Genomic DNA, 144,179 nt, shown 5'->3' with positions numbered 1-144,179 from the left:
TTCTGTTGTGTCTGTGAATTATTTTCAGTGATTATGGGCTCCTATTCCACATATGACACTGAATTGTTGCATTTATAACTGACTCATGTTCAAATAAAAATATATTTCTGAATGGGTATCATGTATGTGTATTATGTACTATGTGTCTGTTTTATCACTGGGTTGTATGCCCATCTGTGTATTATGTGTGTTTTTTATGTATGTATGGGAGTTTGAGTCAAACAGCTGTTACGAAAAAAGGACACAATCTTTGTGGAAAGATGAGTCCATCTGAACCACGTTTATAAAGCCCGGCTTTAAACTCCTTTTATAAAGCCTGGCTTTAAACTCCTTTTATAAAGCCCGGCTTTAAACTCCTTTTATAAAGCCTGGCTTTAAACTCCTTTTATAAAGCCTGGCTTTAAACTCCTTTTATAAAGCCTGGCTTTAGACTCCTTTTGTAAAGCCCGGCTTTAAACTCCTTTTGTAAAACCTGGCTTTCAACACATTTATTTCCCATTTTCTGTGTTCAAGATTTGATTTAAGAAAGCCAGTTTCAAAAGACCTACGCCCTTAAAAAAAATGAAAAAAGAAAGGCTCTTCCTCTCTGGGGCACCTCCTAAAAGTGCTTTACTTTCTGAAAAGTGTGCGCTCACATGCACTCAGAGAAACCCTGTAGATGTGTGCTGTATATCATCTGGAGATTTTAAGTACTCTCCGAGAAACTTAGTGGGCAGTGTATTTAATGGGCAGTGTGTTTAATAGGCAGTACGTGAGGACACAGGAGTTAAGAGGCTGTTTCAGACACAGCCAAGGTCTCTGCTCCACTTCCTGTTACAGATGACAGGCAGTTCTGAACAGGAAACAAACAGGAAATCATTCTGTAGAATTGGAGCTTTCTTATTTATCTTTGGTAAATGTCCTTATACAATATTTTTGTCTGGGATCACTTGTAAATAAGCATGTTTTTTTTAGTTTGGTCGATCATATCTCTGTTGTCACTGTATTATTAGCATTGTATCTTATATCATTGGAAAGCCTGTTCATTTCCCTTTACAATGATGTTTGTAAGGATCATGCATTTGTGGGATGAGCAGCACAGCTGATTATGTGGGTGGGGTCCCAAGTGAAATGTGTCAAATTTCCCAGCCAATGTCAAACAGTGTATTCTCCTGTTGGTATTGGCTACTGGTTTCAGTTGTTTAAGGGATTGGGTGTGTTTTGGGTGGGTTTCTGTGGTTCTGGTTTCTGTGTTCTGGTGTCTGTGTTCAGTTCCGTGCTGCAGTCACATGACCTGCCTGACCTGTCACTCAGACTGTTTACCCTGGGCTGCTCTGGAAGGCGATTGGTTGGCTGTGATCTGGCCTCTTCTGAATGGCGTGTGTGTGTGGTGTACATGTCAGTGTAGACAGCTCTGTATTTTAGTTTTCTCAAGACTCAGTCACAAACAGGGCAGACAAATGGCCCTTTACTCATTCCCATTCCATTCTGTTTGTATCACGCTTTTCACAGAGGACTGTCACAAAGATTTTCACCATGCGATCAGCATCAGACAATGTGCAGAACACTACTTCTATTGGCTACTTCAGAAATCTCATGGATTAATTTCACATGGATATCTACTCTCTGCACCATCCTACTTTATATGTCGGTGAATTTCTTTAACTTTTATCAGTAGTAGTAGACGAGCATCACATGGCTCAGCTTTTGTGTGCAGTCATGTTTATTCTTGTCCCTGATGCTCTGGTTCAAACTCTAAACGCCTAACTCTAAACAAGCACAGAATTAACACTGAGCAGCAGGGGGTTGACGTCACTTATTTCAAGGTTATAGTTATAGTATAGTTATAGTCGGCTGCGTTTCCCGAAGCCTTCTTAACGCTACGTCGTTCGTAAGATATACCTTGCGCTCTGCCTTCAGCGTGTTTCCCGGAACGTTCTTAGCTAAGTATACCTTCTGTACGTGCTACTTTCATATGGTTAGTCTGGACCACTCTTCTCTATACCTTATCGATGTTGCCACTAGTGGCCACCACTGTTATGACCGCAAGCCTCTGAAATCAGCTGTTGCTCTCAGTTACATTTCAATCTGTTCAGCAATACTTACACTAATAATTCTACAGTTGTATTTGGCTAATAATATTACTAAAATACCACATTAATGGGACTGTAAATTACGAAGGATGCATGTTGCACTTTATTGAACACGTTGCCTAATTGCCTTTTAAATTATATTCATGAACTGACAATTTCCCACTCTCTCTGTGTGCTAGAGCGATGTTTATCCATAGTTCTTTATTTGTTTTGTTGGACACCGTGGTAATAAAACTGGAAAATAATGTTCCTATATAAATGATATTATACTATAATTTGATAATTTAGTTTGTAAGCTTTTAATTCTATTAATAAGTTCCCACCAGTCGTGATGAATGCAATATTTTTAAGTATTTCTGCAGTGTTCTATTCTTAAAGAACACTGCTCTCTCTCTATTCATAAAGAACACTACTCTCTCTCTATTCATAAAGAACACTACTCTCTCTCATCACAATCTTAAAGTTGTTGATGGGCCAAGTGACGTCGTACGTAGAAGCTATCCCTTAAGCAACCGCCTAAGTGATAGTTCAGGGAACACACAGAGAAAAGTAAACAGCTTTAGTAAGGTATACCTTAGAGCAGGGGTCGGCAACCCTGGTCCCGGAGAGCCGCAGGGTGTGCTGGCTTTTGTCGTTACTCAGCACTTAATTGATCGATTAAAGCAGTGGATTACACAGTTAACTCGCCTCACCTGGTTTCTTGGGTCTGAATCAGTTGCTGGTATTAAGGCGAAAACAAAAACCAGCACACCCTGCGGCTCTCCAGGACCAGGGTTGCCGACCCCTGCCTTAGAGAGTCTTTGTAAAACTCTATGAGACACCGTTATCAGGAAGTGCGCCCCAGCTTTCCCCCCTGTACCCGAAGGACGCTGTTTCAGTCGGCGCCTGTCGCTGACGCTGTCTGTTCACACATCACAGAGCAAGACTGTTACTTCACTTATTCTTGTCTTTTAAAACAAAAACCCACCCAAGAAACTGTGAAAAATCTCATCGCCATAACCCATTTTCATTCAATCAATGTCTGTTTATTGACCGAAAATGCTTATCAAATGCACTATTTTCTAAATCCGCTCATATTTACCGATCACATGATTATAAGATGCCAAATGAGCATTACAGTAATGGCAATGGTCACAACTGACATTTACTCATTTCTAAAAGGAAAACGGGTTGAAAGGCATCAACATGTCCAAAGATAAATGGCCTTAAACTCAAACACAAATCTGGTAAATGTCTCATCCACTAAAGAATACAAACACCCGTCACTTACTGTGTGTCTGTATTCTGTCTGCAGCAGCAGATGAGCCCAGATTTAAGTGTAAAAACTGAAGCACAGCAGCAGTCATCTCTAATCACACACAGCTCTTCATCACACTGATTTCGCTAAAAACAGAGTAGTCTGGTGGAAACCGCCGTTTCTGATCAGGCCATGGCCCAATTCCCGATGTTTGGTCACCTTCCGCCACCTTGTGGGCATTGATGGTACTACCAGACACACATTCTCAGCCCACCGTGACTGAATCGAGATTTTGAACACGCACTGCGTGTGACGCATCGCCTGCTTCTGCTCATGCGGAGCCGGAGCAGATTAACGGTCTGATTTTAAGGGCGATTTAAAACACAATGCAGAGGCCACAGGCCATCGTGTTTCATTTTGTAAAAGATGGATTTATCTCTTCTATTTAACCTCCCTGCTAAAAGCTGATTGATTACATTACAATTACATTACATTCCAATTACATTACATGGCATTTAGCAGACGCTCTTATCCAGAGCGACGTACAACGAAGTGCAAATCAAACACAAGTACAAGTGCGAAGAGGACCAATTGGAACCCTTGATACATACATCAACTTCCAAACTTGCATACCACAGTTGCCAGCTACAATACCCCGAGTACAACAATACAATAGCTAATACAAACCTGGTCTTGCTGGTGTATAGGTCTTGATAAGTGATTGAATATATACAGAGGCTGATCCCTTAACTGCCTGGTACGCGACCACCAAAGTTTTTAATTTGATGCGAGCCATATCAGTCTGCCAGTGGAGGTTGCTGAGCAGGGGGGTGACGTGAATGTCTGGGAACATTGAATACCAGACGGGCTGCAGCATTCTGGATCAGTTGTAGGGGTCTGATGGCAGATGCTGGAAGGCCAGCCAGCAGAGAATTGCAATAGTCCAGGCGGGACAGGCGGGAGTGGAGTCGGTGGGTGTTGTACAGGAAGAACCTGTATGCCCGGGTCACCGTAGCAATGTTCTCGGAGAAGGACAGCCTGTTGTCCATCACCACTCCAAGGTTTCTTGCACTAGGGGATGAGGTAATTGTGGTATCCCCTAGTGAGATGGAAAAATCGGAGAAGGGAGAGGTTAGAGCAGGGATGAAGATTACCTCCATTTTACCTGGGTTGAGCTTTAGATGGTGGTTGCGGCATAACAATGATATGAGATGCCATGAGCAGAGATAACGGGGCCAAGGGATCTTGTGTAGATGGAGAAGAGGAGAGGTCCGAGGACTGAGCCCTGGGGGACTCCTGTAACAAGGGGGCGAGGGGTTGACACTCTTCCAGCCCAGGACACCTGGGAGGACTGGCCAGAGAGATGAGATTTTATCCAGTCTATGGCTGTGCCACAGATCCCTGTAGATGCCAGGGAGGCTAAGAGGATGGAGTGGTTGACCGTATGAGCAGAGCGTGTGTGTGAGTGAGCAGAGCGTGTGTATGAGTGAGCAGAGCGTGTGTGTAAGTGAGCAGAGTGTGTGTGTGAGTGAGCAGAGCGTGTGTGTGAGTGAGCAGAGAGTGTGTGTGAGTGAGCAGAGCGTGTGTGTGAGTGAGCGGAGAGTGTGTGTGAGTGAGCAGAGTGTGTGTGTGAGTGAGCAGAGTGTGTGTGAGTGAGCAGAGTGTGTGTGTGAGTGAGCGGAGCGTGTGTGTGAGTGAGCGGAGCGTGTGTGTGTGAGTGAGCAGAGCGTGTGTATGAGTGAGCAGAGTGTGTGTGTGAGTGAGCAGAGAGTGTGTGTGAGTGAGCGGAGCGTGTGTGTGTGAGTGAGCAGAGCGTGTGTGTGTGAGTGAGCAGAGTGTGTGTATGAGTGAGCAGAGCGTGTGTGTGTGTGAGTGAGCAGAGTGTGTGTGTGTGAGTGAGCAAAGCGTGTGTATGAGTGAGCGGAGTGTGTGTGTGAGTGAGCAGAGTGTGTGTGTGTGTGAGTGAGCGGAGCGTGTGTGTGTGAGTGAGCAGAGCGTGTGTATGAGTGAGCAGAGCGTGTGTGTGTGTGAGTGAGCAGAGTGTGTGTATGTGAGTGAGCAGAGTGTGTGTGTGAGTGAGCAGAGCGTGTGTATGAATGAGCGGAGTGTGTGTGTGAGTGAGCAGAGTGTGTGTGTGTGAGTGAGCAGAGCGTGTGTGTGTGAGTGAGCAGAGCGTGTGTGTGTGAGTGAGCAGAGTGTGTGTGTGTGTGAGTGAGCAGAGCGTGTGTGTGTGTGAGTGAGCAGAGTGTGTGTATGAGTGAGCGGAGCGTGTGTGTGTGAGTGAGCAGAGTGTGTGTATGAGTGAGCAGAGCGTGTGTATGAGTGAGCAGAGTGTGTGTATGAGTGAGCAGAGTGTGTGTGTGTGAGTGAGCAGAGCGTGTGTGTGAGTGAGCAGAGTGTGTGTCTGTGAGTGAGCAGAGCGTGTGTGTGTGTGAGTGAGCAGAGTGTGTGTATGAGTGAGCAGAGCGTGTGTGTGTGTGAGTGAGCAGAGCGTGTGTATGAGTGAGCAGAGTGTGTGTGTGAGTGAGCAGAGCGTGTGTATGAGTGAGCGGAGTGTGTGTGTGAGTGAGCAGAGTGTGTGTGTGTGAGTGAGCAGAGCGTGTGTGTGTGAGTGAGTGAGCAGAGTGTGTGTGTGTGTGTGAGTGAGCAGAGCGTGTGTGTGTGTGAGTGAGCAGAGTGTGTGTATGAGTGAGCGGAGCGTGTGTGTGTGAGTGAGCAGAGTGTGTGTATGAGTGAGCAGAGCGTGTGTATGAGTGAGCAGAGTGTGTGTGTGAGTGAGCAGAGTGTGTGTGTGAGTGAGCAGAGTGTGTGTGTGAGTGAGCAGAGCGTGTGTATGAGTGAGCAGAGTGTGTGTGTGAGTGAGCAGAGCATGTGTATGAGTGAGCAGAGCGTGTGTGTGTGAGCAGAGTGTGTGTGTGAGTGAGCAGAGTGTGTGTGTGTATGAGTGAGCAGAGCGTGTGTATGAGTGAGCAGAGTGTGTGTATGAGTGAGCAGAGTGTGTGTGTGAGTGAGCAGAGCATGTGTATGCGTGAGCAGAGTGTGTGTATGAGTGAGCAGAGTGTGTGTGTGTGAGTGAGCAGAGCGTGTGTATGAGTGAGCAGAGCATGTGTATGAGTGAGCAGAGCGTGTGTGTGTGTGTGAGCAGAGCGTGTGTGTGAGTGAGCAGAGTGTGTGTGTGAGTGAGCAGAGCGTGTGTGTGTGAGTGAGCAGAGTGTGTGTGTGAGTGAGCAGAGTGTGTGTGTGTGAGCAGAGCGTGTGTGTGTGAGTGAGCAGAGTGTGTGTGTGAGTGAGCAGAGCGTGTGTGTGTGAGTGAGCAGAGCGTGTGTGTGTGTGTGAGCAGAGCGTGTGTGTATGAGTGAGCAGAGCGTGTGTGTGTGTGTGAGCAGAGCGTGTGTGTATGAGTGAGCAGAGCGTGTGTGTGAGTGAGCAGAGTGTGTGTGTGTGTGAGCAGAGTGTGTGTGAGTGAGCAGAGTGTGTGTGTGAGTGAGCAGAGCGTGTGTGTGAGTGAGCAGAGTGTGTGTGTGAGTGAGCAGAGTGTGTGTGTGAGTGAGCAGAGCGTGTGTGTGAGTGAGCGGAGCGTGTGTGTGTGAGTGAGCAGAGTGTGTGTGTGAGTGAGCAGAGTGTGTGTGTGAGTGAGCAGAGAGTGTGTGTATGAGTGAGCGGAGCGTGTGTGTGTGTGTGAGCAGAGCGTGTGTGTGAGTGAGCAGAGTGTGTGTTGCTGTGCTAATGTTCCTCTCTCACTCGCTCTCTGCCTCTCTTTTCAGGCACCCTCACGTACAGCATGCACATGCACACATTTCAATGTGCTGATGTTGAATTTGCGTCTCTGACACACAAACACAGTGGAAGTGGAATTGATGGGTGATGAGATTAAGAATGCGGGCCAGCTGATTGTACACTGTACTAGCTTCGCACACAATGGGTGTGACAGTGAGTGATGTGTTATTAACATTAAACACATTTCTGGATAAACCCTTTTAAAGGTGCTATCATAGCTATGAGAAGGCAGAGACAGATTTAAGGTCATGGAAAGAAAGAAATCACATTTTTATTAAATATAACTGATGGCAGCTCTTGAGCATTCAGTGGAATGTTATAGGGGAAAGTGCAGCTATGCCGACACAACACAAAGTACCCAGAGGAGACCCACACACACAGGGAGAATAAACAAACTCTGTTGCTTCTTCACTCGGGTTATCTTTTTGAGGGGCAATGAATGGCAGACCTAAGCTGGATTCACCCTAAATGTGACGTATAAGTCTGACAAGGCCAAAGAGTCTCTGCTGGTCTTTGTTTCTCTGCATCTCATCAATTAGTGCAGTTGATTACACTGTTCACTCACTTCAACTGGTTACTGGGGTCTGAATTTAGTGCAGATTTTAAGGTGGAAACAGAAACCAGCAGAGCTACTCGCTCTCCAGGACCAGGGCTGCTGACCCCTGCCCTCGATGCAGATTGGTGCATTTTCATGGTTCTATATATAGTTCTATACATACTCTGCTTTATTTGAGAAAATTCTGAGAACTGTCAAGTTTCGTTTAATGCTGCATTTGCATGAAAGTATTGAAAAAATGAAACTTTTTTTAAATTGATCTCCCCAATTTCCAACACTGATGAATGTTCTAATATTAACCTGCTTTGCACTTCTTTACAACTTCATTAATGTTATTTTCCACAGATTTAAAAAAGAGGTCACGTGTAATACTCACCAAGCACTTTATTAGGTATTTATTAGACTCATTCTTTTAGACCTACTCCTGTAGCCTATCCACTTAGAGTCCTAGGAGATCAGCAGTTTCTGAGAAACTCAAATCACCCTGTCTGCCACCAACAATCATTCCACGGTCAAAGTCACTGAGATCACATTTTTTCCCCATTCTGATGGTTGATGTGAACATTAACTGAAGCTCCTGACCCGTATCTACATGATTGTATGCATTGCACTGCTGCCACACAATTGGCTGATTAGACAATCACATGAATAAGTAGGTGTAACAAAGTAAAAATGTTCCTAATAAAGTGCTCAGTGAGGGTACCAAATGGACCAAATAGAAATACAAACAGAATAATAACATAACTGCAATTTGCAAATATATTTCCCACATCTTTTATACGTTTTTAAACAAAAGGAAAAGTGTTGACTCTGATTTTGCAACAGGCTCTCAAAGGGCTAAGTCTGGTAATTGTGTCTAGTGCCTTTGCTGGGATCTCATATTCCCCAAACTGCTGCTTATTAAGGGGAAGTGCAAGCTTCTGGAGAACATCTGTTTCCCTCCCGACTCTGGTCTGCTTGGAGCTCAGTTCCTCATCAAGCCTTGGCGTTTGCCAGAGCCAGGGGTGCTGTGTGGCTCTGCAGAAACCTTCAGAGGTCCACACAATCATTCAGAGTTGCACTAGGACTTCTGTCCTGTTTATTTATGGCAATGTCCATTTGGTCCATTGTTCCCATTGAGGGACAGGGTATAGCTAGGTGTTGACATTCTCCCTCAGTTGTTGGTTTTTGTTCATCTGCCCTGTTTAGATTCAGCACTAACCAAGCACAGCCCTGTTTAGCTTCAGTACCTGACCAAGCCAAGCCCTGCTTCAGCCATCAGGCCGGGGAAATTAACAGGACAATAATTCTGCTGGTGGGGGTGTTGAGGAAATAACTACAAAATATGTATTTACTGTTGTGTGCAGGCTGTACCTACCTGGTACCTGCAGGTTTAAATATCCTGTAGACGAGCTAGCACACGTCATTGGCTGATGCTAGCATAAATGTGGGTTAATAGTCTGTCCAACAACAACAAGTTATCGGATGATATTCAAATGAAATCTACGTCACTGGTTGCGCGTGCTTATGCTTGGCATCGACCGTTGGCTGGAATGAGTGTAAGATCTATGGTTAGATCAGACCACTCAATGTAAAACTATAGGTGGCTACTTGACCGTGAGAAACTATACACAATAATCATTTGTAACAGAATCCATTTTAATACAGTTCGTATTTTATTTTACGGATCGTAAAAGTAAAGTTAAGATTAGACTCTGAGGTAACGTCGTCGCCCCCGAAATTACCAATTTTAGTAGCTAAATGTTAGCTAGATGAGATTACCACAGTATAACGAATACGTAACATTCATAAATTAAACTAATATACAGCTTTAACTAAAACTACGTTTAAATAAAAACACGACAATAGGCTGGCTGCACTGAGGATCTAATCAAAGTCCAGCCAGCTATCTGCTGATTTCCTTTCCGTCTCAACGGAAGAATAGTAACGTTTGTTAAACGTTCCTGTACAAAATGGTTGCCATGTGTTTAGTCTGCGATGAGCCCCCCCACAACTCTTTAAGTGTGACAGTGCTTAATAAAATCCCACGAAACCTTTTACAGTAACACTAAACCTAAGAGATAATAGCCTTTGAGTGTTGATTCCAGTCAGGTGTCGTTCCTGAATATGATGCAACCTGTGGATGCAACGTTAATGATCGATTAATACATCATCAAGTGCAAATTCATATGCTGTCATATGAATGTATTGGAAAGTCTTACGACTTCTAATTTCAGTTCACGTGTTCATGAGTTATTCGCCACAAGGGGGCACACTTGCCTAATAGAAATTAAACCTCAAAAACAGCAAAGAACGCTCCAGGCACCATGTGAGAATTTGCCTCAGGCTTTGCAAATAATGCTCAGGACAATTAGTCTTCTGAGATACGTGCCTAAAATATAGAAAATGTTTATTCGAAGCTTGTCCAAGCCTGTTGAATATGAACAATCCTGGTTCTGTTCTCACATATTGAGCACAGGAGGCCCTTAATTGCTACCTTCTCAGGCCTGATTGCTGGTTATTTCAGAATGCGGGCTTCAGAGCTGCTGATCAGACCAGAGAAAAAGGAACATTTATTTGACACGTTAACAGGGCGGCCTGCAGCGTAGTGGTTAAGGTAAATGACTGGGACATGCAAGGTCGGTGGTTTTAATCCTGGTGTAGCCACAATAAGATCTGCACAGCCGTTGGGCCCTTGAGCAAGGCCCTTAACCCTGCATTGCTCCAGGGGAGGATTGTCTGCTGCTTAGTCTAGTCAACTGTACGATCCAGACCGTCTGCCAAATGCCAATAATGTAATGTAATGTAACATGGTGATCAACATTGATAGGTGCAATACCAGTCTATTGGCCAGTCCTGCAACAGGTTGGCTATATGTTTTTACTTGTTACTGAGACAATTATTTTTTTAAAAAGCAAAAGAGTCCTTGTTTACTCAAGTAATTGGCATCAATCCTAGTTTGAAGAGCTCCTCACAGCTGCAGGTTATAGCAGGCCCAGATTAAAGACATATCGTGCAGTCCATAAGTATTTGGACAATGACACATTTTTTGTTGTTTTGGCTCTGTACTCCAGCACACTGAATTTGAAATGAAACAATGAATATGAGGTACAAGTGCATACTGTCACCTTTAATTTGAGGGTATTTACATCCATACTGGATGCCCCCCCCCCCATTTTAGGGGACCAAAAGTAATTGGACAGTTAGATTCTCAGCTGAGTCAGATGTATTCAATTGCTTCCTTGGAGTAAGTATAAGAAAGCTTTCGGAATCTAATCTTGATTTGTTTGCCTTTGGAGTCTGTTATTGGCATTTGTCAACATGAGCACCAGAGGATCATTGCCTTGCTGTGGGATGGAGCACCATCCAATGAGTTTGGAGGCATTTGATTGAACTTGAGCAAATAAGATGCTTCTGTAAACTTCAGAGGGCAATTGCCCCTAGAGGGCAATTTCCACCTGTTTTGTACTAGTCCAATACAAGTGTCAATATCTCAAAAACTGTTTACTGCACACACGGTTGAACTGAACTGAAATTAAAGAAGAGGCTAGTAATTTTAGTCAGAACAAATTTATGTCAGTGCATGTACATACAGCGCACGCAACAATTACAAGAAAATGATTTGGTAGTTTAGCACTGAATATCTCAATTTCTAAGTCAAGGACCAACCCAGAACTACTTTATATTTGTGCATAAACTTGATGTCAGCTTGTGTACAAAATATGGTAGAGATATTGACAGGCATTGACAGGTTTTCTGCACCCAGATATTCTCAAGGGTCCCGAAATCTCTCCAAATACAGAACATCTGCATATTTGTCCAGATACATGAATAATCAGAAAAGCTCATTTTTCTATTAAAACAGATTTTTTAAATACAAATGTAAAGGCAATTAACCTTCCCGTGTGTTTTATTCACATGTATGTGAGCATGTTTTTCTAAAGCCTGCCCAAAGTGTACAAAAAGCTCTCCAATGCTTTTTAACCAACCCTAATGATTTCTAACCAAACTAAATCACATTTAAAATGGAACCTTCAAAATGACCAGTAAAATTACAGGTTTATCCATAGCAAGTCCAAATCCTGTAATTACACAAGTTTGTACATTCATTCTGCTTATCAGTGTATGAATCTGATAAGTGTTTATCAGTGTATGAATCTGATAAGTGTTTATCAGTGTATAAATCTGATAAGTATTTATCAGTGTATCGATCTGATCTGAAGTGTTTCATCTAGTTTGCTGTTTTATATTTAAAGTTAGGAGGTGCTATAGATTGGAGAACAATGCAATCAGTGTTACATTATTATTAACATTGTTCATATTACCTGTACAGCTGTACTAATTGCAGTCTTTTTGCCATGTGACCCTGAAGCCCCTGGACCTCGGGTAAGAACCACAGTGCAATGTTCTTACATGTGTGAAATCAACTCTTACAGACTCCATTTGATCCCACTCCAGTGAGACACACTGTACTACACTACACCGTCTCTGAACTACATGCTGCCCTTTTCACAAACTGCATATTGTATAAGGAAATATATGAACATCTGCTGATCTAATAGGATTTGGCACATTCATGTCAGAAATCACACTCACTTTCAGAAATCAGAATACATCAATTTTTTATTTTGAATCTTAAGTATAAGGTATTGGTTATCAATATTACCTCATTTTAAGTTACTGTTTGCTTGACAAGTGAAAATGTCTTACCCCCGTGGCATATCTTGAAGTTAGTAAAACTAACTCACCTGTCTTTTTTTTTTTAAACAAAAAACATTTTTAGCAAAAAAGAGTCTAAATATAAGACAAAAAAATACTTGAGAATTACTTATTTTGGGGGTTTTTCAGTGCAGTTTTTGAATGTCTCTGTTTCTCTCCACAGCATCTCATACAGTGGCAGTTATCTTGCAGTTATCTTGGCAATTCTCTGGTTTATTGTCGGTCATTTAGATTTTGAGTCACAATAAATCACCACAGCATCACAAAAAGAAAAGGACACTGAAAGAAGATATCATCTGGACTTGCAAGCTTGAACATACGATGGACATTTTTGGGTTAAAATAAGTTCACTAATCTGTTCTTTGTTAGTTTTTCTACATTGTCGATTGTGAAAACCAAGAATAAAAACACTAATGCTACGTGTTCATATAACTGGCAAATACGTGATATTCTGTTTTCTGTTCTCCCGTCTCATTCTAAATGATTGGAATGAGCTGCAGGTTTATCTCAGTGCTGGTGGCTAACAGGGTCAGAGTTTATCCTCATTTCTGTGATGCAGGTCTGTTCACCTGCTGGACTACCCAGAATCCCTCAGTGAGCTGCAGGGTGGGCTCCCGCAGTAGAGATTGTATTGTGACGGGTCAGAGCACTGAACCCACAAACTATGTGGTTTAAGGGGACAGGTCCGTAAAAGCTTCACTAATGCATGTTGTCCCATCCTGCCTGAAATCAGCCATAATCATATCTGTACCCAAGAAATCAGCCACAGACAGCTTCAATGACTTCCGCCCAGTAGCACTTACACCTGTCATTATGAAGTGCTTTGAGAGGCTGGTCTTACCCCACATCAAAGCATGCCTCCCTCCCATGCCAGTTTGCTTATCGAGTGAATAGATCCACTGTGGATGCCATAGCCATAGCTCTCCACTCTGCGCTAAGCTATCTGGAACATCGGAGGAGCTATGTAAGAATGCTTTTCATCGATAACAGTTCAGCTTTCATTACGATCATTCCGGACATTCTGGTTACTAAACTGTTAGACTTAGGCCTCCCCACCTTGTATAAAGGACTTTCTGACCAACCGCCCCCAGACTGTGAAACTTGGCCCCCACCTCTCCTCAACCCACACACTCAGCACTGGCTCTCAACATAACATCATCGTCAAATTCGCTGACGACACTACGGTGGTTGGACTTATTTCAGGAGGGGACGAGTCTGCTGACAGAGATGAGATCCTGAGATTAACAGTGTGGTGTTCAGTGAACAACCTGGCACTGAACACCACAAAAACGAGGGAAATCTTCTCTGATTTTAGGAAGAACAGTGCAGACCCCGCCCCCCTCTACATCAACGGTGAACGGGTGGAGAGGGTCCAAACCTTTCAACTCCTTGGTTTCATCATCTCTGCTGACCTCTCCTGCACTGCAAACACCACAGCAGTTGTCAAAAAGGCACAGCAGTGATTATACTTCCTGAGGACGCTAAGGAAGAACAAGCTGGTGACCAAGCTGCTGGTGACCTTTTACTGCTCTTCTGTGAGAGCCTGCTGGTGGACCGCATAACAGTGAGGCAGGCCAGCTGCACTGAAGCAGACAGAAGGGGCTTCAGAGAGTTATAAACGCAGCGCACAAGATCATCGGCTGCTCTCTATAATTCCCGCTGCCCCAGCAGAGTAAAGAACATTGTGAAACTCTTACCTGTTTGACCTGCCCTCAGGGAGGCACTGCAGGTGCATCAGAGCAAGAACAAACAGATTCAAGGACAGTTTCTTCCCCAGAGCCAAAACCACTCTGAACTCAAACATGCACTGACCACCCCTCCCCCCTCCCCCCATACACACTGTTCTGTGTGCATCATCCCCCCTGTCCTTCATCCTCTTCTACTAGTGCAATAATTTATAACAGTGCAATATAGTCATATTTTCATATTTATATTTATAGATACCTAATTATATTCATAGATACCTGCAATACTTGACTGGTATGAATGTTGTTGTCACTGAGTGTTGTTGCTGTCTGTTGTGCACTTTAAGGTGAAGCTCATTGTAATCTCTTTGTACACTGTATAATGACAATAATGGCTTTCTATTCTATTATCAGCCACTTAATTATCAGTAAATACACCATTAGCAGAAGGGAGGTTATGATCCCAGGCACAATAAGGGAAATATTTTAAGTCCAGTATGGAGAGTAAAACCATTCTCCTCCAGATTCAAACTGTCCATCAGTCTGGATCCATTCTAGTTCTTGGTTGGGATCTTTCCTTTAACCTGCTTTCAAAGTATATCTCCTGTGCTATGCTTCAATATTATTTCAATTGCAGCACCTGTGTCCGAGCGGCTGAGGGAACGTATAGGCATAATCCGGGGTTGGACCTGGGATCGGGATCCTCCCGTAGAGCCCTCTGGATCACCGCCTCGATCTTCCATGTGACAGATCCGATGGTGCAGGAGGCAGGAAGGATGTTCTCGGGGACCTCACGCTCAGAACAGGTGTTGAATTGACGGGACAGGGCGTCGGGCTTAACGTTCTTCGAACCTGCACGGTAGGTCAGAGAGAAGTTGAACCTCCCGAAGAACAGCGCCCATCTAGCCTGTCGAGAATTCAGCCTCTTGGCTGTCTGGAGGTATGCCAGGTTCTTGTGGTCGGTCCAAACGATGAAAGGCTTCTCGGCCCCCTCCAGCCACTCCTCCAGCGCCAGTTTGACTGCCAGCAGCTCACGGTTTCCAACGTCGTAGTTCCTCTCCGCCGGGGACAGCTTCTTGGAGAAGAAGGCGCAGGGGTGTAGTCGGTTGTCAGCGGCCACCACCTGAGAGAGCACTGCTCCCACCCCTGTGTCGGAAGCATCCGTCTCGACCACAAACTGGCGGGTGGGGTCGGGGTGTACCAGGATGGGAGCGGAAGAGAACAGTCTCTTGACCTTGGTGAAGGCCGTCTCAGCTTCGGGGCTCCACCGGAATGGCACCGCTGGGGACGTGAGCTTGGTTAGAGGAGAGACTACTTGGCTATAGGAACGGATGAACCTTCGGTAGAAATTGGCGAATCCCAAGAAGCGCTGGAGTTGCTTGCGTGAGGTGGGTGTGGGCCAGTCGGTGACCGCCAGAATCTTCTTGGGATCCGCCCTGATCTGTCCCTTCTCAAGGATAAACCCAAGGAACTCAACTGTGTCGGAGTGGAAGACGCACTTCTCTGCCTTGACAAATAATTTGTTCTCTAGAAGTCTTTGTAGAACTTGCCTGACGTGGTTTTCATGATCCTTGGCATTAGTGGAGTAGATCAAGATGTCATCCAGGTAGACGAACACATGGCGACCCAACAAGTCCCGAAGAACATCATTCACCAGGGCCTGGAACACAGCAGGAGCATTGGTGAGGCCGAATGGCATGACCAGGTATTCGAAGTGTCCGAGAGAGGTGTTGAAGGCGGTCTTCCATTCATCGCCCTCACGGATCCGGACCAGGTGGTATGCGTTGCGAAGATCCAACTTGGTGAAGATGGTGGCCTCGTGAAGTGGGTGGAACGCGGAGTCCATCAGGGGCAGAGGATACTTGTTCCTCACCGTGATGTTGTTCAGCTCCCTGTAGTCGATGCACGGGCGTAGGGAGCTATCCTTCTTCTGGACGAAGAAGAATCCAGCACCGACGGGAGAGGAAGATGGGCGAATCAGTCCGTTAGCCAGGCAGTCACGGATGTATTTCTCCATAGCCTCCCTTTCTGGTCTGGAGACGTTGTGTAGGCGACTAGAGGGGAGTGATGAACCGGGAAGGAGCTCGATGGCGCAGTCGTAGGGTCGATGGGGCGGCAGTGACTGAGCTTGAGTCTTGGAGAACACCGTGCCCAGGTCATGGTAAGGTGTGGGAACCCCTTCCAGGGAGGGCTTGGGAGTCTGTGGTGGAGCTAGTGCTCCCTCTGCTGGTGGCGGAGCGGAACGCAGGCAGGACAGATGACATTTAGAATCCCAGGCTTGAACTTGATTAGAACTCCAGTTGATCGTGGGGTTGTGTTTCTGGAGCCAGGGTAATCCCAAGATGAGTTGGTCATTGGGAGACTGGATGACGCGGAACTGGATCATCTCCCGATGGTTCCCAGAAATGATCAGTTGTAAGGGAATAGTGATGTGCGTCATGCGGCAGAAAGTCCTTCCATCCAGCGACCGCGCATTCTCAGGGTGGGGTAGAGGGAGGGTGGGGATGTTCAGTTCGGACACCAACACTTCGTCGATGAGATTGGCGTCCGCTCCAGAATCCACCAACGCGTTAATCCGGGTTGTTCTGTCGGGAAGAATCAACAGCGTGGTGAGCGTGGGACGATGGTTCTCTCTGTCAGCACCCTCATGCCTGTCGACTGCTCTCACCTCTACTGGTCGCCTGGTCCTGAAGGAGCACCGAGCCTGGGTGTGACCCGGCCTCCCACAGTAGAAGCATGAACCGGTGGTTCTACGGCGTGCTCGCTCCTCGGTAGAGACCCTGGTATGCAAGGGTCAGGTCCATGGGTTCGGATCCCTCCGACTGCTGCTCCTCTCGTCGAGGACTTGGCCCCTGCCTGGGGTACGGGTTGCCGGGAAGGATCGGTCTCTCCGACCGGCGTTGTCTGGCACGGTTGTCCAGGCGGATCGTGGTGCGCACGAGTTGGTCGAGCTGGGTGATGGGGTCCAGTCGCGCCAACTCGTCCTGGAGCGTCTCGCTCAGGCTGGCCAGGAAGAGATTCGCCAAAGCTGCATCGTTCCAACAAGTAGCCGCCGCGAGGGTGCGGAAGTCGATGGAGTGATCTGCCGCGGTCTTCCGACCCTGGCGCAGAGCAAGAATCCCCGGACCACACCGCCGTAGCCCAATCCAACGCCCTCCCCTTGAGTAGTCCCATCACATAGCCAATCCGACTGTCGTCGCTGTTGTAGGTCTGGGGCTGTTGTTTGAATACAAACTCGCATTAGAGTAGGAACGCCTTGCACCTCTCGGGTTCTCCACCAAACCTCTCCGGAGGGGGTTGTTGGGGCTCCTGGAATTGCCAGGCTCCCGAGGGGTTGACCGCCGGGGAAGTGGGTGGGTGAGTGAGTTCCTCCCGTGGTTGTGGCAGGACCGCAACGGCGAGCCTCCTCATCTCTGCACACAGTTCACAAATCTCCAGGTGAAGCTCGGAGATTCCTTGTGAATGCTGCCGGACGATGGCTCCTTGTTCCTGGAGGGCGTGGAACATGGCAGTAGAGTCAGCAGGGTCCATAGTGGCAAAATTGTTCTGAGAGGGGTGCATGGGGGTTGGACCCAAAATGCACGACTCAGAAACAATAGTTAAATAAAGTCCCATTAGGGCTTTATTCGGGACGAGTCCCAGGAGCGTAGTCAACACAAGCAAAGTCCATACACGAAGATCCAGCCAGACAAATATAAAACAAACAAAAAGCACGGTGCCGAGGGAAGAGGCAATCTCGTAGTCGGTAGACGTGCAGGGAGGTCCGGTAGCAGGAGAGCAGTCAGCGGGGCAGATGAACAGGCGGACGGCAGGCAGAGGCGTAGTCGTGGGCGAAGCGGGAGTCGAAACCATGAAACAATCAGCGGGGCAAAACTACAAAAACGGTAGGCGAGGACGTAGTCAAAAAACAAACAGTGGTCAACAAAACAGAAATCAATGGACGATGGTCGATAACAGGCTTGGATCGTAACGTGTAAACAAACAGTAGTAAAGCTCAATATAAATATATATATAATATATGCGGGTGTAGACAGGTGCAGACAATTAGTTAGAGCGTAGCAAGGAAATGGAAAACAGGTGCGATGGATGACAAGTTTAACAAGGAGATTAGTAATCGTTAGTAATAAACCTATCCTGCCCTAGCATTAGTAAATTAGTAAATGACATGCACGAGAAACGTAAGGTAACATGAACACATGATTAGTTTGTTAGTCTCTACCCAATCCTGATCTAGCGTTAGTAGTTTTAGTAAATAGACAAATGGAAACACTTAGGGAGTGAATGACAGAAAGAGAGAGAGAGAGAGCGAAAAGGCGGAACGCAAGGTTTGCGGAAAAACATGTAAAAGTGTATGCATAACAACGACCAGTAAACGTAACAATAAACATGCATCAAAACATAACACAAAGCGAAACTAAGACGATAATCACTCAACATAACCAGGTAATATAATCGTACGAAAACATAACTAGACATGACAAGAAAATAAATCGTAACGAGACATAACTAAACATGACAAGAAAATAAATCGTAACGAAACATAACTAAACAACATGACGAACCTAGACAACATAATACATGATAAGACACTACGTGACTAAGACAACATAAATAAACATAAATAAACATAAAACATGGCGAGACTGACCTGAAACGTGACATTATCGGATGACATTCAAATGAAATCTACGTCACTGGTTGCGCGTGCTTATGCTCGGCATCGACCTTTGGCTGGAATGAGTGTAAGATCTATGGTTAGATCAGACCACTCAATGTAAAACTATAAGTGGCTACTTGAACGTGAGAAACTATACACAATAATCATTTATAACAGAATCCATTTTAATACAGTTCATATTTTATTTTACAGATCGTCCACTAATTCAAGTAAAGATGAGACTCTGAGGTAACGTCATCGCCCCCGAAATGACCAATTTTAGGAGCTAAAAGTTAGCTAGCCGAGATTACCACAGTATAACGAATACGTAACATTCATAAGTTAAACTAATATACAACTTTATCTAAAACTATGTTTAAATAAAAACATGACAAAAGGCTGGCTACACTGAGGATCTAATCAAAGCTCAGTCAGCTATCTAATTTCTAAGTCAAGGACCAACCCAGAACTACTTTATATTTGTGCACAAACTTGATGTCAGCTTGTGTACAAAATATGGTAGAGATATCGACAGGCATTGAAATTCCAGAAGTTATCCCAAAAATACCCAAATATCCTCAAGGGTCCCCAAATCTCTCAAAATACAGAACATCTACTTTTGTCCAGACACATGAATGATCAGAAAAGCTTATTTTTGTATTAAAACAGATTTTAGATTTTAGTGTAAAGGCAATTAAACGTTTTATTCACATGTATGAGAGTATTTTTTTATAAAGACTGCCCAAAGCATCCAAAATGCTCTCCAATGCTTTCTAACCAACCCTCATGACCAAACTACATCACATGGAATGGAACCTTCAAAATTATGCCGGTGTATAATATTCATTATTTTGTTTTTTTTCGGCTCTTGGTTATTTGTATGTTTATTTAAAGGCTCTAATAAAGGTTTGTTATGTAATGTTAAAACGAATGTGTACTAAGGTTAAAGTAAAGATTTCAAATGATTGGTGATTTCAAGTCAATTGGTTAATTTGTAGGATTTAGGACTGAGTATCTGAGATGAGAATTCTAGCGCAAATGTTAAATGTGACAGATCTAAGTTTATGTGTTTGTTTGCAGTATGTGTGTTTATTTAACCAAAGGAATAGGCTGATTAATTTGGACATTTTCAAATTAAATGGATATTAGGCTATGTGAAGTCATGTGAATATGTGAACTGTAAAATAGACAGGATGTATGCCTTCAAGTGGTGTTTTACTAAATGAAGGGTAGCCTATAGGCTATTAGCTTTAAGTTATTCCAGTCAATTGATGCTGCATATATTACGACTGAAATGTATATTTGTAGGGCAAAGAGAGATTGTGAAAAGAGAAAAATGAAAATAGAACAGATTTGTCATAAATAGGAACATTTAAATAAACAACAAACACAACTAATGTCTCCTGTTTCACATTTTTCTCTGTTTGAAACAGACCTATATTTACCTGTTGCGGGGACCCCCTTAATTGGGACCTGTAACACCAACTGTCCAATTACTTTTGGTCCACTAAAATGGGGGTACTATGTATGGAAAAGGGATATAATTCCAATATGGATCACTCAATATGGATGTAAATACCTGTCAGGGACAGAGATTAACAGACAACGAGAAACAGGTGAGATGAATGACAAGAGAGACAGGAAGGAAGTCCATATATGGTGTGGGAGGCGGAGACACTAAATGGGGCACAAGTGAAAAGAATGAATGAAGTGAGAACTGACAGACAGACAAGAGTAAGCACAACAAGGAACGAAATCACTAAAGAACTTAGACAAATAAACGTACAGAAAAATACAGAACCTGACAAATACCCTGATTAACGGTGAAAGTCTGCATGCTAACCTCATATTCATTATTCCATTTCCAATCAAAGGTTCTGTAGTACAGAGCCAAAATACATTGGACCACCGTTCAAATACTCACAGACTGCACTGTAAGTAGGAATTTTCGGATTCTTATTTTTATAGTTTTGTCAGGGTTGTGGACAGAAGAACCAATAGCACACTCAGGGTAAAGTGAAAAAACGGCTGGCTTTAATGCAGGTCGACAGAGAGATGGTCAGGTTATGGTAAACAGGGCAAGCAGGAATATGCAAGGTTCCTAACAGTCCAGGCGAGAGGTCATGAGCCAAGCAAATAGGGTACTGAGGATCACGCAGGCGGACGTCGAGGGACAGGAGTAGGGCAAGGAAGGGAGCTGGAGGATGGTTTGGGGTCAGGGTAAGTGAGGGTCAGATTCGGGGAAGGGCACAGTAGCACGCAAGTGGGTGGGCGGAAAACAAACAGGGAAAAAGAACAGGCAGGGTTCCAGCACAAGGAAATAGCGGCTAGAGCAACAGGCAGGAAACAAATTACATTTACATTTTAGTCATTTGGCAGACGCTTTTAATCAAGCAACAAGTGCATAGGTTCTTCCGCAAGCACAGAGACTGAAACATTACATTACATTACATTATTGGCATTTGGCAGACGCTCTTATCCAGAGCGACGTACAACAAAGTGCATACCCATAACCAGAGATAAGTTCGCTGAAAGACCCTAGAGGGAAGTACAATTTCAACTGCTACCTGTACAACAAAGATAAGGACAAGGGCCTTTTTTTTTTTTTTTTTTTTTTTTTTTTTTTTTTTTTTTGAACAAACAAACAAAAAAAAGTGACCAAAGTTAACTATCCAAACACCTAGCCAACTAAAAATACCGATACACAAAGCAAGTCACAGAGACAACAATTAAGGTTCACAGGGAGGTAGGGAGGGATGGGGAGAGGTGCTGCTTGAAGAGGTGTGTCTTCAGCTTGCGCTTGAAGGTGGGGAGAGATTCTATAGTTCTGACTTCAACGGGGAGTTCGTTCCACCACTGTGGAGCCAGAACAGACAGTAGTCGTGAGCGTGAGGTGGAGGTTCTGAGAGGGGGAGGTGCCAAGCGGCCTGTGGAGGCTGAACGAAGAGGTCTGGCAGGGGTGTAGGGTCTGATGATTTTTTGCAGATAAGCTGGGGAAGACCCTTTAACTGCTTGGAAGGCTAGCACCAATGTTTTGAATTTGATGCGAGCCATGACAGGCAGCCAGTGGAGGGAAGTAAGCAGGGGGGTGACGTGTGAGTATTTGGGAAGGTTGAAGACCAGACGAGCTGCTGCATTCTGGATGAGTTGGAGGGGTCTGATGGCGGACGCTGGGAGGCCAGCCAAGAGGGAATTGCAGTAGTCCAGGCGGGACAGAACCATCGCTTGGACCAGGAGCTGGGTCGAGTAGGGGGTGAGAAAGGGGCGGATTCTCCGTATGTTGTATAGGAAGAACCTGCAAGACCGGTCACCACCGCAATGTTCTCGGAAAGGGACAGTCTGCTGTCCATCACCACGCCGAGGTTCCTTGCACTGGGTGACGGCGTGAGTGTGGTATCCCCGAGGGAAATGGAGAGATCCAGATGGGGAGAGGTATTAGCAGGGATGAATATCATTTCAGTTTTACCTGGGTTGAGCTTTAGATGGTGGTTGTCCATCCAGCTCTGGATGTCCCTCAGGCAAGCAGAGATACGGGCTGAAACCTGCGTATCAGACGGCAGGAACGAGACGAAGAGTTGGGTATCGTCCGCGTAGCAGTGGTAGGATAGCCCATGTGCAGTGATCACAGGGCCAAGGGAGCGAGTGTAAAGAGAAAAAAGAAGCGGGCCAAGGACTGAGCCCTGGGGAACTCCTGTGGCGAGGGGCCGAGGTGTCGATACCGAACCAGCCCAGGCAACCTGGAAGGAGCGACCAGAGAGGTAGGACTCAATCCAGTCCAGGGCTGTGCCACAGATGCCCGTTGCTGACAGGGCAGACAGGAGGATGGAGTGATCCACAGTGTCGAAGGCAGCAGAGAGATCTAGAAGAATGAGGACAGAGGAGAGGGAGGCTGCTCGTGCAGCATGGAGTGACTCACTGACGGAGAGGAGCGCAGTCTCTGTCGAGTGGCCCGATCTGAAGCCAGACTGATGGGGGTCTAGCAGGTTGTTGTTAGAAAAGAAGGAAAGAAGTTGAGTAGAAGCGGCTCGTTCTATAGTTTTAGAAAGGAAAGGAAGAAGAGATACCGGGCGGTAGTTCTGGATGATGGAGGGATCCAGGGTAGGTGATGTGGGCCCTCTTGGAGGATGCCGGAAAACAGCCGGAAGACAGGGAGGAGTTGACAAGGGAGGTGACAAATGGGAGAATGTCAGGTGTGATAGTTTGGAGAAGAGAAGAGGGGATAGGGTCAAGGGCACAAGTTGTAGGGCGGTGGCAGAGCAGGAGTTGAGAAACATCAGAGTCTGTAAGGGGGGAGAAAGTGGAAAAGGAAGGGATGGGCACAGTGAGGGGGGCGGTGGTTGTAAAGGATCTGCGGATGACTGTGACCTTCTCATCGAAGAAATCAGCAAAGTCATCAGCAGCGAAGGAGGACTGAGGAGGAGGAGGCGGTGCATTGAGGAGAGAGGAGAAAATGGAGAAAAGTTTCTGGGGGTTAGAAGCGGAGTTCTGAATTTGTGTTTGATAGTATTTTGCTTTGGCGGCAGTGACATCGGAAGAGAATGCCGCCAGGAGAGACTGGTAAGTCATGAGGTCTGAAGCGTCTCTGGATTTCCCCCACTTCCTCTCCGCTGCGCGGAGGCTGGCCCTGGAGGTACGGAGGGTGTCAGATATCCAAGAACTGGGAGGGGATGTGCGAGGTGGCTTTGAGACAGGGGGACAGAGAGAGTCAAAGGCGGAGGAGAGAGATGAAAGGAGGGTGGCAGATGCAGAGTCAGCGGGGAGTTTGGAGAAGGATTCGAGAGGGGGGAGTGAGGCGGTGACGGTGCTGGCAAAGGAAGAGGGTGAGAGGGAGCGGAGGTTACGGCGGGCTGAGGAAGTGTGGGTGGGAGGAGGGGGAGGAGGATGGGGAGGAAGAGGGAGGGAGAATGAGATGAAGTGGTGATCAGATGTATGCAGAGGGGTAACCGTGAAATCGGAGCATGAGCAGTTCCTCACAAAGACAAGGTCTAGGACATTGCCCGCCTTGTGGGTTGGAGGAGAGTGTTGCAGGGAGAGGCCGAAGGAGTGGATTAGCGGTAGGAAGGCAGCAGACTGGGAGGCTTCTTGGTGGATGTTGATGTCTCCAAGGAGAATCAGTGGGGTGCCATCCTCAGGGAAGGAGCTGAGAAGGGTGTCTAGCTCATCAAGGAAGTTTCCCAGGGGCCCTGGAGGACGGTAGATAACTGCAATGAAAAGGTTAGTAGGGTAGGATACTGCAACAGAATGGAATTCAAAAGTGGATATGGACAGGTCAGAGAGGGGGAGAACAGAGAATTTCCATGAGGGGGAAATTAAAAGACCAGTACCACCGCCACGGCCGGAAGGCCGGGGAGTGTGCGAGAAGGAGAAGGAGGATGAGAGGGCAGCGGGAGTGGCGGTGTTGTCAGGTGTGATCCAGGTCTCCGTGAGGGCAAGGAATTGTAGGGACTGGAGGGAGGCATACGCAGGGATGAAGTCAGCCTTCCGAGTGGCAGACTGGCAGTTCCATAGTCCCCCTGTGACAGCAAAGTCCTCACAGGGGGTCAGCGGGGGATAGCTGAGGTTTGAGGGGTTCCGACGCCGTGGAGGCCCACATCGCAGGGGGGGTCTTCGAGGGAGAGAGCAGACTGGGATGGGGTGAAACATAACATCACAAACGGGGACGGAGAGACGCTAGCGTCGCTCTGACACGCCTATTTAAATGGCTTACAATTGCTCACAAGCAATACCAAATCAAAGCTAATCTACTGATAAATTCCACAGCTATTTAAGTTATTCAAGACAAATGTTCAATCACTCTATAGGTATGCAACCAGTAGAAGTGATTAACAGGTAATAGACAAACAACCTGGCTCAAGCCCTAAGCCTTGCTGTTCAAATGAGCAATTTAAAAATCAACGTTACCGCGTCTAGAGGAAAACCCGCAGCGATACTAAACACCTGGTCAGAATGATGCACTTACTGACTAAGGACAACTTTCGCCAGTCTAATATATGCTAGCGCCGCTCTGACACGCCTATTTAAATGGCCTACAATTGCTCACAAGCAATACCAAATCAAAGCTAATCTACTGATAAATTCCACAAGCAAGCAATACCAAATCAAAGCTAATCTACTGATAAATTCCACAGCTATTTAAGTTATTCAAGACAAATGTTCAATCACTCTATAGGTATGCAACCAGTAGAAGTGATTAACAGGTAATAGACAAACAACCTGGCTCAAGCCCTAACCCTTGCTGTTCAAATGAGCAATTTAAAAATCAACGTTACCGCGTCTAGAGGAAAACCCGCAGCGATACTAAACACCTGGTCAGAATGATGCACAGAATGAGGCGTATCAGCCACACAAACAAAGAGTCAACGAGAAGCAGCTGAGAGTGAAACGATTAACAGAGACACACACGCACACACACACACACACACAGAGCCCACACATGCACACACACAGAGCCCACTACAGGTGATGAGCCTGCTGAAAGTTTATGTACTGGCCTGACCAGTTTTAAAGAATGCATTCTGGTATGATGGGTTTGCAGAAGAACCCTCCTCCACACTTATATAAGACTTTAATGGACTTCTGTGGAGCTGGATGGAACCACTGCAAACTGCCACCACATTCACTCTTCACACAGACCCGTCACAGATCTGGCATGTCTGTGGGGAGGGGGAGGGTCATATAACTTTGGTGTGGTAGAACGACAAACAAAAAAACAGTGACGCACACCAACACAAAGAAGGAAAATGAACATAAATACACCAGGCTAGCAGGAAAGAACTGCTATCGACAGCTCCGGATACAAACTGACATTAGTCTCTAGTGCACATGCTCAGTAGGCAGAGCCTACGTGAGAGCGAGAGTACTGTAATACTTAGCAGTCCCACTAGACGGAGTTTTCCAGAGCCGCCCCGGATTCGGCTTGACGAATACGTAATCACAGGAAAGTCACTGCTGGGCTAGTGGGCCTGCTGGTGTGTCGTCGGGCATCTCCGGAAGCTCGATCAACTTGGCAACCGGCTGAGTGTATATGTTACCTTTAATGTCCACCTCTGCAGAGCGGATCCTGCTGTCGTCGCTGGGTATGACTCTTGTGACGCGCCTGATGGGCCACAGGGAGCTGTGAGTCGACGACCATGACGACTTGTCCAACTGCGAGGTCAGGAGTGGAGTTCCGCCACTTCTGGCGGAGCTGATGACTGGGGAGGTACTTGCGGGTAAACTGCTCCCAGAACTGGTCGGCAAGCACCTGGCTGTGTCTCCACCGCCGACATCCTAGCAGGTCACTGGAACCATAGACGGCCTGTGGGAGGGAGGAGTCTCGCCGCCCCATTAACAGAAGATTTGGAGTGATGGGATCTGGGTCAGCGAGATCTGATGACACATAGCCTAATAGCTTAGAGTTCAGTATGCCCTCGACCTCAATGAGGACAGTCATGAGGACTTCTTCCGGGGCCGTATAGTCTTTGAGCACGACTTGAAGTGAGGCCTTGACTGACCTGATTTCCCTCTCCCATGCTCCACCAAAGTGAGGGGCGAGTGGAGGATTGGACTTGAATGCGATGATCTGCTTTGCAAGCTGCTCCTTGAGGGATGGCTCGAGAGCCTCAAAGGCCTTCTGGAGCTCTCTCTCTCCACCGCGGAAGTTGGTGCCCCTGTCACACAGTAGCTCGTAGGGCTTGCCTCTCCTTGCCACGAAGCGACGGAGGGCCAGCAGGAAGGAGTCTGTGTCCATACTAGGGATTAGGTCGAGGTGGACACACCGTGTGGTAAGACACTTGAATATTATGCCCCACCTTTTCTCATTTCGCTGTCCTATTCGCACTGTGTAGGGACTGAAGCAGTCAACACCTGTAGACCAGAAGGGAGGCTGGTTAACTCTGAGCCATGCAGCAGGAAGGTCAGCCATTTGGGGAACCACCGGCTTGCTGCGCCACTTGCTGCACTCCAGACACTGACATTGGTGTTTCTTGACTGCCTGGCGACTCCGGAGTCTCCAGTAGGTTCTCCTGATCTCAGCGAAAACTCGCTCAGCACCCGTGTGGAGTAGGCGGTCATCGTAATCCTGCACTAAGAGCTTTGTGATGGCGTGCTCAGGGGCGAGGACGATGGGGTGAAGAGTGTCTTCGTGTAGGTTTTCAGCTCTTCGGAGGCATCCCCCGACCCTGATGAGGCCCAGAGTCTGATCGTATACTGGAGAGAGTGGACTCAGACAGCTGCTCAGACGTACAGGGTTAGAATGCTGTAAAGCATGCATTTCCTCTGGGAAACTCTCTGTCTGGGCTCGCTTCCGGAGAGCCACCTCTGTCTCGAGACAGGCGGAGGCAGACATCGGGGGTCCAGCCGCCCCGTGAATGGTCTCGTCTGTGGCTTGTAGTAGGTCAGACCATGTGGTGTACTGAGCAGGGTCAGGTGAGGCCGCATCCGTGGCTGTGAGATGGCCGCAAAATGTGGTTTTCCTGCACTCATCTGATTCTTCTACTCAGAGTGGGGTTGGCTGGCCAGTGAGTCGGAGGCTGAAACAGGAAGTCAGGCCCTTGGCTCCAGCGGTTAGGTTGGGAGAGTTTGAGCAGTGTCTTCCCCCTGGTGATGTCATCGGCTGGGTTAAGCTCAGAGTCGACGTATCTCCAGCTCTCAGCACCAGTGAGCTCTTGAATCTCGGCTACTCTTGTCCCAACAAAGACCTTGTACTGGTATGACTCTGACTGGATCCAGCTGAGCACTGTAGTAGAATCTCACCACATGACAGTCTGCCTGATCGGTAGGGTGAGCTCGGTCTGGAGCACCTTTGCCAGTTGTGCTCCTGTCAGTGCGGCACTGAGCTCTAGACGAGGCATGGAGAGCTGTCTTTGGGGAGCCACTCGTGACCTGGCCATGATGAATGACACATGCACGTGCCCCTCAGCATCTTCAACACGTTGGTAAGCTACAGACCCGTAGGCTTTCTCTGATGAGTCGCAGAAGATGTGTAGGTCTACAACTGAGGTGTCTGTGTTGGCACAGGCTGGTGCATAACACCTGGGCATTATTATGCTCTGTAGGAGGGGAAGCTCACTCTCCCACTCCTGCCACACCGAGAGAAGGTCATCTGTGATTGGCTCATCCCAGCCCCTGTCCTTTCTCCGTAGGGCTTGAACCAGGACCTTTGCTCGTGTTGTGAAGGGAATGATGTACCTGAATGGGTCGTATTGACTGGCCAGAACTCGGTACACGTTCCGCATGGTGGGCTCCGTGGACGACACCGTGCGGCGACGATAGCCCAGCGTGTCTGTGGGACAGTGCCAACGGAGGCCCAGGGTTGACTCTTGGGGGTCCGCCTTGTCCGCTGTCAGCCACAGTTAACATCCCTCTGATCTGGCTTCTGTAGGAAGATTGCCTCAGGCACGTTGCTGGCCCATTGCCTCACTTCGAAGCCTCCAGCAGTGAGCAGGGCTCTGATCATTCGAGGAGCTGTCTGGCTTGCTCTGAAGTGGGGAGCGACTGGAGCCAGTTGTCGACATAGAAGGCTGTGAGGACAGAGTTCACCACGTCTTCATTGCCAGCACTGTTATCCTTCACGTGTCGCTGGAGTGCGTATACTGCACAGCAGGGGCTGCAGACGGTGCCGAAAGGCAGGACACGCCACTCATAGATGTCTGGGCTGCGTTCTCTCTCCATATAACGCCACAGGAAGCGGAGTAGAGTCTGATCTTCAGGGAGGAGTCTGATCTGGTGAAACATACCACGTGTGTCCCCGCAGGTTGTCGTTCAGGGCATGCTCCCGGTAGCGGAACGAGCAGTTGAATACCACCCTCGCCTTGCCGTTGTGATGTACGATGTGATGAGGTACATACCAGGATTCATCTGACTGGCTGGCCTCCTCCCTCGTGATCTTCACCGCATATCCAGCTTTCTCTAGCTTGTGAATCTCTTGCTTGTATGCACTGGCAAGCTCTAGGTTATTGACTAGGCGTCGTTCAGTAGCTCTCAGGAGAGGCATCACAGCAGTGGGGGGAGCCTGCTCAAAGTTCATTTTGTAACGTCATTTAATTCAAAAAGTAAAACTTTCATATATTCTAGACTCATTATACATGAAGTGAAATATTTCATTTATGGCTTACAGCTCATGAAAATGAAAAATCCAGTATCTAAAAATATTAGAATATTACAAAAATAGGATTTATAAAACAGAGATGTCGACCTTCTGAAAAGTATTGATTTATGCACTCAATACTCCTTTGCTCATCTGTATTGTTGGGTCTGGTGTCTCATCTTCCTCTTGACAATACCCTCTTCCTTAATGCCCCATAGGTGAGTTGGCTGGCCAATCAAGCACAGTAATACCATGTTCAGCAAACTAGTTACTAGTAGTTTTGGCTGTGGGCAAGTGCCAAGTCCTGCTGGAAAAGGAAATCAGCATCTCCTTAAAGCTTGTCAGCAGACGGAAGCATGAAGTGCTCTAAAATCTCCTGGTAGACGGCTGCGTTGACTCTGGACTTGAGAAAACACAGTGGACCAACACCAGCAGATGACACGGCACCCCAAATCATCACTGACTGTGGAACCTTCACACTGGACTTCAAGCAACTTGGATTATGTGCCTCTCCACTCTTCCTCCAGACTCTGGGACCTTGATTTCCAAATGAAATGCAAAATTTGCTTTCATCTGAAAAGAGGACTTTGGACCACTGAGCACTGGTCCAGGTCTTTTTCTCCTTAGCCCAGGTAAGACGCTTCTGACGTTGTCTCTGGTTCAGGAGTGGCTTGACACTAGAAATGCGACTCTTGTAGTCCATTTCCTGGACACGTCTTGATGCACTGACTCCAGCCTCAGTCCACTCCTTGTGAAGTTCTTTAATCGGCTTTGCTTGACAATCCTCTCAAGGCTGCGGCCATCCCTGTTGCTTGTGCACCTTTTCCTACCACACTTTTCCCTTCCAGTCAACTTTCCATTAATATGCCTTGATAGAGCACTCTGCAAACAGCCCCAGCCCTTTCAGCAATGACCTTCTGTGGCTTACCCTCCTTGTGGCGGGTGTCAATGAGTGTCTTCTGGACAACTGTCAACAGTCTTCCCCATGATTGCTTGACCAAGTATTGAGTGCATAAATGAACATACTTTTTAAAAGGTTGACATTTCTATATTATAAATCCTTTTTTTGATTGGTCTTATGTAATATTGTAATGTTTTGAGACACTTGCTTTTTGAACTGTAAGCCATAATCATTAATTCATTATCCTTATCCTGAACAGGGTCGCAAGGGGTCTGGAGCCTATCCCAGCATACATTGGGCGAAAGGCAGGAATACACCCTGGACAGGTCGCCAGTCCATCACAGGGCGCACACACACACACACACACACACACACACACACACACACACACACACACCATTCACTCAGACACTCATACCCACAGGCAATTTAGACTCAATTTAGACATACAGCCTAACCTGTATGTCTTTGGACTGTGGGAGGAAACTGGAGTACCCGGAGGAAACCCACGCAGACACGGGGAGAACATGCAAACTCCGCACAGAGAGGCCCCGGCTGACCGGGATTCAAACCCAGGACCTCCTTGCTGTGAGGCGGCAGTGCTACCCACTGCACCATCCGTGCCGCCCCTAAGCCAAAATCATCGATTAAAACAAAAAAAGGCTTGAAATATTTCACTTTATGTGTAATGAATCTAGAATATGTGAAAGTTTCACTTTTATTATTAAATTAAGGAAAAAAATTAACTTTTCCACGATATTGTAATTTTTTGAGATGCACCTGTATAGCACCTTCATCCAAAGTGTTGTGTCTGGTACATTTGATATGAAACTGCACCGCGATGAAAATGCGGAGACCGGCTGGTGAAATGCAGCTTTAACTGGCTTTCCACCATCGGACAGCACTCAGGGACCAGCTCCAGATCCTCTCTGCATGGAGTTTGCACGTGTATAAAGCATGTCTTATCTTATCTAAGTAAGCTGTTTACTGCCGTCATTGCACTTGTGCCCACTTGTTTTATTATTGCTGGCGTTATGCTTGCTAAGACGGCATTGTAAAATATCTTGGGAGGAAAGTAATAATGTTTACTTTTGTCCCTCCATGGGACGCTACTTCCGTCCCTCCTGTCACTTCTCCCGCGCTAGCATCCAAGACTTGCTAGCATAAAACTTGAAACCCATGCTATCATTTCGTCACTAGATTACACTAAATGACATATATTTGCAAACTTAAACAAGTAAATGCAATTCTACAATCGAAAAAGACTTTCGACGGTAGCTCCACCAATGGCGCCGAAATTTAGTATGAAGCTCATGCAGTGTTATATGCACATACACAAATAATCACGTCATTGCAGCTCCCATCGTTTTCGAGAACATGCGCACATTACTTTCGACCCGGCACTCCCTACTGAAGGGTGTGCTCGCCTGGCCAGAGCCGCTTTTGTTTATAGCGATGCCAAGAGATTGTAGTGCCTTTAAATCGTCACTCGTGTGTGTCTCCATTTCACCTCGTGTGACCTTAATTAGAATAGCGCATGCGTTTGGATTCGTGTGAATTATTACTTACGTGCCCACGCTTCTGCACGTTAATTCCATGGAACATTCTGCGATTGGACTTGCGTAACCACAACATTTATATTACTAATTGTAATATACAATTATTGCATAGCACAGCCTACACAAACTAGGCTATGTAGGCTATGGTTTCAGATTCAATGACCTTAATACAGTCTACACCGCCACTGCAAATCGGTGACGGTGCAGCGTACAAAGTTACACAATACTTTGTTCCTAGCGCTTTGAGATAAGAAACAACATAATTTATTGATATTAGGGCGTTAATTCCATGGAATCGTCTGCAACAGGACCTGACGCATCCAGTTTTATCACGAGTTAATTTAGCCGAGCAGAGGTGAAGGACGGGTGAAATGCAGCTTTAACTGGCTTTCCACCATCGGACAGCACTCAGGGACCAGCTCCAGATCCTCTCTGCATGGAGTTTGCACGTGTATAAAGCATGTCTTATCTTATCTAAGTAAGCTGTTTACTGCCGTCATTGCACTTGTGCCCACTTGTTTTATTATTGCTGGCGTTATGCTTGCTAAGACGGCATTGTAAAATATCTTGGGAGGAAAGTAATAATGTTTACTTTTGTCCCTCCATGGGACGCTACTTCCGTCCCTCCTGTCACTTCTCCCGCGCTAGCATCCAAGACTTGCTAGCATAAAACTTGAAACCCATGCTATCATTTCGTCACTAGATTACACTAAATGACATATATTTGCAAACTTAAACAAGTAAATGCAATTCTACAATCGAAAAAGACTTTCGACGGTAGCTCCACCAATGGCGCCGAAATTTAGTATGAAGCTCATGCAGTGTTATATGCACATACACAAATAATCACGTCATTGCAGCTCCCATCGTTTTCGAGAACATGCGCACATTACTTTCGACCCGGCACTCCCTACTGAAGGGTGTGCTCGCCTGGCCAGAGCCGCTTTTGTTTATAGCGATGCCAAGAGATTGTAGTGCCTTTAAATCGTCACTCGTGTGTGTCTCCATTTCACCTCGTGTGACCTTAATTAGAATAGCGCATGCGTTTGGATTCGTGTGAATTATTACTTACGTGCCCACGCTTCTGCACGTTAATTCCATGGAACATTCTGCGATTGGACTTGCGTAACCACAACATTTATATTACTAATTGTAATATACAATTATTGCATAGCACAGCCTACACAAACTAGGCTATGTAGGCTATGGTTTCAGATTCAATGACCTTAATACAGTCTACACCGCCACTGCAAATCGGTGACGGTGCAGCGTACAAAGTTACACAATACTTTGTTCCTAGCGCTTTGAGATAAGAAACAACATAATTTATTGATATTAGGGCGTTAATTCCATGGAATCGTCTGCAACAGGACCTGACGCATCCAGTTTTATCACGAGTTAATTTAGCCGAGCAGAGGTGAAGGACGGGTGAAATGAAGAGAGAGGCGGTGCCTCTGCTCATCAGGTCTGATCCGCACCGCACAAAGAGCGCTGCCGCGGAGAGGAGAGAGCAGGACGAACAGCACGAATGGGCGACGCACGCCGAAGACATTTAAAAAGAAAGATGGAGATTACCCTCTGCATTTTCCTGTCTATTATACGTAGCTACTTATCTTACTCTGTAGGTTCCCGGTTTTTCTGTGTCGGAATGAGTCGGCGACGTATGGTGTATAGCGAAAAACTGCTGGAGCCTAACAACATAACCGAAAGTACGTCTGTAATCAGTAAAACGCGAGTGAGTTTGTTTGAATGTACTGAACGACGTAGTCATTGATTCTCGGAAATTAATGGAGATATATTGCTAAATGCCAAGTTAAAGATGCGACTGAATCGTTGACCGGTTAGATCGCTGCGTAATTTTCAGACGGCGCGTTTGTCATGAGCACGCCTACTGACTAGGTTACACGTTTAGTTTGTGGAGAAAAAAAATGCTGAATCAATCTCTGGTGTATTGGCCAAGTAATGAATTGAACTTGATATTCCAGTTTCCCATTTCTTAATAAATTAGTATGTTGATCTGTATCCAACAGTGGTGCGCATGCATAACAATCATATTTAATTGGCCGCTGACGGAAATGTATGATTACAATTCAGAAGCGCGCACGTTTCTTGGAAATGAGGCAAGATTGCAGGTGGCTGACTTCTTTTGCACAAACAAAAGTGTGATCTCTTCTGGAGAGGAAACTACAGCTCAGATTGAGTTGTGATCCATGTGTTTGAGGGAGAGGGTGATTTTAACAAAAAGCATAGTGGCTCCACAGCAGAAACACACTGACACTGTCTCATTACACAATGTTTTAGAGAAAGCAGCTGCAGACGGTTTTGATGTCACAGGTGGTATTTAAGTGTCATTTACCTATTGATGAAACAGGCTGAAATGTCTTGTATGTCCAGAATTAAAATTCACTGGTTTTACTCAGCTTTTACTTCATGTTTATGCTCTATTTAACCACATGACAGCAAGTTCTGACCCATAGATCTTCATCAGAACGAGCATGACAGGATTCAGGACAGAGGAACCAATCGCAGACTCAGGGATTGTAATAACTGAAGCACAGCAGCAGTCATCTCTAATCACACACAGCTCTTCATCACACTGATTTCGCTAAAATCAGAGTAGAATCTAAAATCAGAGTAGTCTGATGGCAACTGCCGTTTCTGATCAGGCCAATTCACCCCTCATGCACACCCCTCAGTACAGATGTGTAGGTGTGTACAGGTGTGAGTGAGGTGTGTACAGGTGTGAGTGAGGTGTGTAGGTGTGTACAGGTGTGAGTGAGGTGTGTAGGTGTGTACAGGTGTGAGTGAGGTGTGTAGGAGTACAGGTGTGAGTGAGGTGTGTAGGTGTGTACAGGTGTGAGTGAGTGAGGTGTGTACAGGTGTGAGTGAGGTGTGTAGGTGTGTACAGGTGAGAGTGAGGTGTGTACAGGTGTAAGTGAGGTGTGCAGGTGTGTACAGGGGTGAGTGAGGTGTGTAGGTGTGTACAGGTGAGAGTGAGGTGTGTACAGGTGTGAGTGAGGTGTACAGGTGTGTACAGGTGTGAGTGAGGTGTGTAGAAATGTACAGGTGTGAGTGAGGTGTGTACAGGTGTGAGTGAGGTGTGTACAGGTGTGAGTGAGGTGTGTACAGGTGTGTGTGAGGTGTGTAGGTGTGTACAGGTGTGAGTGAGGTGTGTACAGGTGTGAGTGAGGTGTGCAGGTGTGTACAGGTGTGAGTGAGGTGTGTACAGGTGTGTGTGAGGTGTGTAGGTGTGTACAGGTGTGAGTGAGGTGTGTAGGTGTGTACAGGTGTGAGTGAGGTGTGTAGGTGTGTACAGGTGTGAGTGAGGTGTGCAGGTGTGTACAGGTGTGAGTGAGGTGCGTACAGGTGTGAGGTGCGTACAGGTGTGAGTGAGGTGCGTACAGGTGTGAGTCTCATCTCTGAACATACAGCGCATCATAGCTCTCAGTGGATAGGCTACAGCAGAAGTCTAAAAAATAAGTAATAAATACCTAATAAAGTGCTCACTGAGTGTATATTATTGTATGAGTTCACTCCACTCTTTTTTCAGTAATATATCTGACCTGTGAGAGAGGAAGGAACTACTTTATAAAGAAGAAACTACTTTATAAAATCCCCAGAGAACCCAGAACCCCAAACATGTAGGGACCTCTCACCCCTCATAATGTCATGTAGTGGTACATTTATGTCTGTGCATGCTGTACTGTATGCAGGTGTGTGTGTGTGCGTGTGTGTGTGTGTGTGTGTGTGTGTGTGTGTGTGTGTGTGTGCATGCTGTACTGTAGTGCAGGTGTGTGTGTGTGTTTGTGTGTGCATGCTGTACTGTAGTGCAGGTGTGTGTGTGTGTGCGTGTGTGTGTGTATGTGTGTGTGTCTGTGTGTGTGTGCGTGCGCATGTGTGTCCATGTGTGTGTGTTTGTGTGTGCATGTGTGTATGCGTGTGTGTGTGTGCTTGAGTGTGTGTGTGTGTGTTTGTGTGTGTGCATATGATTAGTTCCAGACCTTTCTCAATGTGAAATATTGCTTGATATTTTATGAAATGGCCACATTAAAAGCAGGACTGTGTGTTCAGTCCAGTAAGAGAATGAATTAGGGACCAGGTGCTGAAAAGAAAGAATGTGACAGATGTCACTGAGTACTGGAGCAGAGTGAGGAACAGAGTCACTGAGTACTGGAGCAGAGTGAGGAACAGAGTCACTGAGTACTGGAGCAGAGTGAGGAACAGAGTCACTGAGAACTGGAGCACAGTGAGGAACAGAGTCACTGAGTACTGGAGCACAGTGAGGAACAGAGTCACTGAGTACTGGAGCAGAGTGAGGAACAGAGTCACTGAGTACTGGAGCAGAGTGAGGAACAGTCACTGTGTACTGGAGCAGAGTGAGGAAAAGAGTCACTGAGTACTGGAGCAGAGTGAGGAACAGAGTCACTGAGTACTGGAGCAGAGTGAGGAACAGAGTCACTGAGTACTGGAGCAGAGTGAGGAACAGAGTCACTGAGTACTGGAGCAGAGTGAGGAACAGAGTCACTGAGTACTGGAGCAGAGTGAGGAACAGAGTCACTGAGTACTGGAGCAGAGTGAGGAACAGAGTCACTCAGTACTGGAGCAGAGTGAGGAACAGTCACTTAGTACTGGAGCAGAGTGAGGAACAGAGTCACTGAGTACTGGAGCAGAGTGAGGAAGGTGCATCTGAGGTTTGACAGAGGGATCTGTTCTCCATTTGCACCTTTAATTACACTGGATATCAACATTCCTTATTATTTTTGTGAACCTTTTCTCATGAAAGTGCTGTAAACATGGCTAGTTTTATTTTCATTTTATGAAGCAAACCTCAGTTATTTCCTTTACCATTTTCTTTCATTCATTCAGTGTCATACATTAATGTGGGGGAGTGGGTTAATGTTATTTCATATCAGTACACACTGCCATTAAACCAGGCCCCAGACCTGGATGCACTTGCCATAAGAGACACTTTGAATAACTGACAATCTACCCTGAAATATCTGTGTGCCTTTTCAGTGTGATTTTATGAAATACTGTTGACTCAATGTGATCTATTTGGCTGTATCCATGAGCTTTGCACAAATTGTGGTATAAATACCCAGAATGCCTTATTATCTGACATTGTGTGACTGTTCATTTTATCCTTGTGTGAAAATGAAATGTTTTACCTGATTGATGCTAAAACAATAAATCTTTGTGCACAAATAATACCTGATTTAATTCACTGTGTCATTAACTACACACTGTGGGGGCGACATGGCTCAGGCAGTAAGAGCAGTCGTCTGGCAGTCGGAGGGTCGCTGGTTCGATCCCCCGCCCGGGCTGTATCGAAGTGTCCCTGAGCAAGACACCTAACCCCTAAACACTCCTGACGAGCTGGTCGGTGCCTTGCATGGCCGCCAATCGCCGTTGGTGTGTGAGTGTGTGTATGAATGGGTGAATGAGAAGCATCAATTGTACAGCGCTTTGGATAAAGGCGCTATATAAGTGCCAACCATTTACCATTTACACTGCTGTAAGAACACAGTGTCATTAGCTACACACTGCTGTAAGAACACTGTGTCATTAGCTACACACTGCTGTAAGAACACTGTGTCATTAGCTACACACTGCTGTAGGAACACTGTGTCATTAGCCACACACTGCTGTAAGAACACTGTGTCATTAGCTACACACTGCTGTAAGAACACTGTGTCATTAGCTACACACTGCTGTAGGAACACTGTGTCATTAGCTACACACTGCTGTAGGAACACTGTGTCATTAGCTACACACTGCTGTAAGAACACTGTGTCATTAGCTACACACTGCTGTAGGAACACTGTGTCATTAGCTACACACTGCTGTAGGAACACTGTGTCATTAGCTACACACTGCTGTAAGAACACTGTGTCATTAGCTACACACTGCTGTAGGAACACTGTGTCATTAGCTACACACTGCTGTAAGAACACTGCCATTAGCTACACACTGCTGCAGGAACACTGTCATTAGCTACACACTGCTGTAGGAACACTGTGTCATTAGCTACACACTGCTGTAGGAACACTGTGTCATTAGCTACACACTGCTGTAGGAACACTGTGTCATTAGCTACACACTGCTGTAGGAACACTGTGTCATTAGCCACACACTGCTGTAAGAACACTGTGTCATTAGCTACACACTGCTGTAGGAACACTGTGTCATTAGCTACACACTGCTGTAAGAACACTGTGTCATTAGCTACACACTGCTGTAGGAACACTGTGTCATTAGCTACACACTGCGGTAGGAACACTGTGTCATTAGCTACACACTGCTGTAAGAACACTGCCATTAGCTACACACTGCTGCAGGAACACTGTGTCATTAGCTACACACTGCTGTAGGAACACTGTGTCATTAGCTACACACTGCTGTAGGAACACTGTGTCATTAGCTACACACTGCTGTAGGAACACTGTGTCATTAGCTACACACTGCTGTAGGAACACTGTGTCATTAGCCACACACTGCTGTAAGAACACTGTGTCATTAGCTACACACTGCTGTAAGAACACTGTGTCATTAGCTACACACTGCTGTTGGAACACTGTGTCATTAGCTACACACTGCTGTAGGAACGCTGTGTCATTAGCTACACACTGCTGTAGGAACGCTGTGTCATTAGCTACACACTGCTGTAGGAACACTGTGTCATTAGCTACACACTGCGGTAGGAACACTGTGTCATTAGCTACACACTGCTGTAAGAACACTGTGTCATTAGCTACACACTGCTGTAGGAACACTGTGTCATTAGCTACACACTGCTGTAGGAACACTGTGTCATTCGCTGTGTGATTTCCTCTGCAGCGGAAACTACAGCTTTCTGTAGGCTGCCATTTATTGGTCAGATTGAGTTGTGATCCATGTGTTTGAGAGAGGGTGATTTTAACAAAAAGCATAGTGGCTCCACAGCAGAAACACTCTGACTCTGTCTCATTACACAATGTTTTACAAGAAAGCAGCTGCAGACGGTTTTCATGTAACAGGTGGTACTTAAGTCTCATTTACCACTGGACTATCCAAACCTATTGATGAAACAGGCTGAAATGTCCTGTATGTCCAGAATTAAAATTCACCAGTTTTTACTTCATGTTTATGCTCTATTTAACCACATGACAGCAAGTTCTGACCCGTAGATCTTCAGCAGAACGAGTGTAACAGTGCACACAGGCATGTGTAGTTGGCCACTGCACACACTGAGAATGATTAATGTTAACAAGCCTCTGTGTGTGCCACAGAACATATTCTCCTCATGTTTTATCCACACGCTTTATCATTATCTTTATGCTGTTATAGTAACACACTAATAACACACCAGTGTGCTTTATGCTGTTATAGTAACACACTAATAACAAATCAGTGTGCCTTATGTTGTTATAGTAACACACTAATAACACACCAGTGTGCTTTATGCTGTTATAGTAACACACTAATTACACACCAGTGTGCTTTATGCTGTTATAGTAACACACTAATAACACACCAGTGTGCTTTATGCTGTTATAGTAACACACTAATAACATACCAGTGTGCTTTATGTTGTTATAGTAACATGCTAATAACACACCAGTGTGCTTTATGCTGTTATAGTAACAGACTAATAACATACCAGTGTGCTTTATGCTGTTATAGTAACATGCTAATAACACACCAGTGTACTTTATGCTGTTATAGTAACAGACTAATAACACATCAGTGTGATTTATGCTGTTATAGTAACATACTAATAACACACCAGTGTGCGTTTTGCTGTTATAGTAACATACTAATAACACACCAGTGTGCTTTATGCTGTTATAGTAACATACTAATAACACACCAGTGTGCTTTATGCTGTTATAGTAACACACTAATAACACAACACAGTGTGTGCATGTGTGAGCAAGAGTGTTTATACCCCCACACATATATATACACACTCTCATCCACATACACTCTGGTGTGCTATTAGTACGCGTGCGTGTGAGTGTGTGTGCATATTATTGTGATTGTCCCTGATGGTGTCCTCTGTCTGTGTATCTGCAGCAGGGAGTGTGTTTGTGTGTGGTTGTGTGTGTGTGTGTGTGTGTGTGTATTATTGTGATTGTCGCTGATGGTGTCCTCTGTCTGTGTGTCTGCAGCAGTGAGTGTGTTTGTGTGTGGTTGTGTGTGCGTGTGAGTGTGTGTGTGTATTATTTTGATTGTACCTGATGGTGTCCTCTGTGTGCGTGTCTGCAGCAGGGAGTGTCTATGGCCAGGTTAAACTGCATGAACGTGTGGGAAGGAGCGTGGAGTTCCCAACCGAAGTGAAGAACAGCAGGAATATGATGTACCTCAGTAAGGTAATTGCACACGTGATCAGCGGTGAAAGGGAGCCACTCTCTAACGAGTACGATAGCAGACTGCAGTGGAACAGCAGCACTGGATTATTCTCCCTCTCTGGGCTCAAGATGGAGGACAAAGGACTGTATACAGTTGTGAGAAACGATGGGACTCAGTCTGTAGAGGTGAAATACCAGCTGATGGTGTACGGTAAGTATGACTGGCTATGTGTGTGTATTGTATTATTGCATTTTCTCATTTAAATGTTAGGTACAGAAGTATGTTAAACAGAGTGGATGTATGCGTGCCATGTACAGGTTACATGATTAGGAGGCTGAATTTCAATATATCTGTCATTTTCTCTTTGTAAAATAAAACAAACTTGATATTACTGTATTGTAATGTGATTATGTACTGTATTTGTTTGTATAATGTTTGTGTTCATGACTGTTCTAATATATTATCATCTCTCTTTCGCATATGATCTCGGAAATACCGTGGTGCTTAGACGGAGATGGTGAGTTACAGAGCAACGCGATCACGTTAATATCACTGCAGATATGATGTTATGGTTTAAATAACAATAATGCGTGATTCAGATGGTTTTTAAAAGTGTTTAATTTCCCCGATTACCCGAGAGAGCCGTTGTAGAGCCCCTTTAAGTACTGAATGCATGAGAGAGAAATGTTCTTTCTCTCAACATTCAAGTAACCTTTAGATTCAGGTATTCTCCGCTTGCCTGTGATTGGCCCAGATGAATCACATGGGGTATTTGGACAGGTCACATTTTACTGTCATGTTGGATTTTCTTTTCAAAGTTCAGCTGTGTTGTGACTAATAATGTTTTGAATGCTGTATCTCACTCTGTTCTCTCTGCACAGTTCCTGTATCAAAACCCAATGTCAGTGTCATTAGTGATGAATATCCCTGCAAGTTAATGTGCACTGTGGAGAGAGGGACAGACGCGACCCTGACCTGGTACAGAGGGGATGAGGAGAAACCCTACAGTAGCTCCCCTGTTCACAGTGCCCCAGATCTGTATCTACCTCAGACTGTGGAGAGGAGCGGTATCTACACCTGTGAGGCGAAGAACTCTGTCAGTACTAATAGATCAGCCCCACTGACTGTGGGAGACCACTGCACAGGTGAGCTGACTGCACCTCACTCACACCTGTACACACCTACACACCTCACACCTGTACACACATACACACCTCACTCACACCTGTACACACCTACACACCTCACACCTGTACACACCTACACACCTCACACACACCAGTACACACCTACACACCTCACTCACACCTGTACACACCTCACTCACACCTGTACACACCTACACACCTCACACCTGTACACACCTCATAGATCAGACCTGAGAGATCAGCCCCACTGACTGTGGGAGACCACTGCACAGGTGAGCTTACTGCACACCACTCACACCTGTACACACCTACACACCTCACACCTGTACACACCTACACACCTCACACACACCTGTACACACCTACACACCTCACTCACACCTGTACACACCTCACTCACACCTGTACACACCTACACACCTCACACCTGTACACACCTCATAGATCAGACCTGAGAGATCAGACCACTGCACAGGTGAGCTGACTGCACACCACTCACCATCTCTGCACACCTGTTTACACCTGAAATTACGAATAAATGAGAGAAAAGACAGAAAAGATCTTTGTTGTTGGTGATTTGATTACACAATATATGAAATATGTACATTTACCTCACTGGACTTTCCATTGTTGTCCTTGTTCAGTGGAATTCAGCTTTAACCTCCACGTGTTCTCTGAAAGTGGGGGTTTGAAGGAGGGTGGATCCAAAGCCCCCACCCTCCAAATACCCTATTCAAAAGTGCACAGGACATGTTTGCTTCCCAAAACTGACTAGTGATATGAAGAAAATGTTAGTAAAAATTTGATGAAATGTGACCATTGAAATGATAAACTAATTTGTTAAACATAATAAAACTAACATTGATGTATTTATTGACACGTTGACACATGCATTTTGGAAATAATGTTGGAAGGTAACACCCAGCTCCTACTCCTGTTCGGCTGTTGATCAGCCCAAAAAAAAGAAAAAACCATGATAACACCTGTCCTCACCTGTCCTCACCTGTGCTCAACTGTGCTCACCTGTCCTCAGGTGGAGCTGCAGGCAGCTGGCAGACGGAGGGCTGTAGAGTGTGGAGCCTGGCTCTGGGACTTGTTGTGACGCTGCACAGTCTTCTGGTCTGAGCCTGGTGGGGGACAATGAACTTTGACTCCAGTATTAACACTAACCCACCACATACCACAACACATTAACCACAGTATTAACACTAACCCACCACACACCACACCACATTAACCACAGTATTAACACTAACCCACCACATACCACACCACATTAACCACAGTATTAACACTAACCCACCACATACCACACCACATTAACCACAGTATTAACACTAACCCACCACATACCACACCACATTAACCACAGTATTAACACTAACCCACCACATACCACACCACATTAACCACAGTATTAACACTAACCCACCACATACCACACCACATTAACCACAGTATTAACTCTAACCCACCACATACCACACCACATTAACCACACTATTAACACTAACCCACCACATACCACACCGCATTAACCACAGTATTAACACTAACCCACCACATACCACACCACATTAACCACAGTATTTACACTAACCCACCACATACCACACCGCATTAACCACAGTATTAACACTAACCCACCACATACCACACCACATTAACCACAGTATTAACACTAACCCACCACATACCACACCACATTAACCACAGTATTAACACTAACCCACCCCACAGTATTGTTCTTGGTCACACCCTGAATGAGAAGATGCATTACATTCGATGGGTGTTTTGGGTTCACGTTTGGGGGAATTTCAATATTAAGGGTGCGGAACACAAAGCTGAGTATCTGATTGGTCTATGGAGTATGGGGAGGGGCTCTGTGTGTGACATCATTCTGTAAGGGTGGGATTTGGAAATAAAAAGCTTTTTGTTACCTCGCTCATAGCTTTACAGGTTCTCCCGTTATCTTTGAGTAGTGTGAGATGCTATTTTAGTTTTAATTTTCATGAAACATCTCCTCATGTTTGTGAAGAGCTTATTTTGATAATGCTAATGTTGAGTATATTTCCTTAGGCTATTAAGATTGGGCCTTGAGGTGAAAGTGGGGGCAGTTGGTAGAAGAAGGGAAGATGGAGCGTGGAGCATCTAGCTGAGACCCTGCTCACTAGCGACTATCTTGTTGTTCTATGTTGTTCAAATTAGAGTTATTAGTTTGAATTTATAGTTATAGTTGAATCAAGTCACAGAGCTTTAAGCAAACCCTTGGCCACTAAACCCCACGCCTTACAGTAGCTTTGTTTGCTGAGCTCTTCAGATACTTTGCTCTCGGTCTGGAACAGTCCTGCCACAAGAACAACACACCTGGACAATCACACAAGATCAGTAAATGATAACTGTTTCCAGTGTTGAAAATGTCTCGGCTGTGTATTTATTTACATTCAGTTCAGCTACTCTTACATTGTATAAGTCCGTAAGAGTGTTTTACCATTTATGTCACACTAGGTCACAGAGAGTCCTGATGGGCTGTTTCCTGTTTCTGTTCTGCAGATGAGTCAGAGCTGCAGAGGGCCCAGCAGGTTTCTGTTCTCCTGTCATCCTGTCATCCTGTCATCCTCCACCTCATGGGTCTAACTCTGTCCTGGGGGGCCCCCGTGTCTGCTGCCTGCCCCCTCTGTCTGTTCCCCCCCTGTGTCCGCTGCACCCTCTCTATCTGCCAGTGAGACCCTTCAATCTCAGATAACCGTCACACGATAAAAGACAATTTCACTGTCATGGAATTTCATTTTTCTGAACTTCTTAAACTGTTGCTGATAGAACTCTGTTTATTCCATGTGCTCTTTACCTTCTGAAGCTGTGTACTCCAGCGCAGTGTCTCTGTGTGTCCACACCTTCTGAAGCTGTGTGTAGTCCAGCTCAGTGTCTCTCTCTGTCCACACGTTCTGAAGCTGTGCACTCCAGCTCAGTGTATCTGTGTCCACACCTTCTGAAGCTGTGTACTCCAGCGCAGTGTCTCTCTGTCAACATTGATGTGAAATCCTGCTGTTTCATTGCCATTTTAATTCAACCTTACTGACGTTAACTGCCTTTTTATGGTTTAATTCAGTCATATCACTTGTTCAGTTTAATTTACTTCAGTGTCATATCGGTGCGGTTCAGTTTATAGTTTAATTCAGTTTTGTATCCGTTTGTTCAGTTTATTGTGTAATTCAGTGTCATGTCTCTGTCTCTTATCTGTCTCTCAGGTGTTTAACATTCAGAGTGGGGATTCCTTAATGCTACTGAATTGTATTACGTATTTTAAGGAACAAATTGAAACATTTCTGTTGTGTCTGTGAATTATTTTCAGTGATTATGGGCTCCTATTCCACATATGACACTGAATTGTTGCATTTATAACTGACTCATGTTCAAATAAAAAAATATTTCTGAATGGGTATCATGTATGTGTATTATGTACTATGTGTCTGTTTTATCACTGGGTTTTATGCCCATCTGTGTATTATGTGTGTTTTTTATGTATGTATGGGAGTTTGAGTCAAACAGCTGTTATGAAAAAAGGACACAATCTTTGTGGAAAGATGAGTCCATCTGAACCACGTTTATAAAGCCCGGCTTTAAACTCCTTTTATAAAGCCTGGCTTTAAACTCCTTTTGTAAAGCCCGGCTTTAAATACCTTTTATAAAGTCTGGCTTTCAACACATTTTTTCCCATTTTCTGTGTTCAAGATTTGATTTAAGAAAGCCAGTTTCAAAAGACCTACGCCCTTAAAAAAAATGAAAAAAGAAAGGCTCTTCCTCTCTGGGGCACCTCCTAAAAGTGCTTTACTTTCTGAAAAGTGTGCGCTCACATGCACTCAGAGAAACCTTGTAGATGTGTGCTGTATATCATCTGGAGATTTTAAGTACTCTCCGAGAAACTTAGTGGGCAGTGTGTTTAGCGGGCAGTGTATTTAGTAGGCAGTAAGTTTAGCGGGCAGTGTGTTTAGAGGGCAGTGTGTTTAGCGGGCAGTGTGTTTAGTGGGCAGTGTGTTTAGTGGCCAATGTGTTTAGCAGGCAGTGTGTTTAGTGGGCAGTATGTTTAGTGGGCAGTGTGTTTAGTAGGCAGTGTGTTTAGTAAGCAGTGTGTTTAGTGGACAGTGTGTATAGTGGGCAGTGTGTTTATTTGGCAGTGTGTTTAGTGGGGAGTGTGTATTTTGAGGACACAGGAGTTAAGAGGCTGTTTCAGACACAGCCAAGGTCTCTGCTCCACTTCCTGTTACAGATGACAGGCAGTTCTGAACAGGAAACAAACAGGAAATCATTCTGTAGAATTGGAGCTTTCTTATTTATCTTTGGTAAATGTCCTTATACATTATTTTTGTCTGGGATCACTTGTAAATAAGCATGTTTTTTTTAGTTTGGTCGATCATATCTCTGTTGTCACTATATTATTAGCATTGTATCTTATATCATTGGAAAGCCTGTTCATTTCCCTTTACAATGATGTTTGTAAGGATCATGCATTTGTGGGATGAGCAGCACAGCTGATTATGTGGGTGGGGTCCCAAGTGAAATGTGTCAAATTTCCCAGCCAATGTCAAACAGTGTATTCTCCTGTTGGTATTGGCTACTGGTTTGAGTTGTTTAAGGGATTGGGTGTGTTTTGGGTGGGTTTCTGTGGTTCTGGTTTCTGTGGTTCTGGTTTCTGTGTTCTGGTGTCTGTGTTCAGTTCCGTGCTGCAGTCACATGACCTGCCTGACCTGTCACTCAGACTGTTTACCCTGGGCTGCTCTGGAAGGCGATTGGTTGGCTGTGATCTGGCCTCTTCTGAATGGCGTGTGTGTGTGGTGTACATGTCAGTGTAGACAGCTCTGTATTTTAGTTTTCTCAAGACTCGGTCACAAACAGGGCAGACAAATGGCCCTTTACTCATTCCCATTCCATTCTGTTTGTATCACGCTTTTCACAGAGGACTGTCACAAAGATTTTCACCATGCGATCAGCATCAGACAAGGTGCAGAACACTACTTCTATTGGCTACTTCAGAAATCTCATGGATTAGTTTCACATGGATATCTACTCTCTGCACCATCCTACTTTATATGTCGGTGAATTTCTTTAACTTTTATCAGTAGTAGTAGACGAGCATCACATGGCTCAGCTTTTGTGTGCAGTCATGTTTATTCTTGTCCCTGATGCTCTGGTTCAAACTCTAAGCGCCTAACTCTAAACAAGCACAGAATTAACACTGAGCAGCAGGGGGTTGACGTCACTTATTTCAAGGTTATAGTTATAGTATAGTTATAGTCGGCTGCGTTTCCCGAAGCCTTCTTAACGCTACGTCGTTCGTAAGATATACCTTGCGCTCTGCCTTCAGCGTGTTTCCCGGAACGTTCTTAGCTAAGTATACCTTCTGTACGTGCTACTTTCATATGGTTAGTCTGGACCACTCTTCTCTATACCTTATCGATGTTGCCACTAGTGGCCACCACTGTTATGACCGCAAGCCTCTGAAATCAGCTGTTGCTCTTAGTTACATTTCAATCTGTTCAGCAATACTTACACTAATAATTCTACAGTTATATTTGGCTAATAATATTACTAAAATACCACATTAATGGGACTGTTTTAATGCAAAGAATAAAGTTGTACATTACAAAGGATGCATGGTGCACTTTATTGAACATGTTGCCTAATTGCCTTTTAAATTATATTCATGAACTGACGATTTCCCTGTGTGCTAGAGCGATGTTTATCCATAGTTCTTTCTTTGTTTTGTTGGACACCGTGGTAATAAAACTGGAAAATGATGTTTCTTTATTCAGCACCACGTCTAACAATATCTCCATTTCGTTTGCTGTGGAGCTGTGCGACCGCTTATATTATTTTCTTGTTGATGCATTTGCTTGTTGGTGTGCTTTTATTGAAAATGTCAGCTAATCAGAGAAAACGATGATGTGACAAGGTGTGACGGCACAATCTGATATCACAAACCATATATAAATGATATATATAACCATATATATAAATGATATAATACTATAATTTGATCATTTAGTTTGTAAGTTTTTAATTCTATTAATAAGTTCCCACCAGTCGTGATAAATGAAATATTTTAAAGTATTTCTGCAGTGTTCTATTCATAAAGAACACTACTCTCTCTCTCTCTCTCTATTCAGAAAGAACACTACTCTCTCTCTCTATTCATAAAGAACACTACTCTCTCTCATCACAATCTTAAAGTTGTTGATGGGCCAAGTGACGTCGCACGTAGAAGCTATCCCTTAAGCAACCGCCTAAGTGACAGTTCAGGGAACACACAGAGAAAAGTAAACAGCTTTAGTAAGGTATACCTTAGAGAGTCTTCGTAAAACTCTAAGAGACACCGTTATCGGGAAGTGCGGCCCAGCTTTTTCCCCTGCACCTGAAGGACGCGGTTTCAGCAGAAAGAGGAAGTGAGAGTGTGTACTTCTCTATAAAACACGCCCAGCTGCAAAAGTAAAAGGTGCCATTTTCATTTTCCCCGGTTCTCTTCTTCCTGTCCTCAGATTTCTTCACTGCATCTGTCTGTTCACACATCACAGAGCAAGACTGTTACTTCACTTATTGTTGCCTTTTAAAACAAAAACCCACCCAAGAAACTGTCAACAATCAATCTCCATAACCCATGTTCATTCAATCAATGTCTGTTTATTGACCGAAAATGCACTATTTTCAAAATCCGCTCATATTTACAGATCACATGATTATAAGATGCCAAATTAGCATTTCAGTGACTGTAATGACATTTACTCATTTCTAAAGGAAAACGGGTTGAAAGGTATCAACATGTCCAAAGATAAATGGCCTTAAACTCAAACACAAATCTGGTAAATGTCTGATCCACTAAAGAATACAAACACCCGTCACTTACTGTGTGTCTGTATTCTGTCTGCAGCAGCAGATGAGCACAGATTTAAGTGTAATAACTGAAGCACAGCAGCAGTCATCTCTAATTACACAGAGCTCTTCATCACACTGATTTCGCTAAAATCAGAGTAGAATCTAAAATCAGAGTAGTCTGATGGCAACTGCCGTTTCTGATCAGGCCATGGCCCAATTCCCTATGTTTGGTCACCTTCCGTTGTGCACCCCTCAGTACCGTGCACACCTCTCATGCACACCCCTCAGTACCGTGCACACCCCTCAGTACCGTGCTCACCCCTCAGTACAGGTGTGAGTGAGGTGTGTAGGTGTGTATAGGTGTGAGTAAGGTGTGTAGGTGTGTACAGGTGTGAGTGAGGTGTGTACAGGTGTGAGTGAGGTGTGAGGTGTGTACAGGTGTGAGTGAGGTGTGTAGGTGTGAGTGAGGTGTGTACAGGTGTGTGTGAGGTGTTGAGGTGTGTACAGGTGTGAGTGAGGTGTGTAGGTGTGTACAGGTGTGAGTGAGGTGTGTAGGTGTGTACAGGTGTGAGTGAGGTGTGTAGGTGTGTACAGGTGTGAGTGAGGTGTACAGGTGTGTACAGGTGTGAGTGAGGTGTGAGGTGTGTACAGGTGTGAGTGAGGTGTGTAGGTGTGTACAGGTGTGAGTGAGGTGTGTAGGTGTGTACAGGTGTGTGTGAGGTGTGTACAGGTGTGAGTGAGGTGTGTAGGTGTGTACAGGTGTGAGTGAGGTGTGTAGGTGTGTACAGGTGTGAGTGAGGTGTGTAGGTGTGTACAGGTGTGAGTGAGGTGTGTACAGGTGTGAGTGGGGTGTGTAGGTGTGTACAGGTGTGAGTGAGGTGTGTAGGTGTGTACAGGTGTGAGTGAGGTGTGTAGGTGTGTACAGGTGTGAGTGAGGTGTGTACAGGTGTGAGTGAGGTGTGTAGGTGTGTACAGGTGTGAGTGAGGTGTGTACAGGTGTGAGTGAGGTGTGTTGGTGTGTATAGGTGTGAGTGAGGTGTGTAGATTACATTTTTTACATTTACATTTTTGTCATTTAGCAGACGCTTTTAATCCAAAGCGATTTACAAGTGCATAGGTTCTTTCACAAGTTAAAGCATCGCATCCATAGTAAAATACTCATGAAGTGTTGTTCTAAACATATAGTCATCATAAGTGCAATATATATATTTTTTTTTATTTTTTTTTGGGGGGTTAGACAAGAGAAATAGGGATATCAGAAAGGGTGGTGGGGGAAATCAGGAGGGAGGACTAAGGTAGAGTTTGAAAAGGTGTGTTTTTAGTCTGCGTCGAAATAGGGGGAGGGATTCTGCTGTCCTGACAGTGGTAGGCAAGTCATTCCACCACTGAGGAACCAGAACGGAAAACAGGCGTGAACGTGCAGCTCGACCACCAGGTGCTAGAGAGGGAACCATAAGGCGACCAGAGCTGGCAGACCGGAGTGGTCTAGCTGTGGAGTAGGGAGTGATCAAGGATTGTATATAAAGTGGGGCAGCCTTAGCAGCCTGAAATGCCAACACTAGGGCCTTGAATCGGATGCGGGCGGCAATAGGAAGCCAGTGAAGGCCAATGAGGAGCGGGGTGACATGAGCCGACCCGGGCTGACTGGTGATCAGGCGGGCTGCAGCATTCTGGACCAGCTGGAGGGGCTTGATGGTACAAGCTGGGAGACCGGCTAGGAGGGAGTTGCAATAATCCAGACGGGAAATGACGAGTGCCTGGACTAGTGGCTGGGTGGCTTTCTCCGTCAGGAGATGACGGATACGGCGTATATTGTAGAGAAAGAACCTGCAGGTTCTGGCAGTGGAGGATACTTGTGGAGCCAGGGAGAGGCAGTTATCAAGAGTCACCCCAAGATTCTTTGCCGTACGGGAGGAGGAAACTACAAAGTCCTCAACAGTCAATCATTGTCAGTGAGGACTTAGCAGGGATGTAGAGAAGGTTACATTATTACATTATTATGTAGAGATTATATTATTACATTACATTATTGGCATTTGGCAGACGCTCTTATCCAGAGCGACGTACAGTTGATTAGACTAAGCAGGAGACAATCCTCCCCTGGAGCAATGCAGGGTTAAGGGCCTTGCTCAAGGGCCCAACGGCTGTGCGGATCTTATTTTGGGGATCAAACCACCAACCTTGCAGGTTCCAGTCATGTACCTTAACCACTACGCTACAGACCACCCAGAACACATCCATCAAAGTATTATAAATCATTATAATAACACACATGTCAAGTCAGACATGAATTTTGTATTGAAAACAATGTCAGGGTTGTTCGGGCGTGGTCCGGACTGGCTCACCACCCCAAATGCCTCCTCAACTCAATAAATATACAACCCACAGGTGAACTGCATTGGAGAAGGAGGGAGACTGGGGGAGGGTTAAGCTGAAAAATAGCAGGATGCTAACAGGATGCTAACACAGAAAACCTCCCCCTGGTTGGGATTCCAACCCTGGACATTGTTGTTGTGAGGCGACAGCCTCCACATAGCTCACGCTACAAACCTCTCTGGGTTGATGAACCCACCACTCCTGATTACCCGACAGCGTGGCAATGACCCATAGTGCCATTTTGTAAACACAGCTGTGAATGGTGGTTAAAGATTCTACTGACATCAGCTGAGAGTGAGGCAAGGTAAGGCAGGGAAATGGCAGTGCACCAGTCGCAACATATATTTTCAGTCAGTAAGTATTTCACTCACAAAGCTAACGCCCAACAGTGAGTGAGCTATACATAAACTCAACACAGGAGTGCTTTCAGCCCAATGTACCCCCAATTTATTTATGTTAACTTACATAGCTAGCGAGCTAATTCGTGATCAGAAGATCGTGGACTCAACTATGCCTTAAAAGGTACTTGTGAAAAGGTATCAAATATTCCATTCTTTGAAGTGAAAACTTTGCTAGATTAGCTAGATTGTTCGAATTAGAACTGGATTACCTTTTTTAAATTAGCTAGATTGTTCATTCAAACAAATTAACTATTTCCCCTTGGTAGCTGGAAAAACCCAGGAAAGAAGCGATCACATCCCATACCTCTGTTTTAGTTTGTTTCCTTGTTTCTCCGTTTCTAATGTATTTTCTAAGTCCTTGTTCCATTTTGTGTTTCTATGTTTGCACTGAACCTGTTTCCTAGTCACACCCCCCACACCTGTTGCATGTTTTCTAATGTGTAATCACACTTAGTCTGTTTCTGTCTACTCTTGTTATGTGCCCTGCTTTGTGCTTGCCAGCAGGTTTCACCTGTTGCCTGCTCCCATGCCCTGCTCACCTGTTCGTGGGTTCCTGCTTACCTGCTCCTGTGTTCCTGCTTACCTGTTCCTGTGGTCCTGCTTACCTACCCCTGTGTTCCTGCTAACCTCCTCCGGGGTTCCTGCTAACCTTCTCCTGTGTTCCTGCTAACCTCCTCCTGTGTTCCTGGTGTCAGTGCAGGACCCAGCTCCAGATCCACTCTGCATGGCTATTGGTTTACTCCGTTTTCCTCCCACATTAAAAACCGGCAGGTTGTGTTGTGTATTCACCAGCCATTGCCCTTGATGGCACTGGCCTCAGAACTGGAGTTGGTGTCTGGGTGCTGCACTGCACTATTGCTGCCCACTGCCTTTAAGAAACTAGGATGGGTGAAATGTAGAGGACAAACTACCCCACGGGGCAGTTATGTATTATCTTATCTAAGTAAGCTGTTTACTGCTGTACGGCTTTCTCGCATTTCTAGCTAAAAAACAAAATGGCGCCGGTGCGTGTGGCTGCCGTTGTACCTGCTCCGGTATTCTGTTTGTTTGTCCTGTTTGTGGTATTAAACCTACTAACTCCTGCATTAGGTTGTGTCATCTACGACAAACAGACTCTGATAGATATAGGCTGCTCGCACTGTCTCTCGGCACCTGAGCCCGATACAGCTTGGCCCGAGGAGATTATACGGAGAGCCGACAACAAACAAACAAACAATGGACGCACAAATCCCACACGAAAGGCGCAGAGGAAGACGAGCCGGCATTAGGAACAGGCTGAGGAACAGGGCACACCGACCTCCATTGCCCAGTATCCTGCTAGCCAACGTCCAGTCCCTAGAGAACAAGCTGGATGAGCTCAGGGCCAGGCTGAAATACCAGAGGGACATACGGGACTGTAACATCATCTGCCTCGTCGAGACATGGCTGACACCGTCGGTACCGGACCATGCCGTTCAACCAGCAGAACACCTCTCGGTTCATCGGATGGACAGAACGGGAGAGTCTGGCAAGTCGAGAGGAGGTGGCGTACGTCTGATGGTAAATAACAACTGGTGCGACAACAGGAACGTTGTTCCTCTCACACAAATTCCTGCTCGCCCAACCTGGAGCTTCTGACTATTAAATGCCACCCATTCTACCTCCCTCGAGAGTTCACATCAGTCATCGTAAGCGCCGTTTATATTCCACCACAAGCGGACACGGACGCTGCTCTGAGTGAACTAAATGAGGCTCTCACTAGCCAACAGGCTAACCACCGAGATGCTGCTATCATCGTAGCCGGGGATTTTACAACACGGGGCTTGAAACCGGCAACATGGACGATTATAAAGCCGCCGCATACATCGTCCGCAGAGCGGTGAAGGAGGCAAAACAACGCTACGGCGAGAAGCTGGAATTACAACTTCAGCAGTCTAACACCAGAGGCTTGTGGCAAGGACTACGGGATATAACGGACTATAAAGCGACACCTATGCCCATGGTAAACAATGACATTGCTCTGGCAAATGAACTTAACAACTTCTATGCGCGCTTTGAGGCTGACAGCCGACAAGCCAGTATATCTCCCGACAGGGAGGAGGGGCCGTTCACCGTGACGGAGCACGATGTGAGGAGGACGTTCAAGAGCGTGAACACCAGGAAGGCAGCAGGACCAGACGGTATCACCGGACGTATCCTAAAAGCCTGTGCTGACCAACTAGCCCCTGTGTTCACGGTAATATTCAATCTCTCCCTCTCACTGTCCATCATTCCCACCTGCTTCAAACAGTCGATTATAGTCCCTGTCCCTAAGAAGCCGAAGCCCGGTTGTTTAAATGACTATCGCCCCATTGCCCTCATTATACACCCATGACTGCACGGCCACTTCAGACTCTAACATCATTGTGAAATTTGCTGACGATACAGCTGTGGTGGGCCTGATCTCAAACAATGATGAGAAGGCCTACCTGATGGAGATCAACCACCTCGAGAACTGGTGCCAGGGGAACAATCTCCTGCTGAACGTCAGTAAAACCAAAGAACTGAAAGTGGACTTCAGCAGGAAGCAGCAGAGGAGCTACCACACACTCACCATCAGCGGGGCTCAGGTGGAGAGGGTGGACAGCTTTAAATACCTTGGACTACACATCACGCAGGATCTATCATGGTCCTGCCACATCAACTCCCTGGTGAAGAAAGCCCGACAGCGTCTCTACCACCTCAGACGTCTGAAGGACTCCAAGCTCCCCCTCAGGGTGCTCAAGAACTTCTACACCTGCATAGAGAGCATCCTGTCGGGGAGCATCACCACCTGGATGGGCAGCAGCACCAAGAAGGACTACTTGGCCCTCAGGACGGTGGTCCGCTCAGCCGAGCGAACCATTAGAACCACTCTCCCCAACCTGCAGGACACCTGTACCCAACGGTGCAGGTCCAAGGCCAACACAATCCTCAGGGAGCCCAACCACCCCAGCAACAGACTCTTCTCTCTGTTGCCCTCAGGGAGGCGTTATCGCTGCCTGAGGGTAAAAACAGAGAGGATGAGGAAGAGCTTCTTCCCTCAGGCCATCCGCCTGCTGAATGAGGACTGTGCTTAGCACATACACACACACACCTACATATCAGCAAAAATGGACTGCCACTGCACTTTGCACTTTGCACTTTTTATCCTGCACTCACACATGAGTAATTAATCTTTTAATTGCTTGTTGTCTGTGTCTTTTAATTTTTGTCATTTAAACACCGGACGGGTGCACTAAGCATTTCACTGCACATTGTACCTGTATATTGTGTATGTGACAAATAAAATTTGAATTTTATTGCACTTGTGGCCTCTTGTTTTATTATTGCTGGCGTTATGCTAGCTAAGACGGCATTGTAAAATATCTTGGGACGAAAATAATTTTGTTTACTTTTGTCCCTCCATGGAACGTTACTTCCGTCCCTCCCCTCTCTCCTGTCACTTATCCCGCGCTAGCATCCAAGACAAACTTAAACAAGTAAACGCAATTCTACAGTTGAAAAAGACTTTCGACGGTAGCTCCACCAAACGTGCAGTGTAATATGCACATACACAAGTTATCACGTCATTGCAGCTCCCATCATTTTCGAGAAAATGCGCACATTACTTTCTACCCAGCTCTCCCCTACCGAAGGGTGTGCTCACTTGGCCAGAGCCCCTTTTGTTTAGAGCAGAGGTCACCAACCCTGGTCCTGGAGGGCTACTGGGTCTGCTGGTTTTTGTTTTCACCTTAAAAGCAGCACCCTGTTGAGACCCAGGTAACCAGGTGAGGTGAGTTAGCTGTGTAATCATCTGCTCTAATTGATTAATTAAGTGCAGAGTAACAGCGAAAGCCAGCAGACTCAGTAGCCCTCCAGGACCAGGGTTGGTGACCTCAGCTCTAGAAACACTAACCACGCAAAGCCATATCCTAATCCAACCCATTCATAATCATGCAGATTTTTACTTTTTTTTGTTTAGCTTTTTTATTTGTTAGTTTTATATAAAAATAATAAATAAATAAGTACTTATATAAACTTATATTAGTAATTATAATATATAGCAATTGTATAGAATAGGCGGCACGGATGGTGCAGTGGGTAGCACTGCCGCCTCACAGCAAGGAAGTCCTAGGTTCGAATCCCCGTCGGCCGGGGCCTCTCTGTGCGGAGTTTGCATGTTCTCCCCGTGTCTGCGTGGGTTTCCTCTGGGTATTCCGGTTTCCTCCCACAGTCCAAAGACATGCAGGTTAGGCTGATTAGAGAGTCTAAATTGCCCGTAGGTATGAATGTATGAGTGTATGAGTGTGTGAGTGAATGGTGTGTGTGCACCCTGCGATGGACTGGCGACCTGTCCAGGGTGTATTCCTGCCTTTCGCCCAATGTATGCTGGGATAGGCTCCAGCCCCCCTGCGACCCTGATCAGGATAAGCGGGTTAAGATAATGGATGGATGGATGGATGGATGTAATAATGGATGTATTATAGTTTCAGATTCAATGACCTTTATACAGTCTCGACAGCCTCTGCAAATCGGTTACGGTGCCGCGTACAAAGTTACACAATAGTTTGTTCCTAGCGCTTTGAGATAAGAAACAACATGATTAATTCCATGGAGTCGTCTGCAACAGGACTTGGCGCATCCAGTTTTATCGCGGAGAATCACGAGTTAATTTAGCCGAGCAGAGTCAGGCGAACTGCTGGGAAGGACGGGTGAAATGAAGAGAGAGGCGGTGCTTCTGCTCATCAGGTCTGATCCACAGCGCATAAAGAGCGCTGCCGCGGAGAGGAGAGAGCAGGACGAACGGCACGAATGAGCGACGCACGCTAAAGATATTTTAAAAGAAAGATGAAGATTACCCTCTGCGTTTTCCTGTCCATTACAGGTACTTGTCTTACTCTCTATGTTATCGGCTTGAATACCTCAAGCCTAACAAGATAACTGAAAGTACGTCTGTAATCACTAAAAAACGAGGGTCAGTTATTCGTTCGAACGTATTTAACCACGTAGTAATTGATTCTCTGAAATGAATGGAAGTATTTTATAGCTATATGGCAAGTTAAAGATGCGACTGAATCGTTGACCGGTTAAATCGCTGCGTAATTTTCATACGGTCGCGTTGTAGTCACACACATTGAGATGAATATGCCTCAGCCGTCTTCAAATCCAGTCAGCGCGTCTCTGCAGAATCCAGAATTTCACACGTACGATTTAACAGGATGAGCACGCCGACTGACTAGGTTACATGTTTAGTTTGTGGAGAAAACATGCTGAATCATTCTCTGCTGTATAGGCCAAATAATGAATTTAACTTGATATTGCAGTTTCCGATTTCTTAATAAATTAGTATGTTGATCTGTATCCAACGGTGGTGCGCATGCATAACAATCATATGTAATTGGCCGCTGACGGAAATGTATGATTACAATTCAGAAGCGCAGCCGTTCGCCATTAATATAGTGGAATTTGAGTTGATCACAGGATTACGATGTGGCAATAAAAACGCAGGTTTGCTGTCCGGCCGGTGGAGCGTGCGCGAGCATGCGCCCGATGAGTTTGGGGGCGACACGCCCGGCACCGGATGCTGCGGCCGACTTTGAAAAGAGTGCGCACGTTTCTTGGAAATGAGTCAAGATTGCAGGTGGCTGACAGGCAACGAGTTGCCTATTTTGCACAAACAAAAGTGTGATCTCTTCTGGAGAGGAAACTACAGCTTTCTGTGAGCTGCCATTTATTGGTCAGATTGAGTTGTGATCCATGTGTTTGCGGGAGAGGGTGATTTTAACAAAAAGCATAGTGGCTCCACAGCAGATAAACACACTGACTCTGTCTTATGACACAATGTTTTAGAGAAAGCAGCTGCAGACGGTTTTGATGTAACAGGTGGTATTTAAGTCTCATTTACCTATGGATGGAACAGGCTGAAATGTCTTGTATGTCCAGAATTTAAATTCACTGGATTTCATGTTTCTGCTCTATTTAACCACATGACAGCAAATTCTGACCCATAGATCTTCATCAGAACATGTACACAGGCCTGTGTGGTTGGCTACTGCACCCACATGATCCAATAGGCACCTTAAAAAGTCATCAGTCAAAATAAATAAACTTATCCAGTGTGAACCACGAGGTAGCGCCGAGAATGATTAATGTCTCAGAACACACCAGTGTGCTTTATGCTGTTACAGTAACACACTAATAACACACCAGTGTGCTTTATGCTGTTACAGTAACACACTAATAACACACCAGTGTGCTTTATGCTGTTACAGTAACACACTAATAACACACCAGTGTGCTTTATGCTGTTACAGTAACATGCTAATAACACACAAGTGTGCTTTATGCTGTTACAGTAACACACTAATAACACACCAGTGTGCTTTATGCTGTTATAGTAACATGCTAATAACACACAAGTGTGCTTTATGCTGTTACAGTAACACACTAATAACACACCAGTGTGCTTTATGCTGTTACAGTAACATACTAATAACACACCAGTGTGCTTTATGCTGTGATAGTAACATACTACACACTAATAACACACCAGTGTGCTTTATGGTTACAGTAACATACTAATAACACACCAGTGTGCTTTATGCTGTTAAAGTAACATACTAATAACACACCAGTGTGCTGTATGCTGTTATAGTAACATACTACACACTAATAACACACCAGTGTGCTTTATGGTTACAGTAACATACTAATAACACACCAGTGTGCTTTATGCTGTTAAAGTAACATACTAATAACACACCAGTGTGCTGTATGCTGTTATAGTAACATACTACACACTAATAACACACCAGTGTGCTTTATGCTGTTATAGTAACACACTAATAACACACCAGTGTGCTTTGTGCTGTTAAAGTAACATACTAATAACACACCAGTGTGCTTCATGCTGTTATATTAACATACTAATAACACACCAGTGTGCTTTATGCTGTTATAGTAACATACTAATAACAAACCAGTGTGCTTCATGCTGTTATATTAACATACTAATAACACACCAGTGTACTTTATGCTGTTATAGTAACATACTAATAACACACCAGTGTGCTTTATGCTGTTATAGTAACATACTACACACTAATAACACACCAGTGTGCTTTATGGTTATAGTAACATACTAATAACACACCAGTGTGCTTTATGCTGTTAAAGTAACATACTAATAACACACCAGTGTGCTGTATGCTGTTATAGTAACATACTACACACTAATAACACACCAGTGTGCTTTATGCTGTTATAGTAACACACTAATAACACACCAGTGTGCTTTATGCTGTTAAAGTAACATACTAATAACACACCAGTGTGCTTCATGCTGTTATATTAACATACTAATAACACACCAGTGTGCTTTATGCTGTTATAGAAACATACTAATAACACACTAGTGTGCTTCATGCTGTTATATTAACATACTAATAACACACCAGTGTACTTTATGCTGTTATAGTAACATACTAATAACACACCAGTGTGCTTTATGCTGTTATAGTAACATACTACACACTAATGACACATGAGTGTGCTTTATGCTGTTATAATAACATACTAATAACACACCAGTGTGATTTATGCTGTTATAGTAACATACTAATAACACACCAGTGTGCTTTATGCTGTTATAGTAACACACTAATAACACACCAGTGTGCTTTATGGTTATAGTAACATACTAATAACACACCAGTGTGCTTTATGCTGTTATAGTAACATACTAATAACACACCAGTGTGCTTTATGTTGTTACAGTAACATACTAATGACACACGAGTGTGCTTTATGGTGTTATAGTAACATACTAACACACCAGTGTGCTTTATGCTGTTATAGTAACATACTACACACTAATAACACACCAGTGTGCTTTATGCTGTTATAGTAACATACTACACACTAATAACACACCAGTGTGCTTTATGCTGTTATAGTAGCATACTAATAACACACCAGTGTGCTTTATGTTGTTACAGTAACATACTAATGACACACGAGTGTGCTTTATGCTGTTATAGTAACATACTAATAACACACCAGTGTGCTTTATGCTGTGATAGTAACATACTAACACACCAGTGTGCTTTATGCTGTTATAGTAACATGCTACACACTAATAACACACCAGTGTGTTTTATCCTGTTATAGTAACATACTAACACACCAGTGTGCTTTATGCTGTTATAGTAACATACTAATAACACACCAGTGTGCTTTATGCTGTTAAAGTAACATACTAATAACACACCAGTGTGCTTCATGCTGTTATATTAACATACTAATAACACACCAGTGTGCTTCATGCTGATATATTAACATACTAATAACACACCAGTGTACTTTATGCTGTTATAGTAACATACTAATAATACACCAGTGTGCTTTATGCTGTTATAGTAACATACTAATAACACACCAGTGTGCTTCATGCTGTTATAGTAACATACTAATAACACACCAGTGTGCTTTATGGTTATAGTAACATACTAATAACACACCAGTGTGCTTTATGCTGTTAAAGTAACATACTAATTACACACCAGTGTGCTGTATGCTGTTATAGTAACATACTACACACTAATAACACACCAGTGTGCTTTATGCTGTTATAGTAACACACTAATAACACACCAGTGTGCTTCATGCTGTTATAGTAACATACTAATAACACACCAGTGTACTTTATGCTGTTATAGTAACATACTAATAACACACCAGTGTGCTTTATGCTGTTATAGTAACATACTACACACTAATGACACATGAGTGTGCTTTATGCTGTTATAATAACATACTAATAACACACCAGTGTGCTTCATGCTGATATATTAACATACTAATAACACACCAGTGTACTTTATGCTGTTATAGTAACATACTAATAACACACCAGTGTGCTTTATGGTTGTAGTAACATACTAATAACACACCAGTGTGCTTTATGCTGTTAAAGTAACATACTAATTACACACCAGTGTGCTGTATGCTGTTATAGTAACATACTACACACTAATAACACACCAGTGTGCTTTATGCTGTTATAGTAACACACTAATAACACACCAGTGTGCTTTATGCTGTTAAAGTAACATACTAATAACACACCAGTGTGCTTCATGCTGTTATATTAACATACTAATAACACACCAGTGTGCTTTATGCTGTTATAGTAACATACTAATAACACACCAGTGTGCTTCATGCTGTTATAGTAACATACTAATAACACACCAGTGTACTTTATGCTGTTATAGTAACATACTAATAACACACCAGTGTGCTTTATGCTGTTATAGTAACATACTACACACTAATGACACATGAGTGTGCTTTATGCTGTTATAATAACATACTAATAACACACCAGTGTGATTTATGCTGTTATAGTAACATACTAATAACACACCAGTGTGCTTTATGCTTATAGTAACATACTAATAACACACCAGTGTGCTTTATGCTGTTATAGTAACATACTACACACTAATAACACACCAGTGTGCTTTATGCTGTTATAGTAGCATACTAATAACACAACAGTGTGCTTTATGGTTATAGTAACATACTAATAACACACCAGTGTGCTTAATGCTGTTATAGTAACATACTAATAACACACCAGTGTGCTTTATGTTGTTACAGTAACATACTAATGACACACGAGTGTGCTTTATGCTGTTATAGTAACATACTAATAACACACCAGTGTGCTTTATGCTGTTATAGTAACATACTAACACACCAGTGTGCTTTATGCTGTTATAGTAACATACTAATAACACACCAGTGTGCTTTATGCAGTTATAGTACCATACTACACACGAATAACACACCAGTGTGCTTTATGATGTTATAGTAGCATACTAATAACACACCAGTGTGCTTTATGCTGTTACAGTAACATACTAATAACACACCAGTGTGCTTTATGCTGTTATAGTAACACACTAATAACACACCAGTGTGCTTTATGGTTATAGTAACATACTAATACCACACCAGTGTGCTTTATGCTGTTATAGTAACATACTAACACACCAGTGTGCTTTATGCTTTTATAGTAACATACTACACACTAATAACACACCAGTGTGCTTTATGCTGTTATAGTAACACACTAATTACACACCAGTGTGCTTTATGCTGTTACAGTAACATACTAATAACACACCAGTGTGCTTTATGCTTTTATAGTAACATACTAATAACACACCAGTGTACTTTATGCTGTTATAGTAACATACTAATAACACACCAGTGTGCTTTATGCTGTTATAGTAACATACTACACACTAATGACATATGAGTGTGCTTTATGCTGTTATAATAACATACTAATAACACACCAGTGTACTTTATGCTGTTATAGTAACATACTAATAACACACCAGTGTGCTTTATGCTGTTATAGTAACATACTACACACTAATGACACATGAGTGTGCTTTATGCTGTTATAATAACATACTAATAACACACCAGTGTGATTTATGCTGTTATAGTAACATACTAATAACACACCAGTGTGCTTTATGCTGTTATAGTAACACACTAATAACACACCAGTGTGCTTTATGGTTGTAGTAACATACTAATAACACACCAGTGTGCTTTATGCTGTTATAGTAACATACTAATAACACACCAGTGTGCTTTATGCTGTTATAGTAACATACTCCACACTAATAACACACCAGTGTGCTTTATGCTGTTATAGTAGCATACTAATAACACACCAGTGTGCTTTATGCTGTTACAGTAACATACTAATGACACACGAGTGTGCTTTATGCTGTTATAGTAACATACTAATGACACACGAGTGTGCTTTATGCTGTTATAGTAACATACTAATAACACACCAGTGTGCTTTATGCTGTTATAGTAACATACTAATAACACACCAGTGTGCTTTATGCTGTTCTAGTAACATACTAATACCACACCAGTGTGCTTTATGCTGTTATAGTAACATACTACACACTAATAACACAGCAGTGTGCTTTATCCTGTTATAGTAACATACTAACACACCAGTGTGCTTTATGCTGTTATAGTAACATACTAATAACACACCAGTGTGCTTTATGCTGTGATTGTAGCATACTAATAACACACCAGTGTGCTTTATGCTGTTACAGTAACATACTAATGACACACGAGTGTGCTTTATGCTGTTACAGTAACATACTAATAACACACCAGTGTGCTTTATGCTGTTATAGTAACATACTAATACCACACCAGTGTGCTTTATGCTGTTATAGTAACATACTACACACTAATAACACAGCAGTGTGCTTTATGCTGTTATAGTAACACACTAATTACACACCAGTGTGCTTTATGCTGTTACAGTAACATACTAATAACACACCAGTGTGCTTTATGCTTTTATAGTAACATACTAATAACACACCAGTGTACTTTATGCTGTTATAGTAACATACTAATAACACACCAGTGTGCTTTATGCTGTTATAGTAACATACTACACACTAATGACATATGAGTGTGCTTTATGCTGTTATAATAACATACTAATAACACACCAGTGTACTTTATGCTGTTATAGTAACATACTAATAACACACCAGTGTGCTTTATGCTGTTATAGTAACATACTACACACTAATGACACATGAGTGTGCTTTATGCTGTTATAATAACATACTAATAACACACCAGTGTGATTTATGCTGTTATAGTAACATACTAATAACACACCAGTGTGCTTTATGCTGTTATAGTAACACACTAATAACACACCAGTGTGCTTTATGGTTGTAGTAACATACTAATAACACACCAGTGTGCTTCATGCTGTTATAGTAACATACTAATAACACACCAGTGTGCTTTATGCTGTTATAGTAACATACTCCACACTAATAACACACCAGTGTGCTTTATGCTGTTATAGTAGCATACTAATAACACACCAGTGTGCTTTATGCTGTTACAGTAACATACTAATGACACACGAGTGTGCTTTATGCTGTTATAGTAACATACTAATGACACACGAGTGTGCTTTATGCTGTTATAGTAACATACTAATAACACACCAGTGTGCTTTATGCTGTTATAGTAACATACTAATAACACACCAGTGTGCTTTATGCTGTTCTAGTAACATACTAATACCACACCAGTGTGCTTTATGCTGTTATAGTAACATACTACACACTAATAACACAGCAGTGTGCTTTATCCTGTTATAGTAACATACTAACACACCAGTGTGCTTTATGCTGTTATAGTAACATACTAATAACACACCAGTGTGCTTTATGCTGTGATTGTAGCATACTAATAACACACCAGTGTGCTTTATGCTGTTACAGTAACATACTAATGACACACGAGTGTGCTTTATGCTGTTACAGTAACATACTAATAACACACCAGTGTGCTTTATGCTGTTATAGTAACATACTACACACTAATAACACACCAGTGTGCTTTATGCTGTTATAGTAGCATACTAATAACACACCAGTGTGCTTTATGCTGTTACAGTAACATACTAATGACACACGAGTGTGCTTTATGCTGTTACAGTAACATACTAATAACACACCAGTGTGCTTTATGCTGTTATAGTAACATACTAATAACACACCAGTGTGCTTTATGCTGTTATAGTAACATACTAATACCACACCAGTGTGCTTTATGCTGTTATAGTAACATACTAACACACCAGTGTGCTTTATGCTGTTATAGTAACACACTAATAACACACCAGTGTGCTTTATGCTGTTATAGTATCATGCTAATAACACACCAGTGTGCTTTATGCTGTTATAGTAACACATTAATAACACACCAGTGTGCTTTATGCTGTTATAGTATCATACTAATAACACACCAGTGTGCTTTATGCTGTTATAGTAACATACCAATAACACAACACAGTGTGGGTGCATGTGTGAGCGAGAGTGTGTATACCCCCACACATATATATACACACTCTCATCCACATACACTCTGGTGTGCTATTAGTACGTGTGTGTGTGAGTGTGTGTGTGTGTGTGTGCATATTATTGTGATTGTCCCTGATGGTGTCCTCTGTGTGTGTGTCTGCAGCAGGGAGTGTCTATGGCCAGGTTAAACAGCTGCATGAACGTGTGGGACAGAGCGTGAAGTTCCCAACCGAAGTGAAGAACAGCGGGGAAGTGATGTACCGCGGTAGGGTAATTGCCAACGTGAACGACGGTCAAAGAGTGCCAAACTCTGACAACAGAATGCACTGGGAAAGCCACACTGGATTTTTCTCCCTCTCCAACCTCACGATGGAGGACAAAGGAGAGTATAAAGTGAAAAACAATGGGGAAAAGCCTGTAGAGGTGAAATACCAGCTGACGGTGTATGGTAAGTATATCTGGCTATGTGTGTGTTTTGTATTATTGCATTTTCTCCCATTTAAATGTTAGGTACAAAAGTATGTTAAACAGAGCAGATGTATGTGTGCCAGTGTAGATTATTGGCTGTTTTCAGTGGATTTCTTTATGTTGTAAGTAATTCCATGGAGAGTTGCTTTACAGTGATCCTTGTTTGACTTGTCTGGTACAAATGTACATGTATCAGATCTCCACCAATCAGCAGGCTCCTCTCTGAGTTGCAGCAGCTTGCAGTGTGAGCAGTGTGGGCTAGGGATGTGTATCGTTCGGATTTTATTGATACCGATACTCCTTATCGGTGCCGGTATTCATCGATACTCTTATCGATACCACGGCGTGTAATTTAGTGTATAAAATAAAGACGTTACAAGATGGTAAAAGATTCAATCGTTTTTTATTACCACAAGGGGGGTAACACCAGCAACATCATTAAACAACTTACAGCACCTGCCTTTTAAGCCCTTAGCAAGTCAACATGTGCAGTGCGAGGTATGTCAAAAAAACGAGCAGGCAGCTCCATACAGCCTTAAAGGTGACTGTCAATGTGATAATGCTTCAACATTGTTTCATGATGTTGCTGGTGTTACCCCCCTTTTGACTAACTACTTTCTTGCATATATTGCATTGAGCCGAGGATTTATTGAGTTTGATACAGTGAGCCCATACCTTCTAGCGCTTAGCTCTTACGGCCGACATATTGACTACTAGAGAAAACAACGGGGCGCTGCGTCATAACCTGTCGACGGCGGCAGTGTCATAATTACGCGACGGTTAGGTAGACTCTTAAAAAATACCGAAAACAGTATCATTTGTCCAGAATCTTTAGCGGTACTCTGGTCCCAACCAATTAGGAACCGGTACCAAAAAATACCGGCTCTCGGTACACATCCCTAGTGTGAGCAGTGTGGTGTGTGTTCAGTACAGTGCCAGTCTGAGACAGTTTCAGTGTTGCTGTACAATGGAATTATACCTTACTGACTGCTAAAAAGGCTCAGAATTTTTTAAAATGTCAGATATTTTCCACTCTGTTGCAACTCTGTAGCCAATTCTCTCAGGTATGCAAAACTGCCTTCTGAAGTGTTGTACTGTGCATTTTAAAGCAGTTTCACTTTAATTTAAAGTCATTTAGAACAAACTCTTCATTCTTTCTCAGTTGATTATGTAAAGATGAGTGTTCCTTGTTCCAGATGTAGTAGTTCTTCTGTTAGGTTGCTGCTGTGTTCATTAGACTCCCTGCTGTACCACTGTAGCCATTATTCCCAAACAGGCCCATAATAACCACCTGTAAGAGGGACCAGGGGTATAAGCTCAGGTCACTGTGATACACTGAGTACAGCAGCCACACTACTGCCACCAAGACCCCTGATCAGAGGACAGATCTTCAACTCTGTCATCAGGAAGGTTTCACACAGGTTTACAAACAACCTTCTCAAATCCTGAAGTACATGGATATTACAGCCATATGTACAGGTTACATGATATAATTAGGAGGCTGAATTTCAATATATCTGTCATTTTCTCTTTGTAAAATAAAACAAACTTGATATTACTGTATTGTAATGTGATTATATACTGTATTTGTTTGTATAATGTTTGTGTTCATGACTGTTCTAACCTGTTATTAATTGAAAACCCCTAAAAGTCCACATGCAGCTGGTATACCAGGTCTTAAATAAATCCCCATATCTTCATAAGTACAGACAGCACGGGCACAGCCAGAGTCTCAAACTGTAAGAAACCTCTGAGCCATCAAAGCTGAACGATCGGCATCTATGCCTGTCTGATCTACAACACGTAAAGTACACACAATACGAAACAGCATTTGCGTTAAAAAAGCTAAATCCTTCGTGTTTAATTCCATATGCATTCGTTATCACAGCCATGTAGTGATACGAAAATAAAAATAACTTCTCACTGCGATTCAGCGGAATGTTTCCCCACATCTGAGGGCATTTGTGCGCATGTGCAGGCAGCCGCGTTCAACAGGTGTGTTCGCCTTTAAAACTTTCCCCAAACCTCCCCAAGAGTCTCTCCAGCCTTCCCAAAATGTTGGGATGCGTTGGGCATTTTTTGAATCGTCAATTTAAATTTACTTTTCATTGTTTTTAAAGAGGAATGAGTATTTACAGATATGGGTACACTCGGGACGAAGCGGACACCATTGATGGCAACACGTGACAGCAGATGTAGCCGAATACTTCTGATTTCCCAGCTGTAAAGTTGTAAAAACTCAACTTCAGACTGCGTACGGCCAAGTACCGGTTATATCTTATAGACACCTATAAACACATGTAGCATCACTGCATAATCATGCCCGGTAAGAGCATGTAAGGTTGGTGAGAAATTATAGATGGAAAATGAATTATGGTTGGAGACGGAGGTCTGCTGCGATGCGTAAAAGTGCTGATAATAACGCACAGGCAATCCTGCTAGATAGATTAACTTTAGCAGTGCAACTAGCAGAGCTGCCTACTCTCACACATTAACACGACGATTCTCTAAAGTCCTGCAGCTAGATCATTGACCTCCTTTGTTTACCACCTACCACCCACCCCCCACAAATATATTATATCGAAAATAAGATGTTGAACCTTCCAGATTACCGAATTTATGGAAAACTAACGATGTTGCTGGTCTGCTAATGTTAGTTATATAGGGTTGACTGTAGAGTGTGAGAGTGGATAATACACAAATCATCACGCACACTAACAACAAAGTGCAGCATTAGCTGGTTGTGCATAACCGGCCCAATTAAACCTGGTCTATTTGGTGACCTCGTTAGCTTGTAAATGGTGGAATTTTCTACCAAGTGAATAATACTTTTCAGTGGATAAAAGTCCTGCATTCGTTTAGAGGTGTGTTAGCTTGCAAACTGGAAAGGGGACGTATATTCATAAATAGAAAGACACAGTCACCCCAGAAAGCAGCACGATGAATTTCTAACTACGCCCAGACTGTAAAGTTTGCCGAGTATTTCAAATATTTCGTATTTTGCAGAACAGTTATTTTGCAAGAAGGTAAAGATACGGCACTACTTGCTTGTAGTTCGTTTGCGACGCCATAGACCTTGAAACGCTAGATCACCTGCTATCCGCTCATTTTAGTCTTTACAATGCTTTTACAAGAAAATGCTTTTCTTCAATGACTCAGTGTTTGAAAAGCGAGTTGCCATTCAAATATAAATAAATATAACCATATAAATGAAAGGTATAAAATAAATAAAGACACGTACAATTATATCACGTGACTTGGCAAGCCGTACAACGCGTAAAACGGCTTTTTAGCTAATGGCAGGTATTGTACGACCGGAGAAAACGGTTTGGTACCTTTGGAGAGATAACAAAGACGCACTAAAACAGCGACACAAAAATTAACAAATTAAGACACGGTGTGAAGAAAAAGGTTAACGCAGGCCAGTGTAACTCCTGATTTCCAGTACATTCGTACATTCAGTTTGTTCATCTTAATCATTATTGCCGTCGTCTCTTTATGAAGATGGAGCTTAGAAATTCAGAATTCAGGCTGTCCCATCTTAGAGCAGACGCTCCGGATCGCTGAGGTCTCGCTGTACTGGCTGCTGTCCCAATTCCTGATAAAAAAAATCACTGACTGAGAATAATAATTCTAGTTTTCAAGCCATTATCCATAAAAAAGTAACAACAGGTCACAAATCCAGATATTTCTCATAATACGATAAACTGTATTGGAAATATATACGTTGCGCGCATCAGGTAGCAGAGTTGGAATAGCAACTCGTGTCTGTTTCTCAGCTCTTTATAGGGATAGAACAGAGAAAAAGTCTAGGAAGCTAGCCCCGCGGTGCTGGCAGGAGAGTATCATCCGCGTGGTATCTGCATGTACGATTTCGCAGATCGTGAAAGCACAGTACCGCAAATCGTTTCTGGCACCTCTCTGTAGCATACCAGCGGTGTTAGTGTTGGTGATTTCTCGCTAACTGGATGCCAAATTAATGTAGTATACGTGCTATCCTCTAAATATTTATATTAATAAAATAACAGAAGTAGTGTTACTTCGATATAAGGTTACTTTCAGGGTTTGTTGCTTTACTCATACGAAGTTAAACAAAAATACCTTATCAGTTTACCAACCAGACTATCAATTGGAAAATATACATTTTAAATCGAATATAGCACGGATGTATTACTGGGCGGTAATACATTTGAGAATACTATTTTTCCTTCGTGTAAAGGGAAGATACGTCTTCGTTGTAGTGAAAGTTTTGCGGTCCCTGTTTTGGTAAGCGGTAGTTCTCTTGGCTGAAAGCAGCAGAGATTCGTGTTTGTTCTGAGGGGCGGGGGGCTGAGTACGCTGCCGGCGTCAGACTGCGCCTGCGCCAACAGCAAACTTCTGCTTCAAACGCCACTGCGGCATGACATTCTACCAAAAGGTTTTTTTTTTTTTAATAAAAAAACTCGACAACTTTCCAAATCACTGACGTGGGCGCCTGCCCCACTAGGGGGCGAGTGTAAACAGGTTTAATATATTATCGTCTCTCTTTCACGTATGTTCTCGGAAATACTTTGACTGCGGTGCCTAGACGGAGATGGTGAGTTACAGAACAACACAGTAATGTTCTTAACCGTGCGGACTGGATTAATATCGTGTCTATGGTTTAAAGATGATCAATATCACGTTACATTAATGGCAACACGTTATTTTTAACAACATGTTGAACTTCTGCTGTTACCTCATGATCCGTTATAGATCATTTAGATACACAGAATGTATCAGAGAGAAATGTTCTTTCTCTGAACATATAAGAAACCATTCCCATGTAGGTTTTCTCCACTAGTCTCTGATTGGTCCAGATTAAGCAGATTTGATATCTGGGCTGTACAGGTGAAATGTTATAACTATGTTGGTTTTCTGTTCTACACGCTGTATGTGGTGCAGTACAGACATACTGCTCTTCTTCTGTAGTAATGGCTCACCAGTAGTGATGATGTCATAATTGCATGCCTCATATGGAGGGATGATGTCATAAAGTCATCCAGGCTGCCAGTAACATTGGGTGACAGTTAAATAATGAATGTTAATGACAGTTACATGTTACCTGTTCAGTCAAATATTTGATTTGAAAATATGTTCTGTCCCCACTCTTATTGCAGAGAGACACTCAGATTCATATTTCACTCATAATTATACTGCATAATGATGTTTTTGAAAACTGTATTCACTATCTCACTCTGTTCTCTCTGCACAGTTCCTGTATCAAAACCCCATATTACCATCACTTATAATGAATACCCCTGCAAATTAAACTGCACTGTGGAGAGAGGGACAGACGCGACCCTGACCTGGCACAGAGGGGATGAGGAGAAACCGTACAGTATCTCCTCTGTACGCAGTGTCCCATATCTGGATTTACCTCAGACTGTGGAGAGGAGCGGTACCTACACCTGTGAGGCGAAGAACTCTGTCAGTACTGAGAGATCAGACCCACTGACTGTGGGAGACCACTGCACAGGTGAGCTGACTGCACCTCACTCACACCTGTACACACCTACACACCTCACACCTGTACACACCTACACACCTCACTCACACCTGTACACACCTACACACCTCACTCACACCTGTACACACCTACACACCTCACTCACACCTGTACACACCCACACACCTCACACACACCTGTACACACCTCACTCACACCTGTACACACCTACACACCTCACTCACACCTGTACACACCTACACACCTCACTCACACCTGTACACACCTACACACCTCACTCACACCTGTACACACCTCACTCACACCTGCACACACCTACACACCTCACTCACTCACACCTGCTCACACCTGTACACACCTCACTCACACCTGTACACATCTTTACACACCTGCAATGATTATTAAATGAGAGATAAGACTGAAAAATCTGAATCAGTGATTTTTGATTTTGCTGATTTTATTACACAGTATGTAAAACACGTCTGATGTTGCACTGTTACCTCACATGACTTTCCATCATTGTTTTTGTTCAGTGGAATTGACCTCTGACCTCCACGTGTTCTGTGAATGTCGGGGTTCGGATCGGGTTATTCAGTATGGGTGGATCCAAAGCCAAATGCCCTATTCTCAAAAGTGCACAAATAATACGTTTTAAAGAGACATGGTTGCTTCCCAAAACTGATTAGTGATATTTGGAAAATTTTTGTATAAATGAGATGAAATGCTACCATTGAAATAATTTGTTAAACATTATACGACTGCAATTTTGGAAATAATGTTCAAAGCTAACACCCACCTCCCACTCATGTTTGGCTTTGGATCAGCCCCGCCCCCCATTAAACATTAAAATGCCATGATAACACCTGTCCTCACCTGTACTCACCTGTGCTCACCTGTCCTTACCTGTACTCACCTGTACTCACCTGTGCTCACCTGTCCTTACCTGTACTCACCTGTTCTCACCTGTCCTTACCTGTCCTTACCTGTTCTTACCTGTCCTTACCTGTGCTCACCTGTCCTCAGGTGGAGCTGCAGGCAGCTGGCAGACGGAGGGCTGTAGAGTGTGGAGCCTGGCTCTGGGACTTGTTGTGATGCTGCACAGTCTTCTGGTCTAAACCTGGTGGGGGAGAATGAACTTTGACCTCTGAAAGGGTGGGTATGAGAGCGCCATCTTTTCCACTATAACCTGCTGCCACATATCACATACCCCACCACATTAACCACAGTATTAACACTAACCCACTACATACCCCACCACAATAACCACAGTATTAACACTAACCCACTACATACCCCACCATAATAACCACAGTATTAACACTAACCCACTACATACCCCACCACATTAACCACAGTATTAACACTAACCCACCACATACCACACCACATTAACCACAGTATTAACACTAACCTACCACATACCCCACCACATTAACCACAGTATTAACACTAACCCACCACATTAACCACCGTATTAACACTAACCCACCACATACCCCACCACATTAACCACAGTATTAACACTAACCCACCACATACCACTCCACATTAACCACAGTACTAATACTAACCCACCACATACCACACCACATTAACCACAGTACTAATACTAAGCCACCACATACCCCACCACATTAACCACAGTATTAACACTAACCCACCACATACCTCACCACATTAACCACAGTATTAACACTAACCCACCACATACCCCACCACATTAACCACAGTACTAATATTAACCCACCACATACCACACCACATTAACCACAGTACTAATACTAAGCCACCACATACCCCACCACATTAACCACAGTATTAACACTAACCCACCACATACCTCACCACATTAACCACAGTATTAACACTAACCCACCACATACCCCACCACATTAACCACAGTATTAACACTAACCCACCACATACTCCACCACATTAACCACAGTATTAACACTAAGCCACCACATACCACACCACATTAACCACAGTATTAACACTAACCCACCCCATACCACACCACATTAACCACAGTATTAACACTAACCCACCACATACCACACCACATTAACCACAGTATTAACACTAACCCACCACATACCACACCACATTAACCACAGTATTAACTAACCCACCACATACCACACCACATTAACCACAGTATTAACACTAACCCACCACATACCACACCACATTAACCACAGTATTAACACTAACCAACCACACACCACACCACATTAACCACAGTATTAACACTAACCCACCACATACCACACCACATTAACCACAGTATTAACACTAACCAACCACACACCACACCACATTAACCACAGTATTAGCTAACCCACCACATACCACACCACATTAACCACAGTATTAACTAACCCACCACATACCACACCACATTAACCACAGTATTAACACTAACCCACCACATACCACACCACATTAACCACAGTATTAACACTAACCAACCACACACCACACCACATTAACCACAGTATTAACACTAACCCACCCCACAGTATTGTTCTTGGTCACACCCTGAATGAGAAGATGCATTACATTCGATGGGTGTTTTGGGTTCACGTTTGGGGGAATTTCAATATTAAGGGTGCGGAACACAAAGCTGAGTATCTGATTGGTCTATGGAGTGTGGGGAGGGGCTCTGTGTGTGACATCATTCTGTAAGGGTGGGATTTGGAAATAAAAAGCTTTTTGTTACCTCGCTCATACCTTTACAGGTTCTCCCGTTATCTTTGAGTAGTGTGAGATGCTATTTTAGTTTTTATTTTCATGAAACATCTCCTCATGTTTGTGAAGAGCTTTATTTGATAATGCTAATGTTGAGTATATTTCCTTAGGCTATTAAGATTGGGCCTTGAGGTGAAAGTGGGGGCAGTTGGTAGAAGAAGGGAAGACTGAGCGTGGAGCATCTAGCTGAGACCCTGCTCACTAGCGACTGTCTTGTTGTTCTATGTTGTTCAAATTAGAGTTATTAGTTTGAATTTATAGTTATAGTTGAATCAAGTCACAGAGCTTTAAGCAAACCCTTGGGCACTAAACCCCACGCCTTACAGTAGCTTTGTTTGCTGAGCTGTTCAGATACTTTGCTCTCGGTCTCACAGTCCTGCCACAAAAGTTCAGAACAACACACCTGGACAATCTCACAAGATCAGTAAATGATCATTGTTTCCAGTGTTGAAAATGTCTCGGCTGTGTATTTATTTACATTCAGTTCAGCTACTCTTACATTGTATAAGTCCGTAAGAGTGTTTTACCATTTATGTCACACTAGGTCACAGAGAGTCCTGATGGGCTGTTTCCTGTTTCTGTTCTGCAGATGAGTCAGAGCTGCAGAGGGCCCAGCAGGTTTCTGTTCTCCTGTCATCCTGTCATCCTGTCATCCTCCACCTCATGGGTCTAACTCTGTCCTGGGGGGCCCCGTGTCTGCTGCCTGCCCCCTCTGTCTGTTCCCCCCCTGTGTCCGCTGCACCCTCTCTATCTGCCAGTCAGACCCTTCAATCTCAGATAACCGTCACACGATAAAAGACAATTTCACTGTCATGGAATTTCATTTTTCTGAACTTCTTAAACTGTTGCTGATAGAACTCTGTTTATTCCATGTGCTCCTTACCTTCTGAAGCTGGGTGTACTGCAGCTCAGTGTCTCTGTGTCCACACCTTCTGAAGCTGTGTACTCCAGCTCAGTGTCTCTCTGTGTCCACACCTTCTGAAGCTGTGTACTCCAGCTCAGTGTCTCTGTGTGTCCACACCTTCTGAAGCTGTGCACTCCAGCTCAGAGTCTCTCTGTGTCCACACCTTCTGAAGCTGTGTACTCCAGCTCAGTGTCTCTCTGTGTCCACACCTTCTGAAGCTGTGTAGTCCAGCTCAGTGTCTCTCTGTGTCCACACCTTCTGAAGCTGTGCACTCCAACTCAGAGTCTCTCTGTGTCCACACCTTCTGAAGCTGTGTACTCCAGCTCAGTGAGTGTCTTTCTCTGTCAACATTGATGTGAAATCCTGCTGTTTCATTGCCATTTTAATTCAACGTTACTCATGTTAACTGCCTTTTTATGGTTTAATTCAGTCATATCACTTGTTCAGTTTAATTTACTTCAGTGTCATATCGGTGCGGTTCAGTTTATAGTTTAATTCAATTTTGTATCCGTTTGTTCAGTTTATTGTGTAATTCAGTGTCATGTCTCTGTCTCTTATCTGTCTCTCAGGTGTTTAACATTCAGAGTGGGGATTCCTTAATGCTACTGGATTGTATTACGTATTTTAAGGAACAAATTGAAACATTTCTGTTGTGTCTGTGAATTATTTTCAGTGATTATGGGCTCCTATTCCACATATGACACTGAATTGTTGCATTTATAACTGACTCATGTTCAAATAAAAATATATTTCTGAATGGGTATCATGTATGTGTATTATGTACTATGTGTCTGTTTTATCACTGGGTTTTATGCCCATCTGTGTATTATGTGTGTTTTTTATGTATGTATGGGAGTTTGAGTCAAACAGCTGTTACGGAAAAAGGACACAATCTTTGTGGAAAGATGAGTCCATCTGAACCACGTTTATAAAGCCCGGCTTTAAACTCCTTTTATAAAGCCCGGCTTTAAACTCCTTTTATAAAGCCCGGCTTTAAACTCCTTTTATAAAGCCTGGCTTTAAACTCCTTTTATAAAGCCTGGCTTTAAACTCCTTTTATAAAGCCTGGCTTTAAACTCCTTTTATAAAGCCTGGCTTTAAACTCCTTTTATAAAGCCTGGCTTTAAACTCCTTTTATAAAGCCCGGCTTTAAACGCCTTTTATAAAGCCTGGCTTTAAACTCCTTTTATAAAGCCTGGCTTTAAACGCCTTTTATAAAGCCTAGCTTTAAACTCCTTTTGTAAAGCCCAGCTTTAAACACCTTTTATAAAACCTGGCTTTCAACACATTTATTTCCCATTTTCTGTGTTCAAGATTTGATTTAAGAAAGCCAGTTTCAAAAGACCTACGCCCTTAAAAAAAATGAAAAAAGAAAGGCTCTTCCTCTCTGGGGCACCTCCTAAAAGTGCTTTACTTTCTGAAAAGTGTGCGCTCACATGCACTCAGAGAAACCCTGGAGATGTGTGCTGTATATCATCTGGAGATTTTAAGTACTCTCAGAGAAATTTAGTGGGCAGTGTGTTTAGCGGGCAGTGTGTTTAATGGGAAGTGTATATAGTAGGCAGTACATTTAGCGGGCAGTGTGTTTCGAGGGCAGTGTATTTAGCAGGCAGTGTGTTTAGTGGGCAGTATGTTTAGTGGGCAGTGTGTTTAGTAGGCAGTACGTTTAGCGGGCAGTGTGTTTAGAGGGCAGTGTGTTTAGCGGGCAGTGTGTTTAGTGGGCAGTGTGTTTAGTGGCCAATGTGTTTAGCAGGCAGTGTGTTCAGTGGGCAGTATGTTTAGTGGGCAGTGTGTTTATTTGGCAGTGTGTTTAGTGGGCAGTGTGTTTATTTGGCAGTGTGTTTAGTGGGCAGTGTGTTTATTTGGCAGTGTGTTTAGTGGGGAGTGTGTATTTTGAGGACACAGGAGTTAAGAGGCTGTTTCAGACACAGCCAAGGTCTCTGCTCCACTTCCTGTTACAGATGACAGGCAGTTCTGAACAGGAAACAAACAGGAAATCATTCTGTAGAATTGGAGCTTTCTTATTTATCTTTGGTAAATGTCCTTATACAATATTTTTGTCTGGGATCACTTGTAAATAAGCATGTTTTTTTCAGTTTGGTCGATCATATCTCTGTTGTCACTGTATTATTAGCATTCTATCTTATATCATTGGAAAGCCTGTTCATTTCATTAATGATGTTTGTAAGGATCATGCATTTGTGGGATGAGCAGCACAGCTGATTATGTGGGTGGGGTCCCAAGTGAAATGTGTCAAATTTCCCAGCCAATGTCAAACAGTGTATTCTCCTGTTGGTATTGCCTATTGGTTTGAGTTGTTTAAGGGATTGGGTGTGTTTTGGGTGGGTTTCTGTGGTTCCGGTGTCTGTGGTTCTGGTTTCTGTGGTTCTGGTGTCTGTGTTCAGTTCCGTGCTGCAGTCACATGACCTGCCTGACCTGTCACTCAGGCTGTTTACCCTGGGCTGCTCTGGAAGGCGATTGGTTGGCTGTGATCTGGCCTCTTCTGAATGGCGTGTGTGTGTGGTGTACATGTCAGTGTAGACAGCTCTGTATTTTAGTTTTCTCAAGACTCAGTCACAAACAGGGCAGACAAATGGCCCTTTATTCATTCCCATTCCATTCTGTTTGTATCACGCTTTTCACAGAGGACTGTCACAAAGATTTTCACCATGCGATCAGCATCAGACAATGTGCAGAACATTACTTCTATTGGCTACTTCAGAAATCTCATGGATTAATTTCACATGGATATCTACTCTCTGCACCATCCTACTTTATATGTCGGTGAATTTCTTTAACTTTTATCAGTAGTAGTAGACGAGCATCACATGGCTCAGCTTTTGTGTGCAGTCATGTTTATTCTTGTCCCTGATGCTCTGGTTCAAACTCTAAACGCCTAACTCTAAACAAGCACAGAATTAACACTGAGCAGCAGGGGGTTGACGTCACTTATTTCAAGGTTATAGTTATAGTATAGTTATCGTGGGCTGCGTTTCCCGAAGCCTTCTTAACGCTATGTTGTTCGTAAGATATGCCTTGAGCTCTGCCTTCAGCGTGTTTCCCGGAACATTCTTAGCCAAGTATACCTTCTGTACGTGCTACTTTCATAAGGTTAGTCTGGACCACTCTTCTCTATACCTTATCGATGTTGCTACTAGTGGCCACCACTGTTATGACCGCAAGCCTCTGAAATCAGCTGTTGCTCTTAGTTACATTTCAATCTGTTCAGCAATACTTACACTAATAATTCTACAGTTGTATTTGGCTAATAATATTACTAAAATACCACATTAATGGGACTGTTTTAATGCAAAGAATAAAGTTGTACATTACAAAGGATGCATGGTGCACTTTATTGAACATGTTGCCTAATTGCCTTTTAAATTATATTCATGAACTGACGATTTCCCTGTGTGCTAGAGCGATGTTTATCCATAGTTCTTTCTTTGTTTTGTTGGACACCGTGGTAATAAAACTGGAAAATGATGTTTCTTTATTCAGCACCACGTCTAACAATATCTCCATTTCGTTTGCTGTGGAGCTGTGCGACCGCTTATATTATTTTCTTGTTGATGCATTTGCTTGTTGGTGTGCTTTTATTGAAAAAGTCAGCTAATCAGAGAAAACGATGATGTGACAAGGTGTGACGGCACAATCTGATATCACAAACCATATATAAATGATATATATAACCATATATATAAATGATATAATACTATAATTTGATCATTTAGTTTGTAAGTTTTTAATTCTATTAATAAGTTCCCACCAGTCGTGATGAATGCAATATTTTAAAGTATTTCTGCAGTGTTCTATTCATAAAGAACACTACTCTCTCTCTCTCTCTCTATTCATAAAGAACACTACTCTCTCTCATCACAATCTTAAAGTTGTTGATGGGCCAAGTGACGTCGCACGTAGAAGCTATCCCTTAAGCAACCGCCTAAGTGACAGTTCAGGGAACACACAGAGAAAAGTAAACAGCTTTAGTAAGGTATACCTTAGAGAGTCTTCGTAAAACTCTAAGAGACACCGTTATCGGGAAGTGCGGCCCAGCTTTTTCCCCTGCACCTGAAGGACGCGGTTTCAGCAGAAAGAGGAAGTGAGAGTGTGTACTTCTCTATAAAACACGCCCAGCTGCAAAAGTAAAAGGTGCCATTTTCATTTTCCCCGGTTCTCTTCTTCCTGTCCTCAGATTTCTTCACTGCATCTGTCTGTTCACACATCACAGAGCAAGACTGTTACTTCACTTATTGTTGTCTTTTAAAACAAAAACCCACCCAAGAAACTGTCAACAATCAATCTCCATAACCCATGTTCATTCAATCAATGTCTGTTTATTGACCGAAAATGCTTATCAAATGCACTATTTTCAAAATCCGCTCATATTTACAGATCACATGATTATAAGATGCCAAATTAGCATTTCAGTGACTGTAATGACATTTACTCATTTCTAAAGGAAAACGGGTTGAAAGGTATCAACATGTCCAAAGATAAATGGCCTTAAACTCAAACACAAATCTGGTAAATGTCTGATCCACTAAAGAATACAAACACCCGTCACTTACTGTGTGTCTGTATTCTGTCTGCAGCAGCAGATGAGCACAGATTTAAGTGTAATAACTGAAGCACAGCAGCAGTCATCTCTAATTACACAGAGCTCTTCATCACACTGATTTCGCTAAAATCAGAGTAGAATCTAAAATCAGAGTAGTCTGATGGCAACTGCCGTTTCTGATCAGGCCATGGCCCAATTCCCTATGTTTGGTCACCTTCCGTTGTGCACCCCTCAGTACCGTGCACACCTCTCATGCACACCCCTCAGTACCGTGCACACCCCTCAGTACCGTGCTCACCCCTCAGTACAGGTGTGAGTGAGGTGTGTAGGTGTGTATAGGTGTGAGTAAGGTGTGTAGGTGTGTACAGGTGTGAGTGAGGTGTGTACAGGTGTGAGTGAGGTGTGAGGTGTGTACAGGTGTGAGTGAGGTGTGTAGGTGTGAGTGAGGTGTGTACAGGTGTGTGTGAGGTGTTGAGGTGTGTACAGGTGTGAGTGAGGTGTGTAGGTGTGTACAGGTGTGAGTGAGGTGTGAGGTGTGTACAGGTGTGTGTGAGGTGTGTAGGTGTGTACAGGTGTGAGTGAGGTGTGTAGGTGTGTACAGGTGTGAGTGAGGTGTGAGGTGTGTACAGGTGTGAGTGAGGTGTGTAGGTGTGTACAGGTGTGAGTGAGGTGTGTAGGTGTGTACAGGTGTGTGTGAGGTGTGTACAGGTGTGAGTGAGGTGTGTAGGTGTGTACAGGTGTGAGTGAGGTGTGTAGGTGTGTACAGGTGTGAGTGAGGTGTGTAGGTGTGTACAGGTGTGAGTGAGGTGTGTACAGGTGTGAGTGGGGTGTGTAGGTGTGTACAGGTGTGAGTGAGGTGTGTAGGTGTGTACAGGTGTGAGTGAGGTGTGTAGGTGTGTACAGGTGTGAGTGAGGTGTGTAGGTGTGTACAGGTGTGAGTAAGGTGTGTTGGTGTGTATAGGTGTGAGTGAGGTGTGTAGATTACATTTTTTACATTTACATTTTTGTCATTTAGCAGACGCTTTTAATCCAAAGCGATTTACAAGTGCATAGGTTCTTTCACAAGTTAAAGTTTTTTTGGGGGGGTTAGACAAGAGAAATAGGGATATCGGAAAGGGTGGTGGGGGAAATCAGGAGGGAGGACTAAGGTAGAGTTTGAAAAGGTGTGTTTTTAGTCTGCGTCGAAATAGGGGGAGGGATTCTGCTGTCCTGACAGTGGTAGGCAAGTCATTCCACCACTGAGGAACCAGAACGGAAAACAGGCGTGAACGTGCAGCTCGACCACCAGGTGCTAGAGAGGGAACCATAAGGCGACCAGAGCTGGCAGACCGGAGTGGTCTAGCTGTGGAGTAGGGAGTGATCAAGGATTGTATATAAAGTGGGGCAGCCTTAGCAGCCTGAAATGCCAACACTAGGGCCTTGAATCGGATGCGGGCGGCAATAGGAAGCCAGTGAAGGCCAATGAGGAGCGGGGTGACATGAGCCGACCCGGGCTGACTGGTGATCAGGCGGGCTGCAGCATTCTGGACCAGCTGGAGGGGCTTGATGGCACAAGCTGGGAGACCGGCTAGGAGGGAGTTGCAATAATCCAGACGGGAAATGACGAGTGCCTGGACTAGTGGCTGGGTGGCTTTCTCCGTCAGGAGATGACGGATACGGCGTATATTGTAGAGAAAGAACCTGCAGGTTCTGGCAGTGGAGGATACTTGTGGAGCCAAGGTGAGGCAGTTATCAAGAGTCACCCCAAGATTCTTTGCCGTACGGGAGGAGGAAACTACAAAGTCCTCAACAGTCAATCATTGTCAGTGAGGACTTAGCAGGGATGTAGAGAAGGTTACATTATTACATTATTATGTAGAGATTATATTATTACATTACATTATTGGCATTTGGCAGACGCTCTTATCCAGAGCGACGTACAGTTGATTAGACTAAGCAGGAGACAAGCGTGGCAATGACCCATAGTGCCATTTTGTAAACACAGCTGTGAATGGTGGTTAAAGATTCTACTGACATCAGCTGAGAGTGAGGAAAGGTAAGGCAGGAAAATGGCAGTGCACTAGTCGCAACATATATTTTCAGTCAGTAAGTATTTCACTCACAAAGCTAACACCCAACAGTGAGTGAGCTATACATAAACTCAACACAGGAGTGCTTTCAGCCCGATGTACCCCCAATTTATTTATGTTAACTTACATAGCTAGCGAGCTAATTCATGATCAGAAGAGTCCGTGGACTCAACTATGCCTTAAAAGGTACTTGTGAAAAGGTATCAAATATTCCATTCTTTGAAGTGAAAACTTTGCTAGATTAGCTAGATTGTTTGAATTAGAACTGAATTAGCTTTTTTAAATTAGCTAGATTGTTCATTCAAACAAATGAACTATTTCCCCTTGGTAGCTGGAAAAACCCAGGAAAGAAGCGATCACATCCCATACCTCTGTTTTAGTTTGTTTCCTTGTTTCTCCGTTTCTAATGTATTTTCTAAGTCCTTGTTCCATTTTGTGTTTCTATGTTTGCACTGAACCTGTTTCCTAGTCACACCCCCACACCTATTGCATGTTTTCTAATGTGTAATCACACTTAGTCTGTTTCTGTCTACTCTTGTTATGTGCCCTGCTTTGTGCTTGCCAGCAGGTTTCACCTGTTGCCTGCTCCCATGCCCTGCTCACCTGTTCGTGGGTTCCTGCTTACCTGCTCCTGTGTTCCTGCTTACCTGTTCCTGTGGTCCTGCTTACCTACCCCTGTGTTCCTGCTAACCTCCTCCGGGGTTCCTGCTAACCTTCTCCTGTGTTCCTGCTAACCTCCTCCTGTGTTCCTGGTGTCAGTGCAGGACCCAGCTCCAGATCCACTCTGCATGACTATTGGTTTACTCCGTTTTCCTCCCACATTAAAAACCGGCAGGTTGTGTTGTGTATTCACCAGCCATTGCCCTTGATGGCACTGGCCTCAGAACTGGAGTTGGTGTCTGGGTGCTGCACTGCACTATTGCTGCCCACTGCCTTTAAGAAACTAGGATGGGTGAAATGTAGAGGACAAACTACCCCACGGGGCAGTTATGTATTATCTTATCTCAGTAAGCTGTTTACTGCTGTTATTGCACTTGTGCCCACTTGTTTTATTATTGCTGGCGTTATGCTAGCTAAGACGGCATTGTAAAATATCTTGGGACAAAAATAATAATGTTTACTTTTGTCCCTCCATGGAACGTTACTTCCGTCCCTCCCCTCTCTCCTGTCACTTCTCCCGCGCTAGCATCCAAGACAAACTCAAAAAAGTAAACGCAATTCTACAGTTGAAAAAGACTTTCGACGGTAGCTCCACCAAACGTGTTCCAATGGCGCCAAAATTTACTATGACGCTCTTGCAGTGTTATATGCACATACACAAGTTATCACGTCATTGCAGCTCCCATCATTTTCGAGAAAATGCGCACATTACTTTCTACCCAGCTCTCCCTATTGAAGGGTGTGCTCACCTGGCCAGAGCCCCTTTTGTTTATAGCGATGCCAAGAGATTGTAGTGCCTTTAAATCGTCACTCGTGTGTCACAATATCTCTCATTATGAGCTGTAGCATTCCACTCTGTCCATCCCTCTGTCTACGAGGAGACCTCTCAACAATCACCCCACCAAATCAAAATACCAAACCTATACTCATTGCCCTGGCTATCGCCAAGAAAACCATCCTCTTAAACTGAAAAACAAGACACAAAATAAACATAACACATTGGTCTAATCTACTCAAAGAACACATATCCATATTATATATATCCATATATTATATTTCACACCAGCGCCAAAGCTCACACATGGCAAACATTTGGGGTCCTTTCATAAAATCATTCAATTTGCCTGTGGACTAACCCCCCAACCCCACCGTAACCAACATATACTCACATACTCTAGAAACACTATCCACGCAAAGCCATATCCTAATCCAACCCATTCATAATCATCCAGATTTTTCCTTTTTTTTTGTTTAGCTTTTTTATTTGTTAGTTTTATATTAAAAAATAATAATAAATAAATAAATGAATAAATAAATAGTCACTCGTGTGTGTGTGTCCATTTCACCTCCTGTGACTTTAATTAAAATAGCGATTCGTGTGATTTATTACTTGCGTGCCCACGCTTCTGCACGTTAATTCCATGGAATCTTTTGCGAGTGGATTTGCGTAACCACATTTATATTAGTAATTATAATATATAGCAATTGTCTATATAGCCTACACAAAATAGGTTACTATAGTTTCAGATTAAATTACCTTTATACAGTCTACACAGCCTCAGCAAATCGGTGACGGTGCAGCGTACACAGTTACGCAATAGTTTGTTCCTAGCGCTTTGAGATAAGAAACAACATGATTTAATTCCATGGAATCGTCTGCGACAGGACTGGGCGGATCCAGTTTTATCGCGGAGAATCACGAGTTAATTTAGCCGAGCAGAGTCGGGCGAACTGCTGGGAAGGAGGTGAAATGAAGAGAGAGGCGGTGCCTCTGCGCATCAGGTCTGATCCACAGCGCATAAAGAGCGCTGCCGCGGAGAGTGCAGGTCGAACGGCACGAATGAGCGACGCACGCTGAAGATATTTAAAAAGAAAGATGAAGATTACCCTCTGCGTTTTCCTGTCCATTACAGGTAGCTACTTATCTTTCTCTCTATGTTCCCGGTTTTTCTGTGTCGGAATGAGTCTGCGAATTTATGGTGTATAGCGATTATCGGCTTGAATACCTCTAGCCTAACAAGATAACCGAAAGTACGTCTGTAATCAGTAAAAAACGAGGGTGAGTTATTTGTTTGAACGTATTTAACAACGTAGTAACTGATTCTCTGAAATGAATGAACGTATTTTATAGCTATATGGCAAGTTAAAGATGCGACTGAATCGTTGACCGGTTAAATCGCTGCGTAATTTTCATACGGTCGCGTTTGTCAGAGGTTGTAGTCCCTCACACACATTGAGATGAATATGCCTCAACCGTTTTCTAATCAAGTCAGAGCGTCTCTGCAGAATCCAGAATTTCACACATACGATTTAACAGGATGAGCTCGCCGACTGACTAGGTTACATGTTTAGTTTGTGAAGAAAACATGCTGAATCATTCTCTGCTGTATAGGCCAAATAATATCATTATAATATCAACTTGATATTGCAGTTTCCGATTTCTTGATAAATTACTATGTTGATCTGTATCCAACAGTGGTGCGCATGCATAACAATCATATGTAATTGGCCGCTGACGGAAATGTATGATTACAATTCAGAAGCGCAGCCGTTCGCCATAAATATAGTGGAATTTGAGTTGATCACAGGATTACGATGTGGCAATAAAAACGCAGGTTTGCTGTCCGGCCGGTGGAGAGTGCGCGAGCATGCGCCCGGTGAGTTTGGGGGCGACACGCCCTGCACCGTATGCTGCGGCCGACTTTGAAAAGAGCGCGCACGTTTCTTGGAAATGAGTCAAGATTGCAGGTTGCTGACAGGCTACGAGTTGCCTATTTTGCACAAACAAAAGTGTGATCGCTTCTGGAGAGGAAACTACAGCCTTCTGTGAGCTGCCATTTATTGGTCAGATTGAGTTGTGATCCATGTGTTTGAGGGAGAGGGTGATTTTAACAAAAAGCATAGTGGCTCCACAGCAGAAACACACTGACACTGTCTCATTACACAATGTTTTAGAGAAAGCAGCTGCAGACGGTTTTGATGTAACAGGTGGTATTTAAGTGTCATTTACCTATGGATGGAACAGGCTGAAATGTCTTGTATGTCCAGAATTTAAATTCACTGGTTTTACTCAGCTTTTACTTCATGTTTCTGCTCTATTTAACCACATGACAGCAAGTTCTGACCTGACCTGAACGTGCACACAGGCCTGTGTGGTTGGCTACTGCACCCACATGATTCAACAGGCACCTTAAAAAGTCATCAGTCAAAATAAATAAACATATCCAGTGTGAACCATGAGGTAGCGCCGAGAATGATTAATGTCTCAGAACACACCAGTGTGCTTTATGCTGTTATAGTAACATGCTAATAACACACCAGTGTGCTTCATGCTGTTATAGTAACATACTACACACTAATAACACACCAGTGTGCTTTATGCTGTTATAGTAACATACTACACACTAATAACACACCAGTGTGCTTTATGCTGTTATAGTAACATACTACACACTAATAACACACCAGTGTGCTTTATGCTGTTACAGTAACATACTAATGACACACAAGTGTGCTTTATGCTGTTATAGTAACATACTACACACTAATAACACACCAGTGTGCTTTATGCTGTTACAGTAACATACTAATGACACACAAGTGGGAGGTAGTACCGGCTGTGGCCACCCGGGGTTTATTATTTTCACCTGGTGCTCATTAGTGCCAACGGGGTGTCTACCTCCAGAAGGTATTTAAAGCCCTCTTTGACCATCGGTCGACGCTTTGGTGTCACTGTTCGCTCTGCCACCAAGCTGGTAAGCACACGGTAGACTGTTAAATGAGTCAGGTATTGTGCTGGTTGTGGGTTTTGAATTTTAAAGAAAAAATAAAAGAAAAAGGTAAGGAAGGTGTTCTGCTCGTTGTGTGTACACTGCGAACACCTTCCTGTAGGTTCTTTAGTTTTTTTCTCTTTTGTTTTCGGCTCGTGTGAGTCTGTGGGTGAGGGAAGTTGTCCCCGGTATGTTTTTTGGTTTGTGCGTTTTCCGGAGCTGCGACTCACGGTTGTTTATTTTGTTTACCTAGTCTTTTACACTAGGTTGTACTTTTATTTTGGGGATCCCCGGTTTGGTTGTGTTATTCGCCCTGGTTTTTAAGGGTTGCTTTATTTTCATTAGCCGTTTTTTGGGGCTATTTTCTTTATTTGATCGGAGCTGTCTCCGAGTTGTTTTTTTGTTTCCTCGACCTCCCGGGGTTTAGTGGCGGAGACGTTCACGTGCCGCTTACTAGGGATTACCCTTAGTCGCGCCTGGCTCTCCGCCATTCCTCAACCTCATATTATGCTGTTATAGTAACACACTACACACTAAGAACACACCAGTGTGCTTTATGCTGTTACAGTAACATACTAATAACACACCAGTGTGCTTTATGCTGTTACAGTAACATACTAATAACACACCAGTGTGCTTTATGCTGTTATAGTAACATACTAATAACACACCAGTGTGCTTTATGCTGTTATAGTAACATACTAATAACACACAAGTGTGCTTTATGCTGTTATAGTGACATACTAATAACACAACACTGTGCTTTATGCTGTTATAGTGACATGCTACACACTAATAACACACAAGTGTGCTTTATGCTGTTATAGTAACATAGTAATAACACACCAGTGTGCTTTATGCTGTTACAGTAACACACTAATAACACACCAGTGTGCTTTATGCTGTTATAGTAACATACTAATAACACACCACTGTGCTTTATGCTGTTATAGTGACATGCTACACACTAATAACACACAAGTGTGCTTTATGCTGTTATAGTAACATAGTAATAACACACCAGTGTGCTTTATGCTGTTATAGTAACATACTAATAACACACCAGTGTGCATTATGGTTATAGTAACATACTAATAACACACCAGTGTGCTTTATGCTGTTATAGTAACATACTAATAACACACCAGTGTGCTTTATGCTGTTATAGTAACATACAAATAACACATCAGTGTGATTTATGCTGTTATAGTAACATACTAATAACACACCAGTGTGCTTTATGCTGTTATAGTAACATACTAATAACACACCAGTGTGCTTTATGCTGTTATAGTAACACACTAATAACACACCAGTGTGCTTTATGCTGTTAAAGTAACATACTAATAACACACCAGTGTGCTTTATGCTGTTACAGTAACATACTAATAACACACCAGTGTGCTTTATGCTGTTACAGTAACATACTAATAACACACCAGTGTGCTTTATGCTGTTATAGTAACATACTAATAACACACCAGTGTGCTTTATGCTGTTATAGTAACATACTAATAACACACAAGTGTGCTTTATGCTGTTATAGTGACATACTAATAACACAACACTGTGCTTTATGCTGTTATAGTGACATGCTACACACTAATAACACACAAGTGTGCTTTATGCTGTTATAGTAACATAGTAATAACACACCAGTGTGCTTTATGCTGTTACAGTAACACACTAATAACACACCAGTGTGCTTTATGCTGTTATAGTAACATACTAATAACACACCACTGTGCTTTATGCTGTTATAGTGACATGCTACACACTAATAACACACAAGTGTGCTTTATGCTGTTATAGTAACATAGTAATAACACACCAGTGTGCTTTATGCTGTTATAGTAACATACTAATAACACACCAGTGTGCATTATGGTTATAGTAACATACTAATAACACACCAGTGTGCTTTATGCTGTTATAGTAACATACTAATAACACACCAGTGTGCTTTATGCTGTTATAGTAACATACAAATAACACATCAGTGTGATTTATGCTGTTATAGTAACATACTAATAACACACCAGTGTGCTTTATGCTGTTATAGTAACATACTAATAACACACCAGTGTGCTTTATGCTGTTATAGTAACACACTAATAACACACCAGTGTGCTTTATGCTGTTAAAGTAACATACTAATAACACACCAGTGTGCTTTATGCTGTTATAGTAACATACTAATAACACACCAGTGTGCTTTATGCTGTTAAAGTAACATACTAATAACACACCAGTGTGCTTTATGCTGTTAGAGTAACATACTAATAACACACCAGTGTGCTTTATGCTGTTATAGTAACATACTAATAACACACCAGTGTGCTTTATGCTGTTATAGTAACATACTAATAACACACCAGTGTGCTTTATGCTGTTATAGTAACACACTAATAACACACCAGTGTGCTTTATGCTGTTAAAGTAACATACTAATAACACACCAGTGTGCTTTATGCTGTTATAGTAACATACTAATAACACACCAGTGTGCGTTATGCTGTTATAATAACACACTACACACTAATAACACACCAGTGTGCTTTATGCTGTTATAGTAACATACTAATAACACCAGTGTGCTTCATGCTGGTATAGTAACATACTACACACTAATAACACACCAGTGTGCTTTATGCTGTTATAGTAACACACTAATAACACACCAGTGCGCTTTATGCTGTTATAGTAACATACTAATAACACACCAGTGTGCTTTATGCTGTTATAGTAACATACTACACACTAATAACACACCAGTGTGCTTTATGCTGTTACAGTAACATACTAATAATGCTGTGCGCTTTATGCTGTTATAGTAACATACTAATAACACACCAGTGCGCTTTATGCTGTTATAGTAACACACTAATAACACACTAGGGTGCTTTATGCTGTTATAGTAACATACTAATAACACACCAGTGTGCTTTCTGCTGTTATAGTAACATACTAATAACACACAAGTGTGCTTTATGCTGTTATAGTAACATACTACACACTAATAACACACCAGTGTGCTTCATGTTGTTATAGTAACACATTAATAACACACCAGTGTGCTTTATGCTGTTATAGTAACATACTAATAACACACCAGTGTGCTTTCTGCTGTTATAGTAACATACTAATAACACACAAGTGTGCTTTATGCTGTTATAGTAACATACTAATAACACACCAGTGTGCTTTATGCTGTTATAGTAACATACTAATAACACACCAGTGTGCTTTATGCTGTTATAGTAACACACTAATAACACACCAGTGTGCTTTATGTTGTTATAGTAACACATTAATAACACACCAGTGTGCTTTCTGCTGTTATAGTAACATACTAATAACACACAAGTGTGCTTTATGCTGTTATAGTAACATACTAATAACACACCAGTGTGCTTTATGCTGTTATAGTAACATACTAATAACACACCAGTGTGCTTTATGCTGTTATAGTAACACACTAATAACACACCAGTGTGCTTTATGTTGTTACAGGAACATACTAATAACACACCAGTGTGCTTTATGCTGTTATAGTAACATACTAATAACACACCAGTGTGCTTTCTGCTGTTATAGTAACATACTAATAACACACCAGTGTGCTTTATGCTGTTATAGTAACATACTAATAACACACCAGTGTGCTTTATGCTGTTATAGTAACATACTAATAACACACCAGTGTGCTTTATGCTGTTATAGTAACATACTACACACTAATAACACACCAGTATGCTTTATGCTGTTATAGTAACACACTAATAACACACCAGTGTGCTTTATGCTGTTATAGTAACATACCAATAACACAACAGTGTGTGTGCATGTGTGAGCGAGAGTGTGTATACACCCACACATATATATACGCACTCTCATCCACATACACTCTGGTATGCTATTAGTATGTGTGTGTGTGTGTGTGCATATTATTGTGATTGTCGCTGATGGTGTCCTCTGTCTGCGTGTCTGCAGCAGGGAGTGTGTTTGTGTGTAGTTGTGTGTGTGTGTGAGTGTGTGTGTATTATTGTCATTGTCCCTGATGGTGTCCTCTGTCTGTGTGTCTGCAGCAGTGAGTGTGTTTGTGTGTGGTTGTGTGTGTGTGTGTGTGTGTGTGTGTATTGTGATTGTCCCTGATGGTGTCCTCTGTGTGTCTGCAGCAGGGAGTGTCTATGGCCAGGTTAAACTGCATGAACGTGTGGGACGGAGCGTGGAGTTCCCAACCGAAGTGAAGAACAGCGGGAATATGATGTACCTCAGTAAGGTAATTGCACACGTGATCAGCGGTGCAAGAAGGCCACTCTCTAACGAGTACGATAGCAGACTGCAGTGGGACAACCGCACTGGATTATTCTCCCTCTCCGGGCTCAAGATGGAGGACAAAGGAGAGTATAAAGTTGTGAGAAACGATGGGACTCCTGTAGAGGTGAAATACCAGCTGAAGGTGTATGGTAAGTATGACTGGCTATTTGTGTGTATTGTATTATTGCATTTTCTCATTGAAATGTTAGGTACAGAAGTATGTTAAACAGAGCTGATGTATGCGTGCCAGTGTAGATTATTGGCTGTTTTCAGTGGATTTCTTTATGTTGTAAGTAATTCCATGGAGAGTGGCTTTACAGTGATCCATGTTTCACTTTTTAAATTCTGATACAAATGTACATGTATCAGATCTCCACCAATCAGCAGGCTCCCCTCTGAGTTGCAGCAGCTTGCAGTGTGGCAGTGAGCAGTGTGTGCAGTGTGTGCAGTGTGAGCAGTGTAGCAGGGGTTGTGTGTGTTCAGTACAGTGCCAATCTGAGCCAGTTTCAGTGTTGCTGTACAATGGAATTATACCTTACTGACTGCTAAAAAGGCTCAGAATTTTTTTAAATGTCAGATATGTTCCACTCTGTTGCAACTCTGTAGCCAATTCTCTCAGGTATGCAAAACTGCCTTCTGAAGTGTTGTACTGTGCATTTTGAAGCAGTTTCACTTTAATTTAAAGTAATTTAGAATGAACTCTTCATTCTTTCTCAGTTGATTATGTAAAGATCAGTATTCCTTGTTTCAGAAGTGCTAGTTCTTCTGTTAGGTTGCTGCTGTGTTCATTAGACTCCCTGCTGTACCACTGTAGCCATTATCCCCGAACAGGCCCATAATAACCTCCTGTAACAGGGGCCAGGGGTATAAGCTCAGGTCACTGTGATACACTGAGTACAGCAGCCACACTACTGCCACCAAGACCCCTGATCAGAGGACAGATCTTCAACTCTGTCATCAGGAAGGTTTCACACAGGTTTACAAACAACCTTCTCAAATCCTGAAGTACATGGATATTACAGCCATATGTACAGGTTACATGATATAATTAGGAGGCTGAATTTCAATATATCTGTCATTTTCTCTTTGTAAAATAAACCAAACTTGATATTACTGTATTGTAATGTGATTGTATACTGTATTTGTTTGTATAATGGTTGTGTTCATGACTGTTCTAACCTGTTATTAATTGAAAACCCCTAAAAGTCCACATGCAGCTGGTATAACAGGTCTTAAATAAATCCCCATATTTTCATAAGTACAGACAGCACAGGCACAGCCAGAGTCTCAAACTGTAAGAAACCTCTGAGCCATCAAAGCTAAACGATCGGCATCTATGCCTGTCTGATCTACAACACATAAAGTACACACAATACGAAAAAGCATTAGCGCTAAAAAATCTAAATCCTTCGTGTTTAATTCCATATTTATTCGTTATCACAGCCATGTAGTGATACGGAAATAAAAATAACGTCTTACTGCGATTCAGCGGAATGTTTTCCACATCTGAGGGCATTTGTGCGCATGTGCAGGCAGCCGCGTTCAACAGGTGTGTTCGCCTTTAAAACTTTCCCCAAACCTCCCCAAGAGTCTCTCCAGTCTTCCCAAAATGTTGGGATGCGTTGGGCATTTTTTTTATCCTCAATTTAAATTTACTTTTCATTGTTTTTAAAGAACAATGAGTATTTACAGATTTGGGTACTCTCGGGACGAAGCGGACACCATTGAAGGCAACGCGTGACAGCAGATGTAACCGAATACTTCTGATTTCTCAGCTGTTAAAATTGTAAAAACTCAACTTCAGACTGCGTACGGCCAGGTACCGATTATATCTTATAGACACCTATAAACACATGTAGTATCAGTGCAAAATCATGCCCGGTAAGAGGATGTAAGGTTGTTGAGAAATTATAGATGGAAAATGATTGGTATGGTTGGAGACGGAGGTCTGCTGCGATGCGTAAAAGTGCTGATAATAACGCACAGGCAATCCTGCTAGATAGATTAACTTTAGCAGTGTAACTAGCAGAGCTGCCTGCTCTCACACATTAACACGACGATTCTCTAAAGTCGTGCAGCTAGATCATTTACCTCCTTTGTTTACCAACTACCCCCCACCCCCCACAAATATATTATATCGAAAATAAGATGTTGAACCTTCCAGATTACCGAATTTATCGAAAACTAACGATGTTGCTGGTTTGCTAATGTTAGTTATATAGGGTTGACTGTAGAGTGTGAGAGTGAATAATACACAAATCATCACGCGCACTAACAACAAAGCAAAGTGCAGCATTAGCTGGTTGTGCATAACCGGCCCAATTAAACCTGGTCTGTTTGGTTACCTCGTTAGCTTGTAAATGGTGTAATTTTCTACCAAGTGAATAATACTTTTCAGTGGATAAAAGTCCTGCATTCGTTGATTAGCCTGCAAACTGGAAAGGGGACGTATATTCATAAATAGAAAGACACAGTCACCCCAGAAAGCAGCACGATGAATTTCTAACTGCGCCCAGACTGTAAAGTTTGCCGAGTAATTAAAATGTTCCGTATTTTGCAGAACACAGTTATTTTGCAAGAAGGTAAAGATACGGTACTACTTGCTTGTGGTTCGTTTGCGACCTTGAAACGCTAGGTCACCTGTTATCCGCTCATTTTAGCCTTTACAATGCTTTTACAAGAAAATGCTTTTCTTCATAATGACTCAGTGTTTGAAAAGCGAGTTGCAATTAAAAAATAAATAAATATAACCATATAAATGAAAGGTATAAAATAAATAAAGACACGTACAATTATATCACGTGACTTGGCAAGCCGTACAAAGCGTAAAACGGCTTTTTAGCTAATGGCAGGTCTTGTACGACCGGGAAAACGGTTTGGTACCTTTGGAGAGATAACAAAGACGCACTAAAACAGCGACACAAAAATGAACAAATAAAGACACGGTGTGAAGAAAAAGGTTAACGCAGGCCAGTGTAGCTCCTGATTTCCAGTACATTCAATGTTCATCTTAATCATTATTGCCGTCGTCTCTTTATGAAGATGGAGCTTAGAAATTCAGAATTGAGGCTGTCCCATCTTATAGCAGACGCTCCGGATCGCTGAGGTCTCGCTGTCCTGGCTGCTGTCCCAATTCCTGATGAAAAAAATGTTTTTCCGTAACTGAGAATAATAATTATAGTTTTCAAGCCATTCTCTATAAAAAAAGTAATAAAAGGTCACAAATCCAGATATTTCTCCTAATACGATTAACTGTATTGGAAATATATACGTTGCGCGCATCAGGTAGCAGAGCTGGAATAGCAACTCGTGTCTGTTTCTCAGCTCTTTATAGGGATAGAACAGGGTGGTGTATGAGACAAACAAGAGAAAAAGACTAGGGAGAGAGCCCCGCGGTGCTGGCAGGAGAGTATCATCCGCGTGGTATTAGCATGTACGATTTCGCAGATCGTGAAAGCACAGGACCGCAAATCGTTTCTGGCACCTCTCTGTAGCATAGCAGCGGTGTTACTGTTGGTGATTTCTCGCTAACTGGATGCCAAATTAATGTAGTATACGTGCTATCCTCTAAATATTTCATATTAATAAAATAACAGAAGTAGTGTTACTTCGATATAAGGTTACTTTCATGGTTTGTTGCTTTACTCATACGAAGTTAAACAAAAATACCTTATCAGTTTACCAACCAGACTATCAATTGGGAAATATACATTTTAAATCGAATATAGCACGGATGTATTAATGAGAGGTAATACATTTGAGAATACAATTTTTCCTTCGTGTAAAAGGAAGATACGTCTTTGTTGTAGTGAAAGTTTTGCGGTCCCTGTTTTGGTAAGCGGTAGTTCTCTTGGCTGAAAGCAGCAGAGATTCGTGTTTGTTCTGAGGGGCGGGGGGCTGAGTGCGCTGCCGGCGTCAGACTGCGCCTGCGCCAACAGCAAACTTCTGCTTCAAACGCCACTGCGGCATCACATTCTACCAAAAAGGTTTTTTTAAAATAAAAAAACTCGACAACTTTCCAAATCACTGACGTGGGCGCCTGCCCCACTAGGGGGCGAGTGTAAACAGGTTTAATATATTATCATCTCTCTTTCACGTATGAACTCGGAAATACTTTGACCGCTGTGCCTAGACGGAGATGGTGAGTTACAGAGCAACGCGATCACATTCTTATCACTGCAGATATTTAAGTATGAATAATAATGATTCAGACGCGTTTTAAAAGTCTTTAATTTCCCCCATTACCCGAGGGATCCGAAATGTTCTTTCTGTCTACATTCAAGTAACTTCTCCATGAGAGTATTCTCCACTTGCCTGTGATTGGTCCAGATGAATCACATGAGGCATTTGGGTCATACAGGTCACAAGGCACACTCTTTCTGCAGAGAGCTGTATCATTCAAATTTATATTTGACTCAAGGAACATTATACCCCATTAATGATGTTTTTCATTACTGTGCTGTATTCACTATTTCATTCTGTTCTCTTTGTGCAGTCCCTGTGTCAAAACCCCACATCAGTGTCATTAGTAATAAATATCGCTGCAAATTAAAGTGCACTGTGGAGAGAGGGACAGACGTGAACCTGACCTTGTATAGAGAGGGAGAGGAGGAGCCATACAGCAGCTCTGATCCTCTCGATGCTCCGTATCTGAAACTACCTGTACCTGTGGAGGGTGGCACCTACACCTGTGAGGCAAATAACTCTGTCAGTACTGAGAGATCAGCCCCACTGACTGTGGGAGACCACTGCACAGGTGAGCTGACTGCACCTCACTCACACCTGTACACACCTACACACCTCACTCACACCTGTACACACCTGTACACACCTCACTCACACCTGTACACACCTACACACCTCACACCTGTACACACCTCATAGATCAGACCTGAGACATCAGACCCACTGACTGTAGGAGACCACTGCACAGGTGAGCTTACTGCACCTCACTCACACCTGTACACACCTCACTCACACCTGTACACACCTACACACCTCACACACACCTGTACACACATACACACCTCACTCACACATGTACACACCTACACACCTCACTCACACCTGCACACACCTACACACCTCACTCACACCTGTACACACCTACACACCTCACTCACACCTGTACACACCTACACACCTCACACACACCTGTACACACCTACACACCTCACTCACACCTGTACACACCTCACTCACACCTGTACACACCTACACACCTCACTAACACCTGTACACACCTACACACCTTACTCACACCTGTACACACCTACACACCTCACTCACACCTGTACACACCTACACACCTGTACACACCTCACTCACACCTGTACACACCTACACACCTCACTCACACCTGCACACACCTACACACCTCACTCACACCTGTACACACCTACACACCTGTACACACCTCACTCACACCTGTACACACCTACACACCTCACTCACACCTGCACACACCTACACACCTCACACCTGTACACACCTACACACCTCACTCACACCTGCTCACATCTTTACACATTGCATAAGTTTTCAGTTATAAGACTGAAAAGTCAGAATCAGTGATTTTTGTTGTTGGTGATTTTATTACACAATATGTAAAACATGTATGCTGTTGCACTGTTACCTCACATGACTTTCCATCATTGTCCTTGTTCAATGGAATTGACCTCTGACCTCCACGTGTTCTCTGAATGTCGGGGTTCGGATCGGGTTATTCAGTAGGGGTGGATCCAAATGCCCTATTCTCAAAAGTGGTTAAATAATACCTTGAGAAGAGACATGGTTGCTTCCCAAAACTGATTAGTGATATTAGGAAAAATTTTGTATAAATTATATTAAATGTTACCATTGAAATGATAAACAAATTTGTTAAACATAATACAACTAACATCAATGCATTTGTTGACACATGCATTTTGGAAATAATGTTGGAAGCTAACACCCACCTCCCACTCCTGTTTGGCTTTGGATCAACCCCGCCCCCCCATTAAACATTAAAATGCCATGATAACACCTGTCCTCACTTGTACTCACCTGTGCTCACCTGTCCTTACCTGTCCTCACCTGTACTCACCTGTCCTTACCTGTACTCACCTGTGTTTACCTGTACTCACCTGTCCTTACCTGTTCGTACCTGTCCTTACCTGTGCTCACCTGTCCTCAGATGGAGCTGCAGGCAGCTGGCAGACGGAGGGCTGTAGAGTGTGGAGCCTGGCTCTTGGGCTTGTTGTGATGCTGAACAGCCTTCTGGTCTAAACCTGGTGGGGGAGAATGAACTTTGACCCCTGGAAGGGTAGGTGGGTCTGAGAGCGCCACCTATTCCACTATAACCTGCTGTCACATATCACACACTACACCACATTAATCACAGTATTAACACTAACCCACCACATACCACACCACATTAACCACAGTATTAACACTAACCCACCACATACCACACCACATTAACCACAGTATTAACACTAACCCACCACATACCCCACCACATTAACCACAGTATTAACACTAACCCACGACATACCACACCACATTAACCACAGTATTAACACTAACCCACCACATACCCCACCACATTAACCACAGTATTAACACTAACCCACGACATACCACACAACATTAACCGCAGTATTAACACTAACCCACCACATACCACACCACATTAACCACAGTATTAACACTAACCCACCACATACCCCACCACATTAACCACAGTATTAACACTAACCCACCACATACCCCACCACATTAACCACAGTATTAACACTAACCCACCACATTAACCACAGTATTAACTAACCCACCACATACCCCACCACATTAACCACAGTATTAACACTAACCCACCACATACCACACCACATTAACCACAGTATTAACACTAACCCACCACATACCACACCACATTAACCACAGTATTAACACTAACCCACCACATACCACACCACATTAACCACAGTATTAACACTAACCCACCACACACCACACCACATTAACCACAGTATTAACACTAACCCACGACATACCACACAACATTAACCGCAGTATTAACACTAACCCACCACATACCACACCACATTAACCACAGTATTAACACTAACCCACCACATACCCCACCACATTAACCACAGTATTAACACTAACCCACCACATACCCCACCACATTAACCACAGTATTAACACTAACCCACCACATTAACCACAGTATTAACTAACCCACCACATACCCCACCACATTAACCACAGTATTAACACTAACCCACCACATACCACACCACATTAACCACAGTATTAACACTAACCCACCACATACCACACCACATTAACCACAGTATTAACACTAACCCACCACATACCACACCACATTAACCACAGTATTAACACTAACCCACCACACACCACACCACATTAACCACAGTATTAACACTAACCCACCACATACCACACCACATTAACCACAGTATTAACTAACCCACCACATACCACACCACATTAACCACAGTATTAACACTAACCAACCACACACCACACCACATTAACCACAGTATTAACACTAACCCACCACATACCACACCACATTAACCACAGTATTAACACTAACCCACCACATACCACACCACATTAACCACAGTATTAACACTAACCCACCACATACCACACCACATTAACCACAGTATTAACTAACCCACCACATACCACACCACATTAACCACACTATTAACACTAACCCACCACATACCCCACCACATTAACCACACTATTAACACTAACCCACCACATACCCCACCACATTAACCACAGTATTAACACTAACCCACCACATACCACACCACATTAACCACAGTATTAACACTAACCCACCACATACCACACCACATTAACCACAGTATTAACACTAACCCACCACATACCCCACCACATTAACCACACTATTAACACTAACCCACCACATACCCCACCACATTAACCACAGTATTAACACTAACCCACCACATACCACACCACATTAACCACAGTATTAACACTAACCCACCACATACCACACCACATTAACCACAGTATTAACTAACCCACCACATACCACACCACATTAACCACACTATTAACACTAACCCACCACATACCCCACCACATTAACCACACTATTAACACTAACCCACCACATACCACACCACATTAACCACAGTATTAACACTAACCCACCACATACCACACCACATTAACCACAGTATTAACACTAACCCACCCCACAGTATTGTTCTTGGTCACACCCTGAATGAGAAGATGCATTACATTCGATGGGTGTTTTGGGTTCACGTTTGGGGGAATTTCAATACTAAGGGTGCGGAACACAAAGCTGAGTATCTGATTGGTCTATGGAGTATGGGGAGGGGCTCTGTGTGTGACATCATTCTGTAAGGGTGGGATTTGGAAATAAAAAGCTTTTTGTTACCTCGCTCATACCTTTACAGTTTCTCCCGTTATCTTTGAGTAGTGTGAGATGCTATTTTAGTTTTAATTTTCATGAAACATCTCCTCATGTTTGTGAAGAGCTTATTTTGATAATGCTAATGTTGAGTATATTTCCTTAGGCTATTAAGATTTGGCCTTGAGGTGAAAGTGGGGGCAGTTGGTAGAAGAAGGGAAGACTGAGCGTGGAGCATCTAGCTGAGACCCTGCTCACTAGCGACTGTCTTGTTGTTCTATGTTGTTCAAATTAGAGTTATTAGTTTGAATTTATAGTTATAGTTGAATCAAGTCACAGAACTTTAAGCAAACCCTTGGCCACTAAACCCCACGCCTTACAGTAGCTTTGTTTGCTGAGCTCTTCAGATACTTTGCTCTTGGTCTGGAACAGTCCTGCCACAAAAGTTCAGAACAACACACCTGGACAATCTCACAAGATCAGTAAATGATAATTGTTTCCAGTGTTGAAAATGTCTCGGCTGTGTATTTATTTACATTCAGTTCAGCTACTCTTACATTGTATAAGTCCGTAAGAGTGTTTTCACACTAGGTCACAGAGAGTCCTGATGGGCTGTTTCCTGTTTCTGTTCTGCAGATGAGTCAGAGCTGCAGAGGGCCCAGCAGGTTTCTGTTCTCCTGTCATCCTGTCATCCTCCACCTCATGGGTCTAACTCTGTCCTGGGGGGCCCCCGTGTCTGCTGCCTGCCCCCTCTGTCTGTTCCCCCCCTGTGTCCGCTGCACCCTCTCTATCTGCCAGTGAGACCCTTCAATCTCAGATAACCGTCACACGATAAAAGACAATTTCACTGTCATGGAATTTCATTTTTCTGAACTTCTTAAACTGTTGCTGATAGAACTCTGTTTATTCCATGTGCTCTTTACCTTCTGAAGCTGTGTACTCCAGCGCAGTGTCTCTGTGTGTCCACACCTTCTGAAGCTGTGTGTAGTCCAGCTCAGTGTCTCTCTGTGTCCACACCTTCTGAAGCTGTGCACTCCAGCTCAGTGTATCTGTGTCCACACCTTCTGAAGCTGTGTACTCCAGCGCAGTGTCTCTCTGTCAACATTGATGTGAAATCCTGCTGTTTCATTGCCATTTTAATTCAACCTTACTGACGTTAACTGCCTTTTTATGGTTTAATTCAGTCATATCACTTGTTCAGTTTAATTTACTTCAGTGTCATATCGGTGCGGTTCAGTTTATAGTTTAATTCAGTTTTGTATCCGTTTGTTCAGTTTATTGTGTAATTCAGTGTCATGTCTCTGTCTCTTATCTGTCTCTCAGGTGTTTAACATTCAGAGTGGGGATTCCTTAATGCTACTGAATTGTATTACGTATTTTAAGGAACAAATTGAAACATTTCTGTTGTGTCTGTGAATTATTTTCAGTGATTATGGGCTCCTATTCCACATATGACACTGAATTGTTGCATTTACAACTGACTCATGTTCAAATAAAAAAATATTTCTGAATGGGTATCATGTATGTGTATTATGTACTATGTGTCTGTTTTATCACTGGGTTTTATGCCCATCTGTGTATTATGTGTGTTTTTTATGTATGTATGGGAGTTTGAGTCAAACAGCTGTTATGAAAAAAGGACACAATCTTTGTGGAAAGATGAGTCCATCTGAACCACGTTTATAAAGCCCGGCTTTAAACTCCTTTTATAAAGCCTGGCTTTAAACTCCTTTTGTAAAGCCCGGCTTTAAACACCTTTTATAAAACCTGGCTTTCAACACATTGTTTTCCCATTTTCTGTGTTCAAGATTTGATTTAAGAAAGCCAGTTTCAAAAGACCTACGCCCTTAAAAAAAATGAAAAAAGAAAGGCTCTTCCTCTCTGGGGCACCTCCTAAAAGTGCTTTACTTTCTGAAAAGTGTGCGCTCACATGCACTCAGAGAAACCCTGGAGATGTGTGCTGTATATCATCTGGAGATTTTAAGTACTCTCCGAGAAACTTAGTGGGCAGTGTGTTTAGTGGGCAGTGTGTTTAATGGGCAGTGTATTTATTAGGCAGTAAGTTTAGCGGGCAGTGTGTTTAGACGGCAGTGTGTTTAGCAGGCAGTGTGTTTAGTGGGCAGTATGTTTAGTGGGCAGTGTGTTTAGTAGGCAGTACGTTTAGCGGGCAGTGTGTTTAGAGGGCAGTGTGTTTAGCGGGCAGTGTGTTTAGTGGGCAGTGTGTTTAGTGGCCTATGTGTTTAGCAGGCAGTGTGTTTAGTGGGCAGTATGTTTAGTGGGCAGTGTGTTTAGTAGGCAGTGTATTTAGTAAGCAGTGTCTTTAGTGGACAGTGTGTATAGTGGGCAGTGTGTTTATTTGGCAGTGTGTTTAGTGGGGAGTGTGTATTTTGAGGACACAGGAGTTAAGAGGCTGTTTCAGACACAGCCAAGGTCTCTGCTCCACTTCCTGTTACAGATGACAGGCAGTTCTGAACAGGAAACAAACAGGAAATCATTCTGTAGAATTGGAGCTTTCTTATTTATCTTTGGTAGATGTCCTTATACAATATTTTTGTCTGGGATCACTTGTAAATAAGCATGTTTTTTTCAGTTTTGTCGATCATATCTCTGTTGTCACTGTATTATTAGCATTGTATCTTTTATCATTGGAAAGCCTGTTCATTTCCCTTTACAATGATGTTTGTAAGGATCATGCATTTGTGGGATGAGCAGCACAGCTGATTATGTGGGTGGGGTCCCAAGTGAAATGTGTCAAATTTCCCAGCCAATGTCAAACAGTGTATTCTCCTGTTGGTATTGACTATTGGTTTGAGTTGTTTAAGGGATTGGGTGTGTTTTGGGTGGGTTTCTGTGGTTCTGGTTTCTGTGGTTCTGGTGTCTGTGTTCAGTTCCGTGCTGCAGTCACATGACCTGCCTGACCTGTCACTCAGGCTGTTTACCCTGGGCTGCTCTGGAAGGTGATTGGTTGGCTGTGATCTGGCCTCTTCTGAATGGCGTGTGTGTGTGGTGTACATGTCAGTGTAGACAGCTCTGTATTTTAGTTTTCTCAAGACTCAGTCACAAACAGGGCAGACAAATGGCCCTTTACTCATTCCCATTCCATTCTGTTTGTATCACGCTTTTCACAGAGGACTGTCACAAAGATTTTCACCATGCGATCAGCATCAGACAATGTGCAGAACATTACTTCTATTGGCTACTTCAGAAATCTCATGGATTAATTTCACATGGATATCTACTCTCTGCACCATCCTACTTTATATGTCGGTGAATTTCTTTAACTTTTATCAGTAGTAGTAGACGAGCATCACATGGCTCAGCTTTTGTGTGCAGTCATGTTTATTCTTGTCCCTGATGCTCTGGTTCAAACTCTAAACGCCTAACTCTAAACAAGCACAGAATTAACACTGAGCAGCAGGGGGTTGACGTCACTTATTTCAAGGTTATAGTTATAGAATAGTTATAGTCGGCTGCGTTTCCCGAAGCCTTCTTAACGCTATGTTGTTCGTAAGATATGCCTTGAGCTCTGCCTTCAGCGTGTTTCCCGGAACGTTCTTAGCTAAGTATACCTTCTGTACGTGCTACTTTCATATGGTTAGTCTGGACCACTCTTCTCTATACCTTATCGATGTTGCTACTAGTGGCCACCACTGTTATGACCGCAAGCCTCTGAAATCAGCTGTTGCTCTCAGTTACATTTCAATCTGTTCAGCAATATTTACACTAATAATTCTACAGTTGTATTTGGCTAATAATATTACTAAAATACCACATTAATGGGACTGTAAATTACGAAGGATGCATGTTGCACTTTATTGAACATGTTGCCTAATTGCCTTTTAAATTATATTCATGAACTGACAATTTCCCACTCTCTCTGTGTGCTAGAGCGATGTTTATCCATAGTTCTTTCTTTATTTTGTTGGACACCGTGGTAATAAAACTGGAAAATAATGTTCCTATATAAATGATATTATACTATAATTAGATAATTTAGTTTGTAAGCTTTTAATTCTATTAATAAGTTCCCACCAGTCGTGATGAATGCAATATTTTTAAGTATTTCTGCAGTGTTCTATTCTTAAAGAACACTGCTCTCTCTCTATTCATAAAGAACACTACTCTCTCTATTCATAAAGAACACTACTCTCTCTCTATTCATAAAGAACACTACTCTCTCTCATCACAATCTTAAAGTTGTTGATGGGCCAAGTGAAGTCGCACGTAGAAGCTATCCCTTAAGCAACCGCCTAAGTGATAGTTTAGGGAACACACAGAGAAAAGTAAACAGCTTTAGTAAGGTATACCTTAGAGCAGGGGTCGGCAACCCTGGTCCTGGAGAGCCGCAGGGTGTGCTGGCTTTTGTCGTTACTCAGCACTTAATTGATCGATTAAAGCAGTGGATTACACAGTTAACTCGCCTCACCTGGTTTCTTGGGTATGAATCAGTTGCTGGTATTAAGGCGAAAACAAAAACCAGCACACCCTGCGGCTCTCCAGGACCAGGGTTGCCGACCCCTGCCTTAGAGAGTCTTTGTAAAACTCTAAGAGACACCGTTATCAGGAAGTGCGCCCCAGCTTTCCCCCCTGTACCCGAAGGACGCTGTTTCAGTCGGCGCCTGTCGCTGACGCTGTCTGTTCACACATCACAGAGCAAGACTGTTACTTCACTTATTCTTGTCTTTTAAAACAAAAACCCACCCAAGAAACTGTGAAAAATCTAATCGCCATAACCCATTTTCATTCAATCAATGTCTGTTTATTGACCGAAAATGCTTATCAAATGCACTATTTTCTAAATCCGCTCATATTTACCGATCACATGATTATAAGATGCCAAATGAGCATTACAGTAATGGCAATGGTCACAACTGACATTTACTCATTTCTAAAAGGAAAACGGGTTGAAAGGTATCAACATGTCCAAAGATAAATGGCCTTAAACTCAAACACAAATCTGGTAAATGTCTCATCCACTAAAGAATACAAACACCCGTCACTTACTGTGTGTCTGTATTCTGTCTGCAGCAGCAGATGAGCCCAGATTTAAGTGTAAAAACTGAAGCACAGCAGCAGTCATCTCTAATCACACACAGCTCTTCATCACACTGATTTCGCTAAAAACAGAGTAGTCTGGTGGAAACCGCCGTTTCTGATCAGGCCATGGCCCAATTCCCGATGTTTGGTCACCTTCCGCCACCTTGTGGGCATTGATGGTACTACCAGACACACATTCTCAGCCCACCGTGACTGAATCGAGATTTTGAACACGCACTGCGTGTGACGCATCGCCTGTTTCTGCTCATGCGGAGCCGGAGCAGATTAACGGTCTGATTTTAAGGGCGATTTAAAACACAATGCAGAGGCCACAGGCCATCGTGTTTCATTTTGTAAAAGATGGATTTATCTCTTCTATTTAACCTCCCTGCTAAAAGCTGATTGATTACATTACAATTACATTACATTACAATTACATTACATGGCATTTAGCAGACGCTCTTATCCAGAGCGACGTAAAACGAAGTGCAAATCAAACACAAGTACAAGTGCGAAGAGGACCAATTGGAACCCTTGATACATACATCAACTTCCAAACTTGCATACCACAGTTGCCAGCTACAATACCCCGAGTACAACAATACAATAGCTAATAGAAACCTGGTCTTGCTGGTGTATAGGTCTTGATAAGTGATTGAATATATACAGAGGCTGATCCCTTAACTGCCTGGTACACGACCACCAAAGTTTTTAATTTGATGCAAGCCATAACAGTCTGCCAGTGGAGGTTGCTGAGCAGGGGGGTGACATGAATGTCTGGGAACATTGAATACCAGACGGGCTGCAGCATTCTGGATCAGTTGTAGGGGTCTGATGGCAGATGCTTGAAGGCCAGCCAGCAGAGAATTGCAATAGTCCAGGCGGGACAGGCGGGAGTGGAGTAGGTGTTGAGAAAGGGTCAGATTCCCGGGTCACCGTAGCAATGTTCTCGGAGAAGGACAGCCTGTTGTCCATCACCACTCCAAGGTTTCTTGCACTAGGGGATGAGGTCATTGTGGTATCCCCTAGTGAGATGGAAAAATCGGAGAAGGGAGAGGTTAGAGCAGGGATGAAGATTACCTCCATTTTACCTGGGTTGAGCTTTAGATGGTGGTTGCGCATCCAGCTCTGGATGTCTCTCAGGCAGGCGGAGATACGGGTAGAGACCTGTGTATCTGATGGGGGGAAGGAGAGAAAGAGTTGGGTGTCATCGGCATAACAATGATATGAGATGCCATGAGCAGAGATAACGGGGCCAAGGGATCTTGTGTAGATGGAGAAGAGGAGGGGTCTGAGGACTGAGCCCTGGGAGACCGGCCAGAGAGATGAGATTTTATCCAGTCTATGGCTGTGCCACAGATCCCTGTAGATGCCAGGGAGGCTAAGAGGATGGAGTGGTTGACCGTGTGAGCAGAGCGTGTGTGTGTGAGTGAGCAGAGCGTGTGTGTGTGAGTGAGCAGTGTGTGTGTGTGAGTGAGCAGAGAGTGTGTGTGTATGTGAGCAGAGAGTGTGTGTATGAGTGAGCAGAGCGTGTGTGTGTGAGTGAGCAGAGTGTGTGTGTGAGTGAGCAGAGCGTGTGTGTGTGTGAGCAGAGCGTGTGTGTGAGTGAGCAGAGCGTGTGTGTGTGAGAGCAGAGCGTGTGAGTATGAGTGATTTGATCACGCTGTTGCTGTGCTAATGTTCCTCTCTCTCACTCACTCTCTGCCACTCTTTTCAGGCACCCTCACGTACAGCATGCACATGCACACATTGCAATGTGCTGATGTTGAATTTGCGTCTCTGACACACAAACACAGTGGAAGTGGAATTGATGGGTGATGAGATTAAGAATGCGGGCCAGCTGATTGTACATTGTACGAGCTACGCACACAATGGGTGTGACAGTGAGTGATGTGTTATTAACATTAAACACATGTCTGGATAAACCCTTTTAATGGTGCTATCATAGCTATGAGAAGGCAGAGACAGATTTAAGGTCATGGAAAGAAAGAAATCACATTTTTATTAAATATAACTGATGGCAGCTCTTGAGCATTCCGTGGAATGTTATAGGGGAAAGTGCAGCTATGCCGACACAACACAAAGTACCCAGAGGAGACCCACACACACAGGGAGAATAAACAAACTCTGTTGCTTCTTCACTCGGGTTATCTTTTTGAGGGGCAATGAATGGCAGACCTCACCCTAAATGTGACGTATAAGTCTGACAAGGCCAAAGAGTCTCTGCTGGTCTTTGTTTCTCTGCATTTCATCATTAGTGCAGTTGATTACACTGTTCACTCACTTCAACTGGTTACTGGGGTCTGAATTTAGTGCAGATTTTAAGGTGGAAACAGAAACCAGCAGAGCTACTCGCTCTCCAGGACCAGGGCTGCTGACCCCTGCCCTCGATGCAGATTGGTGCATTTTCATGGTTCTGTATATAGTTCTATACATACTCTACTTTATTTGAGAAAATTCTGAGAACTGTCAAGTTTCGTTTAATGCTGCATTTGCATGAAAGTATTGAAAAAATGAAACTTTTTAAAAATTGATCTCCCCAAATTCCAACACTGATGAATGTTCTAATATTAACCTGCTTTGCACTTCTTTACAACTTCATTAATGTTATTTTCCACAGATTTAAAAAAGAGGTCACGTGTAATACTCACCAAGCACTTCATTAGGTATTTATTAGACTCATTCTTTTAGACCTACTCCTGTAGCCTATCCACTTAGAGTCCTAAGAGATCAGCAGTTTCTGAGAAACTCAAATCACCCTGTCTGCCACCAACAATCATTCCACGGTCAAAGTCACTGAGATCACATTTTTTCCCCATTCTGATGGTTGATGTGAACATTAACTGAAGCTCCTGACCCGTATCTACATGATTGTATGCATTGCACTGCTGCCACACAATTGGCTGATTAGACAATCACATGAATAAGTAGGTGTAACAAAGTAAAAATGTTCCTAATAAAGTGCTCAGTGAGGGTACCAAATGGACCAAATAGAAATACAAACAGAATAATAACATAACTGCAATTTGCAAATATATTTCCCACATCTTTTATACGTTTTTAAACAAAAGGAAAAGTGTTGACTCTGATTTTGCAACAGGCTCTCAAAGGGCTAAGTCTGGTAATTGTGTCTAGTGCCTTTGCTGGGATCTCATATTCCCCAAACTGCTGCTTATTAAGGGGAAGTGCAAGCTTCTGGAGAACATCTGTTTCCCTCCCGACTCTGGTCTGCTTGGAGCTCAGTTCCTCATCAAGCCTTGGCGTTTGCCAGAGCCAGGGGTGCTGTGTGGCTCTGCAGAAACCTTCAGAGGTCCACACAATCATTCAGAGTTGCACTAGGACTTCTGTCCTGTTCATTTATGGTAATGTCCATTTGGTCCATTGTTCCCATTGAGGGACAGGGTATAGCTAGGTGTTGACATTCTCCCTCAGTTGTTGGTTTTTGTTCATCTGCCCTGTTTAGATTCAGCACTAACCAAGCACAGCCCTGTTTAGCTTCAGTACCTGACCAAGCCAAGCCCTGTTTAGCTTCAGTACCTGACCAAGCCCAGCCCTGTTTAGCTTCAGTACCTGACCAAGCTCAGCCCTGTTTAGCTTCAGTACCTGACCAAGCTCAGCCCTGCTTCAGCCATCAGGCCGGGGAAATTAACAGGACAATAATTCTGCTGGTGGGGGTGTTGAGGAAATAACTACAAAATATGTATTTACTGTTGTGTGCAGGCTGTACCTACCTGGTACCTGCAGGTTTAAATATCCTGTAGACGAGCTAGCACACGTCATTGGCTGATGCTAGCATAACTGTGGGTTAATAGTCTGTCCAACAACAACAAGTTATCGGATGATATTCAAATGAAATCTACGTCACTGGTTGCGCGTGCTTATGCTCGGCATCGACCGTTGGCTGGAATGAGTGTAAGATCTATGGTTAGATCAGACCACTCAATGTAAAACTATAGGTGGCTACTTGACCGTGAGAAACTATACACAATAATCATTTGTAACAGAATCCATTTTAATACAGTTCGTATTTTATTTTACAGATCGTAAAAGTAAAGTTAAGATTAGACTCTGAGGTAACGTCGTCGCCCCCGAAATTACCAATTTTAGTAGCTAAATGTTAGCTAGACGAGATTACCACAGTATAACGAATACGTAACATTCATAAATTAAACTAATATACAGCTTTAACTAAAACTACGTTTAAATAAAAACACGACAATAGGCTGGCTGCACTGAGGATCTAATCAAAGTCCAGCCAGCTATCTGCTGATTTCCTTTCCGTCTCAACGGAAGAATAGTAACGTTTGTTAAACGTTCCTGTACAAAATGGTTGCCATGTGTTTAGTCTGCGATGAGCCCCCCCACAACTCTTTTAAGTGTGACAGTGCTTAATAAAATCCCACGAAACCTTTTACAGTAACACTAAACCTAAGAGATAATAGCCTTTGAGTGTTGATTCCAGTCAGGTGTCGTTGTTCCTGAATATGATGCAACCTGTGGATGCAACGTTAATGATCGATTAATACATCATCAAGTGCAAATTCATATGCTGTCATATGAATGTATTGGAAAGTCTTACGACTTCTAATTTCAGTTCACGTGTTCATGAGTTATTCGCCACAAGGGGGCACACTTGCCTAATAGAAATTAAACCTCAAAAACAGCAAAGAACGCTCCAGGCACCATGTGAGAATTTGCCTCAGGCTTTGCAAATAATGCTCAGGACAATTAGTCTTCTGAGATACGTGCCTAAAATATAGAAAATGTTTATTCGAAGCTTGTCCAAGCCTGTTGAATATGAACAATCCTGGTTCTGTTCTCACATATTGAGCACAGGAGGCCCTTAATTGCTACCTTCTCAGGCCTGATTGCTGGTTATTTCAGAATGTGGGCTTCAGAGCTGCTGATCAGACCAGAGAAAAAGGAACATTTATTTGACACGTTAACAAGGCGGCCTGCAGCGTAGTGGTTAAGGTAAATGACTGGGACATGCAAGGTTGGTGGTTTTAATCCTGGTGTAGCCACAATAAGATCTGCACAGCCGTTGGGCCCTTGAGCAAGGCCCTTAACCCTGCATTGCTCCAGGGGAGGATTGTCTGCTGCTTAGTCTAGTCAACTGTACGATCCAGACCGTCTGCCAAATGCCAATAATGTAATGTAATGTAACATGGTGATCAACATTGATAGGTGCAATACCAGTCTATTGGCCAGTCCTGCAACAGGTTGGCTATATGTTTTTACTTGTTACTGAGACAATTATTTTTTTAAAAAGCAAAAGAGTCCTTGTTTACTCAAGTAATTGGCATCAATCCTAGTTTGAAGAGCTCCTCACAGCTGCAGGTTATAGCAGGCCCAGATTAAAGACATATCGTGCAGTCCATAAGTATTTGGACAATGACACATTTTTTGTTGTTTTGGCTCTGTACTCCAGCACACTGAATTTGAAATGAAACAATGAATATGAGGTACAAGTGCATACTGTCACCTTTAATTTGAGGGTATTTACATCCATACTGGATGCCCCCCCCCCCCCCCCCCCCCATTTTAGGGGACCAAAAGTAATTGGACAGTTAGATTCTCAGCTGAGTCAGATGTATTCAATTGCTTCCTTGGAGTAAGTATAAGAAAGCTTTCGGAATCTAATCTTGATTTGTTTGCCTTTGGAGTCTGTTATTGGCATTTGTCAACATGAGCACCAGAGGATCATTGCCTTGCTGTGGGATGGAGCACCATCCAATGAGTTTGGAGGCATTTGATTGAACTTGAGCAAATAAGATGCTTCTGTAAACTTCAGAGGGCAATTGCCCCTAGAGGGCAATTTCCACCTGTTTTGTACTAGTCCAATACAAGTGTCAATATCTCAAAAACTGTTTACTGCACACACGGTTGAACTGAACTGAAATTAAAGAAGAGGCTAGTAATTTTAGTCAGAACAAATTTATGTCAGTGCATGTACATACAGCGCACGCAAAAATTACAAGAAAATGATTTGGTAGTTTAGCACTGAATATCTCAATTTCTAAGTCAAGGACCAACCCAGAACTACTTTATATTTGTGCATAAACTTGATGTCAGCTTGTGTACAAAATATGGTAGAGATATTGACAGGCATTGACAGGTTTTCTGCACCCAGATATTCTCAAGGGTCCCGAAATCTCTCCAAATACAGAACATCTGCATATTTGTCCAGATACATGAATAATCAGAAAAGCTCATTTTTCTATTTTTCTATTAAAAATGGAAAAGGGATATAATTCCAATATGGATCACTCAATATGGATGTAAATACCTGTCAGGGACAGAGATTAACAGACAACGAGAAACAGGTGAGATGAATGACAAGAGAGACAGGAAGGAAGTCCATATATGGTGTGGGAGGCGGAGACACTAAATGGGGCATAAGTGAAAAGAATGAATGAAGTGAGAACTGACAGACAGACAAGAGTAAGCACAGAGGACAACAAGGAACGAAATCACTAAAGAACTTAGACAAATAAACGTACAGAAAAATACAGAACCTGACAAATACCCTGATTAACGGTGAAAGTCTGCATGCTAACCTCATATTCATTATTCCATTTCCAATCAAAGGTTCTGTAGTACAGAGCCAAAATACATTGGACCACCGTTCAAATACTCACAGACTGCACTGTAAGTAGGAATTTTCAGATTCTTATTTTTATAGTTTTGTCAGGGTTGTGGACAGAAGAACCAATAGCACACTCAGGGTAAAGTGAAAAAACGGCCGGCTTTAATGCAGGTCGACAGAGAGATGGTCAGGTTATGGTAAAAGGGCCAACAGGAATATGCAAGGTTCCTAACAGTCCAGGCGAGAGGTCATGAGCCAAGCAAATAGGGTACTGAGGATCACGCAGGCGGACGTCGAGGGACAGGAGTAGGGCAAGGAAGGGAGCTGGAGGATGGTTTGGGGTCAGGGTAAGTGAGGGTCAGATTCGGGGAAGGGCACAGTAGCACGCAAGTGGGTGGGCGGAAAACAAACAGGGAAAAAGAACAGGCAGGGTTCCAGCACAAGGAAATAGCGGCTAGAGCAACAGGCAGGAAACAAATTACATTTACATTTTAGTCATTTGGCAGACGCTTTTAATCAAGCAACAAGTGCATAGGTTCTTCCGCAAGCACAGAGACTGAAACATTACATTACATTACATTATTGGCATTTGGCAGACGCTCTTATCCAGAGCGACGTACAACAAAGTGCATACCCATAACCAGAGATAAGTTCGCTGAAAGACCCTAGAGGGAAGTACAATTTCAACTGCTACCTGTACAACAAAGATAAGGACAAGGGCCTTTTTTTTTTTTTTTTTTTGAACAAACAAACAAACAAAAGTGACCAAAGTTAACTATCCAAACACTGTTTACCTAGCCAACTAAAAATACCGATACACAAAGCAAGTCACAGAGACAACAATTAAGGTTCACAGGGAGGTAGGGAGGGATGGGGAGAGGTGCTGCTTGAAGAGGTGTGTCTTCAGCTTGCGCTTGAAGGTGGGGAGAGATTCTATAGTTCTGACTTCAACGGGGAGTTCGTTCCACCACCGTGGAGCCAGAACAGACAGTAGTCGTGAGCGTGAGGTGGAGGTTCTGAGAGGGGGAGGTGCCAAGCGGCCTGTGGAGGCTGAACGAAGAGGTCTGGCAGGGGTGTAGGGTCTGATGATTTTTTGCAGATAAGCTGGGGAAGACCCTTTAACTGCTTGGAAGGCTAGCACCAATGTTTTGAATTTGATGCGAGCCATGACAGGCAGCCAGTGGAGGGAAGTAAGCAGGGGGGTGACGTGTGAGTATTTGGGAAGGTTGAAGACCAGACGAGCTGCTGCATTCTGGATGAGTTGGAGGGGTCTGATGGCGGACGCTGGGAGGCCAGCCAAGAGGGAATTGCAGTAGTCCAGGCGGGACAGAACCATCGCTTGGACCAGGAGCTGGGTCGAGTAGGGGGTGAGAAAGGGGCGGATTCTCCGTATGTTGTATAGGAAGAACCTGCAAGACCGGGTCACCACTGCAATGTTCTCGGAAAGGGACAGTCTGCTGTCCATCACCACGCCGAGGTTCCTTGCACTGGGTGACGGCGTGAGTGTGGTATCCCCGAGGGAAATGGAGAGATCCAGATGGGGAGAGGTATTAGCAGGGATGAATATCATTTCAGTTTTACCTGGGTTGAGCTTTAGATGGTGGTTGTCCATCCAGCTCTGGATGTCCCTCAGGCAAGCAGAGATACGGGCTGAAACCTGCGTATCAGACGGCAGGAACGAGACGAAGAGTTGGGTATCGTCCGCGTAGCAGTGGTAGGATAGCCTATGTGCAGTGATCACAGGGCCAAGGACTGAGCCCTGGGGAACTCCTGTGGCGAGGGGCCGAGGTGTCGATACCGAACCAGCCCAGGCAACCTGGAAGGAGCGACCAGAGAGGTAGGACTCAATCCAGTCCAGGGCTGTGCCACAGATGCCCGTTGCTGACAGGGCAGACAGGAGGATGGAGTGATCCACAGTGTCAAAGGCAGCAGAGAGATCTAGAAGAATGAGGACAGAGGAGAGGGAGGCTGCTCGTGCAGCATGGAGTGACTCACTGACGGAGAGGAGCGCAGTCTCTGTCGAGTGGCCCGATCTGAAGCCAGACTGATGGGGGTCTAGCAGGTTGTTGTTAGAAAAGAAGGAAAGAAGTTGAGTAGAAGCGGCTCGTTCTATAGTTTTAGAAAGGAAAGGAAGAAGAGATACCGGGCGGTAGTTCTGGATGATGGAGGGATCCAGGGTCGGTGATGTGGGCCCTCTTGGAGGATGCCGGAAAACAGCCGGAAGACAGGGAGGAGTTGACAAGGGAGGTGACAAATGGGAGAATGTCAGGTGTGATAGTTTGGAGAAGAGAAGAGGGGATAGGGTCAAGGGCACAAGTTGTAGGGCGGTGGCAGAGCAGGAGTTGAGAAACATCAGAGTCTGTAAGGGGGGAGAAAGTGGAAAAGGAAGGGATGGGCACAGTGAGGGGGGCGGTGGTTGTAAAGGATCTGCGGATGACTGTGACCTTCTCATCGAAGAAATCAGCAAAGTCATCAGCAGCGAAGGAGGAGGAGGAGGAGGCGGTGCGTTGAGGAGAGAGGAGAAAATGGAGGGGGTTAGAAGCGGAGTTCTGAATTTGTGTTTGATAGTATTTTGCTTTGGCGGCAGTGACATCGGAAGAGAATGCCGCCAGGAGAGACTGGTAAGTCATGAGGTCTGAAGCGTCTCTGGATTTCCCCCACTTCCTCTCCGCTGCGCGGAGGCTGGCCCTGGAGGTACGGAGGGTGTCAGATATCCAAGAACTGGGAGGGGATGTGCGAGGTGGCTTTGAGACAGGGGGACAGAGAGAGTCAAAGGCGGAGGAGAGAGATGAAAGGAGGGTGGCAGATGCAGAGTCAGCGGGGAGTTTGGAGAAGGATTCGAGAGGGGGGAGTGAGGCGGTGACGGTGCTGGCAAAGGAAGAGGGTGAGAGGGAGCGGAGGTTACGGCGGGCTGAGGAAGTGTGGGTGGGAGGAGGGGGAGGAGGATGGGGAGGAAGAGGGAGGGAGAATGAGATGAAGTGGTGATCAGATGTATGCAGAGGGGTAACCGTGAAATCGGAGCATGAGCAGTTCCTCACAAAGACAAGGTCTAGGACATTGCCCTTTCTCACCCCCTACTCGACCCAGCTCCTGGTCCAAGCGATGGTTCTGTCCCGCCTGGACTACTGCAATTCCCTCTTGGCTGGCCTCCCAGCGTCTGCCATCAGACCCCTCCAACTCATCCAGAATGCAGCAGCTCGTCTGGTCTTCAACCTTCCCAAATACTCACACGTCACCCCCCTGCTTACTTCCCTCCACTGGCTGCCTGTCATGGCTCGCATCAAATTCAAAACATTGGTGCTAGCCTTCCAAGCAGTTAAAGGGTCTTCCCCAGCTTATCTGCAAAAAATCATCAGACCCTACACCCCTGCCAGACCTCTTCGTTCAGCCTCCACAGGCCGCTTGGCACCTCCCCCTCTCAGAACCTCCACCTCACGCTCACGACTACTGTCTGTTCTGGCTCCACGGTGGTGGAACGAACTCCCCGTTGAGGTCAGAACTATAGAATCCCTCCCCACCTTCAAGCGCAAGCTGAAGACACACCTCTTCAAACAGCACCTCTCCCCATCCCTCCCTACCTCCCTGTGAACCTTAATTGTTGTCTCTGTGACTTGTGTATCAGTATTTTAGTTGGCTAGGTAAGCAGTGTTTGGATAGTTAACTTTGGTGACTTTTGCTCTGTTTGTTTGTTTGTTCAAAAAAAAAAAAAAAAAAAAAAAAAAAATGGCCCTTGTCCTTATCTTTGTTGTACAGGTAGCAGTTGAAATTGTACTTACCTCTAGGGTCTTTCAGCGAACTTATCCCTGGTTATGGGTATGCACTTTGTTGTACGTCGCTCTGGATAAGAGCGTCTGCCAAATGCCAATAATGTAATGTAATGTAAATTGCCCGCCTTGTGGGTTGGAGGAGAGTGTTGCAGGGAGAGGCCGAAGGAGTGGATTAGCGGTAGGAAGGCAGCAGACTGGGAGGCTTCTTGGTGGATGTTGATGTCTCCAAGGAGAATCAGTGGGGTGCCATCCTCAGGGAAGGAGCTGAGAAGGGTGTCTAGCTCATCAAGGAAGTTTCCCAGGGGCCCTGGAGGACGGTAGATAACTGCAATGAAAAGGTTAGTAGGGTAGGATACTGCAACAGAATGGAATTCAAAAGTGGATATGGACAGGTCAGAGAGGGGGAGAACAGAGAATTTCCATGAGGGGGAAATTAAAAGACCAGTACCACCGCCACGGCCGGAAGGCCGGGGAGTGTGCGAGAAGGAGAAGGAGGATGAGAGGGCAGCGGGAGTGGTGGTGTTGTCAGGTGTGATCCAGGTCTCCGTGAGGGCAAGGAATTGTAGGGACTGGAGGGAGGCATACGCAGGGATGAAGTCAGCCTTCCGAGTGGCAGACTGGCAGTTCCATAGTCCCCCTGTGACAGCAAAGTCCTCACAGGGGGTCAGCGGGGGATAGCTGAGGTTTGAGGGGTTCCGACGCCGTGGAGGCCCACATCGCAGGGGGGGTCTTCGAGGGAGAGAGCAGACTGGGATGGGGTGAAACATAACATCACAAACGGGGACGGAGAGACGCTAGCGTCGCTCTGACACGCCTATTTAAATGGCCTACAATTGCTCACAAGCAATACCAAATCAAAGCTAATCTACTGATAAATTCCACAGCTATTTAAGTTATTCAAGACAAATGTTCAATCACTCTATAGGTATGCAACCAGTAAAAGTGATTAACAGGTAATAGACAAACAACCTGGCTCAAGCCCTAAGCCTTGCTGTTCAAATGAGCAATTTAAAAATCAACGTTACCGCGTCTAGAGGAAAACCCGCAGCGATACTAAACACCTGGTCCGAATGATGCACTTACTGACTAAGGACAACTTTCGCCAGTCTAATATACGCTAGCGTCGCTCTGACACCCCTATTTAAATGGCCTACAATTGCTCACAAGCAATACCAAATCAAAGCTAATCTACTGATAAATTCCACAAGCAAGCAATACCAAATCAAAGCTAATCTACTGATAAATTCCACAGCTATTTAAGTTATTCAAGACAAATGTTCAATCACTCTATAGGTATGCAACCAGTAGAAGTGATTAACAGGTAATAGACAAACAACCTGGCTCAAGCCCTAACCCTTGCTGTTCAAATGAGCAATTTAAAAATCAACGTTACCGCGTCTAGAGGAAAACCCGCAGCGATACTAAACACCTGGTCAGAATGATGCACAGAATGAGGCGTATCAGCCACACAAACAAAGAGTCAACGAGAAGCAGCTGAGAGTGAAACGATTAACAGAGACACACACGCACACACACACACACACACACACACAGAGCCCACACATGCACACACACAGAGCCCACTACAGGTGATGAGCCTGCTGAAAGTTTATGTAGGGGCCTGACCAGTTTTAAAGAATGCATTCTGGTATGATGGGTTTGCAGAAGAACCCTCCTCCACACTTACATAAGACTTTAATGGATTTCTGTGGAGCTGGATGGAACCACTGCAAACTGCCACCACATTCACTCTTCACACAGACCCGTCACAGATCTGGCATGTCTGTGGGGAGGGGGAGGGTCATATAACTTTGATGTGGTAGAACGACAAACAAAAAAACAGTGACGCACACCAACACAAAGAAGGAAAATGAACATAAATACACCAGGCTAGCAGGAAAGAACTGCTATCGACAGCTCCGGATACAAACTGACATTAGTCTCTAGTGCACATGCTCAGTAGGCAGAGCCTACGCGAGAGCGAGAGTACTGTAATACTTAGCAGTCCCACTAGACGGAGTTTTCCAGAGCCGCCCCGGATTCGGCTTGACGAATACGTAATCACAGGAAAGTCACTGCTGGGCTAGTGGGCCTGCTGGTGTGTCGTCGGGCATCTCCGGAAGCTCGATCAACTTGGCAACCGGCTGAGTGTATATGTTACCTTTAATGTCCACCTCTGCAGAGCGGATCCTGCTGTCGTCGCTGGGTATGACTCTTGTGACGCGCCCGATGGGCCACAGGGAGCTGTGAGTCGACGACCATGACGACTTGTCCAACTGCGAGGTCAGGAGTGGAGTTCCGCCACTTCTGGCGGAGCTGATGACTGGGGAGGTACTTGCGGGTAAACTGCTCCCAGAACTGGTCGGCAAGCACCTGGCTGTGTCTCCACCGCCGACATCCTAGCAGGTCACTGGAACCATAGACGGCCTGTGGGAGGGAGGAGTCTCGCCGCCCCATTAACAGAAGATTTGGAGTGATGGGATCTGGGTCAGCGAGATCTGATGACACATAGCCTAATAGCTTAGAGTTCAGTATGCCCTCGACCTCAATGAGGACAGTCATGAGGACTTCTTCCGGGGCCGTATAGTCTTTGAGCACGACTTGAAGTGAGGCCTTGACTGACCTGATTTCCCTCTCCCATGCTCCACCAAAGTGAGGGGCGAGTGGAGGATTGGACTTGAATGCGATGATCTGCTTTGCAAGCTGCTCCTTGAGGGATGGCTCGAGAGCCTCAAAGGCCTTCTGGAGCTCTCTCTCTCCACCGCGGAACTTGGTGCCCCTGTCACACAGTAGCTCGTAGGGCTTGCCTCTCCTTGCCACGAAGCGACGGAGGGCCAGCAGGAAGGAGTCTGTGTCCATACTAGAGATTAGGTCGAGGTGGACACACCGTGTGGTAAGACACTTGAATATTATGCCCCACCTTTTCTCATTTCGCTGTCCTATTCGCACTGTGTAGGGACTGAAGCAGTCAACACCTGTAGACCAGAAGGGAGGCTGGTTAACTCTGAGCCATGCAGCAGGAAGGTCAGCCATTTGGGGAACCACCGGCTTGCTGCGCCACTTGCTGCACTCCAGACACTGACATTGGTGTTTCTTGACTGCCTGGCGACTCCGGAGTCTCCAGTAGGTTCTCCTGATCTCAGCGAAAACTCGCTCAGCACCCGTGTGGAGTAGGCGGTCATCGTAATCCTGCACTAAGAGCTTTGTGATGGCGTGCTCAGGGGCGAGGACGATGGGGTGAAGAGTGTCTTCGTGTAGGTTTTCAGCTCTTCGGAGGCGTCCCCCGACCCTGATGAGGCCCAGAGTCTGATCGTATACTGGAGAGAGTGGACTCAGACAGCTGCTCAGACGTACAGGGTTAGAATGCTGTAAAGCATGCATTTCCTCTGGGAAACTCTCTGTCTGGGCTCGCTTCCGGAGAGCCACCTCTGTCTCGAGACAGGCGGAGGCAGACATCGGGGGTCCAGCCGCCCCGTGAATGGTCTCGTCTGTGGCTTGTAGTAGGTCAGACCATGTGGTGTACTGAGCAGGGTCAGGTGAGGCCGCATCCGTGGCTGTGAGATGGCCGCAAAATGTGGTTTTCCTGCACTCATCTGATTCTTCTACTCAGAGTGGGGTTGGCTGGCCAGTGAGTCGGAGGCTGAAACAGGAAGTCAGGCCCTTGGCTCCAGCGGTTAGGTTGGGAGAGTTTGAGCAGTGTCTTCCCCCTGGTGATGTCATCGGCTGGGTTAAGCTCAGAGTCGACGTATCTCCAGCTCTCAGCACCAGTGAGCTCTTGAATCTCGGCTACTCTTGTCCCAACAAAGACCTTGTACTGGTATGACTCTGACTGGATCCAGCTGAGCACTGTAGTAGAATCTCACCACATGACAGTCTGCCTGATCGGTAGGGTGAGCTCGGTCTGGAGCACCTTTGCCAGTTGTGCTCCTGTCAGTGCGGCACTGAGCTCTAGACGAGGCATGGAGAGCTGTCTTTGGGGAGCCACTCGTGACCTGGCCATGATGAATGACACATGCACGTGCCCCTCAGCATCTTCAACACGTTGGTAAGCTACAGACCCGTAGGCTTTCTCTGATGAGTCGCAGAAGATGTGTAGGTCTACAACTGAGGTGTCTGTGTTGGCACAGGCTGGTGCATAACACCTGGGCATTGTTATGCTCTGTAGGAGGGGAAGCTCACTCTCCCACTCCTGCCACACCGAGAGAAGGTCATCTGTGATTGGCCCGTCCCAGCCCCTGTCCTTTCTCCGTAGGGCTTGAACCAGGACCTTTGCTCGTGTTGTGAAGGGAATGATGTACCTGAATGGGTCGTATTGACTGGTCAGAACTCGGTACACGTTCCGCATGGTGGGCTCCGTGGACGACACCGTGCGGCGACGATAGCCCAGCGTGTCTGTGGGACAGTGCCAACGGAGGCCCAGGGTTGACTCTTGGGGGTCCGCCTTGTCCGCTGTCAGCCACAGTTAACATCCCTCTGATCTGGCTTCTGTAGGAAGATTGCCTCAGGCACGTTGCTGGCCCATTGCCTCACTTCGAAGCCTCCAGCAGTGAGCAGGGCTCTGATCATTCGAGGAGCTGTCTGGCTTGCTCTGAAGTGGGGAGCGACTGGAGCCAGTTGTCGACATAGAAGGCTGTGAGGACAGAGTTCACCACGTCTTCATTGCCAGCACTGTTATCCTTCACGTGTCGCTGGAGTGCGTATACTGCACAGCAGGGGCTGCAGACGGTGCCGAAAGGCAGGACACGCCACTCATAGATGTCTGGGCTGCGTTCTCTCTCCATATAACGCCACAGGAAGCGGAGTAGAGTCTGATCTTCAGGGAGGAGTCTGATCTGGTGAAACATACCACGTGTGTCCCCGCAGGTTGTCGTTCAGGGCATGCTCCCGGTAGCGGAACGAGCAGTTGAATACCACCCTCGCCTTGCCGTTGTGATGTACGATGTGATGAGGTACATACCAGGATTCATCTGACTGGCTGGCCTCCTCCCTCGTGATCTTCACCGCATATCCAGCTTTCTCTAGCTTGTGAATCTCTTGCTTGTATGCACTGGCAAGCTCTAGGTTATTGACTAGGCGTCGTTCAGTAGCTCTCAGGAGAGGCATCACAGCAGTGGGGGGAGCCTGCTCAAAGTTCATTTTGTAACGTCATTTAATTCAAAAAGTAAAACTTTCATATATTCTAGACTCATTATACATGAAGTGAAATATTTCATTTATGGCTTACAGCTCATGAAAATGAAAAATCCAGTATCTAAAAATATTAGAATATTACAAAAATAGGATTTATAAAACAGAGATGTCGACCTTCTGAAAAGTATTGATTTATGCACTCAATACTCCTTTGCTCATCTGTATTGTTGGGTCTGGTGTCTCATCTTCCTCTTGACAATACCCTCTTCCTTAATGCCCCATAGGTGAGTTGGCTGGCCAATCAAGCACAGTAATACCATGTTCAGCAAACTAGTTACTAGTAGTTTTGGCTGTGGGCAAGTGCCAAGTCCTGCTGGAAAAGGAAATCAGCATCTCCTTAAAGCTTGTCAGCAGACGGAAGCATGAAGTGCTCTAAAATCTCCTGGTAGACGGCTGCGTTGACTCTGGACTTGAGAAAACACAGTGGACCAACACCAGCAGATGACACGGCACCCCAAATCATCACTGACTGTGGAACCTTCACACTGGACTTCAAGCAACTTGGATTATGTGCCTCTCCACTCTTCCTCCAGACTCTGGGACCTTGATTTCCAAATGAAATGCAAAATTTGCTTTCATCTGAAAAGAGGACTTTGGACCACTGAGCACTGGTCCAGGTCTTTTTCTCCTTAGCCCAGGTAAGACGCTTCTGACGTTGTCTCTGGTTCAGGAGTGGCTTGACACTAGAAATGCGACTCTTGTAGTCCATTTCCTGGACACGTCTTGATGCACTGACTCCAGCCTCAGTCCACTCCTTGTGAAGTTCTTTAATCGGCTTTGCTTGACAATCCTCTCAAGGCTGCGGCCATCCCTGTTGCTTGTGCACCTTTTCCTACCACACTTTTCCCTTCCAGTCAACTTTCCATTAATATGCCTTGATAGAGCACTCTGCAAACAGCCCCAGCCCTTTCAGCAATGACCTTCTGTGGCTTACCCTCCTTGTGGCGGGTGTCAATGAGTGTCTTCTGGACAACTGTCAACAGTCTTCCCCATGATTGCTTGACCAAGTATTGAGTGCATAAATGAACATACTTTTTAAAAGGTTGACATTTCTATATTATAAATCCTTTTTTTGATTGGTCTTATGTAATATTGTAATGTTTTGAGACACTTGCTTTTTGAACTGTAAGCCATAATCATTCATTCATTATCCTTATCCTGAACAGGGTCGCAAGGGGTCTGGAGCCTATCCCAGCATACATTGGGCGAAAGGCAGGAATACACCCTGGACAGGTCGCCAGTCCATCACAGGGCGCACACACACACACACACACACACACACACACACACACACACACACACACACACACACTCATACCCACAGGCAATTTAGACTCAATTTAGACATACAGCCTAACCTGTATGTCTTTGGACTGTGGGAGGAAACTGGAGTACCCGGAGGAAACCCACGCAGACACGGGGAGAACATGCAAACTCCGCACAGAGAGGCCCCGGCTGACCGGGATTCAAACCCAGGACCTCCTTGCTGTGAGGCGGCAGTGCTACCCACTGCACCATCCGTGCCGCCCCTAAGCCAAAATCATCGATTAAAACAAAAAAAGGCTTGAAATATTTCACTTTATGTGTAATGAATCTAGAATATGTGAAAGTTTCACTTTTATTATTAAATTAAGGAAAAAAATTAACTTTTCCACGATATTGTAATTTTTTGAGATGCACCTGTATAGCGCCTTCATCCAAAGTGTTGTGTCTGGTACATTTGATATGAAACTGCACCGCGATGAAAATGCGGAGACCGGCTGGTGAAATGCAGCTTTAACTGGCTTTCCACCATCGGACAGCACTCAGGGACCAGCTCCAGATCCTCTCTGCATGGAGTTTGCACGTGTATAAAGCATGTCTTATCTTATCTAAGTAAGCTGTTTACTGCCGTCATTGCACTTGTGCCCACTTGTTTTATTATTGCTGGCGTTATGCTTGCTAAGACGGCATTGTAAAATATCTCGGGAGGAAAGTAATAATGTTTACTTTTGTCCCTCCATGGGACGCTACTTCCGTCCCTCCTGTCACTTCTCCCGCGCTAGCATCCAAGACTTGCTAGCATAAAACTTGAAACCCATGCTATCATTTCGTCACTAGATTACACTAAATGACATATATTTGCAAACTTAAACAAGTAAATGCAATTCTACAATCGAAAAAGACTTTCGACGGTAGCTCCACCAATGGCGCCGAAATTTAGTATGAAGCTCATGCAGTGTTATATGCACATACACAAATAATCACGTCATTGCAGCTCCCATCGTTTTCGAGAACATGCGCACATTACTTTCGACCCGGCACTCCCTACTGAAGGGTGTGCTCGCCTGGCCAGAGCCGCTTTTGTTTATAGCGATGCCAAGAGATTGTAGTGCCTTTAAATCGTCACTCGTGTGTGTCTCCATTTCACCTCGTGTGACCTTAATTAGAATAGCGCATGCGTTTGGATTCGTGTGAATTATTACTTACGTGCCCACGCTTCTGCACGTTAATTCCATGGAACATTCTGCGATTGGACTTGCGTAACCACAACATTTATATTACTAATTGTAATATACAATTATTGCATAGCACAGCCTACACAAACTAGGCTATGTAGGCTATGGTTTCAGATTCAATGACCTTAATACAGTCTACACCGCCACTGCAAATCGGTGACGGTGCAGCGTACAAAGTTACACAATACTTTGTTCCTAGCGCTTTGAGATAAGAAACAACATAATTTATTGATATTAGGGCGTTAATTCCATGGAATCGTCTGCAACAGGACCTGACGCATCCAGTTTTATCACGAGTTAATTTAGCCGAGCAGAGGTGAAGGACGGGTGAAATGAAGAGAGAGGCGGTGCCTCTGCTCATCAGGTCTGATCCGCACCGCACAAAGAGCGCTGCCGCGGAGAGGAGAGAGCAGGACGAACAGCACGAATGGGCGACGCACGCCGAAGACATTTAAAAAGAAAGATGGAGATTACCCTCTGCATTTTCCTGTCTATTATACGTAGCTACTTATCTTACTCTGTAGGTTCCCGGTTTTTCTGTGTCGGAATGAGTCGGCGACGTATGGTGTATAGCGAAAAACTGCTGGAGCCTAACAACATAACCGAAAGTACGTCTGTAATCAGTAAAACGCGAGTGAGTTTGTTTGAATGTACTGAACGACGTAGTCATTGATTCTCGGAAATTAATGGAGATATATTGCTAAATGCCAAGTTAAAGATGCGACTGAATCGTTGACCGGTTAGATCGCTGCGTAATTTTCAGACGGCGCGTTTGTCATGAGCACGCCTACTGACTAGGTTACACGTTTAGTTTGTGGAGAAAAAAAATGCTGAATCAATCTCTGGTGTATTGGCCAAGTAATGAATTGAACTTGATATTCCAGTTTCCCATTTCTTAATAAATTAGTATGTTGATCTGTATCCAACAGTGGTGCGCATGCATAACAATCATATTTAATTGGCCGCTGACGGAAATGTATGATTACAATTCAGAAGCGCGCACGTTTCTTGGAAATGAGGCAAGATTGCAGGTGGCTGACTTCTTTTGCACAAACAAAAGTGTGATCTCTTCTGGAGAGGAAACTACAGCTCAGATTGAGTTGTGATCCATGTGTTTGAGGGAGAGGGTGATTTTAACAAAAAGCATAGTGGCTCCACAGCAGAAACACACTAACACTGTCTCATTACACAATGTTTTAGAGAAAGCAGCTGCAGACGGTTTTGATGTCACAGGTGGTATTTAAGTGTCATTTACCTATTGATGAAACAGGCTGAAATGTCTTGTATGTCCAGAATTAAAATTCACTGGTTTTACTCAGCTTTTACTTCATGTTTATGCTCTATTTAACCACATGACAGCAAGTTCTGACCCATAGATCTTCATCAGAACGAGCATGACAGGATTCAGGACAGAGGAACCAATCGCAGACTCAGGGATTGTAATAACTGAAGCACAGCAGCAGTCATCTCTAATCACACACAGCTCTTCATCACACTGATTTCGCTAAAATCAGAGTAGAATCTAAAATCAGAGTAGTCTGATGGCAACTGCCGTTTCTGATCAGGCCAATTCACCCCTCATGCACACCCCTCAGTACAGATGTGTAGGTGTGTACAGGTGTGAGTGAGGTGTGTACAGGTGTGAGTGAGGTGTGTAGGTGTGTACAGGTGTGAGTGAGGTGTGTAGGTGTGTACAGGTGTGAGTGAGGTGTGTAGGAGTACAGGTGTGAGTGAGGTGTGTAGGTGTGTACAGGTGTGAGTGAGTGAGGTGTGTACAGGTGTGAGTGAGGTGTGTAGGTGTGTACAGGTGAGAGTGAGGTGTGTACAGGTGTAAGTGAGGTGTGCAGGTGTGTACAGGGGTGAGTGAGGTGTGTAGGTGTGTACAGGTGAGAGTGAGGTGTGTACAGGTGTGAGTGAGGTGTACAGGTGTGTACAGGTGTGAGTGAGGTGTGTAGAAATGTACAGGTGTGAGTGAGGTGTGTACAGGTGTGAGTGAGGTGTGTACAGGTGTGTGTGAGGTGTGTAGGTGTGTACAGGTGTGAGTGAGGTGTGCAGGTGTGTACAGGTGTGAGTGAGGTGTGTACAGGTGTGTGTGAGGTGTGTAGGTGTGTACAGGTGTGTGTGAGGTGTGTAGGTGTGTACAGGTGTGAGTGAGGTGTGTAGGTGTGTACAGGTGTGAGTGAGGTGTGTAGGTGTGTACAGGTGTGAGTGAGGTGTGCAGGTGTGTACAGGTGTGAGTGAGGTGCGTACAGGTGTGAGGTGCGTACAGGTGTGAGTGAGGTGCGTACAGGTGTGAGTCTCATCTCTGAACATACAGCGCATCATAGCTCTCAGTGGATAGGCTACAGCAGAAGTCTAAAAAATAAGTAATAAATACCTAATAAAGTGCTCACTGAGTGTATATTATTGTATGAGTTCACTCCACTCTTTTTTCAGTAATATATCTGACCTGTGAGAGAGGAAGGAACTACTTTATAAAGAAGAAACTACTTTATAAAATCCCCAGAGAACCCAGAACCCCAAACATGTAGGGACCTCTCACCCCTCATAATGTCATGTAGTGGTACATTTATGTCTGTGCATGCTGTACTGTATGCAGGTGTGTGTGTGTGCGTGTGTGTGTGTGTGTGTGTGTGTGTGTGTGTGTGTGTGTGTGCATGCTGTACTGTAGTGCAGGTGTGTGTGTGTGTTTGTGTGTGCATGCTGTACTGTAGTGCAGGTGTGTGTGTGTGTGCGTGTGTGTGTGTATGTGTGTGTGTCTGTGTGTGTGTGCGTGCGCATGTGTGTCCATGTGTGTGTGTTTGTGTGTGCATGTGTGTATGCGTGTGTGTGTGTGCTTGAGTGTGTGTGTGTGTGTTTGTGTGTGTGCATATGATTAGTTCCAGACCTTTCTCAATGTGAAATATTGCTTGATATTTTATGAAATGGCCACATTAAAAGCAGGACTGTGTGTTCAGTCCAGTAAGAGAATGAATTAGGGACCAGGTGCTGAAAAGAAAGAATGTGACAGATGTCACTGAGTACTGGAGCAGAGTGAGGAACAGAGTCACTGAGTACTGGAGCAGAGTGAGGAACAGAGTCACTGAGTACTGGAGCAGAGTGAGGAACAGAGTCACTGAGAACTGGAGCACAGTGAGGAACAGAGTCACTGAGTACTGGAGCACAGTGAGGAACAGAGTCACTGAGTACTGGAGCAGAGTGAGGAACAGAGTCACTGAGTACTGGAGCAGAGTGAGGAACAGAGTCACTGAGTACTGGAGCAGAGTGAGGAACAGTCACTGTGTACTGGAGCAGAGTGAGGAAAAGAGTCACTGAGTACTGGAGCAGAGTGAGGAACAGAGTCACTGAGTACTGGAGCAGAGTGAGGAACAGAGTCACTGAGTACTGGAGCAGAGTGAGGAACAGAGTCACTGAGTACTGGAGCAGAGTGAGGAACAGAGTCACTGAGTACTGGAGCAGAGTGAGGAACAGAGTCACTGAGTACTGGAGCAGAGTGAGGAACAGAGTCACTCAGTACTGGAGCAGAGTGAGGAACAGTCACTTAGTACTGGAGCAGAGTGAGGAACAGAGTCACTGAGTACTGGAGCAGAGTGAGGAAGGTGCATCTGAGGTGTGACAGAGGGATCTGTTCTCCATTTGCACCTTTAATTACACTGGATATCAACATTCCTTATTATTTTTGTGAACCTTTTCTCATGAAAGTGCTGTAAACATGGCTAGTTTTATTTTCATTTTATGAAGCAAACCTCAGTTATTTCCTTTACCATTTTCTTTCATTCATTCAGTGTCATACATTAATGTGGGGGAGTGGGTTAATGTTATTTCATATCAGTACACACTGCCATTAAACCAGGCCCCAGACCTGGATGCACTTGCCATAAGAGACACTTTGAATAACTGACAATCTACCCTGAAATATCTGTGTGCCTTTTCAGTGTGATTTTATGAAATACTGTTGACTCAATGTGATCTATTTGGCTGTATCCATGAGCTTTGCACAAATTGTGGTATAAATACCCAGAATGCCTTATTATCTGACATTGTGTGACTGTTCATTTTATCCTTGTGTGAAAATGAAATGTTTTACCTGATTGATGCTAAAACAATAAATCTTTGTGCACAAATAATACCTGATTTAATTCACTGTGTCATTAACTACACACTGTGGGGGCGACATGGCTCAGGCAGTAAGAGCAGTCGTCTGGCAGTCGGAGGGTCGCTGGTTCGATCCCCCGCCCGGGCTGTATCGAAGTGTCCCTGAGCAAGACACCTAACCCCTAAACACTCCTGACGAGCTGGTCGGTGCCTTGCATGGCCGCCAATCGCCGTTGGTGTGTGAGTGTGTGTATGAATGGGTGAATGAGAAGCATCAATTGTACAGCGCTTTGGATAAAGGCGCTATATAAGTGCCAACCATTTACCATTTACACTGCTGTAAGAACACAGTGTCATTAGCTACACACTGCTGTAAGAACACTGTGTCATTAGCTACACACTGCTGTAAGAACACTGTGTCATTAGCTACACACTGCTGTAGGAACACTGTGTCATTAGCCACACACTGCTGTAAGAACACTGTGTCATTAGCTACACACTGCTGTAAGAACACTGTGTCATTAGCTACACACTGCTGTAGGAACACTGTGTCATTAGCTACACACTGCTGTAGGAACACTGTGTCATTAGCTACACACTGCTGTAAGAACACTGTGTCATTAGCTACACACTGCTGTAGGAACACTGTGTCATTAGCTACACACTGCTGTAGGAACACTGTGTCATTAGCTACACACTGCTGTAAGAACACTGTGTCATTAGCTACACACTGCTGTAGGAACACTGTGTCATTAGCTACACACTGCTGTAAGAACACTGCCATTAGCTACACACTGCTGCAGGAACACTGTGTCATTAGCTACACACTGCTGTAGGAACACTGTGTCATTAGCTACACACTGCTGTAGGAACACTGTGTCATTAGCTACACACTGCTGTAGGAACACTGTGTCATTAGCTACACACTGCTGTAGGAACACTGTGTCATTAGCCACACACTGCTGTAAGAACACTGTGTCATTAGCTACACACTGCTGTAGGAACACTGTGTCATTAGCTACACACTGCTGTAAGAACACTGTGTCATTAGCTACACACTGCTGTAGGAACACTGTGTCATTAGCTACACACTGCGGTAGGAACACTGTGTCATTAGCTACACACTGCTGTAAGAACACTGCCATTAGCTACACACTGCTGCAGGAACACTGTGTCATTAGCTACACACTGCTGTAGGAACACTGTGTCATTAGCTACACACTGCTGTAGGAACACTGTGTCATTAGCTACACACTGCTGTAGGAACACTGTGTCATTAGCCACACACTGCTGTAAGAACACTGTGTCATTAGCTACACACTGCTGTAAGAACACTGTGTCATTAGCTACACACTGCTGTTGGAACACTGTGTCATTAGCTACACACTGCTGTAGGAACGCTGTGTCATTAGCTACACACTGCTGTAGGAACGCTGTGTCATTAGCTACACACTGCTGTAGGAACACTGTGTCATTAGCTACACACTGCGGTAGGAACACTGTGTCATTAGCTACACACTGCTGTAAGAACACTGTGTCATTAGCTACACACTGCTGTAGGAACACTGTGTCATTAGCTACACACTGCTGTAGGAACACTGTGTCATTCGCTGTGTGATTTCCTCTGCAGCGGAAACTACAGCTTTCTGTAGGCTGCCATTTATTGGTCAGATTGAGTTGTGATCCATGTGTTTGAGAGAGGGTGATTTTAACAAAAAGCATAGTGGCTCCACAGCAGAAACACTCTGACTCTGTCTCATTACACAATGTTTTACAAGAAAGCAGCTGCAGACGGTTTTCATGTAACAGGTGGTACTTAAGTCTCATTTACCACTGGACTATCCAAACCTATTGATGAAACAGGCTGAAATGTCCTGTATGTCCAGAATTAAAATTCACCAGTTTTTACTTCATGTTTATGCTCTATTTAACCACATGACAGCAAGTTCTGACCCGTAGATCTTCAGCAGAACGAGTGTAACAGTGCACACAGGCATGTGTAGTTGGCCACTGCACACACTGAGAATGATTAATGTTAACAAGCCTCTGTGTGTGCCACAGAACATATTCTCCTCATGTTTTATCCACACGCTTTATCATTATCTTTATGCTGTTATAGTAACACACTAATAACACACCAGTGTGCTTTATGCTGTTATAGTAACACACTAATAACAAATCAGTGTGCCTTATGTTGTTATAGTAACACACTAATAACACACCAGTGTGCTTTATGCTGTTATAGTAACACACTAATTACACACCAGTGTGCTTTATGCTGTTATAGTAACACACTAATAACACACCAGTGTGCTTTATGCTGTTATAGTAACACACTAATAACATACCAGTGTGCTTTATGTTGTTATAGTAACATGCTAATAACACACCAGTGTGCTTTATGCTGTTATAGTAACAGACTAATAACATACCAGTGTGCTTTATGCTGTTATAGTAACATGCTAATAACACACCAGTGTACTTTATGCTGTTATAGTAACAGACTAATAACACATCAGTGTGATTTATGCTGTTATAGTAACATACTAATAACACACCAGTGTGCGTTTTGCTGTTATAGTAACATACTAATAACACACCAGTGTGCTTTATGCTGTTATAGTAACATACTAATAACACACCAGTGTGCTTTATGCTGTTATAGTAACACACTAATAACACAACACAGTGTGTGCATGTGTGAGCAAGAGTGTTTATACCCCCACACATATATATACACACTCTCATCCACATACACTCTGGTGTGCTATTAGTACGCGTGCGTGTGAGTGTGTGTGCATATTATTGTGATTGTCCCTGATGGTGTCCTCTGTCTGTGTATCTGCAGCAGGGAGTGTGTTTGTGTGTGGTTGTGTGTGTGTGTGTGTGTGTGTGTATTATTGTGATTGTCGCTGATGGTGTCCTCTGTCTGTGTGTCTGCAGCAGTGAGTGTGTTTGTGTGTGGTTGTGTGTGCGTGTGAGTGTGTGTGTGTATTATTGTGATTGTACCTGATGGTGTCCTCTGTGTGCGTGTCTGCAGCAGGGAGTGTCTATGGCCAGGTTAAACTGCATGAACGTGTGGGACGGAGCGTGGAGTTCCCAACCGAAGTGAAGAACAGCAGGAATATGATGTACCTCAGTAAGGTAATTGCACACGTGATCAGCGGTGAAAGGGAGCCACTCTCTAACGAGTACGATAGCAGACTGCAGTGGAACAGCAGCACTGGATTATTCTCCCTCTCTGGGCTCAAGATGGAGGACAAAGGACTGTATACAGTTGTGAGAAACGATGGGACTCAGTCTGTAGAGGTGAAATACCAGCTGATGGTGTACGGTAAGTATGACTGGCTATGTGTGTGTATTGTATTATTGCATTTTCTCATTTAAATGTTAGGTACAGAAGTATGTTAAACAGAGTGGATGTATGCGTGCCATGTACAGGTTACATGATTAGGAGGCTGAATTTCAATATATCTGTCATTTTCTCTTTGTAAAATAAAACAAACTTGATATTACTGTATTGTAATGTGATTATGTACTGTATTTGTTTGTATAATGTTTGTGTTCATGACTGTTCTAATATATTATCATCTCTCTTTCGCATATGATCTCGGAAATACCGTGGTGCTTAGACGGAGATGGTGAGTTACAGAGCAACGCGATCACGTTAATATCACTGCAGATATGATGTTATGGTTTAAATAACAATAATGCGTGATTCAGATGGTTTTTAAAAGTGTTTAATTTCCCCGATTACCCGAGAGAGCCGTTGTAGAGCCCCTTTAAGTACTGAATGCATGAGAGAGAAATGTTCTTTCTCTCAACATTCAAGTAACCTTTAGATTCAGGTATTCTCCGCTTGCCTGTGATTGGCCCAGATGAATCACATGGGGTGTTTGGACAGGTCACATTTTACTGTCATGTTGGATTTTCTTTTCAAAGTTCAGCTGTGTTGTGACTAATAATGTTTTGAATGCTGTATCTCACTCTGTTCTCTCTGCACAGTTCCTGTATCAAAACCCAATGTCAGTGTCATTAGTGATGAATATCCCTGCAAGTTAATGTGCACTGTGGAGAGAGGGACAGACGCGACCCTGACCTGGTACAGAGGGGATGAGGAGAAACCCTACAGTAGCTCCCCTGTTCACAGTGCCACAGATCTGTATCTACCTCAGACTGTGGAGAGGAGCGGTATCTACACCTGTGAGGTGAAGAACTCTGTCAGTACTAATAGATCAGCCCCACTGACTGTGGGAGACCACTGCACAGGTGAGCTGACTGCACCTCACTCACACCTGTACACACCTACACACCTCACACCTGTACACACATACACACCTCACTCACACCTGTACACACCTACACACCTCACACCTGTACACACCTACACACCTCACACACACCAGTACACACCTACACACCTCACACCTGTACACACCTACACACCTCACACACACCAGTACACACCTACACACCTCACACACACCTGTACACACCTACACACCTCACTCACACCTGTACACACCTACACACCTCACACCTGTACACACCTCACTCACACCTGTACACACCTACACACCTCACACCTGTACACACCTCATAGATCAGACCTGAGAGATCAGCCCCACTGACTGTGGGAGACCACTGCACAGGTGAGCTTACTGCACACCACTCACACCTGTACACACCTACACACCTCACACCTGTACACACCTACACACCTCACACACACCTGTACACACCTACACACCTCACTCACACCTGTACACACCTCACTCACACCTGTACACACCTACACACCTCACACCTGTACACACCTCACTCACACCTGTACACACCTACACACCTCACACCTGTACACACCTCATAGATCAGACCTGAGAGATCAGACCCACTGACTGTGGGAGACCACTGCACAGGTGAGCTGACTGCACACCACTCACCATCTCTGCACACCTGTTTACACCTGAAATTACGAATAAATGAGAGAAAAGACAGAAAAGATCTTTGTTGTTGGTGATTTGATTACACAATATATGAAATATGTACATTTACCTCACTGGACTTTCCATTGTTGTCCTTGTTCAGTGGAATTCAGCTTTAACCTCCACGTGTTCTCTGAAAGTGGGGGTTTGAAGGAGGGTGGATCCAAAGCCCCCACCCTCCAAATACCCTATTCAAAAGTGCACAGGACATGTTTGCTTCCCAAAACTGACTAGTGATATGAAGAAAATGTTAGTAAAAATTTGATGAAATGTGACCATTGAAATGATAAACTAATTTGTTAAACATAATAAAACTAACATTGATGTATTTATTGACACGTTGACACATGCATTTTGGAAATAATGTTGGAAGGTAACACCCAGCTCCTACTCCTGTTCGGCTGTTGATCAGCCCAAAAAAAAGAAAAAACCATGATAACACCTGTCCTCACCTGTCCTCACCTGTGCTCAACTGTGCTCACCTGTCCTCAGGTGGAGCTGCAGGCAGCTGGCAGACGGAGGGCTGTAGAGTGTGGAGCCTGGCTCTGGGACTTGTTGTGACGCTGCACAGTCTTCTGGTCTAAACCTGGTGGGGGACAATGAACTTTGACTCCAGTATTAACACTAACCCACCACATACCACAACACATTAACCACAGTATTAACACTAACCCACCACACACCACACCACATTAACCACAGTATTAACACTAACCCACCACATACCACACCACATTAACCACAGTATTAACACTAACCCACCACATACCACACCACATTAACCACAGTATTAACACTAACCCACCACATACCACACCACATTAACCACAGTATTAACACTAACCCACCACATACCACACCACATTAACCACAGTATTAACACTAACCCACCACATACCACACCACATTAACCACAGTATTAACTCTAACCCACCACATACCACACCACATTAACCACACTATTAACACTAACCCACCACATACCACACCACATTAACCACAGTATTAACACTAACCCACCACATACCACACCACATTAACCACAGTATTAACACTAACCCACCACATACCACACCACATTAACCACAGTATTAACACTAACCCACCACATACCACACCACATTAACCACAGTATTAACACTAACCCACCACATACCACACCACATTAACCACAGTATTAACACTAACCCACCACATACCACACCACATTAACCACAGTATTAACACTAACCCACCACATACCACACCACATTAACCACACTATTAACACTAACCCACCACATACCACACCACATTAACCACAGTATTAACACTAACCCACCACATACCACACCACATTAACCACAGTATTAACACTAACCCACCACATACCACACAGCATTAACCACAGTATTAACACTAACCCACCACATACCACACCACATTAACCACAGTATTAACACTAACCCACCACATACCACACCACATTAACCACAGTATTAACACTAACCCACCACATACCACACCACATTAACCACAGTATTAACACTAACCCACCACATACCACACAGCATTAACCACAGTATTAACACTAACCCACCACATACCACACCACATTAACCACAGTATTAACACTAACCCACCACATACCACACCACATTAACCACAGTATTAACACTAACCCACCACATACCACACCACATTAACCACAGTATTAACACTAACCCACCACATACCACACCACATTAACCACAGTATTAACACTAACCCACCACATACCACACAGCATTAACCACAGTATTAACACTAACCCACCACATACCACACCACATTAACCACAGTATTAACACTAACCCACCACATACCACACCACATTAACCACAGTATTAACACTAACCCACCACATACCACACCACATTAACCACAGTATTAACACTAACCCACCACATACCACACCACATTAACCACAGTATTAACACTAACCCACCCCACAGTATTGTTCTTGGTCACACCCTGAATGAGAAGATGCATTACATTCAATGGGTGCTTTGGGTTCACGTTTGGGGGAATTTCAATATTAAGGGTGTGGAACACAAAGCTGAGTATCTGATTGGTCTATGGAGTATGGGGAGGGGCTCTGTGTGTGACATCATTCTGTAAGGGTGGGATTTGGAAATAAAAAGCTTTTTGTTACCTCGCTCATACCTTTACAGTTATCTTTGAGTAGTGTGAGATGCTATTTTAGTTTTAATTTTCATGAAACATCTCCTCATGTTTGTGAAGAGCTTATTTTGATAATGCTAATGTTGAGTATATTTCCTTAGGCTATTAAGATTGGGCCTTGAGGTGAAAGTGGGGGCAGTTGGTAGAAGAAGGGAAGATGGAGCGTGGAGCATCTAGCTGAGACCCTGCTCACTAGCGACTGTCTCGTTGTTCTATGTTGTTCAAATTAGAGTTATTAGTTTGAATTTATAGTTATAGTTGAATCAAGTCACAGAACTTCAAGCAACCCCTTGGCCACTAAACCCCACGCCTTACAGTAGCTTTGTTTGCTGAGCTCTTCAGATACTTTGCTCTTGGTGTGGAACAGTCCTGCCACAAAAGTTCAGAACAACACACCTGGACAATCTCACAAGATCAGTAAATGATAATTGTTTCCAGTGTTGAAAATGTCTCGGCTGTGTATTTATTTACATTCAGTTCAGCTACTCTTACATTGTATAAGTCCGTAAGAGTGTTTTACCATTTATGTCACACTAGGTCACAGAGAGTCCTGATGGGCTGTTTCCTGTTTCTGTTCTGCAGATGAGTCAGAGCTGCAGAGGGCCCAGCAGGTTTCTGTTCTCCTGTCATCCTGTCATCCTGTCATCCTCCACCTCATGGGTCTAACTCTGTCCTGGGGGCCCCCGTGTCTGCTGCCTGCCCCCTCTGTCTGTTCCCCCCCTGTGTCCACTGCACCCTCTCTATCTGCCAGTCAGACCCTTCAATCTCAGATAACCGTCACACGATAAAAGACAATTTCACTGTCATGGAATTTCATTTTTCTGAACTTCTTAAACTGTTGCTGATAGAACTCTGTTTAGTCCATGTGCTCCTTACCTTCTGAAGCTGTGTACTCCAGCTCAGTGTCTCTCTGTGTCCACACCTTCTGAAGCTGTGTACTCCAGCTCAGTGTCTCTCTGTGTCCACACCTTCTGAAGCTGTGTACTCCAGCTCAGTGTCTCTGTGTCCACACCTTCTGAAGCTGTGTGTAGTCCAGCTCAGTGTCTCTGTGTCCACACCTTCTGAAGCTGTGTACTCCAGCTCAGTGTCTCTGTGTCCACACCTTCTGAAGCTGTGTACTCCAGCTCAGTGTCTCTCTGTGTCCACACCTTCTGAAGCTGTGTAGTCCAGCTCAGTGTCTCTCTGTGTCCACACCTTCTGAAGCTGTGTACTCCAGCTCAGTGTCTCTCTGTGTCCACACCTTCTGAAGCTGTGCACTCCAGCTCAGTGTCTCTGTGTCCACACCTTCTGAAGCTGTGTACTCCAGCTCAGTGAGTGTCTTTCTCTGTCAACATTGATGTGAAATCCTGCTGTTTCATTGCCATTTTAATTCAACGTTACTCATGTTAACTGCCTTTTTATGGTTTAATTCTGTCATATCACTTGTTCAGTTTAATTTACTTCAGTGTCATATCGGTGCGGTTCAGTTTATAGTTTAATTCAGTTTTGTATCCGTTTGTTCAGTTTATTGTGTAATTCAGTGTCATGTCTCTGTCTCTTATCTGTCAGAGTGGGGATTCCTTAATGCTACTGAATTGTATTACGTATTTTAAGGAACAAATTGAAACATTTCTGTTGTGTCTGTGAATTATTTTCAGTGATTATGGGCTCCTATTCCACATATGACACTGAATTGTTGCATTTATAACTGACTCATGTTCAAATAAAAATATATTTCTGAATTGGTATCATGTATGTGTATTATGTACTATGTGTCTGTTTTATCACTGGGTTGTATGCCCATCTGTGTATTATGTGTGTTTTTTATGTATGTATGGGAGTTTGAGTCAAACAGCTGTTACGAAAAAAGGACACAATCTTTGTGGAAAGATGAGTCCATCTGAACCACGTTTATAAAGCCCGGCTTTAAACTCCGTTTATAAAGCCCGGCTTTAAACTCCTTTTATAAAGCCTGGCTTTAAACTCCTTTTATAAAGCCCGGCTTTAAACTCCTTTTATAAAGCCCGGCTTTAAACTCCTTTTATAAAGCCTGGCTTTAAACTCCTTTTATAAAGCCTGGCTTTAAACTCCTTTTGTAAAGCCCGGCTTTAAACTCCTTTTGTAAAACCTGGCTTTCAACACATTTATTTCCCATTTTCTGTGTTCAAGATTTGATTTAAGAAAGCCAGTTTCAAAAGACCTACGCCCTTAAAAAAAATGAAAAAAGAAAGGCTCTTCCTCTCTGGGGCACCTCCTAAAAGTGCTTTACTTTCTGATAAGTGTGCGCTCACATGCACTCAGAGAAACCCTGTAGATGTGTGCTGTATATCATCTGGAGATTTTAAGTACTCTCCGAGAAACTTAGTGGGCAGTGTGTTTAATGGGAAGTGTATTTAATAGGCAGTACATTTAGCGGGCAGTGTGTTTCGAGGGCAGTGTATTTAGCAGGCAGTGTGTTTAGTGGGCAGTATGTTTAGTGGGCAGTGTGTTTAGTAGGCAGTACGTTTAGCGGGCAGTGTGTTTCGAGGGCAGTGTATTTAGCAGGCAGTGTGTTTAGTGGGCAGTATGTTTAGTGGGCAGTGTGTTTAGTAGGCAGTACGTTTAGCGGGCAGTGTGTTTAGAGGGCAGTGTGTTTAGCGGGCAGTGTGTTTAGTGGGCAGTGTGTTTAGTGGGCAGTATGTTTAGTGGGCAGTGTGTTTAGTGGGCAGTATGTTTAGTGGGCAGTGTGTTTAGTGGACAGTGTGTATAGTGGGCAGTGTGTTTATTTGGCAGTGTGTTTAGTGGGCAGTGTGTTTATTTGGCAGTGTGTTTAGTGGGCAGTGTGTTTAGTGGGGAGTGTGTATTTTGAGGACACAGGAGTTAAGAGGCTGTTTCAGACACAGCCAAGGTCTCTGCTCCACTTCCTGTTACAGATGACAGGCAGTTCTGAACAGGAAACAAACAGGAAATCATTCTGTAGAATTGGAGCTTTCTTATTTATCTTTGGTAAATGTCCTTATACAATATTTTTGTCTGGGATCACTTGTAAATAAGCATGTTTTTTTTAGTTTGGTCGATCATATCTCTGTTGTCACTATATTATTAGCATTGTATCTTATATCATTGGAAAGCCTGTTCATTTCCCTGTCCCAAGTGAAATGTGTCAAATTTCCCAGCCAATGTCAATCAGTGTATTCTCCTGTTGGTATTGGTTATTGGTTTGAGTTGTTTAAGGGATTGGGTGTGTTTTGGGTGGGTGTCTGTGGTTCTGGTGTCTGTGTTCTGGTGTCTGTGTTCAGTTCCGTGCTGCAGTCACATGACCTGCCTGACCTGTCACTCAGGCTGTTTACCCTGGGCTGCTCTGGAAGGCGATTGGTTGGCTGTGATCTGGCCTCTTCTGAATGGCGTGTGTGTGTGGTGTACATGTCAGTGTAGACAGCTCTGTATTTTAGTTTTCTCAAGACTCAGTCACAAACAGGGCAGACAAATGGCCCTTTATTCATTCCCATTCCATTCTGTTTGTATCACACTTTTCACAGAGGACTGTCACAAAGATTTTCACCATGCGATCAGCATCAGACAATGTGCAGAACACTACTTCTATTGGCTACTTCAGAAATCTCCTGGATTAATTTCACATGAATATCTACTCTCTGCACCATCCTACTTTATATGTCGGTGAATTTCTTTAACTTTTATCAGTAGTAGTAGACGAGCATCACATGGCTCAGCTTTTGTGTGCAGTCATGTTTATTCTTGTCCCTGATGCTCTGGTTCAAACTCTAAACGCCTAACTCTAAACAAGCACAGAATTAACACTGAGCAGCAGGGGGTTGACGTCACTTATTTCAAGGTTATAGTTATAGTATAGTTATCGTGGGCTGCGTTTCCCGAGGCCTTCTTAACGCTACGTCGTTCGTAAGATATACCTTGAGCTCTGCCTTCAGCGTGTTTCCCGGAACGTTCTTAGCTAAGTATACCTTCTGTACGTGCTACTTTCATATGGTTAGTCTGGACCACTCTTCTCTATACCTTATCGATGTTGCTACTAGTGGCCACCACTGTTATGACCGCAAGCCTCTGAAATCAGCTGTTGCTCTCAGTTACATTTCAATCTGTTCAGCAATATTTACACTAATAATTCTACAGTTGTATTTGGCTAATAATATTACTAAAATACCACATTAATGGGACTGTAAATTACGAAGGATGCATGTTGCACTTTATTGAACATGTTGCCTAATTGCCTTTTAAATTATATTCATGAACTGACAATTTCCCACTCTCTCTGTGTGCTAGAGCGATGTTTATCCATAGTTCTTTCTTTATTTTGTTGGACACCGTGGTAATAAAACTGGAAAATAATGTTCCTATATAAATGATATTATACTATAATTAGATAATTTAGTTTGTAAGCTTTTAATTCTATTAATAAGTTCCCACCAGTCGTGATGAATGCAATATTTTTAAGTATTTCTGCAGTGTTCTATTCTTAAAGAACACTGCTCTCTCTCTATTCATAAAGAACACTACTCTCTCTATTCATAAAGAACACTACTCTCTCTCTATTCATAAAGAACACTACTCTCTCTCATCACAATCTTAAAGTTGTTGATGGGCCAAGTGAAGTCGCACGTAGAAGCTATCCCTTAAGCAACCGCCTAAGTGATAGTTTAGGGAACACACAGAGAAAAGTAAACAGCTTTAGTAAGGTATACCTTAGAGCAGGGGTCGGCAACCCTGGTCCTGGAGAGCCGCAGGGTGTGCTGGCTTTTGTCGTTACTCAGCACTTAATTGATCGATTAAAGCAGTGGATTACACAGTTAACTCGCCTCACCTGGTTTCTTGGGTATGAATCAGTTGCTGGTATTAAGGCGAAAACAAAAACCAGCACACCCTGCGGCTCTCCAGGACCAGGGTTGCCGACCCCTGCCTTAGAGAGTCTTTGTAAAACTCTAAGAGACACCGTTATCAGGAAGTGCGCCCCAGCTTTCCCCCCTGTACCCGAAGGACGCTGTTTCAGTCGGCGCCTGTCGCTGACGCTGTCTGTTCACACATCACAGAGCAAGACTGTTACTTCACTTATTCTTGTCTTTTAAAACAAAAACCCACCCAAGAAACTGTGAAAAATCTAATCGCCATAACCCATTTTCATTCAATCAATGTCTGTTTATTGACCGAAAATGCTTATCAAATGCACTATTTTCTAAATCCGCTCATATTTACCGATCACATGATTATAAGATGCCAAATGAGCATTACAGTAATGGCAATGGTCACAACTGACATTTACTCATTTCTAAAAGGAAAACGGGTTGAAAGGTATCAACATGTCCAAAGATAAATGGCCTTAAACTCAAACACAAATCTGGTAAATGTCTCATCCACTAAAGAATACAAACACCCGTCACTTACTGTGTGTCTGTATTCTGTCTGCAGCAGCAGATGAGCCCAGATTTAAGTGTAAAAACTGAAGCACAGCAGCAGTCATCTCTAATCACACACAGCTCTTCATCACACTGATTTCGCTAAAAACAGAGTAGTCTGGTGGAAACCGCCGTTTCTGATCAGGCCATGGCCCAATTCCCGATGTTTGGTCACCTTCCGCCACCTTGTGGGCATTGATGGTACTACCAGACACACATTCTCAGCCCACCGTGACTGAATCGAGATTTTGAACACGCACTGCGTGTGACGCATCGCCTGTTTCTGCTCATGCGGAGCCGGAGCAGATTAACGGTCTGATTTTAAGGGCGATTTAAAACACAATGCAGAGGCCACAGGCCATCGTGTTTCATTTTGTAAAAGATGGATTTATCTCTTCTATTTAACCTCCCTGCTAAAAGCTGATTGATTACATTACAATTACATTACATTACAATTACATTACATGGCATTTAGCAGACGCTCTTATCCAGAGCGACGTAAAACGAAGTGCAAATCAAACACAAGTACAAGTGCGAAGAGGACCAATTGGAACCCTTGATACATACATCAACTTCCAAACTTGCATACCACAGTTGCCAGCTACAATACCCCGAGTACAACAATACAATAGCTAATAGAAACCTGGTCTTGCTGGTGTATAGGTCTTGATAAGTGATTGAATATATACAGAGGCTGATCCCTTAACTGCCTGGTACACGACCACCAAAGTTTTTAATTTGATGCAAGCCATAACAGTCTGCCAGTGGAGGTTGCTGAGCAGGGGGGTGACATGAATGTCTGGGAACATTGAATACCAGACGGGCTGCAGCATTCTGGATCAGTTGTAGGGGTCTGATGGCAGATGCTTGAAGGCCAGCCAGCAGAGAATTGCAATAGTCCAGGCGGGACAGGCGGGAGTGGAGTAGGTGTTGAGAAAGGGTCAGATTCCCGGGTCACCGTAGCAATGTTCTCGGAGAAGGACAGCCTGTTGTCCATCACCACTCCAAGGTTTCTTGCACTAGGGGATGAGGTCATTGTGGTATCCCCTAGTGAGATGGAAAAATCGGAGAAGGGAGAGGTTAGAGCAGGGATGAAGATTACCTCCATTTTACCTGGGTTGAGCTTTAGATGGTGGTTGCGCATCCAGCTCTGGATGTCTCTCAGGCAGGCGGAGATACGGGTAGAGACCTGTGTATCTGATGGGGGGAAGGAGAGAAAGAGTTGGGTGTCATCGGCATAACAATGATATGAGATGCCATGAGCAGAGATAACGGGGCCAAGGGATCTTGTGTAGATGGAGAAGAGGAGGGGTCTGAGGACTGAGCCCTGGGAGACCGGCCAGAGAGATGAGATTTTATCCAGTCTATGGCTGTGCCACAGATCCCTGTAGATGCCAGGGAGGCTAAGAGGATGGAGTGGTTGACCGTGTGAGCAGAGCGTGTGTGTGTGAGTGAGCAGAGCGTGTGTGTGTGAGTGAGCAGTGTGTGTGTGTGAGTGAGCAGAGAGTGTGTGTGTATGTGAGCAGAGAGTGTGTGTATGAGTGAGCAGAGCGTGTGTGTGTGAGTGAGCAGAGTGTGTGTGTGAGTGAGCAGAGCGTGTGTGTGTGTGAGCAGAGCGTGTGTGTGAGTGAGCAGAGCGTGTGTGTGTGAGAGCAGAGCGTGTGAGTATGAGTGATTTGATCACGCTGTTGCTGTGCTAATGTTCCTCTCTCTCACTCACTCTCTGCCACTCTTTTCAGGCACCCTCACGTACAGCATGCACATGCACACATTGCAATGTGCTGATGTTGAATTTGCGTCTCTGACACACAAACACAGTGGAAGTGGAATTGATGGGTGATGAGATTAAGAATGCGGGCCAGCTGATTGTACATTGTACGAGCTACGCACACAATGGGTGTGACAGTGAGTGATGTGTTATTAACATTAAACACATGTCTGGATAAACCCTTTTAATGGTGCTATCATAGCTATGAGAAGGCAGAGACAGATTTAAGGTCATGGAAAGAAAGAAATCACATTTTTATTAAATATAACTGATGGCAGCTCTTGAGCATTCAGTGGAATGTTATAGGGGAAAGTGCAGCTATGCCGACACAACACAAAGTACCCAGAGGAGACCCACACACACAGGGAGAATAAACAAACTCTGTTGCTTCTTCACTCGGGTTATCTTTTTGAGGGGCAATGAATGGCAGACCTCACCCTAAATGTGACGTATAAGTCTGACAAGGCCAAAGAGTCTCTGCTGGTCTTTGTTTCTCTGCATTTCATCATTAGTGCAGTTGATTACACTGTTCACTCACTTCAACTGGTTACTGGGGTCTGAATTTAGTGCAGATTTTAAGGTGGAAACAGAAACCAGCAGAGCTACTCGCTCTCCAGGACCAGGGCTGCTGACCCCTGCCCTCGATGCAGATTGGTGCATTTTCATGGTTCTGTATATAGTTCTATACATACTCTACTTTATTTGAGAAAATTCTGAGAACTGTCAAGTTTCGTTTAATGCTGCATTTGCATGAAAGTATTGAAAAAATGAAACTTTTTAAAAATTGATCTCCCCAAATTCCAACACTGATGAATGTTCTAATATTAACCTGCTTTGCACTTCTTTACAACTTCATTAATGTTATTTTCCACAGATTTAAAAAAGAGGTCACGTGTAATACTCACCAAGCACTTCATTAGGTATTTATTAGACTCATTCTTTTAGACCTACTCCTGTAGCCTATCCACTTAGAGTCCTAAGAGATCAGCAGTTTCTGAGAAACTCAAATCACCCTGTCTGCCACCAACAATCATTCCACGGTCAAAGTCACTGAGATCACATTTTTTCCCCATTCTGATGGTTGATGTGAACATTAACTGAAGCTCCTGACCCGTATCTACATGATTGTATGCATTGCACTGCTGCCACACAATTGGCTGATTAGACAATCACATGAATAAGTAGGTGTAACAAAGTAAAAATGTTCCTAATAAAGTGCTCAGTGAGGGTACCAAATGGACCAAATAGAAATACAAACAGAATAATAACATAACTGCAATTTGCAAATATATTTCCCACATCTTTTATACGTTTTTAAACAAAAGGAAAAGTGTTGACTCTGATTTTGCAACAGGCTCTCAAAGGGCTAAGTCTGGTAATTGTGTCTAGTGCCTTTGCTGGGATCTCATATTCCCCAAACTGCTGCTTATTAAGGGGAAGTGCAAGCTTCTGGAGAACATGTTTCCCTCCCGACTCTGGTCTGCTTGGAGCTCAGTTCCTCATCAAGCCTTGGCGTTTGCCAGAGCCAGGGGTGCTGTGTGGCTCTGCAGAAACCTTCAGAGGTCCACACAATCATTCAGAGTTGCACTAGGACTTCTGTCCTGTTCATTTATGGCAATGTCCATTTGGTCCATTGTTCCCATTGAGGGACAGGGTATAGCTAGGTGTTGACATTCTCCCTCAGTTGTTGGTTTTTGTTCATCTGCCCTGTTTAGATTCAGCACTAACCAAGCACAGCCCTGTTTAGCTTCAGTACCTGACCAAGCCAAGCCCTGTTTAGCTTCAGTACCTGACCAAGCCCAGCCCTGTTTAGCTTCAGTACCTGACCAAGCTCAGCCCTGTTTAGCTTCAGTACCTGACCAAGCTCAGCCCTGCTTCAGCCATCAGGCCGGGGAAATTAACAGGACAATAATTCTGCTGGTGGGGGTGTTGAGGAAATAACTACAAAATATGTATTTACTGTTGTGTGCAGGCTGTACCTACCTGGTACCTGCAGGTTTAAATATCCTGTAGACGAGCTAGCACACGTCATTGGCTGATGCTAGCATAACTGTGGGTTAATAGTCTGTCCAACAACAACAAGTTATCGGATGATATTCAAATGAAATCTACGTCACTGGTTGCGCGTGCTTATGCTCGGCATCGACCGTTGGCTGGAATGAGTGTAAGATCTATGGTTAGATCAGACCACTCAATGTAAAACTATAGGTGGCTACTTGACCGTGAGAAACTATACACAATAATCATTTGTAACAGAATCCATTTTAATACAGTTCGTATTTTATTTTACAGATCGTAAAAGTAAAGTTAAGATTAGACTCTGAGGTAACGTCGTCGCCCCCGAAATTACCAATTTTAGTAGCTAAATGTTAGCTAGACGAGATTACCACAGTATAACGAATACGTAACATTCATAAATTAAACTAATATACAGCTTTAACTAAAACTACGTTTAAATAAAAACACGACAATAGGCTGGCTGCACTGAGGATCTAATCAAAGTCCAGCCAGCTATCTGCTGATTTCCTTTCCGTCTCAACGGAAGAATAGTAACGTTTGTTAAACGTTCCTGTACAAAATGGTTGCCATGTGTTTAGTCTGCGATGAGCCCCCCCACAACTCTTTTAAGTGTGACAGTGCTTAATAAAATCCCACGAAACCTTTTACAGTAACACTAAACCTAAGAGATAATAGCCTTTGAGTGTTGATTCCAGTCAGGTGTCGTTGTTCCTGAATATGATGCAACCTGTGGATGCAACGTTAATGATCGATTAATACATCATCAAGTGCAAATTCATATGCTGTCATATGAATGTATTGGAAAGTCTTACGACTTCTAATTTCAGTTCACGTGTTCATGAGTTATTCGCCACAAGGGGGCACACTTGCCTAATAGAAATTAAACCTCAAAAACAGCAAAGAACGCTCCAGGCACCATGTGAGAATTTGCCTCAGGCTTTGCAAATAATGCTCAGGACAATTAGTCTTCTGAGATACGTGCCTAAAATATAGAAAATGTTTATTCGAAGCTTGTCCAAGCCTGTTGAATATGAACAATCCTGGTTCTGTTCTCACATATTGAGCACAGGAGGCCCTTAATTGCTACCTTCTCAGGCCTGATTGCTGGTTATTTCAGAATGTGGGCTTCAGAGCTGCTGATCAGACCAGAGAAAAAGGAACATTTATTTGACACGTTAACAAGGCGGCCTGCAGCGTAGTGGTTAAGGTAAATGACTGGGACATGCAAGGTCGGTGGTTTTAATCCTGGTGTAGCCACAATAAGATCTGCACAGCCGTTGGGCCCTTGAGCAAGGCCCTTAACCCTGCATTGCTCCAGGGGAGGATTGTCTGCTGCTTAGTCTAGTCAACTGTACGATCCAGACCGTCTGCCAAATGCCAATAATGTAATGTAATGTAACATGGTGATCAACATTGATAGGTGCAATACCAGTCTATTGGCCAGTCCTGCAACAGGTTGGCTATATGTTTTTACTTGTTACTGAGACAATTATTTTTTTAAAAAGCAAAAGAGTCCTTGTTTACTCAAGTAATTGGCATCAATCCTAGTTTGAAGAGCTCCTCACAGCTGCAGGTTATAGCAGGCCCAGATTAAAGACATATCGTGCAGTCCATAAGTATTTGGACAATGACACATTTTTTGTTGTTTTGGCTCTGTACTCCAGCACACTGAATTTGAAATGAAACAATGAATATGAGGTACAAGTGCATACTGTCACCTTTAATTTGAGGGTATTTACATCCATACTGGATGCCCCCCCCCCCCCCCCCCCATTTTAGGGGACCAAAAGTAATTGGACAGTTAGATTCTCAGCTGAGTCAGATGTATTCAATTGCTTCCTTGGAGTAAGTATAAGAAAGCTTTCGGAATCTAATCTTGATTTGTTTGCCTTTGGAGTCTGTTATTGGCATTTGTCAACATGAGCACCAGAGGATCATTGCCTTGCTGTGGGATGGAGCACCATCCAATGAGTTTGGAGGCATTTGATTGAACTTGAGCAAATAAGATGCTTCTGTAAACTTCAGAGGGCAATTGCCCCTAGAGGGCAATTTCCACCTGTTTTGTACTAGTCCAATACAAGTGTCAATATCTCAAAAACTGTTTACTGCACACACGGTTGAACTGAACTGAAATTAAAGAAGAGGCTAGTAATTTTAGTCAGAACAAATTTATGTCAGTGCATGTACATACAGCGCACGCAAAAATTACAAGAAAATGATTTGGTAGTTTAGCACTGAATATCTCAATTTCTAAGTCAAGGACCAACCCAGAACTACTTTATATTTGTGCATAAACTTGATGTCAGCTTGTGTACAAAATATGGTAGAGATATTGACAGGCATTGACAGGTTTTCTGCACCCAGATATTCTCAAGGGTCCCGAAATCTCTCCAAATACAGAACATCTGCATATTTGTCCAGATACATGAATAATCAGAAAAGCTCATTTTTCTATTTTTCTATTAAAAATGGAAAAGGGATATAATTCCAATATGGATCACTCAATATGGATGTAAATACCTGTCAGGGACAGAGATTAACAGACAACGAGAAACAGGTGAGATGAATGACAAGAGAGACAGGAAGGAAGTCCATATATGGTGTGGGAGGCGGAGACACTAAATGGGGCATAAGTGAAAAGAATGAATGAAGTGAGAACTGACAGACAGACAAGAGTAAGCACAGAGGACAACAAGGAACGAAATCACTAAAGAACTTAGACAAATAAACGTACAGAAAAATACAGAACCTGACAAATACCCTGATTAACGGTGAAAGTCTGCATGCTAACCTCATATTCATTATTCCATTTCCAATCAAAGGTTCTGTAGTACAGAGCCAAAATACATTGGACCACCGTTCAAATACTCACAGACTGCACTGTAAGTAGGAATTTTCAGATTCTTATTTTTATAGTTTTGTCAGGGTTGTGGACAGAAGAACCAATAGCACACTCAGGGTAAAGTGAAAAAACGGCCGGCTTTAATGCAGGTCGACAGAGAGATGGTCAGGTTATGGTAAAAGGGCCAACAGGAATATGCAAGGTTCCTAACAGTCCAGGCGAGAGGTCATGAGCCAAGCAAATAGGGTACTGAGGATCACGCAGGCGGACGTCGAGGGACAGGAGTAGGGCAAGGAAGGGAGCTGGAGGATGGTTTGGGGTCAGGGTAAGTGAGGGTCAGATTCGGGGAAGGGCACAGTAGCACGCAAGTGGGTGGGCGGAAAACAAACAGGGAAAAAGAACAGGCAGGGTTCCAGCACAAGGAAATAGCGGCTAGAGCAACAGGCAGGAAACAAATTACATTTACATTTTAGTCATTTGGCAGACGCTTTTAATCAAGCAACAAGTGCATAGGTTCTTCCGCAAGCACAGAGACTGAAACATTACATTACATTACATTATTGGCATTTGGCAGACGCTCTTATCCAGAGCGACGTACAACAAAGTGCATACCCATAACCAGAGATAAGTTCGCTGAAAGACCCTAGAGGGAAGTACAATTTCAACTGCTACCTGTACAACAAAGATAAGGACAAGGGCCTTTTTTTTTTTTTTTTTTTGAACAAACAAACAAACAAAAGTGACCAAAGTTAACTATCCAAACACTGTTTACCTAGCCAACTAAAAATACCGATACACAAAGCAAGTCACAGAGACAACAATTAAGGTTCACAGGGAGGTAGGGAGGGATGGGGAGAGGTGCTGCTTGAAGAGGTGTGTCTTCAGCTTGCGCTTGAAGGTGGGGAGAGATTCTATAGTTCTGACTTCAACGGGGAGTTCGTTCCACCACCGTGGAGCCAGAACAGACAGTAGTCGTGAGCGTGAGGTGGAGGTTCTGAGAGGGGGAGGTGCCAAGCGGCCTGTGGAGGCTGAACGAAGAGGTCTGGCAGGGGTGTAGGGTCTGATGATTTTTTGCAGATAAGCTGGGGAAGACCCTTTAACTGCTTGGAAGGCTA

General features: G+C 43.9%; 2 protein-coding genes and 2 long non-coding RNA genes across 9 annotated transcripts in view; all 4 read left to right on the top strand.

The window, feature by feature from the left end:
* LOC133131264 (uncharacterized) overlaps positions 1-115 on the top strand; it is a 3,506-nt gene extending 3,391 nt beyond the window's left edge. The window contains exon 3 of the long non-coding RNA XR_009708997.1: positions 1-115. This exon is cut by the window's left edge and continues 729 nt beyond it. This is a non-coding gene — a long non-coding RNA (uncharacterized LOC133131264).
* Positions 116-39,879: 39,764 nt separating this feature from the next.
* LOC133131407 (uncharacterized) lies at positions 39,880-44,127 on the top strand. The gene is made up of 4 exons (XR_009709014.1): positions 39,880-40,056; positions 40,421-40,684; positions 41,721-41,817; positions 43,241-44,127. It is a non-coding gene; the product is annotated as an uncharacterized LOC133131407 (long non-coding RNA).
* Positions 44,128-55,027: 10,900 nt separating this feature from the next.
* LOC133130688 (SLAM family member 9-like) lies at positions 55,028-73,632 on the top strand. 5 transcript variants are annotated; one of them, XM_061245456.1, is made up of 5 exons: positions 55,028-55,195; positions 63,427-63,708; positions 68,962-69,225; positions 70,240-70,368; positions 72,557-73,632. In XM_061245456.1, exons 1-4 carry the CDS (start codon positions 55,159-55,161, stop codon positions 70,329-70,331), a joined length of 675 nt encoding a protein of 224 aa, XP_061101440.1. In that variant the 5' UTR covers positions 55,028-55,158; the 3' UTR covers positions 70,332-70,368; positions 72,557-73,632. The 5 variants fall into 5 exon arrangements, with proteins under 5 accessions (XP_061101440.1, XP_061101439.1, XP_061101436.1 ...); XM_061245455.1 differs by having other exon boundaries at positions 63,424-63,708; positions 70,240-70,336; XM_061245452.1 differs by having other exon boundaries at positions 63,424-63,708.
* Positions 73,633-81,943: 8,311 nt separating this feature from the next.
* On the top strand, positions 81,944-131,766 carry LOC133130687 (SLAM family member 9-like). 2 transcript variants are annotated; one of them, XM_061245450.1, is made up of 6 exons: positions 81,944-82,074; positions 88,110-88,400; positions 92,747-93,007; positions 94,427-94,559; positions 97,325-97,375; positions 131,701-131,766. In XM_061245450.1, the coding sequence occupies exons 1-4, from the start codon at positions 82,038-82,040 to the stop codon at positions 94,516-94,518; spliced, it is 681 nt and encodes a 226-aa protein (XP_061101434.1). In that variant the 5' UTR covers positions 81,944-82,037; the 3' UTR covers positions 94,519-94,559; positions 97,325-97,375; positions 131,701-131,766. The 2 variants fall into 2 exon arrangements, with proteins under 2 accessions (XP_061101434.1, XP_061101435.1); XM_061245451.1 differs by having other exon boundaries at positions 81,977-82,074; positions 88,113-88,400.
* Positions 131,767-144,179: the final 12,413 nt, after the last annotated feature.

The sequence above is a fragment of the Conger conger genome, chromosome 6 (assembly GCF_963514075.1).
Source record: "Conger conger chromosome 6, fConCon1.1, whole genome shotgun sequence".
In the NCBI taxonomy this organism is placed as follows: domain Eukaryota; kingdom Metazoa; phylum Chordata; class Actinopteri; order Anguilliformes; family Congridae; genus Conger; species Conger conger.
This window is presented reverse-complemented; position numbering and strand designations above follow the sequence as displayed.

Excerpts from the sequence above, each read along its gene's own strand:
- LOC133130688 (XM_061245455.1), top strand. The coding sequence starts at position 55,159 with ATGAAGATTACCCTCTGCGTTTTCCTGTCCATTACAG. Across the intron at positions 55,196-63,423 it reads CGTTTTCCTGTCCATTACAG|CAGGGAGTGTCTATGGCCAG; the intron begins GTACTTGTCTTA and ends GTGTGTCTGCAG. Across the intron at positions 63,709-68,961 it reads ATACCAGCTGACGGTGTATG|TTCCTGTATCAAAACCCCAT; the intron begins GTAAGTATATCT and ends CTCTCTGCACAG.
- LOC133130687 (XM_061245450.1), top strand. The coding sequence starts at position 82,038 with ATGAAGATTACCCTCTGCGTTTTCCTGTCCATTACAG. Across the intron at positions 88,401-92,746 it reads ATACCAGCTGAAGGTGTATG|TCCCTGTGTCAAAACCCCAC; the intron begins GTAAGTATGACT and ends CTCTTTGTGCAG. Across the intron at positions 93,008-94,426 it reads TGTGGGAGACCACTGCACAG|ATGGAGCTGCAGGCAGCTGG; the intron begins GTGAGCTGACTG and ends ACCTGTCCTCAG.